Source organism: Myotis yumanensis, unplaced genomic scaffold (assembly GCF_028538775.1).
Source record: "Myotis yumanensis isolate MYYU_CA2020_CCGP unplaced genomic scaffold, mMyoYum1.0.hap1 SCAF_5, whole genome shotgun sequence".
NCBI classification, from domain to species: Eukaryota; Metazoa; Chordata; class Mammalia; order Chiroptera; family Vespertilionidae; genus Myotis; species Myotis yumanensis.
Window position 1 is genome coordinate 75,350,005 of NW_027223756.1, and position 144,179 is coordinate 75,494,183.

Here is a 144,179-nt window from a genome sequence, read left to right on the forward strand (position 1 = left end):
ACCTTTAGCCATTGAGGATGATGAGTAAAGACTGGTGGAGTTCAGCCTTCCTAATAGGCAGCTGTGTGGAGAGCTTCCCAGCTCCTGCTGTGCCCCAAGACTGCACTTCCCCCTCCCAGACCCCCAGCATTAGGAAACTGCTCCAGGCAAGCAGAGTACCTGTTAGAGTTCACCCATGTTCCCATTCCTGTTTTCTGATTTCTATCTCATGACCACCATCCATCTAATCTGTCCCTAGGGAGGAAGGAGCAGTATGAAGCTAAAAGTCATTCAATTATAATAAGACTAGAGGCCTGGTGCATGAAATTTGTGCACGGGTGGGGTCACTAGGCCTGGCCAGCAATCAGGGCCTATCAGGGCCATCTCGCCCAGTCCCAATTGAGGCCAGGCTGGCCAGGCCTGCCAACCGCCGGACAGGGCCTGCCAGATGGGGCCTGCTGGACGGGGGGGATGGACCAGGGGAGGTTGGCTGGCTGTGGGAGCACACTGACCACCACTGGTGTCTTCCCCCCAGTGGTCAGTGTGCGTCATAGCAACTGGTCGACTGGTCATTTCAGTCTTCTAGTCGTTCCGGTCATTCGGTCATAACAGTCGCTTAGGCTTTTATATATATAGATATTATGTTTTTCCAGGGTTTTACTATGCCCCTACCTCACTTAGGTGCACCCATGAAGGGGATGACAAAAATTAGACTAAAGGTGGTTCCTTTGTGAAATTAAGTGGAAAGGGCAAAGATGGTAGTCACATTGTCTGAGAGGCAGCAGCAAGCTTTAACAGATGTTTGGAACTATATGGAATGAAGAGTGTGAGTGAGGAGACTAAGGATGATGTATTCTTTGCCTCTTCCAGTTTCTAGTGACTGCCGGCATCCCTTGGTTTGTGACCTCGGCTATGTCTTCAAGGCCAGTATCTTCAAATCTCAGCTCATCGTCACATTGCCTGTATCAAATCTCTTCGAAGGACACCTGTGATTACATTTAGGGCTCACCAGATAATCTCCCCAGCTCAACATCCTTCAACTTAATCCCATCTGCAAGGACTCTATTTCCAAATGAGCTGACATTTACAGATTCCAAGGACTGGAACCTGATGTCTGTGGGGGCCATTATGCAACCTATTACAATGTCTTTTGCCCATTTTCTGCCTGGATTGTTTGTTTTCTCTGCTGTTGAATTTTGAGAGTTTCTTATATAATAGTCTAGATACAAATCCTTTGCAGATATGTGGCTCACAAATATTTCCTCCTAGTCTAGAGCTTGTCTTTTCACCCTCTTCACAGGGTCTTTTGCAGAACAGTTTTTCATTGTGATGAGGTTCAGTTTATCCATTTTCATTTTTATAGAGCATGCTTGCAGCGTCGAGTCCATGAACTCTTCACCTAGCCCCGCCTCTGAAATTTCTCCCCAAGTAGCTCCAGTCTGTTTCTAAAAGGTTTATAGTTTTACGTCTTACATTTTTTTCAAAAACGTTTTATAGTTTGCTTTACTTTTTTCTTGAAAAATGCTATGTTTTATATTTTACATTTGAATCCATGTTTTTTCTGTTGTTTGCCATGATGAACTTTATTACATAGCTATGAACATTTCTAGGAGACTGTGGTGGACTATATTATTCACTCTCTCTCTCTCTCGTCCCTTTATGAAGATTACATATCTGAGCCCATTGCCAGGCAGGAGACTGAGCCTGAAAATGTCAGGTCCAAGGATATACACTATAGCTGTGACCCAGGAGTCAAGAGACCATCACTGCCACTTTAGATGCCTTTCAACGCCCACGAAGTGAGTAACTAGGTACTAGAACACAGCTGCAGAAACTCCCAAACCCCACACACAACTCTGCCTGCCAGGGGACATGGGTGAAGGAGCAGGAAGGTGATACCACCTCACTCTGACTTCCAAATTGCACCAAGTACCTCTATTTGGCAAAATCAAATTCACAACCAGAGCCCATTCACCATGTCCACTGTACAGGTCACTAAACTTCCCAGGTGCAGTTTCATCGCATACTTTCTTCTCCTGCCTTTACTTTTAATAAATAAAGCTGATATTATAAAATGTAACGAAAATACAGAAGTCATTCAAAACAAAGTGTTCAGCTCGAGGAATTATCAAAGCAAACCCTCGTGTAGCATCACTCAGGTTGAGAGCTAGACAGCGAGCACTCCAGGAGCCCTTCTCAGCCTCCTCTCAATCGCTTCCTGCTCCCTTCCTCCTAAGTGACAACAAACCTGATTTTTATGGACTTCATTTCGGTGGATTTCTATTTTTTTTTCCATTTAACACCCCCCCCAACACTACAGTTGTTTTTGCCTGTTTATGAGCTTAATATACATAGAATTATGCAACATTATAGTTTTGTGTCCAGCTTCTTTGCTCCACATTATAAGGTTAATCCCACTTGGCGCACACAGTGACACTGCCGTGTAGTACTCCACTGTCTAAATCTACCACCATTTATTTAGCCTTTCTGCTGTTAATGGACATTGGGGTGGTTTACCAGTGTGGCTGCTACAGATAATGCTGCTATAAACAATTATGTGCATGGTTTTTGGTGCACCTATGTATATGTCATTTGGGTATATATCTAGAGGAAGATAATGTTATATTTTGAGTTAATTTTTGTATAAGGTAAGTTTAAGTAAAGATTCTTTTCTCCTCTCCCTCCACTCCCCTCCTCCTCCTCCTCCTCCTCCTCCTCTTCCTGAAAAATCAGACAGAGGCCAAAAACCAGGACTACAGGCTTTATTAGAAGAGAAGCACCTGCCGGGCTGTCTCGAAAGGGGAGGACGGCAGCATGTCCAGAGGTGGGCACGCCTTCTGAGGGGTGGAATGGGAAGGGGTGGGGGCTTAGGTGTACTTGGCGCACACTGATTGGTGGCTTACTGTATGGTCCATATGGACAAGGGCTTAGGGTATTTGGCAGGTGTGGATTGGTGGTCCAATGTATAGTCCATATAAGGTACCTGGTTAGTCACTCAGGTATTTCCTGGCTGCAGGTTATGTCGTACTCTGCCCACCAGTTGGGGGAAGGAAGGATCTATAACTTTCTTCTCCTCTTTATCCTTCTCTGCCTCCTTCTTTTGCCTATGGAAGTCCAATTGCTCCAGCATCATTTATTAAAAAGGCATGACAGGGTTTTTTGTTGTTTTCTTGTTATGTTCTAGCCAGTGTTCCCCTAAACTAAAAAGCAGACCATATCATTCTCTGGTTTAAATTCTTCAATGGCTTCTTATTGCACCAAGAGGACATGGACTCTCCAACCTCATCCTGGGTCCCTTTCACCCACTCCCCACTATGTCCAGCCACCCCACCTTCGTCTCAGTCCCCCAAAACACTTCAATGCCTTGCAGTTGCCTTTCCCTCTACTTCAGCGGTTCTCAACCTGTGGGTCGAGACCTCTTTGGGGGTCGAACGATCCTTTCACAGGGGTTGCCTAAGACCATCGGAAAACACATATATAATTACATATTGTTTTTGTGATTAATCACTATGCTTTAATTATGTTCAATTTGTAACAATGAAATAGGGGGTCACCACAACATGAGGAACTGTATTAAAGGGTCGAGGCATTAGGAAGGTTGAGAACCACTGCTCTATTTGGAAGGTTCTTCCACTAGCTCCCCACCTGGCCTCTAGTTTACAAAATAAAGAAGGAAGAAAGCCCAGAGGGAATAGGAGGACAATGAAGAAGGAGGGCCTCATATGGCCCATGTGAGGTTTGACCTTTGAGCTCAGGAGTTGCTATAGTGACCAAATCAAAGGGAATGGTGGACAATCAGAGGGGATATGGAGGCACAAAAACTGCAGCCTTATAAACCGGGAAAAAGGAACTGGGAGGGACTCTGTCCCCCTTCCCATGTGGGAGTCTGTGCTGTGCGATTCTTTCCCCTTCCCCACGTGGGAGTCTGTGCTTGTCCTTCAATAAATTTCCACCTTTGTTATACCATCTTCCGTCCGTGGTTTCATTCTCCGACTCTGATGGACAAAGAATTGGGGAAGCCATCCTGCCCAGGGGAACTCCGTGTTTCTAGTCCCCAAGTTCCATATCAGTATGAAGTGTGTAGCTTGTATTATGAAGTGTGTGTGTGTGTGTGTGTGTGTGTATGTTTCTGTTCTTGGGACATTGCCCCACCTCCTACCCAGCAGTCTATTCTCCTCCTAAGCTCTGCGACTTAATCACGGGCCCATCTCTTGCATTAACTACTATAGTATTTCCTATGCGGTGGGCACTCAATACACACCTGCAGCGTAGTAGGTGCTCTATAAATACTTGCTGAATAAATGAACACAAGTTGAACTGAATGTGGTTATTACAAGTTAGCAGAATTTCTAAATATCGCCAAAAATGATTGCTACTCTATGCTAATGCGCTTTTAGTTAATAGTGTTTCAAGGCCAAATGAATTTGTAATGTTTAATGAAAAACTACATAATAATCATTAAACATTCTGAGAGTATTTGCAATTGGGGAAGAATTTTAGCCTTACATACTGATAGATCCTCTGGTGGGCGGGGTATGACGTAACTTGCAGCCCAGAAATACCTGAGTGACTAACCAGGTACCTTATATGGACTATACATTGGACCACCAATCCACACCTGCCAAATACCCTAAGCCCTTGTCCTCTATGGACAATGCAGTAAGCCACCAATCAGTGTGCGCCGAGTACACTAAGCCCCACCCCTTCCCATTCCGCCCCTCAGAAGGCGTGCCCACCCCTGCAGGTGCTGCTGTTCTCCCCTTGCGTGACAGCCCGCAGGTGCTTCTCCTCTAATAAAGCCTGTAGTCCTGGTTTTAGGCCTCCGTCTGATCTTTCACATACAGGCATATATAGTCTATTAAGCCAGAGCTGTTCCTCTGAAGAGCTGGCATTGGATATAAAAAGCAGTTTGTCCTTCCCTGCGTTTCTCTTCATTCTATGTATCTTAAAGGATCCCTATTTGGTGGTAAAATAGAATCAGTACAAACACCGGAAAGAAAAAGAACGGACACGACTAGTTTTGTCCTTCGCGCCACCCCGTAGTTTGCGGCCGGTGCCGGGGATGTGCGCGCGATTTTGAAAGGCCGGCGCTCCAGGCAAAACAACCGTAGCGGGTGTAGTGCTCGGCCGGCGCGACGCTGAAGTAGCCGCGGGGTCCCTTTGGCGGCCCCTCGGGACCAGTGTTTCAGGTAACCTTGGCCGGGGCCTCTCGTCCGCCGGCTCCTCTTCCACCTGGAGCGCGAGCGCCGCGCCGCCCGGGTAAGGGGAGTGTGTGGGGGGCCCTTTCCTCGGGCCCTGACCGCGGGGGCCTGGGTGCCGGGGCGAGCGTTGGCGTTTGTAACAGCTCGCGGCCTAACAGGAAAGTTGAAGACGTTGGAAATCGGGCGTTAAACTGGGAATTATCTTAGGATCCTTCCCTGCGACCCAGACTCGAGTGCGCCTCGGAATCACGGGGTAGGATGGGGATTTGGTGGGAGAAGTTGTTCTTTCTCGAAGCGAAGCCCGGCCGTCTGTCCTGGTGGTGGAAGCTCCGTGGGCGGATGCGTCGGTCAGGCAGATGGGGGGGCCCCGGCCTGGCCAGCCGAAGTGGGTTTCGGAGGGCTCGCGGGGAGCCCCCCTCTAGGCCGGTGTTCGGGGTGCACAGATCCGAACTCCAGGCCGCATGCCGGGTGGGAACTGTCGTCTCGATTTCCACTCCGCAGGGAGTTAGAGCCGGTGAAGGGTCTGTGGCGGGGACGGAGGGGCTGGAGTCGGAGGAAGAAGGGCGGCGCACAGTTCCCTGCTTCGAACCCCGCAACTAACGTTGCCCCGGGTTTCCAGGTGAGCTGACGGCGCAGGCGGAGGGAGGATGTAAACCACCGGCCTCTGTAAACTCCCGGACTAGGGGGTGAACGGGCTGTGCCTCGGTCCCCAGGAGTCCTCCTGAGGGCGCCCCGGGTGCGGGACCTTGGGGATAATCGGATCGGAACTTCCACCCCGCGTCTCCCCCGCGGCGCTCCTATTGGCTCATCTACACTCAGCTTCGCCCGCGGTCTCTCTGTGTGTGTTTAGCCGATGGTGGCTGACAAGTGAATGGAAAGGGGATCTTCCGTGTGAATCGAAAGGCAGTGGTGGTGGTTGTAGCTACCTTTAAAAACATGAACAAACGTCTTATTAATAGAAAAGTAAAGCCGGGCCTTTGAGATGACTTCTTTTTCCTTGGCACAGAGTTTTCAAAGGTGCCGCGTATTAAGGGCTCTACAAGAAATTCAAGCAAGTATTTTTTATAGACAAACCAAATGGGCTTTAGACATGTAGGAACGGTTTGTTTTACAGTAAGTAACGAATAATATGAAACCTCACTTAAAAAAATTATTTTTTTTTGGTAAAAAAGGTTCTTTAAGAACTATGTTATGGAAGAAATAGAAAACCCGGATTAACTTGCATGTATGTGCATGTGTGTACATTTTATTTGCATAGACGATTTTTATAATAGCTTACTGAGATATAATTCACGCAGCATAAAATTCATCCTTTGAAAGTGTATAATTCAGTGATATACTCAATCCCATTGTTGAATATATTCAACCACTACCTAATTTAGAACATTTCCATCACCCCAAAAAGAAGCCCCACACCCACTTCCTCCTTTCCTCCTAACCCCTGGCAGCTTCTAAGCTATTTTTGTCTGGATTTGCCTATTCTGGACATTTCGTGTAAATGGAATTACCTATTTATTCATCACCTGATGGATATTTCTGTTCCCTTTTTTTTGGCTGCTATAAATAATGCTGTTTGCATAGACAATTTCTTTAAAGGGTGTGAAAGACCTGTTAAACTATTAGGAAGTGTGAGAAGGAGATTGACTCTTTACCTTTTTGTAGTGGCGATTTTTTTTTAACCAACTTCATATATTTTTAATTAAGACAAAAAATGCCCTAGTTGATTTGGCTCAGTGGGTAGAGTGTTGGCCTGGGGACTGAAGGGACCCAGGTTCGATTCCGATCAAGGGCACGTGCCTCTGTTGCAGACTCAATCCTGGCCCCCGCCTTGTGCAGGAGGCAACATATCACAAGTGAGACACATCCATGTTTCTTTCTCTCTGCTGGGTTTGATTGGGTTGCGAGCTTGATCCCTAGTAGGGGTAGTGCAGGAAGCAGTTGATGGATGTGTCTCTCTTATCGGTGTTTCTATCTCTCTCTCCCTTCCTCTCTGAAATAAAAAAAAAAAAACAAAAAAAACAAAAAAACTATATATATAAAAAAAAAAGACAACAGAAAAAATCTTTCACTAATAGTATGGCCTTGGGTAAGGAATTGTACCTGTCTGGGTTTCAGTTTTCTCATTTCTCATGTAAATAAAATTGGACTAGATATTTTTCTTTTTAAAAAATGTTTTTTACCATGAGTGAAAACTTTATTGCTCCAAGCAATTTACATGAATGTCACCAACACCTCATTGGGGCAAATATATAAAAAGCACAATCTTCTCAACTAATGCACTGTACAGAAGCTTCCCAGGCCACACCCTCAGCACAATGGTTGCATTTCAATGGCAGCAGCTGCACTTGCTGGAGCCTCCTTTGCAGATGCAGCCCTAGGCACACTTGGGGGGGCTGGGGGAGCAGTAGCTTTTTCAACATGTTTTACAGTTGCAAGCTGTGCATTTGTAGTTGTCTCTACAGATGCATATCCCTCCAGACCATCAGGAGTATTCCCTGGGGTCCATGGTCCAGGTGTCTAAGAGGCTCCCGTGCTGGAGAAGGGAGGCTCTGGACTAGATCATGGTCTTTTTCAGTTCTCAAATTTAATGCTTAATATGATAAAATGAGAGCTACTATAGGAGGTTTTTCTTAATGAATTAGAGTTGTGTTCTTTATAACTGCAATGTAACTTTCAATTTATTTTTATCATAGGACCTAGAGTGATTATTACAATGGAAGAAATCAATAATTTTAAGACACCAAGCAAATTATCTGAAAAAAGAAAATCTGGTAAGATAGGTATACTAGTAAAACCTTTTTTCATTGTTATTGTTATTAGAACTGTAGTTTGATGCTTTAATTACCATCCACAAATTTAGATTAAGTCCTCCTTATAATGTTGATCTTAACAAATTAGACTTACTTTATAGGCCAGGACATGGTCATCCTGGCCATGACCTGATTATCGTGAATGTATGTTGAACTTTTCAGAATCTATTGGGATAGTTTTATTTTTTAGTCTGTCAATATGGTAAATTCTATTAATTTTAAATGTTAAACCAAACTTTCACTCCTGAGGTAAAGCCAATTTAGTCACGAGGTATTTTATATATTGCTTGATTCACTTTGCTAATATTTTCTGTGTTCAAGAGGGATATTGGACTATTGCTGTTTTGTTTTTTTTTTGGAATGTCTGTCTAGTTTTGGTATCAGGGTATTCTGTATTCATAAAGTAAGATGGGAAGTGTTCCCTTTTCTTGAAGAGTATATGTAGAAGTAATATATTTCTTCTTTAAATGGTAGAATTCACCAGTAAAACCATGTGGGCCTGAAGTTTTCTTTATAGGAAGTTTTTTTTTCCCGTTTTTTTATTTTAATATTATATTAATATTTCAAGAAAAACGATCTTAAATATAATAATGTTACATGCAATAAACAATATCTCAAGAAAAACGATTTTAAATATGATAATGTTACATGCAATAAACACCAGTTATTCAAGAAAAATGATCTGACATATAATAATACTAGAGGCCCAGTGCAGGACATTCTCCAACTGCTGGCCAGGGCCTTCTTTTGTTCTGCGCCGCCCCCTGGTGGTCAGCACATGTCCTAGCAAACAATTGAACTCCTGGTTGGTCGAACTCCAGAGGGGACACTTTGCATATTAGGCGTTTATATACATATATATATTACATGCAGTAAACATTAATATTTCAAGAATAAAAGGATTTTAAGTATAATAATATTACCAAAACTGTACTAACATACTATGATATCACAGAAGTTGTAGGAAATATTAAAAATCTGCAAATAACAGGATTATTTCTATTCTAGAATATTTTTTTCTCCTCTGACTCTATTTTTGTTCATCAGTTTACGTTGTTCATTATATTCCACAAATGAGTGAGATCATATGATATTTTTCTCCAACTTGCTTATTTCACTTAGCATGATGCATTTAAAGTCTGTTTTGTTGGATATGAATATTGCTACTCCAGCTTTTTTTTCTTTTCCATTTGCATGGAAATTTTTTGTTCATCCCTTCACTTTCATCCTGTGTGTCTTTTGTTTTGAGGTGGGTCTCTTGTAGACAGCATATGATTGGATCATGTTTTTGTATCCATTCAGCTACCCTACACCTTTTGATTGGAGCATTTAATCCACTTACATTTAGGGTTATTATTGAGAACCACTTATTTATAGCCATTTTAATTCTGTATGGCTAGGTTTCTTTCTCTGTTTCTTCTCAGCATTCCCTTACAGCAATCCCTTTAGCATTTTTGTAATGCTAGCTTGGTGGTGATGAACTCCTTTAGTCTTTTTTTGTCTGGGAAGCTGTTTATTTGACCATCTATTTTGAATGATAGCCTTGCTGGATATAGTAATCTTGGTCTCAGATCCTTGCTTTCCATTACCTTGAGTACTTCATGCCATTCCCTTCTGGCCTATAGAGTTTCTGATGAGAAATCAGGTGTCAGCCTTATGGGAACTTCTTTGTAGGCAACAACTTTCTTTTCTTCTGCTGTCTTTAAAATTCTCCCTTTGTCTTTAATATTTGGCATTTTAATTATGATGTGTCTGGGTGTGGGTCTGTTTGGGTTCTTCTTGTTTGGAGTTCTCTGTGCCTCCTGAACTTGTGTGACTTTTTCCTTTACCAGGTTAGGGAAGTTTTCTATCATTATTTCTTCAAACACCTTCTCTATTCCTTTCTCCCTTTCTGCCTCTCTGGCATACATACTATTCTAATATTGATACTTTTCACATTGTCCCACAGCTCCCTTAGGTTGTCCTGTTTTTTAATTTTTTCTTTCTGGTTCTCTAATTGAGTGATATTTTCAACTCTGTCTTCTGATTCACTGATTAGCTTCCCCTAATCTGCTGTGTATTCCTTCCAATGTGTTCTTTATTTGTGTTATGTCATTTTTTATCTCAGACTGTTCTTTTTTCATAGTTACTATATCTTTTTTTCATATTGTTGAGCATTTTTAACATCATTACTCTGAATTCTGTTTCAGATAAATTTCTTATCTCTTTCATTTATTTATCTCTTTTTCTGGAGAATTTGCTAGTTCTTTCATTTGGGGGTTCTTTCTTTGTTTCCTCACTTTGGTTGTCTCTTAGGGTTTGTGACTATGTTTTAGGTAGATTCTCTATACCTCTCAATCTCTAGTGCAGCATAGTGTTAAAGGTTGTTTCTGACTAATTGGATCAGGCAAAGACTCCAAACCTCCAGAGACTGCCTCTGTCCACAGACTAATAGGATTCTGACTTGAATTGCCCCCAGCCAGGCAGTGGTCCTCAGGTGTGGCAAGACTCTTCCCCCAAGGCAGGGCAGATGTCTATGTGGGAAAGATGTCCTCCACAGTGTGATGGAATTACACAGCCCAGGAAACGTGGGGTGTCTGCCTTCTGAGCTCTATCCCCCGAGTCCCCAGTCCTGAGTTCTGCTCTTACAGCTCCAGTCCACTTCACCGTCCCTCTGCCAGAGCACAAGGTGGGTGGCTCAGGGAATTTTTGTGTGTTGGCTCTTTAAGAGGGTGCCCGAACTTTTAGCTGCCACTCCTTGGCAGACAGCATCCCACCGCTTTTCACAGCTAGATGTGGTACCCTCCTCAGTTTTGGTGCTCTCTGCTAGGGAGCCCAACTTCGGGATTAGATCCCAGAGTTCTCAGTGGCACCCCCCTCCAGCTGAGAGATCTCTCCGGGACTTCAGTTGCCATCTGTGGGTGCCCCACCAGTCCTTTAGCGCCTCTGCCCCTCCTACCAGTCTCTATGTGGTCTCCACTTTTGGTCCTTGGGTATCAGGGTTCTCTCCTGTGAGTTTTCTATTGATTATTCAGGAAGCCTTTCCGTATTTCACTTGCAATTCCAGCTTGTTCCTGGGAGCATGTCCATGCATCATCCTCCTACTCTGCTGCCATTTTAAATCTCCAATTGTTTTGAAATTTTATTTTTTACCTATGAATTGAACTGAGTCCTAAATTCGTCTAGTTTTCCTGGATGTTTAGCTACAGCTCTCCAGACTAATGCTTACTTTTTTCCCATCCTTAGCCTTGGAATCAATGAGTACTAAAATCTTCTTTATAGGAAGATTTTAACTGTGACTTCACAGTTAATCAATATTGGGCTATTCAAGTTATCTATTTCTTCTTGTGTAAACTTTGTTAGTGTTTTTCAAGGAATTCGTTTATTCTAAGTTGTCAAATTTATGGCATAAAGTTATTTATGACATACTCTTATTACCCTTTTAATGTCAGTAATGTCCGCAGGGTCTGTGGTGATATCTTTTTGATTTCTCCTACTGATTTTTCTTCCTTGATCAGTTTATCTTGGTGAATGTTTCATGCAATTGAAAAGATCACATTTTCTGCTGTTTTTTGGTATAGTGTTACATAAATATCGATGAGGCCAATCTAGTTGACTTACATTGAACAAGTTCAGGTCTTCTGTATCCCTATTGATGTTCTGTCTATTCTGTTACTGAGAGAGGTGTATCTTCAACTACAATTGTGGATTTGTCTATTTTTTAAAATATGTTTTTACAGAGAGAGAGGAAGTGAGAGGGAAACATCAGTAAGAAAAACATTGATTGGCAGCCTCCTACACGCCCACACTGGGGATCAAGCTCACAACCCCCAGGCATGTGCCCTGACTGGGAATGGAACCAGTGACTTCTTATTTCATGTGTTGATGCTCAACCACTGAGCCATATCAACTGGGCTCGATTTGTCTATTTTTTTCTTTCCATTCTATCACTTGTTTTACATTTTTTGAAACTTGTTATTAGGTACATATACATTTAGGAAGGTTATTCTTTGATGAATTTACCCCCTTACTGATATGAATTGTTTTTATTTATCTGATGTTGAACTCTCTTCTAAGTTCACTTTATGTGGTATTAAGTGAACCACTCCAGTTTGATTAGTATTTGAATATTATGTTTTACAACCCTTTACTTTTAACCTATTTATGTCTTTATATTTAAAGTGAGTTTATTACACAGCATGTAGTTACTTATGTCTTGTTTTGGTTTTATCATGTCAACTTCTGCCTTATATTGGACTGTTTAGCCACTGTCTACATGTGGCTATTTAAATTTAGATTCAAATGAATTAAAACTAAATAAAATTATAAATTTAGTTTCTTAGTTATACTAGTCACATTTCTATCATGACAGAAAGTTCTATTGGATAACACTGTGTAGACCATTTACATTTAATGTAATTCTCTATGGTTGGGTTTAAATCTATTTTTTTATTGTCCATAGCAAATTGGCGATATCTTTGTTTTTCTTCCTAATATTTTTCTCTGTGCTTCATTTTTTTAAAAAAAATATATTTTTATTGATTTCAGAGAGGAAGGGAGAGGGAGAGAGAGAGATCGAAACATCAATGATGAGAATCATTGATCGGCTGCCTCTTGCATGCCCTCTGCTGGGGATCGAGCCTGCAACCCAGGCATGTGCCCTTGACTGGATTCGAACCTGGGACCCTTCATTCTGCAGGCTGATGCTCTATCCACTGAGCCAAACCGGGTAGGGCTGTGCTTCATTTTTGATATTTTTTGTTGTTTTGTCTTAAAATTTAGTGACCTTTTGCTCTAAGATGGTATCATTCTTATCCTTTGTATTTTTCATTTCTCTAAGTTCATTAGGATCTTTTTTTATTTTTCTGTCTTAATTTGTTATGCTCACATTTTCCTTTACATCATTAGTGTATTTTTTAAGATTTATATGTTAAGGCTTTTATCTGCTACTTCTATATCTGTATGTTCCTATTGGTTTATTTTTCTCCTGGAAAGAGTCATATTTTCTTGCTTCTTTCATACCTGGTAATTTTTTATTGGCTGTGAGACATTTTACATTGTCAAGTGCTGAACTTCATTCCTTTGAAGGGTGTGTGATTTTGTTGTGCTGAACCTGCAGTTAAGTTTCCTGCACATTGGCTTTTTTCTTTTGAGTCTTGCTTTTAGGCTTTGTTCTAAACTTTTTCCTTAGGCTAAAATTTAGCTGTACTACTAAGTCATGACCCTTTAGAGCAGCGGTTCTCAACCTGTGGGTCGCGACCCCTTTGGGGGTCGAACGACCCTTTCACAGGGGTCGCCTAAGACCATCGGAAAACACATATATAATTACATATTGTTTTTGTGGTTAATCACTATGCTTTAATTATGTTCAATTTGTAACAATGAAATTGGGGGTCACCACAACATGAGGAACTGTTAGGAAGGTTGAGAACCACTGCTTTAGAGGACTTTACTCAATGCCCTGTGTTAGAGTTACCACACTCTGGCTGATCGTAAGTGAACTATTCCTAGACCTGTGTAATCTCCCATCATGATTTAGCCTATTTCTTGGGTTTGGTGGTTTCTCCAGCTTTGGGGAATCATATCCATTATAAGTACAGAAAGTATTTAGTCAAATGCTTAAAGGGAGATCTCTTTTTAGATCTCTGGAGCTTTCTTATTTTGTGGCTTCCTCTTTAGTTCTCTGCTCCATAAATTCTAGCTATTTAGGTTTCCTTGACCTATGACATCTCTCTCCTCAACTTGACAAGACCTCTGAGCTCTGTTTCTTTGTGCTTTGGCTAGAAACTGCTTTTTAGCAGTAAGTTAGGGTAACGATAGGGATCCCCCATTTGTTTCTCTTCTCTCAAAAATCACAATCCTGCTCTGCCTATTGTCAGGTATATGAAAACTGTTATATTTTGTCAAGTTTTCTAGATGGCAATTCCAAGGGCAGTTAATTATTCACTAGCAAAAGTAAGACTTCTATATTTTATCTTTTTTTATGACTGTATAATGCTTTGTAATATAGATGTACTATAATTATGACCAGTGATTATTACTAAGGGGTGTTTTTGTGTGTTTTTCTGCAGCCACAAAAGTGAATCCCAATCCTATATAATAAAAGCCTAATATGCTAAGTGTCCGGTCAACCAGTCGGCCGTTCAACCAATCAAAGTGTAATATGATAATGATATGCTAGGCCACTCAACTGCTCGCTAGGATGTGCACTGACCACCTGGGGGAAGATAGTTGACCGGTCGACCAGTTGCTATGACATGCACTAACCACCAGGGGTTAGCTTGCTGCTGGGGTCCGGCTGATTGGGACACGCCCATAGTCCCTCCCATAGTCCCTCCCCAGCTGGCCAACCTCCCACATTCCTTCCCGGTCCTGATTGTGCACCAGTGGGGTCCCTCGGCCTGGCCTGCGCCCTCTCGCAATCTGGGACCCCTTGGGGGATGTCAGAGAGCTGGTTTCGGCCCGATGCCACAGGCCAGGCTGAGGGACCCCATTGATGCACGAATTCGTGCACTAGGCCTCTAGTATTCAAATATATATGCTTGCATACATGTATGTGTATGATGTCTTTGGGCACATGCTGTACTGAGGTGTTGGCAAACTATTTGTAAAGGGCCAGATAGTAAATAGTTTAGACTTTAGACTTTGTTGGCCACACAGAAACACTATTGTATATTCTTATTTTACCTGTTTTTGTGTGTGTGTGTTTTTTTAATCAACCCTTTCAAAAACATTTCTTAACTTCTGGACCATATAAAAACAAGCTTCAGTGTTACTGTAAGATAAATTAGGGTGGATAGTGTCAAATTGCTCTCCAAAAGATTATGCCAATTAATACGCTTAACAATAGTGTATTGCAAATGTTCAGATGCATTTGTAGAAGTCTTTTCAAATACTAATTTTTAATTGTTTCTTACACTTAGCATTATGTTCAACTCCATGTATAAAAATTCCTGCCTCTCCGTTTATGCAGAAGCTTGGCTATGGCACAGGGGTAAATGTCTACCTTATGAAAAGGTGAGTATACGATTTTAGATTAACCTTTTTACATGGAACCATAGTTCAACTGTACTTGGAGACAAAGGAAAATTCAAGTATTTAGATTTGAGGTATGTTCCTGATCCTGCTATATTCAGTCTCAGAACCTTTTATAACTTTACCAGAGCTCTCTACCTGGTATACATTTCTTTTCTTTTAACTTTTCTCCTAATGAATTATTAAAGGAACAGTAATCTACCTTATAATTTTTCCTTGGCTTTATGAGAAGGGAATCAGTCTGACTAACACAATATGTTTTTAGGTTTATATTGTTCCTAGATAGAAATGCTTTCTTTAATATAAAGCTAATTAATTGAGAATAGCATAGCAATAATATTTAAGTGGGTGTCTTGAAGCATTTTGGCCATTTAAACACTCCTTTTGTGTTTGTGTGCTGTTTTGTGAACATGTGTTTTTAGTGAATAAAAACTCAGTCATCTAAGTTATTTTGAAAGAAAAAAATTTTTGTAGACTCATGGCTAGTCTCATTTTTTTTCCCTTTCTTAAAAAATTGTCTTTAAATTTAAAGTGTGTTGTTAATAAAGTTCTACTGTATATAACAATCAAAAAGCTTCATATGGTGGCTGATTAAAAAATAGCAGTCCCTGCCTGATTCTACTAATGTGTCCCTGTCAGCCTGGGATTTTCCTCTCCTGGTAACCTGGAGATTGCCTTTGTTTCTCAGGTGAATTGGATCTTCTGTTGTTCTGTACCTCATGTCTTACTATTTCTTGGTTTACATCTTGTTTTGTTTGAGGTCATTTGGTAGCTCCATATGAAAAAGTACACAAGAGGTACATTTTTTAAAAAAAATATTTTTATTGATTTCAGAGAAGATGGGAGAGAGAAACATCAATGATGAGAGAGAATCATTGATTGGCTGCCTCCTGCACGTCCCCTACTGGGGATCGAGCCTGCAACCCGGGCATGTGCCCTTGTCTAGAGTCGAACGTGGGATCCTTTAGTCCACAGGCTGACGCTCTATCCACTGAGCCAAACCGGCTAGGGCCACAGGAGATGCATTTTTGAGAATTGGCATTTCTAAAATGTTTTCATTCTACACTAATACTTGAATGGCTCTTTTTGTTTTTCTGGGCCAGAATTCTTGTTTGGACATAATTTTCCTCCACAACTTTGAGGACATTGTTCCATTATCTGTTAGCCTGCAGTGTTGCTGCTGAGAATTCTGAAGCCTTTCTGAAGCGATTCTTTTGTTACCTGTTTTATGTTATCTACTAGAGGCCCAGTGTTGTGCACTCGGGGGCGGGGTGGGGGGGAGTCTCTTAGCCCAGCCTGTGCCCTCTCGAAGTCTGGGACCCCTCGGGATGTCAACCTGCTGGTTTAGGCCCATTCCCCGGGGGATAGGGCCTAAGCTGGCAGTCAGACATCCCTCTGGCAGCCTGGGAGCCCTTGGGGAATGTCCACTTGCCAGCGGGGAGCAGGCCTAAGCTGCAGTCGGACATCCTTAGCACTGCTGAGGAGGCAGGAGAGGCTCCCGCCACCACCACTGTGTTGGCAGCTGTCAGCCTGACTTGTGGCTGAGCAGAGCTCCCCCTGTGGGAGCGCACTGACCACCAGGGGGCATCTCCTGCACTGAGTGTCTGCCCCCTGCTGGTCAATGTGTTTCATAGTGACCAGTCATTCCCAGTCTTTCTGCTGTTAGAGTCAATTTGCATATTACCCTTTTATTATATAGGATAGAGGCCTGGTGCATTGGTGGGGGCTGGCTGGTTTGCCCTGAAGGGTGTCCCAGATCAGGGTGGGGGTCATGCTAGGGTGCCTGGCCAACCTGGGTGAGGGGCTGATGGCTATGTGCAGGCTGGTCAAGCCCCCCAGTGGGGACCCTCACCCCATGGGGGTGTGGCCAGCCTGGGTGAGGAGCTGAGGGCTGTTTTCAGGCTGGCCACATACCCTTCAGGGTGGGGGTCCCTATTGGGTGCCTGGCCAGCCTGGGTGAGGGGCTGATGGTTGTTTGCAGGCTGGTCAAGCCCCACAGTGGGGACTCTCACCCCATGGGAGTGTGGCCAGCCTGGGTGAGGGGCTTATGGCTGTTTTCAGACTGGCCACATACCCTTCAGGGTGGGGGGCCCTACTGGGGTGCCTGGCCAGCCTGGGTGAGGGGCTGATGGCCATTTTCAGGCTGGCCATGGCCCCGGGCTGGAAGCAGGTATCTGGGATTTATTTAACTTCTATAATTGAAATTTTGTAGCCTTGGTCCCGGCTCGAGGCCTGGGTTGCCCCTGGCAACCCATGTTCCCAGCCCCTCCTTGAGCGGAGGCCAGGCCAGCTGGAAGCAGGTATCTGGGATTTATTTATCTTTTATAATTAAAACTTTGTAGCCTTGAGCGGAGCTCAGGGCCGGCCAGGGCAGGCGGGAAGCTTGGCTTCCTCCATCGCCAGGGGCAACCTAAGCCTCCTGCTCACCCCAGCTCCGTGGTCGCCGCCATCTTTGTGATGGACTTATGGAGTGAGGGTGTGGTGGTTAATTTGCATATTACTCTTTTATTAGATAGGATTCCTCCCAGTGTTCTGAACTTTGTATATCTATTTGTCACCAGTGTTCTGAAATTTCACAGTGACATGCATAGGTGTGGGGTTCTGAAAATTCCTGTTCTTAAGTTTTTAAGAAGTTATTTTTAAAATTCTTTACTGACATTTTTCACCCCTGTCTTCCTATTCTTTATGTGGATGTTCCACTTACTGGACTGATCTCTGTTTTTCCCCTGATGTTCCTATTTTCTCTTTGTTCTATTTTCTGAGAGATTTTCCCAACCTCATCTTCTGATACTTCTATTGAGCTTTTCATTTTTGTCTATTTTGTTTTTTAACTAATTATCTGAAAGTTTTCCTTTTTAAAATGGCATCCTAAGTCTTTTGGGAGTGCTAGAAATGTTCTATATATTGGTCTTGATGGTGATAGCACATATGAAAACTCATTGAGCATTTAGTATGCATATGGTCATGAATTACTGTGTTCCTGCACGTTCACAGGCATTCAACTTTACCAATAAACCTCAAACTAAAGACCCTCTGCTTTAGCCCCTTTCAAAACTAGTTTTCCCGTCTTGAGAAGCTGAGGAGATAGGGAATGGGCAACTGCCTAGAGACACAGTATCAGGAATGGTATCTAAGAATCTACCTGCTTATGAATAAGTTCAAGAAGTTCATGGGGCCTGTTAAGTCATTTATTTTCATCTGCTTTCTAGCTTCCAATAGTTACTTGTGTCTCCTTTGTTATTTTCATCCTTGTTGGTGGGTATATGTCTTAAACTATCCATTTTTTTTACATGACTGAGGCTTCAGCGGGATCAAAATTGTATATGTATGTTCAAGGTATCATTGGTCTAAAGCAGTGGTTCTCAACCTTCTGGCCCTTTAAATACAGTTCCTCATGTTGTGACCCAACCATAAAATTATTTTCGTTGCTACTTCATAACTGTAATGTTGCTACTGTTATCATAACGTAAATATCTGATATGCAGGATGGTCTTAGGCGACCCCTGTGAAAGGGTCATTCGACCTCCAAAGGGGTCGCGACCCACAGGTTGAGAACCACTGGTCTAAAGTATATTTTTAATGTTAAATAAAGTTTGCATCCCTAGAATAAACCCAACATAGTTTTGATGTATTATTTTTTAAATATATACTGATAGATTTAGTTTGCTATTTGTTTAGAATTTTTGCATCTGTGATATAATTGATACTGACCTGTGGTTTTCATTTTATTGCTGTTTCTGTTTAATTTTTTTCTTATATATTTTTTATTTATTTCAGAGAGGAAGGGAGAGGGAGAGAGAGATAGAAGCATCAATGATGAGATAGAATCATTGGCTGCCTCCTGCACCCACTGGGGATCGAGCCCGCAACCTAGGCATGTGCCCTGACCAGGAATTAAACTGTGACCTCCTGGTTCATAGGTCAGCACTCAACCACTGAGCCACGTCAGCCAGGCTCTGTTTAATTTTTGTAATTAAGTTTATACTAGGCTCTTAACTCCTTTTCTTTCTATTCCTTGGAAAAGATTGAATGCTAGGTCTCTTGAAAGTTTAGTAAACTCACCTGGAAAGTTATCTAGGCTTTGTATTTCTTGTGGGAAGATTTTTAAGCTTTATTTGTTGAAAGTATTACATATGTCCCCCTTCTACCCCCTTGATCCACTTCAGCCCACTAAAAGTTTTATTTATTCACTTTTATTTTTTTAACCTCTGCTATTTCTATAGTTATGTCCTCACTTTTTATTGCAATATTATTTGTGCCTCCTTTTTTTTTCCTTGTGCAATCTCTGTTTTATTAGCCTTTTCAGTAAACTAACTTTTAGCTTGATTAAGTATTTTATTCAGATTTTATAAATAGTTTTTGTCATTATATAGATCAGGATATGTTATGGAAAAGGTAAAGGATGGACTTGGTCACTGAATTCTAAACATTCAAGAGTTAAAACTTGAAACTTAAAAGATATATTTTTCATAAGAAGATGATATGAAAGAGATTATCCCCAAATGCTCTTGTTATCTAAAACTGGAGGTATAAGAATAGTGTAGATAAACATATGAATGATAGATGTATATGAAATAAGAAATCTAGTGATCCTTTGAGTACATGTTTTTTGATTTAAAGAAGAAAAAGCCCTGCAGTCATAGAGGTATGCTTATGAGGGTAGGACAAAGCTAAATGGATTCTTAGTTCAATCTGTTGTTGTGTTCTTACAGATAAACTTTAACTTTTGAGGCTATTTTACTAACCTTTGTGCCTATATGCTGTATATACTTTACTTCCATAATTTGCTGTACTCATAAATAAGTGGCTACCTTATCAGGTAAATATTTCTCTGATTTTGTTTTACCTGTTTATTTATTTAGGTCTCAAAACATTTGCACTTTAAATATTAAGCCAGATAATCAACAGAGTTTACATTTTCTCTCTCATTTATATATTATTATTGCCTTAAGCTCATGTCTTTAAGTATTCAGTGAAGGCAGAGATGGATTGGTTAGTGGAGAGGCATAATATTTGTTGGAGAAGAACAGTCTGCTATATGGACGATTACATATGGGCCAAATGTTTCTTGTATGTCTCTTATTTAAATTGTTTCTTAGAGATTAGTGTTTATTATTTAGCATTCTAGAACTTGTCCGTGGTACATATGGTTAAATGTTTGATAAGTAGTTGGTAGTGCAACATGCTTGATTAGAAAAATTTAAAAATAGTAATCTTGAAGTTTAAAATTTATGACAATGCATCTTTTTTCTTCTAGTTTTCTCTTTTTAATCTCTCCTTTCCAGCAATAGATATCAGACTACTCTTGTAATCAAGATATATCAGCTATTTATCTTCCAGATTGAAAAGGAAATGTAGAAGAGGTGTTGATAGTATAAAATTTTGTAAATTTAAAATAAAACAACAAATTATCAAGTCCTTTTCAAAAATTGGAAGTTCTTGTTAGTCATTTGGAAATAAATGTATTATGTTTATTATTATTTATACATTTTATGATTGATTATTTTTTCAAGATCTCCAAGAGGCTTGTCTCATTCTCCTTGGGCTGTGAAAAAGATTAATTCTAAATGTAATGGTGATTATCAAAGTATGTATCAAAAGAGATTAACTGATGAAGCTAAGATTTTGAAAAACCTTCATCATCCAAATATTATAGGTAAGTTTAAATTTTATTTGGTAGCAGGATCTTGTATATTATTCTGTTTATCAGAAACAGTTTATATAATTTCTTAACCATTTTCAGTAGTAAAAATGAAGAGGATGGTGGTAGAGTTTGGTAAGAATCAAATTAAGGTAAACATTGTAAAATAAAAGTTAATATACATTTTTAGATGCTTAAGTATGTATGTAAAACATCGTGGGATCACTTATATGTGGAATCTAATGAACAAAATAAACTATGAACAAAAAAGATCCAGAGACATTAAAGCATGCAACAGACTGACTTGTTTCAGAGGGAAGGCAGGAGGTGGTGGGGGAAGAGATTAACCAATAAACTTATAAGCATATATGCATAGCCCATGGATAGACAAGGCCTGGGGAGGAGGCAGAATCAGGGTGGAGAGAGTCAGTGGGGACATCTAATAATTTCAACAGTAAAGATAAATTTTTAAAAAATAATAATTTAAAAAATCATGGGAATAGTTAGTCATGCCCTAGCTGGTTTGGCTCAGTGGATAGAGCATCGGCCTGCGGACTAAAGGGTCCTGGGTTCAATTCCGGTCAGGGGCACATGCCTGGGTTTCAGGCTCGATCCCCAGTAGGGGGTGTGCAGGAGGCAGCCCATTAATGATTCTCTCTCATCATTGATGTTTCTATCTCTCCCTCTCCCTTCCTCTCTGAAATCAATAAAAATATTAAAAAATATATTTAAAATAGTCATGATGCTGGTACTATGGAGGATTCAGGAATATAGAGTGATCTTCATTTAGATATAAGTAGGGCTTGAACCGTTATATTTAGGAATGCATAAGATATTTTAAAATTTTAATTCGTAATACTATTTGTAAAAACTGAAGGCATTTTAAATTAGATGACTGAATTAGTTTTATAAATAACTAGAGGCCTGGTGCACAGATTTGTGCACTGGTATGGTCCCTCAATCTGGCCTGTGCCCTCTTGCAATCTGGGACCCCTCGGGGGATTTTGGAGAGCTGGTTTCTGCCTGATCCCCACAGGCCAGGCCGAGGGACCCCACCAGGACACGAATCTGTGCACCGGGCCTCTAGTATGCATATAAAATCTTTGGTTAATCTCTTCCCCTCCCCCCCTTCTCTCTGTGATTCATCAGTCTGTTCCATGTTTCCATGCCTGTGGTTTCTGCTCCTTCACTGAGTGTCTGCCCCCTGGTGGTCAGTGTGCATTATAGCTACCAGCCAGTTGCTTAGGCTTTTTTATATATAAACTAGAGGCCTAGTGCCCAAATTTGCATAAATGGGGGGCCGATGGCAGGGCCAGCTGGCCAAGGGGTAGGGGCCGCAGGAGGTTGGCTGTGAGAGTGCACTGACCACCAGGGGGCAGCTCCTGCGTTGAGCATCTTCCCCCTGGTGGTCAGTGCACGTCATAGTGACTTGTCGACCAGTCATTCAGGTCGTTCCGTCGTAAAGGTCGCTTAGGCTTTTATGTATACATAGATAGATAGCTGTTTCATTATATATTTGTCAGTGTTAATCCAGGTCCATTTTCAGTCACAGTACTATAAAAAACGTAACTACTGTTCTTCCCTATTCTAGTAGAAAATGTTATGTTTCTTTCAGGTTATCGTGCTTTCACTGAAGCCAATGATGGTAGTCTATGCCTTGCTATGGAATACGGGGGTGAAAAGTCTCTAAATGACTTAATCGAAGAACGAAATAAAGACAGCCACGATCCTTTTCCAGCAGCCACAATTTTAAAAGTTGCTTTGAACATGGCAAGAGGGTTAAAGGTAACTGTACCATTATATTTTACATGACTTTTGTGGAACATTAGACAACTAAGTACAGTCTAGCTGGTGTGCTTCAGTGATATAGTGTCGACCCATGCACCAAGAGGTTGCCCATTCAATTCCTGATCAGGGTATGTGCCCAGGTTTTGGGCTTGATCCCTGGTGAGGGCCGTGCAGGAGGCAGCCAATCAAAGTTCTCACTCATGGGTGTTTCTATCTTCTTTTCCCTTTCTCTCTCTCTAAGAAATAAAAACATATTAAAAACAAAGCAAAACCACCCTAACTGGTTTGGCTCAGTGGATAGAGCATCGGCCTGTGGACTGAAGGGTCCCAAGTTCGATTCCAGTCAAGGACATGTACCTTGGTTGTGGGCACATCCCCAGTAGGGAGTGTGCAGGAGGCAGCTGATTGATGTTTCTCTCTCATCGATGTTTCTAACTCAATGGGGAAAAGAAGGAGACATATGTACTACTATTTGTAATACTTTAAACAATAAAAAAACACACAATAAAATATATTTTTAAAGAAAAACAAAGCAAAACCAAGTACGTTATATACCTAATCACATGGTAGGATTCTTCCCCAACCCCACAAAAGAAGGGGTTGCCTTAAGTCAGTGGTTCTCAACCTATGCGTCGCGACCACTTTGGCGGTCGAACAACCCTTTCACAGGGGTCACCTAAGACCATCCTGCATATCAGATATTTACATTATGATTTATAACAGTAGCAACATTACAGTTATGAAGTAGCAACGAAAATAATTTTATGGTTGGGTCACAACATGAGGAACTGTATTTAAAGGGCCAGAAGGTTGAGAACCACTGGCTTAAGTGAAAGTTTCCTTATGGCAGCGGTTGCCAACCTTTTGGACCTCACAGACCACCAGTGGTCCGCAGACCACCAGTTGGTGACCCGCTGCCTTATGGAATATTTTATGTTGCAATGTACTATTTCCTTATTTTGAAAGACCTTCACATAGTCCGAAGTAACGAAATAACCCAAGTTAGGCAGTTTTGCTTAGAGATCACATGTTAGATTTAGTTATGAAAGGATTAAATTTAACACAAATTTACTAATTATTACTAGGGGTGTAGCCTAACCCCCTATTGATGTAAACAAGCTTCTTAAAGATTGTTTTGTGGCCCTAGCTGGTTTGGCTCAGTGGATAGAGCGTCAGCCTGCAGACTTGAAGGGTTTCGGGTTCAATTCTGATCAAGGGCACATGCCTGGGTTGTGGACTCAGTCCTCAGTGGGAGGCATGCAGGAAGCAGCCAATCAGTGGTTCTCTCATCATGGATGTTTCAATCTCTCTTTCCCTTTCCCTTCCTCTCTGAAATCAATCAAAATATATTTAAAAAGAAAAGATTTGGGATATAGGTTTTGGCATCATGAATAGTCATCTATAGCAGCAGTCGCCAACCTTTCAGACCTCACGGACCACCAGTGGTCTGTGGACCACCAGTTGGCGACCGCTGATCTATAAGTCAAGTGAAAATAGCTCTCAATTTTATGGAAATAAATTATTGTGCCTTTGGATGGACACAGTGTTAGAAATAAAAATAATTCCATATCCTAAATAACTTAAACAGAAGTAGTGATGGCCCCAGAAAAGTGTTGGATGACTCAAATGCAGATTATGTAATGATACTGATGTCAAAATTGTACATAAGAGTTTAAATAAAATTGATTTATGAAGTGTGAAATTGGAGAAAGGCAATATTTCTAAAGATACTTATTTTTTATTTTTAAATATATTTTTATTGATTTCAAAGAGGAAGGGAGTGGGAGAGAAACATCAGTGATGAGAGAATCATTGATTGGCTGCTTCCTGCATGCGCCCTACTGGGGATCAAGCCCCCAACCTGGACATGTGCCCTGACCAGGAATTAAACAGAGACCTTCTGTTTCATAGGTCTACACTCAACTACCATACCCTGCCAGTCAGGCTAAGTATATATTTTTAATAAGCGTATAGAAAAAAATTTTTTAAGTGGATAGGATAAACTAAATCAACAATTTATTTAATAAATGACTTTAAATATATATAATGGAATTAATAAATTATGTATTTGAGCATATTGTCTTTATGATGGGCAACATTTAAATGAAGCACAGTGAGTATTTCAAGTTATATTCCAAGATTTATGTCTGCATCATTTTCAAACCCAGTCATAGAGTAGATGCTCAAATGCTGATGAATGAACAAATAACAGGTTTGTAAGACATTTTTTATTATGGATGAATGTTGTTAGTTGTCAATTCTAAGAAAGGATTAATGTGTAAAACAAAAGATAGTCTTAGATTATATTTCTGCTTCCTCTTCTTATAGCCCTGTGTAGCCCTGAGTTATGTATTGTGTGTAGCCCTGAGTTATGTATTGTTTTGCATCATCTCAACTTGAAAAAAGTATCTCTCATTTTGAAGATTCCAAAGTTATTCCTAAAATTTTCTAGCTTCAAATTAAGTTGCGGTATATTTTGATATCTCCATAGCATCTTTTTTTTTTTAATCCTCACCCAAGGATGTGTTTTACTGATTTTTTTTTTTAATGTTTTTATTGATTTTAGAGGGAGATAGAGAAGGTGAGGGAAGGAGGGAGGGAGGGAGCGGAGCGAGAGCAAGAGTGAGAGAGGAGAGGGAACGGGAGCGAGAGTGAAAGAGAGAGGGTGGGAGCGAGCGAGAGAGAAACATCTGTGAGAGAATCATCGGTTGGTGAAAGAGGAAGAGAGAGAGAGAGAGAGAAAGAGAGAGAGAGAGAGAGAGAGAGAGAGAGAGAGAGAGAGAGATATCAGTGAAAGAGAATCATTGATTGGCTGCTTCCAGCACACCCAGACCGGGAGTAGAACCACTGGATGCATGGGAAGATGCTCAACCAACTGAGCCATACTGGCGGGGCTTACTGATGTTTAAAGAGAGAGGAAAGGGGGAGGGAGGGAGAGAGAGAGGGAAACATCGATCATTTGCCTCCTACACATGCCCTGACTGGGAATTGAACCCAAACCTAGGTACATGCCCCAACAGGAATAAAACCCACAACTCTTTCGTGTACGGGACAACGCTCCAACTAACTTAGCCACCCGGCTGGGGCTTCTGCTGTAGCATCTTTTGATATAAAAGTATGTAAAAAGGGTTTGTAAATAAAAAGCTTATCTACAAGATTTCCAACAAATCTCTTAGATTTCTGGTGTGTTTGACAGACCAAGATAACATGAGATATTTCCTTCTCTAACTTCAAATAATTTGAAATGATGGTATAATCCTGTAGTTTAGGAAGGGAGTTCAAATTATATTTGTTTGAAGGTTATTTATGTGTATTTAGTTTGTATTTTTGTTCATATATGTTAAATTTTCCACTATTTTAGTATCTGCACCAAGATAAGAAGTTGCTTCATGGAGACATAAAGTCTTCAAATGTTGTAATTAAAGGTGATTTTGAAACAATTAAAATCTGTGATGTAGGAGTCTCTCTACCATTGGATGAAAATATGACAGGTGAGTAAAATTTTTTTAATATAATTTTAAAATTTCTAATTTTTACACGTTTAAATAAATAACTTTACATTCTTCAAAAATAAAAAAACTATTAATAAAGTGTACAATAAAAATTATCCCTCCTGTATTTTTCACTCAGCCTCCAGCCCCATCTCTTGCCACATACACGGTATAAATTATTGTTTTCATATTAATATATATTATTTTAACTGAAGATAACTTTAGGAACTATTTCTAACCTAGATTGGGATTTTTATTTTATTTTATTTTTTTAAATATATTTTATTGATTTTTTTTACAGAGAGGAAGGGAGAGAGATAGATAGAAACATCGATCAGCTGCCTCCCGCACATCTCCTACTGGGGATGTGCCCGCAACCCAGGTACATGCCCTTGACTGGAATCGAACCTGGGACCTTTCAGTCCGCAGGCCGACGCTCTATCCACTGAGCCAAACCGGTTTCGGCTAGATTGGGATTTTTAAAAAATGGTAGAAGATCTGGGAATAGAAAATGAAAAGTTTTAAAAATATTTTAATTGTTGTTGTTAATCCTCACCCGAGGATGTTCCTCCTGTTGATTTTTAGAGAGTGGATGGGAAGGAGAGGGGTGGGGGGAAGAGAGAGAGAAACATGATGCAAGAGACACACATTGATTGGTTGCCTCCCACACATGCCCTGACTGGGGCCCAGGATCGAACCTGCAACCCAGGTATGTGCCCTGGGCCAGGAGTTGAACCTGTGACCCTTTACTGTCTGGGCTGATGCTCTAACCACTGATCCACACCAACCAGGGTGAAAATAAAATTTTAATAAGATTTTATAAAGGAATTCATTTAGCATCAATACATTGACAAGGTTTGGGAAACTGATAGAAGAAGAAACTAGAGTGGAAGTAGGAAAGAGGTGGTAGCAAAGGCCAGTATTCTGCTTTTTGCCCTGTCCCACCCCACTCATTCTTCTCACTTTATTGTAAACTAGTGTCCCAGTGCACGGATTCGTGCACATTGAAAGTTAATTAATTAGAAGAAATATTTTAATATCTCTATTCGCGTCTTGCTAATGAAAAGAAAATAGCATTCTACTTAGTCTCCTATCTACCAACTCTAGGACTTCTGTAAGGATGAAATGAGATGTGGCACGGGAAAATGCTTCACAAACATTTGGTTAAACTGTAAAATGTTTGCACCTGGCTATAAAGCAAGTCCGGTTCCTGGGCTGAAGAAACTCCAAGGATGCCAGTCACTAGGGAGAGGAAGCCAGGCGTTGCTATGTGACATCATTACCTGGCGCCCACAGCAACCATTGCTGGGCTGGGCTAGGCTGTGGGCCGCACTTTGTGCCATGGGGTCTTGGCAGTGTTGGCTGCGATTTGGTGGGGTGTTGCTCCAAGGTGGTGGTGGGGCCTGTGTTCCACTTGGAGGAAGCCGAGTGTTGGTTTGTCGGTGCCAGGTCCGAGGTGCCATTTCTGTTTGCATATCATGATAGCTCCTGTGTTGTGTCTGCCCCCTGGTGGTCAGTGTGCATCATAGCTACCAGTCGGACCGACAAACACAGCCTTTTACATATATAGATACTGTTCATTCTCTTAGGGAATTTAAGATATATTCTTAGTGAGAACCAAGAGACAGCCTTAAAGAAAAAGCTTCTGCTTTTAACATATTTAATAACATTTAAATTTTTCTCTTTATATGAATGCTATTTAGAATATATATGTATATCTATGTATATATGCACACACACACACCTTAATTTCCAGCTAAAGTTAAGTTCTATAAGTTGAATTGAAGGAAAAAGTCAAAATAAAGTCATGAACCCTCAGTCTAAGTAACTACTACAGATATGAAACTTTCGAAAAGGAGAATTTTTTAAAAGGAATAAAAATAAGATTTTCTAACGTAATTTTCTCAATCCTTAATACATGAAGTAGATAAAACTAAGATGTAAAAAAAAATTGAAAGATTGAGTAGATAAGGTCAATCTATGCATTAGAAAATTGATTATATATATTGGTAAGGATATGAAAAAAAAACCCTTGGTTTACAAAAAGTAGAAGTAGCCTAATGTTTGACATTCATTGTCCTTAGTGAAATACATCTATATTAGTAACATAGATATTAGTAACATAGTTGGAAACAAAAACAAAACAAATTTTTAAATTTAAAATACTTATAATTGACTCTAGGCTGAATAAAGAAATCAAATTCTAATTGTAAAATATTTAGAAAACAATGAGAATGTAACAACAAATTAAAAGCGATTTGTTAGGGTCAAAGCTACACAAAGGAACACATTTTCATTATTTAACCTTTATGAAGTTGAGATATTTCCTGAGCAAAAGCCAATATGTGATTCGACTCCCTTTTCCCTGATTTAGCAATCATAGAAGCATAGAAATGGTATTTCTCTCAGCCTAATAATAGCATAGTTTGAAAAATTAAAAAACAGGCAGAGTAAACGTTTAAGGTTACAGAGCTTGTAAATGTCTGAACCCAGGCAAGACAATCTTGCTCTAGAGTCTGTACTAACATCCACAATCTATTTATATTCTTACCACTTTCTAAAAGAATTGCTGATTCTCTACACCCTTGGCAACTATCCAGCTTTTTTAATATTTATCAATCTGATAAGGAAAAAGTAATTTGTATTAATTATTGAGGTTGAGTATATTTTTTCATGTTTACTGGCTGGACTTGATAACCTTTAAACCACCTGTCAAATCATTTGCCCATTTTGGTGGTCGTTGTTTGCCTTTCTCAGTGAGTTCTTGTGCTGGCCCTTATGACAGTTCTACCTGTGTTTTGCTTGTTTCAGTAACTGACCCTGAGGCCTGTTACATTGGCACTGAGCCTTGGAAACCCAAGGAAGCTTTGGAGGAGAATGGTATTATTACTGACAAAGCAGACATATTTGCCTTTGGCCTTACTCTGTGGGAAATGATGACTCTGTGTATTCCACACATTACTCTTGCAGATGATGATGATTATGATGAAGGTATAACTACATATTTTTAATGTAAAACCCAATCTCTTTGGTTTGAAATAAGATTAGTTTATAAAGTTACATTTTATTTTTCTATTAAGTTAATTTTAAAAAGAACAAGGTGCTTGATTTAGTTGCATGAGTTATAGATTATATTATTATTGTTGACTAATTTGGTATCATCTTGGTTTAATTTCATACAAATGAGATGTAGATTAATTCAGAACAGAGAGGTAAATTGAGAAAATTCAGAGGAGCAAAAAGTTACCTTAAAAACTCTCTTTGCCTGAGAAGAAGATCAGAAAGCTATTATAGTAAGGGTTGATGATCATAGACTAAATCCATGTAACAAATGCATGACAATAGCTAATCTACACCATGGCAGGACAATGGAAGAGACTGGTATAATGAAAAAGTCAAAATAAAGTCATGAACCCTCAGTCTAAGTAACTACTACAGATATGAAACTTTAGAAAAGGAGAATTTTTGGTGGGGTGTTGCTCCAAGGTGGTGGTGGGGCCTGTGTTCCACTTGGAGGAAGCCGAGTGTTGGTTTGTCGGTGCCAGGTCGGAGGTGCCATTTCTGTTTGCATATCATGATAGCTCCTGTGTTGTGTCTGCCCCCTGGTGGTCAGTGTGCATCATAGCTACCAGTCGGACCTTAAAAAGCAAGCTGGATGATGTTTCAGAAGGGTGAGTGAGCAGTCGATAAGTTTTTCCATGATTTAAAGTGATTTTATTTGTTTCAAACTTTCTCATGAGCAGATAAAACTTTTGATGAAAGTGACTTCGATGATGAAGCATACTATGCAGCTTTGGGAACGAGGCCACCTCTTAATATGGAAGAACTGGATGAGACCTACCAGAAAGTAATCGAGCTCTTCTCTGTGTGCACTAATGAAGACCCTAAAGACCGTCCTTCGGCTGCGCACATTGTTGAGGCTTTGGAAATACATGTCCAGTGATCTCATATTCACAACTACCTGAGCTTCAAGTAGGGCTCATATATATAACTGTTCTCTTTACTGTAATACATTTATGTAGTTACTGTGAGAATCCATAGTTATTAGGCTGTTTGAAAGTGGCCTATTTTAGAACCATAGCACCTTGTTAACATTTGAAAAACTTTGTATTATAAAGGTATTTCATGTATACTTATTAGTATTTAATATCGTAGTGGGTTTTCTATGAAACTTAAAAAACTTTTAGGCTTAAGGAACAAGTATTGAAATTTGTTCATAGAGATTTAGAAATTTGTTCATAGTAGCTCCTTACCTCTTGGTGAGTCTAGCTATGTCTATTTTGATCCTCTGCCCATTTAAAACTCCTATGTCTAACGTTAATTTGGGTAGGGGAACCAATACTTTTATTAGTGATCTTCCTTGAATATTCTCTACTTAAATGGATCAATTTAAATTAGCACTTTGAAGTACAGAAGTTTGATTATCTATTAAAACATAAAACTATGCTGGTCTTTCTTGGCTGATATGCTTATTAAATATGGTCATTGGAAGCTGAGAGAATATGGCACAGTAGCTCCTTGGGTATTTCCAAACATTTTCGATTAAGGCTTGTCCTCTTGGTTCTGCTCAGATCTTTGGTGTTTGCTCTCATTTATTAAATGTATTTCTGTACTGAGATCCTTTTCTATTTTTTGTTTACTAATCTAGCTCTTAAGCATTTTACAGCTCTGGTGTAAAAATAATAAAACTAATAGGATGATATAGAATAAAGGACACTTTAGTTAACCAGAAAGTGTATTATCTATTTTATACTCCCATTGATCTGAGTGTTGTCATTAAAGTTGCAGAATGAATGTGAGATTTCTTTCCCTCTCTTGGCCTTATTTTGTTAATCTGTAAAATGAGGGTGACTTGGGTCAGTAATTTCTATCTGTGAACCATAGCTCTGAAGAGAGCTGAGCCTAGCCAGAAGAATCAAGCATAGCCCCCAAAAGCCAAGCTAACCCCAAAGAGCTGAGACTAGCCCTAAGCCCTGATTCTGGTCCCGAAGAGATGACCCAGTGCCTAAGAACCAAGCCTACCCAAAGAGCCCAACCTAGTCCCAAAGGCTTAGCCAAGTCCTGAAGGGCTGAGCCTAGCCCCAAAGAGCCAAGCCTAGTCCTAAGAGCTGAACTAGTACTGAAGGAATGACTAGTTCCTAAGAACCCAGCCTCTAGAAAATATTTTTAAAATATATTTTTATTGATTTCAGAGAGTAAGGGAGAGAGAAACATTAATGATGAGAGAGAATCCTTGATTGGCTGCCTCCTACATGCCCCATACTGGGGATTGAGCCCACAACCCGGGCATGTGCCCTGATCAGGAATCGAACCATGACCTTCGGGTTCATAGGTTGACACTCAACCACTGAGCGACGCTGACTGGGCTAGAAAATATTTTTAATAAAAAAATGTATATAAACTTGTGGGGTATGGCTAAAGATGTGCTTATCAAGATTCATAGTCTTCAATATTAGAAAAGAGGCTGAAAGCCCTGGGGTTCTCACTGCAGGTCACAAAGAGTTTTCATTTGTAGCCTACAGCATTGTCCCCAAGCAAGACTTATCCTGTCCTTAAAAGCTTTGAATCTTGCCCTCTGGATGGAAGACCTTTCCAGAATAAGGAGGTTTCATCCGTATTGAATTTAGGTTCTGGCATGTAATTTCCCACCACAATCAGCTTACCTAGAGTTCCCAAAAATTCTTTACCTGCTTTCACATCAGTACTTACAGACTTACCACTCATTACATGATCTAATGGATAAAGAACAATTCTTGAATCATTTAAATCACTCAGAGCTGGCAGTAAATTCAACATCATGGCCGGGTCCAACCCTTAAACATTTCAAGGAAAGTTCGTTTTGCCTGTGATCATTTTGGTGCTGGGAGGGTCACGCCTGTTTCAAGTCTCCAATCCAGGTTTAGAAGTTTCTCCAGTTGTTAGCACTAGTGGCCTGGTGCATGAAATTCGTGCATGGGGGCTTGTCCCTCAGCCTGGCCTGCACCCTCTCCAATCTGGGATCCCTTGGGGGATGTCCCAAACTGGCAGTTGGACATCCTTCTTGCAATCCGGGACCGCTGGCTCCTAACCGCTCACCTGCCTGCCTGCCTGATCACTCCTAACCACTCTGCCTGCCGGCCTGCTTGCCCCCAACTGCCCTCCCTGCAGGCCTGATCGCCCCCAAATGCACCCCCTGCTGGCCTGCTTGCACCCAACTGGTCCCCCCTGCTGGCCGGATCACCCCTAACCCAGGGGTGGGCAAACTTTCTGACTCGAGGGCCACAATGGGTTCTTAAACTGGACCGGAGGGCTGGAACAAAAGCATGGATGGAGTGTTTGTGTGAACTAATATAAATTCAAAGTAAACATCATTACATAAAAGGGTATGGTCTTTTTTTTTTTTTAGTTTTATTCATTTCAAACGGGCCGTAGTTTGCCCACGGCTGCCCCTAACTGCCTCTGCCTCGGCCCCGAAGTAGGGTGGAATAATATATAGTAAAAAAAGTGAGATTCACCTAAATGTAATAACATAAATGTATTTTGACATATATAAAGATTTAATTGCTATGAAATTCAAAAAGAGACTAAAGAGTTAGTAATCCAAAGGTAGTTATATGCCCTGACTGGGTGGCTCAGTTGGTTGGAGAATCCCATATACCAAAAGGTTGCGGGTTTGATTCCTGGTCAGGACACGTAATGGAGAAAACCAAACAATGTTTCTCTCCTCCTTCCTCTCTCTAAAATCAATAAAAACAAATTCTTGGGTGAGGATTTTAAAAAGTAGTTACATTTGAGGAAGATGATATAATAATTGAAGAGGGCAAGAGGAAGACTAGCTTCCCCTATTATCAACATCCGCAACCAAAGTGGTACATTTGTTTAAACTGATGAATCTAGTGACAAATTAGGGTTCATTCCTGGTATCCATGCTGAACTTGGGCAAATGTATAAAAGCATCTATCCACCAATATAACAGTATACTTCAATATTTTCACTGGCCTAAAAATCCTATGTTCCTCCAACCCATGGCAGCCATATATATATGTATTTTTAAATATATTTTATTGATTTTCTACAGAGAGGAATGGAGAGGGATAAAGAGTTAGAAACGTTGATGAGAGAGAAACATCAATCAGCTGCTTCCTGCACACCCCCACTGGGGATGTGCCCACAACCAACGTGCATGCTCCTGACCAGAATCGAACCTGGGACCCTTCAGTCTGCAGGCCAACGCTCTATCCACTGAGCCAAACCGGCCAGGGCAACCACATATATTTTTACTGTCTCCACAGTTTTGCCTGTCCAGAATGTCATATAGTTGGAATCATATAGAACGTAGCCTCAGACTGTCTTCTTTCACTTGGTAATAGTCACTTATGGTTACTCCATGCCTTTTTGTGGTTTTTTAATGCCGAATTTAGTCCACTGTCTGGATGTAGCTCTTTGTTCATCTATTAAAGAACATCTCGGTTGCTTCTAAGTTTTGACAATTATGAATAAAGCTTGCTATAAATATTTGTGTGCAGTTTTTGTGTAGATAGATATATTTTCAATGATTGGGTTATTTTTTACTTAAACAAGTAAAAACATGTACTTAAAAATTTTTTACTTACTGATTTTAGAGAGAGGAAGGGAGAGAGAGAAACATCAATTTGTTGTGCCACTCATTTATGCGTTCATTGGTTGATTCTTGTATGTTCCCTGACCAGGGAAAATCGCAAACTTGGCATATTGAGGCAATGCTCTAACCAACTGAGCTACTGGGCCAGGGGAACATGTACTATTTTTATAGCCACAAAAAATAACTTAAGAAAATCAGTACATTCTATTATATGAGTATAGACAAAGAAAATATTGAAAAATTTTTTTAATTGATCCATCATAAAAGCATTGAACAAGCAAATAATGTTAATAAAAATTTTTAAATAAAATATTTAAAACAAAACAGCAGTGCAGAAAATAAGGTGTTTGCATAATTACGCACATTTAACACTTCCACATTCTTTTTGGAACCCAAGCCTTTAAATTTTGGAACCATGTTAATTTACAGGCAAATAAAAGAATGTAATGAACATATTCTACATAAAGTTATAACCTGGAAAACTACTTCCCTAGAGTATTATTGCCAGATAGCAATTAAATGTTTTTTAGAATCAACAATCTGAATAATCCTTTGCTTTTCAAAGTACCCAAGAATTATACTAGAAAACTGATTTTTAGAAAGATTAAAACATTTAGGTGTATCTACATAATGTCATGTTCTCTGGCCCATCAACCTAGATATATTTATTCACTAACCTTGGTTCTGATACTATACATTTTGTTAGATATCTCAGAACAAGTAAGATGTATTTTAGACATGCAAACATTTTTAAATGTAACAATATGAATCATCTAATCCCAATTGGGCATCCATTTTGTTGATTATTTCAATTAGCAGTAGTAAGTACACTGAAGATAAGTAGCACAATAAACATATTTATACACCAAAAATTAAATGACAGTAGTGCAATTACTAAGTTTAATGAAATCTGGTGAGAATTTCTTTTGAGTAAAGATTTTTAAAAAGATTAAAACATTAAGCTATAGAATTCTGTTCTACATGAAAATCTTATTCTTTACCATGTTACCCTATTACAAACTAGAAATTTAAAGACTTTCTGAATATATTCAACTAAGCTGCTACCTATAAGGTGAGAATTCTATGTACAGAATTCAGGAATTTCTTTTAAAAATTGAGCATGGAAAGTATTTGTCTTTAAATTTTCCTGTTTGCTTCTGATTAAGCATGAGATAATCCTGGTTCAAAAGTGCTTAATAAAATGTAAGTGGTCACATTTCTGTGGAAAACATGTCAGTGATCCTATGTAAGGGGCAAGTAATTTTCCAGTTACATCTACAAAGTTTCATAATTAAGGATTCAGAGTGTGTCAGTATACATCATCCAAAGGTTTTTCCTTTCTTTGAATCTCCAGATAATTTTCAAGAAATCTATCCCTGACTTTTCAATTCATAAGGAATAAAACAGCCAGGTTGTGTGTGTGTGCATGCGGTTCAGTATTTTTATTTTGACATTTGCTAAGTAGTTATTATATGATAAGAAACTGTCTTAACTCACCCATATAATAATTATTCTATAGTTGGAATTGGTTTTAACTATTAAAATTGTATACAAGGAAATTAGGGGTGTTGCAGTACTTGGCTGCAAATAACTTGCCATCTGGTGTTGGGTCAGAAAATGCTATTTCATTAGTGCTGAGAAAACAGCCAAACATGAAGCGATTCCTAAAAAAAAAAAAAGAAAGAGAAAAAAGAGGAAAAGACAATTTAACAATGGAACCAAATTAAAATTTTGATTAAACTTTAGCACACTTTATTTTATCAATCCAAATATAAAAATTCAATCTAACTAAATACTCGATTAAAATCCACATTTTAAGTGATAAAATGACTTAATGCTTTAGATTTTAGAGATGGAAGCCTATTTCACAGAGAAAGCTGAGGTCCAGAAGAAATTCTGCTGAGGTAAAGGGAGTCATAAAAACCAACCAGCTGACTCTAGATCAGGGGTGGGCAAACTTTCTGACTCGAGGGCCACAATGGGTTCTTAAACTGGACCAGAGGGCCGGAACAAAAGCATGGATGGAGTGTTTGTGTGAATTAATATAAATTCAAAGTAAACATCATTACATAAAAGGGTACGGTCTTTTTTTTTTTTTTAGTTTTATTCATTTCAAACGGGCCGAATCCGGCCCGCGGGCTGTAGTTTGCCCACGGCTGCTTTAGATGATGCATAGGAATGAGCAACTAATAAGAGGTAATATTGCTAATTAAAAGCCATCAATAGCTCTAGCCAGTTTGGCTCAGTGGCTAGTGTCGGCCCCCTGGACTAAAGGGTCGTGGGTTCAATTCCAGTCAAGGGCACATACCTCGGTTGCAAGCTCTATCCCCAGCCTGGGTTGGGGCACGTGGGGGAGGCAGCCAATTGACACACATTGACGTTTCTCTCTGTCTTTCCCTTCCCACTCTCTCTCAAAACCAATAGAGCCCGGCCAGTGTGGCTCAGTGGTTGATTGATTGCCAACCTAGGAAACCAGGAGGTCATGGTTTGATTCCTGGTAGGGCACATGTCCAAGTTTCGGGCTCGGTCCCCTATGCGGGGCATGCAGGAGGCAACCAATCAATGATTATTCTCATCATTAATGTTTCTATCCCTTTCCCTCTTGGAAATCAATTAAAAAAATAAAAATCAATAGAAAAAATATCCTCAGGGGTGATTAGTGAAAAAAACACACATAATTCAAACCATAGATACTTAAAGAAACCCATCAACAATAACCAATACTATATTCTTTTCAACTACACCACACACTCAGAGCTTTAAGAAGGCAAAAACTCTCTCTCTCCCAATGTTTATTTTGGGAGGCAACCAAAATTTTTTGGGGGAAAAAAGAAAGCAAAAACTATCCCACATTTTTACTTGGAATCTCCTTGATCCAGAGCGCAATTAGGATTAAAAGTAATATAAGATGAAATGGTTGAAAGAATTCAACAAAATTGAGGGATAGTTTATAAAGTAACTGGCCTGTGCTCTTCAAATTCTTCAATGTCATAAAAGACAAAGCCTAAACTGTTCCAGGTTAAGGAAAATGAGAACTAAAGAGATATGATGACTTAAGTGCAATATTCGATCCTGCACAGGGGGAAAAATGCTATAAAGGACACTTGAGACAAATGACAAGACTGAAATATGAACTATACTTTAGACAGAAGCATTATAGCCATATTAAATATCCCGAATTTGATCACTGAACTGTGCTTATGTAAGAGAATATCCTTGTTCCTAAGAAATATACACTAAAGTACAAAGAATATACAGCAAATGTTAAAACTTGAATCTGGGCAAAGGCATACGGGGGCTCTTTTTAACTACTGCTACTCTTGTAAGTTTAAAATTACTTCAAAGTAAAAAATTAAAGAATTAGATTCAATTAGAAGTTAAGATACAAGCTTTTGGTATCTTTACTATATAACTGAATACAAAGTTTATTGCTAAATGTCCAAAGCAAAATATAGGTTTGATTAAAAGTTATTATTGTCTTTATTAGTGATATCAGCTATAGAAAAAATATTACATCTGTAGGTTTGAATCCTTACTCTGTACTTACACTAGCTCATCGATGTAAGTTTGTACTATATAATCCCATCTGAGCCTCAGGTGATTCTTATGTAAAATAACTAGGAATAATTTTCTACTTGTGATTATTTAAACATACTAGTGGCCCGGTGCACGAAATTTGTGCGCGGGGGGGGGGGGGGGGGATGTCCCTCAGCCCGGCCTGCACCCTCTCCAATCTGGGACCCCTTGGGGGATGTCCAACTGCCGGTTTAGGCCCTATCCCGGTCTTCTCGCAATCTGGGACCACTGGCTCCTAACTGCTCGCCTGCCTGATCGCTAACCACTCTGCCTGCCAGCCTGCTTGCCCCCAACTGCCGCCCCCCCCGCTGGCCTGCTCGCCCCCAACTGCTCCCCCCTTGCCAACCTGATCACCCCCAACTGCCCCCCCACAGTGGCCTGCTCGCTATCAACTGCCCCTGTCGTGTGTGTGTGTTTCCCTCCACGTCCCGCATGGATTAGGGTTTGGGATCTGAAAAGAGGAGTCGCACACAAATGAGAGAGAAAAGAGACAATTGACAATTTGGAAATGTTGGGGAGCCAGGTGGGCAAGTCCAACTCAAGGAGAGGGACTTCCACTGATGCTCAGGCCGCTCTAACCTTTTATTGATCTGGAGTAGCCCTTAGGTAAGGAGATTTCAATGACACACAGATTAGCTCAGCAGCAGACAATTTCCAGAAATAGGCAGAATATCTAATCAACAATAATCAACAAGGATTTACATGAGTATCTAAGGAATTAAGTGAACTAAGGTGGGGATGCTTCAGCTACCATTATCTAAATTAACTGGGTGGTATCTAGATTAACTGGGTGGTGCACAGCCCCGACCTTTGCTAGGGCTTCAAAGGTTACTAGCTTTTGGGGTCTCCTCTATGCTCAGCTAGTGAAGACAATAAACAGTCTCCGGCAGCCCCCCCCCCCTCCCCCCCGCCAGCCTGATCACCCCCAACTGCCCTCCCCTCTTGGCCTGATCGCCCCTAACCGCCTCTGCCTCGGCCCCACCACCATGGCTTTGTCCTGAAGGACATCCGGAAGGTCTCCCCGTCTAATTAGTATATTACCCTTTTATTAGTATAGATTGCCTATACAGTGGGGCCTTGACTTACGAGTGTCCCGACTAACGAGTTTTTTGAGAATACCAGCTGTCTCTCGGCCGATTTTTTGCATTGAGTTGATAGAGTAATTTGAGTTAACGAGCTCCTTAACGAGCTCGGTCTCGGAACGAATTAAACTTGTAAGTCAAGGCCCCACTGTATAGACAAGAGACAATTCAACCTAAGTCTCCTCATATACAGGATGATCTGTCAATTATGTTACTTGTACCTTCAACTCAGATGTGTGAGAAAAGACAGATACGTTCTCAAATGAATGTGTTTATTTTTCCTTTGAAGGCAACTTAATTCTCATTTGTTATTGCTTAGAGATGCCTTAGTACTCAAAGTATGATCTATAGACCAGCAACATTCAGCATCACCTGAGAGCTTACTAGGAATGCAGAATCTCAGGCCCCACCCTGACCTACTGAACCACACCTGCATTTTAATAAGATCCCAGGTGATTCATATGCACTTTCAAGTTTGAGAAGCACTAGACTACTGTCTGCTGGGAAGTAGCTCAGATACTATTTCTCATGTCAAATTTACATAGCTCTCAATATAAAGTATAGAAAATAGAGGTATTTCATAATTAACTACCCAATAAAAATCTCTATAGACAACAGTTTTTCTCAATGCTCCCCTTCATGGGTGGGCAGGATTATGGCCAAAGATTGCATCCCCACAGTTGTCTTTGGTGCTGTAACTCAAAAGGCTAGAATAGTGCTACTCAAAGTGTGGTTCTTGGTTTGGTTAAGGCAGGGGTCCTCAAACGGCCCGCGGGCCACATGCAAATACAAATATTGTATTTGTTCCCGTTTTGTTTTTTTACTTCAAAATAAGATATGTGCAGTGTGCATAGGAATTTGTTCATAGATTTTTTAAAACTATAGTCCGGCCCTCCAACGGTCTGAGGGACAGTGAACTGGCCCCCTGTTTAAAAAGTTTGAGGACCCCTGGGTTAAGGTGTAGCCGGTCACTGGTTTGTAATCTGTTATTAAGTATAGAAGTTGACAGAAGTGTTGTGAAGCTCACTTATCCAACCTAAACTAGGTAAATTAATGTGAACAAGAAATAAACTCATTTGTCACATTAGAAACTTTAAGTATCAATATGCAGTATTAACACAGCGAAGTTTAAAATGGAGAGTCACTAATTTAGTTTTGAGATATAATTCATATACCATAAGACTCAATCCTTTAAAGTATACAATTCAGTTGTTTTTTTAGTAATAGTCACAAAACTGTGCAACCATCACCAATATCTAATTCCAGAACACTTTCATTACCCCCCCAAAACACCCCTGTACCCATTAGCAGTCATTCTCCATTCACCTGTCTCTCAGTGCCTGGAAATTACCAATCTACTTTCTATCAATGAATTTGCCTATTCTGGATATTTTCTTTAAGTGGAGTCATAAAATATGGGGACTCTTACGACTGACTTATTTCAGTTAGCATAATGTTTTCAAGGTTCATCCATATTGTAGTATGTCTTGTACTCCATTTCTTTTTGTGGCTAAATAATGTCCTATATAATAAAGAGCTAATATGCTAATTAGACTGAAGAGCAGAACGACTGTCCGGACTACTGTCTGGACGAAGCCGAGGCAGCAGGGGCTGTGAGAGCTGAGCCCCTTGCATGAATTTCGTGCATCGGGCCTCTAGTCTTACTATATTACTGTATGGATATAACACATTATATTTATCCATTAATCATGAACTGGGTTGTTTGCTTTTGTGGCTACTAAGAATAATGCTGTTATGAACACTCATATACCAGTTTTTGTGTGGACTTATCCTTTCTTTTGCATATATAGCTATTTGTACAATTGCTGGGTCATATGGTAACAGTTTATTTCTGAGAAACTGCTAGACTGCATTCCACAGCTGCTGCACCATTTTACATTCCTATAGCAAAGTACAAAGATTCCAATTTCCTCCACATCCTCACCAACACTTATTTTCTCTTTATGATTAGTCATCCTAGTGGATATGAAGTGGAATCTTATGGTTTTAATTTGTGATTTGGTTTGGATAGCTAATGATGTTGAGCATATTTTCATGTGTTTATCAGCCATTTGTATTTCTTTGAAGAAATGTCTATTGAAATCCTGCCCATTTTTAAATTGGGTTATGTCTTTTTATTATTGTACTAGAGGCCCGGTGCATGACATTTGTGCACTGGGAGGTGGTGGTGGGGGGGCAGTACCTCAGCCCTGTCTATGCCCTCTCACAGTCTGGGACCCCTCAGGGGATGTCTGCCTGCTGGCTTAGGCCCGCTCCCCGCTATCAGGCAGACATCCCCCGTCAGGCGGACATCCCCCGAGGGGTCCTTAGCACTGCTGCAGAGGTGGGAGAGGCTCCTGCCACTGCTGCTGCACTCGCCAGCCATGAGCCTGGCTTCTGGCTGAGCGGTGCTCTCCCACTGACCACCAAGGGGCAGCTCCTTCATTGAGCATCTGCCTGCTGGTGGTCAGTTGTTCCGCCTTTTGGTTATAGCGACCAGTTGTTCTGCCCTTTGGTTAATTTGCATATTAGCCTTTTATTATATAGGATTAAAGGAGTTCTTTTATTCTGGATGTAATAGACCCTTATTAGGTAAATTATTTGCAAATATTTTCTCCCATTCTGTGGGTTGTCTTACTAATTTGCTTTTACATTTAGTTATACTTATGAGTTATAGTAAGAATTACTTACACACTACCAATAGACATGTACAATGTGGAGAGCGGCTACAGCATTCGGACAGGTTCAAGCCTCAGACTGACTTGTGGCAAAGCCACATACAAGTCCCAGCTTGGAGGGCAAAGCCCTCCCAGCACAATTATAGATAGCCAAAAGGTGATGGTTGTAAGCTTGACCTTATAGTCCGACCCTGAAGTCCTAGGTAGCTAAGGGATGTGGGCTGCCCAGGGGGTGGGGGGAGTATGTGCAGCAAGTGCTGTCAAAACAAGGCTTGAAAGAGTTCAGAGAATGGCAACAACAGGAAAGAAGCAGATTTGAAATTCACAAGAACATTGTAAACATCTTGCCCTTGTTTCGCTTTGTGTGCTCTGACTACAAAATAAAGCTTCGGCTCACAGGCTGTCAGTTTCCTCATCCAGGCACAGTGATCCTACCTGGTCCCAACTGTATTCTCTTGTTTGTTTTCTTTAATCCTTCACTGCCCCTCCTCAGGTTGACCCCTGTAATTCTTTTTTTAAACCTCTATTTTCTTCGTTTTATTTTATTTTTTCTTTTTAAAATTTTCTTTGTTTTATATATAACTATGTTAAGTATATTTATTGAAATGTTAATTTTACATCTGTTGAATCGAATAAAATTAGGGCATTTTCCTTTATTTTTGGTTTTTCTATTTAATATTCTAGCAATTCATCTTTATTTTCTTTTATTAAAGTGTTGGTCTGTAACACACTTCACTGCAGGTAGTTTGAAAGCACTGGGTTAGAATGTTTTAGACCTGGAATGTGCCTAAACTGAGTATATTTTTTTCATTGCCAGCACTTATCTTACTTAGCCTGACTTGGATAGAATTTATATAGAGGTGTCTTATCAACATCTCTTTGGGTCATGAGCCAGAAAAGGTTCTGGGAAAGCTAATCTGGGTCTAAATCCATTTTATTTTATTTCTTACCTGAGCGTATCTACCAGTCGTCTTGCAATGCGCTTTCTTCTCTTTAATCTGAAGACCCAGATCCTACTTATTCCACAGACTGCAGGTACTGGTACATTTGAACATCGCCAAGCCCTATGACATTCTTTAGAGTTTGGGGATTCTGGACTAGTTGGTTCAGACAGGACACGGAAGGCCTGTAATGATATATCGAAGCATCTAGAGTTAATATAGATTAGTTCACATTTCTTTTTAAAAAACCGTTCCTTAAACAAAACTTAAGAATTTAGAATTATCCTTCCTATACCGTCACCAAAAATGTTAAAATTCGTTCATATTTATGGAATACTTGTTCTTTTAGCCATACAATGCTTGAAAAAACTACTAGTGGTATTGAGCTATTCCTAACATGCCAGTGTATTACACACCGTTATGAAACTTCTTTTATTAAAAAAAAAAAGTAAAAAAATCCGACTCTGACTTTTAGTACATAAAATACATACATACACTTCTCTCATTTTCTCCAGCCTAAACTGTATATATGATATTTTAAAAACTGGTAACACAAAGGAGATTTTTACATGTTAACTATGAAATTTGGTTGGCAGCTAAGGTTTATTTTTTTTTTAAATGTTTTTTATTGATTTCAGAGAGAAAAGGGGAGGGAAATAGAAATATTGATCAGCTGTCTCCTGCATGCCACCTACTGGGGATGGAGCCCACAACCCCGGGCATGTGCCCTGACCAGGAATTGAACCATGACCTCCTGGTTCATAGGGTGATGCTCAACCACTGAACCACACCAGCTGGGCGGCATGTAAGGTTTTTAAAGAAAACTTTGTATTTGGAAATAATTATAGGTTCATAGGAAGTTGAAAACGAGGACAGTTTTCCCCAAGGAAACTGTTCCATAACTATGATACAATCCCAAAAGCAAGAAAACATGGGTATAATGTATGTGTATACTTTCATGACCACTCATTACTTTCTATCATTATTCATTTAACCACCACCACACTCAAAATACAGGTATTGCATCATCACAAATTCTCCCTCTTGCTACCTCTTTATAACCATACCCAGCTTTTCCCTCCACCAGAAAGTATAAGATAAATTTATGCCAGTTTCATTTCAAAATGTATTGAGATAAGTATTTTTAAAAGGAAGGAGACATAAGTGTGCAATATGATACAGTCAGGTAAGAACACATTTCAACTATAAATCTCTAGCTAAAGAATACCCTGTAAGCTCCTTGTAGGCAAGAACTACTCTCTCTATTCTATATAACTAGAGGCCCAATGCACAAAGACTCGTGCAGGAATGGGCCTTCCTTCCCCTGGCTGCTGGCACCACCTTTGCTCTGGCCCAGAGCCGCCTTCCCGCCTTCCCACGCTGCCCAGAATCCCGGAGCAGCTGGGGCAGTGCGGGACGCCTGCGTTATCGCCATGGTGATGATGCAAGCGTCCCTCCTGGCTGCTCGGCGCCTGCGTATGCAAATTAACCCATCTTTGTTGGGTTAATTTGCATACCCACTCCTGATTGGCTGGTGGGCGTTGCAAAGGCACAGTTAATTTGCATCTTTCTTTTATTAGTGTAGATAAAAGGGCAATATGCAAATTGACCAAACGGCAGAACAACCAGTCGCTATGACACGCCCTGACCACCAGGGGGCAGACGCTCAATGCAGGAGCTGCCCTCAGCCTGTAGACCATGATCACCCAATGGGGGCCTGCCAGCCAACCTTTCAGTTCCTTCCCCTGGCTGGCAGGTTCTGATCGCCTGCCGGCAGCTGGAGAATATGGCTCTGATCACAGGCCAGGCCTAGGCGCTGTACCCATGCACAAATTTTGTGCACTAGGCCTGTAGTTATAGAATAAGGGTTGAGAACTTTTTCCTGTGAGGGGCCAAATTATATTTTAGGCTCTTTGCACCCATTCTACCCTGCCATTGTAGCAAAAAAGCAACCACAGATAATATAGAAATGAATGAGCATGGTTATGTTCCAATAAAACTTTATTTATAAAAGTAGGTGGCAGCCATATTTGGCCTACAGGCAAGTTTGCCAACACCTTTTCTAGAACATTGCTAATTAGTACCTAAAATAGATTCTAGTTAAGGGACAAATCATGACTTTTGCAATAAGCCAATATTCAATAACTGGGCTCTGAATCACCATAGTTTAAAGGCCGGGTATAGAAATGACTACATGAACATAAGATTGACTTACACTGTTTATATAGAGCAAAATATCAAATATTAACAGAAATAAATAAGTTTAATTATTCATATGGTCAAAAATGTTTTAGTAGGAAAAAATGTTATTTATGGTAGTAGTCTTAAATGCTTGAGACTTATTGAGGCTTTTCCTAACTACTTTATTTTGGTCACAAATTATGCCAATAATTTAAAAGACTTATAACATACCTGTTGGATGGGCTCTGCAATTAAACACCCAACTACTTTCTTTTCATCAGATATAAAGAGAAATGTTTTGGTTTTGTTTGGACATCTGGGAACAACTTGCTGAAAGCCCAACTCATTATCGACAAGTTCTTGCACTTCTTCTGCCTAATGACATAAAAAATCAAAAGAGGTGAATATGTTTTAAAAATTATAATTGAAACGATATGTAATTACATACACAAAATTTATGATTACTATCATTTTAGCCTATTTTATCTCTATTTCCTAAATTTATAAACCCCCACCCCCCCCCAATCATTTCATTATTGATGCATGTATCTGCCACTTTGGAAACAACAGGTTTCTGAGAACCTATTTTAAAGATCACTTTCAGGAGAAAGAAATCCAGACTCCTGGGAGGGAGAAAAAGTAGGAAGTGCCAAAACATATTTTGTTTCAGTTTTATTCATTGTTCACTGGGGCTAAACATCCAGCCCAAGAAACAGAGGCAAAACTAACATAAGAAACAGACTCTGGGGCCATTCATCTCTCAATAAGTTTATGTTTTTCACAAGTGGAAGATAAAGGTAAAGTTGTCTTTTTTTGTTGTTGTTAGTCCTCAGCCGAGGATATTTTTCCATTGATTTTTAGAGAGTGGAAGGGAGGAGGCAAGACAGAGAGAAACATTGATGTGTCATCCATTGGTTGCCTCCGCACTCACCCCGACAAGGGCCAGGGATGAGCCTGCAACCGAGTTATGTGCCCTTGACTGGAATCAAACACAGGACCCTTCAATCTGCGGGCTGACATAATATCCACTGAGTCAAACTAGTTAGGGCTAACGCTATTGTCTTTAATCTCCAACTGCCATTCCTTTACTTGTAATTCTGAGGCTAGTTTTGCATGAACTAGTATGAAAATCATCCTTACATGTGTACCAAAGTGGATTATCTATCAACAAAAGTAGTTCATACTTCAACATATGTGATTTCTTGTTGGGGGAAACGGAAGAAATGGGAGAACAATTAAAAAGCTAATGTTCCATACCTTTTTGATAGCATAACTTGGATCATGTGGCAGGACCAACACAATTTTCCCATCCCAAAACTCTGCTACTACACGTTCTCTTTTCCAGCCCTGGAGAAGACAAAAAGAAGAGTAAATGATATTTTAAAAGAAAGAACAAAATCTAACAAAAAAAAAAAAAAAACCACAAAAAAAACGGGGGAAGGGAAATAAAAGATGCCCCAAACAAAGTGCTTGTTCTCAAGGGGCTGACATCCTACTGGGAGATATGTATATACGTAATCTATTATGAAACAATGCAAAGTCAAATAAGTGCTCCTCATACCTACTAACTTGGAAAAGAAGAAATTATTAGGAGTGGGAAAGTGGGGGAGGGGGAGGATAATAAACCAGGCTAAAAATATTATGAAGTTATGAACTACAGCAATAAAGACGGGGCGGGGGGGGGAGGGGGTGGCGGGGAGGGGCGGTGGAGGTAAGGATGATTTGAGTAGCAGGATCAATCATAAAGATAAGGCCAAAAATAGGATGTATTTGGACTACAAAGTTGCTTGATTGCTTGATAAAGAAACTTCTCTCAGAAAAGAAAAATCCTGGATAAGTCATAAAAAAGCTGTTTTCTAAGGTTATCTACAAAGAAGAAATTAAAATGGTGGTGGTGGTGGTGGTGGGGAGTGGGACGACAATCCTCAAGTCTTTTAATTTTGTTGACTGTTCAGCCCTGTTCAGAAAGCTAGAGATAAGAATACAGGGTAGCCCTGACTGGTTTGGCTCAGTGGATAGAGCGTCGGCCTGCGGACTGAAGGTCCCAGGTTCGATTCCGGTCAAGGGCATGTACCTTGGTTGCGGGCACATCCCCAGTAGGGGACATGCAGGAGGCAACTGATCGATGTTTCTCTCTCATTGATGTTTCTCTCTATCCCTCTCCCTTCCTCTCTGTAAAAAATCAATAAAAAATATTTTAGAAAAAAAAAAAGAATACAGGGTATTCACTTAACCTAGAACAATACTTCTCTTATAGTAGGATAGTTAAAAATGGCACTTTAAAAAAAAAAAGTTAACTTTTAAATACTGTCAGCCTTAAATATTAAGAACAAAACTGTAGAGAACCAAGATGGCGGCGTAGGGAGCGGACCTGTGTGTGCTGCTCTCTCACAGCATCATTGAAACTATCAACTATGAAGTAAACAACCGCCACTCAGAACCATGGGGAAGTTGGCCCAGTGGGAGATCTACAACTGGAGGAAAAGAAAGAAGCGCAGTGAGACTGAATGGGAGCTACGGAGGCACCAAAACCAGAGGTACGCAGTCACACGCCACGCGGGCTGCAAATGGATTCTCGGTTTTTTACGAACCCTCGAATCCTCTGGGCTTGCCCGGGGCGGGTCTCTGAGGCCCCAGATCCCACAGGGAGAGGCGGCCACGGCCTTGCAGTGGTCGGAGAGCGAGGGAAGCTCTGATACGCGGCTGCTCGCCGGCACCGAGGGACAAGAAATCCTGGTGTCCCGGGGAGGCGAGGGGCGCGGAGACGCCGCCATCGCTATATCATCCATGCTGGTGACTCCCTGTGACCCCGCCCTACCCTCAGGGCTGTGCCAGAGGCACAAGAGGGAATGACTGTGCTTTTACAAACTCTCAAATCCACTGAGCTGGTTCGGGCGGGTCTCTGAGGCCCCAGGCCCCAAGGCGAGAGACGGCACGGCCTTCCAGCGGTCAGGAAGCGAGGGAGGCTCTGGCGCTCGGCTGCTCGCCGGCACTGGGGGACGCAAAGTCCTGGAGTCCTGGATAGGCAAGGGGCCGCTGAGTCTCCGCCCCAGCGACTCCCTGTGACCCCGCCCTACGCAATTTACATTCCCATCTGGGCTGTGCCAGACCCACAAGTAGAAGCGCCTTTTCTTCTGCAAACTTTCAAATCCGCTGAGCTGGTTCAGGCGGGATCATGAAGCACCAGACCCTACGGGGAGAGGCAGCACAGCCTTGCAGCCATCAGAAAGCGAGGGAGACTCTGTTGCACAGCTGCTCGCCGGCACTGGGAGACACAAAGCCCTGGCAGAGAGTCAAGGGGCCGCGGAGACTCAGCCAGTGCTATTTGCTCCGCCATGGCAACTCCCTGAGTCTCAGCCTTAATCAATTTACATCCCCATCCAAGCTGTGCCAGGTGCACAAAAAGACCCACCTGCGCTTTTGCAGCCTATCCCAACAAATTGCAGACTTCAACTGCTCGCAGCCATGAGAGACACACTCAAGAAGCAGACCCAGGAGAACCAGGATGGCGGCATAAGGAAGAGACCTGTGCGTGCTACCTCGCACAACAACATCGAAACTACCAAATATCAGACAAACACCTATCATACAGAACCATGGGAAACTTGGCCCAGTGGAAGCTCTACAACTGGAAGGAGAGAAAGAACATTGAGACTGAGTAGGATGTGACACCAAGTACAGAGCCCAACCCAACAAACTGCAGATTTCAACTCCTCGCATAGAAAGAAGCGCATAGAGACTGAGTAGGATGTGCTGAAGCACCAAGTACAGAGCCCATCCCAGCAGGTTGCAGATTTCAGCTCCTTGCATCTGGGAGGGACGCAATCGGGGGGCAGAGTCGGGTCCGGGGCTGGCCAGGGCTGGGCCTGACTTGGCCGGCACTGTGGAACTGCTGTACCAGCAAGCGCACAAACATGCCCACTGGTCCCAGTCTCTGGTGGGGCGCTGCGGGACAGCAGACAGGCAGTCTGTGCACTTGGTGGAGGGCAGGAGCGCTGGATGTGCAACCACCAGGAATGCCTGGAGATTTTGTCTAGTGGGGAGCCGCCGGCAGGGGACAGAGGGCCAAACTTCCTGTTTCCCCGGTAAGGCTGGGATGGCCCCGGTGAGGTTGAAACAGCCCCCGTGAGGTAGGGACGACCCCAGTCAGGTCGAAACAGCCCCGGTGTGGTAGGGACAACCCCGGTGAGGTTGAAACGGCCCCCGTGAGGTAGGGACGACCCCAGTCAGGTCGAAACGGCCCCAGTGTGGTAGGGACGACCCCGGTGAGGTTGAAACAGCCCCCGTGAGGTAGGGACGACCCCAGTCAGGTCGAAACGGCCCCGGTGTGGTAGGGACGACCCCGGTGAGGTTGAAACAGCCCCCGTGAGGTAGGGACGACCCCAGTCAGGTCGAAACGGCCCCGGCGTGGTAGGGACAACCCCAGTCAGGTTGAAACGGCCCCCGTGAGGTAGGGACGACCCCGGTGAGCTTGAAACAGCCCCCGTGAGGTAGGGACGACCCCAGTCAGGTCGAAACGGCCCCGGCGTGGTAGGGACAACCCCAGTCAGGTTGAAACGGCCCCCGTGAGGTAGGGACGACCCCGGTGAGGTTGAAACAGCCCCCGTGAGGTAGGGACGACCCCAGTCAGGTCGAAACGGCCCCGGCGTGGTAGGGACAACCCCGGTCAGGTTGAAACGGCCCCGGTGTGGTAGGGACAACCCCGGTGAGGTTGAAACGGCCCCCGTGAGGTAGGGACGACCCCGGTGAGGTTGAAACAGCCCCCGTGAGGTAGGGACGACCCCAGTCAGGTCGAAACGGCCCCGGCGTGGTAGGGACAACCCCAGTCAGGTTGAAACGGCCCCCGTGAGGTAGGGACGACCCCGGTGAGGTTGAAACAGCCCCCGTGAGGTAGGGACGACCCCAGTCAGGTCGAAACGGCCCCGGCGTGGTAGGGACAACCCCGGTCAGGTTGAAACGGCCCCGGTGTGGTAGGGACAACCCCGGTCAGGTTGAAACAGCCCCGGTGTGGTAGGGACAACCCCGGTGAGGTTGAAACGGCCCCCGTGAGGTAGGGACGACCCCAGTCAGGTCGAAACGGCCCCGGCGTGGTAGGGACAACCCCGGTCAGGTTGAAACGGCCCCCGTGAGGTAGGGACGACCCCAGTCAGGTCGAAACGGCCCCGGCGTGGTAGGGACAACCCCGGTCAGGTTGAAACGGCCCCGGTGTGGTAGGGACAACCCCGGTGAGGTTGAAACGGCCCCCGTGAGGTAGGGACGACCCCAGTCAGGTCGAAACGGCCCCGGTGTGGTAGGGACGACCCCGGTGAGGTTGAAACAGCCCCCGTGAGGTAGGGACGACCCCAGTCAGGTCGAAACGGCCCCGGTGTGGTAGGGACGACCCCGGTGAGGTTGAAACAGCCCCCGTGAGGTAGGGACGACCCCAGTCAGGTCGAAACGGCCCCGGCGTGGTAGGGACAACCCCGGTCAGGTTGAAACGGCCCCCGTGAGGTAGGGACGACCCCGGTGAGGTTGAAACAGCCCCCGTGAGGTAGGGACGACCCCAGTCAGGTCGAAACGGCCCCGGCGTGGTAGGGACAACCCCGGTCAGGTTGAAACGGCCCCCGTGAGGTAGGGACGACCCCGGTGAGGTTGAAACGGCCCTGGTGAGGCTCAGACGGCCCTGGTGAGGTTGAGACTACTCCAGTGAGGTTGGGACAAATAAAGGGGACCAGTATGGACTGATGAACAGGTGTAGATACAGAAGCAGAGCAACATTGAACAGAATGTTAAACTACAATGGGGAGCCTGGGGAGGGTTGGGGGGGGGATTAAGAGACCAACTGAAGGACTTATATGCATGCATATAAGATTAACCAATGGACACAAGACACGGTGCGGGGGGGGGGGGGGGGAGGGGCCGGGGGAATATCATGGGGGGGAAAAAGGAGACATATGTAATACTCTTTGTATTACTTTAAGAAATAAAAATTATTAAAAAAAAAAAAAAAAAAAAAAAAAAAAAGAACAAAACTGTAGTTGATGAAATATTTATGGATATACAGATGTTTCAATATTTAAGCAAAAAAAATACATATATATTTTTTAAAGCACTTTTACTTTTAGAACAAATTGAAAGACTATTTTTTGACTTACTGTGTATTTGATTCCCTCCAGAAATCTGTGGTGATGCTGAACATGCTGCAGTTCATCTTCAGGGTTGGAGGCAGTATAGATCATGCCACAAGACTTACACATGGTGGCTCCAAAATGTTTCTGACCTGCGTCCTGTTAATGAAGGGGGAGGCCACATCTAAACATATCACAAATAGATCTACATTTAATACATGTAATCACTCATTCAATTTTTTCCTTATTTTTCTTTTATGTTTGCACAAGTGAAATACTAAGTGAAAGTTTGGTTATAATATCCTTCTCACTCCCACCAAACAAAATGAAAAAGACCTTAAAATGCAATCTATATATATATATAAAACCCTAATATGCAAATAGAGCAAACAGTGGAACAACCGAAAAATCGGTCACTAAGACATGCACTGACCACCAGGGGGCGCATGCGGAACATGGCGGGCATCAGCAGCAGGCGGCAGAGCTAGGAACATGGCGGGTGTCGGCCATGGTGGGATGGTGGATCAAGTGAGTGGGGGCGCCAGACCAAGGCGGGGTGCTGGTGGCTGTCATCGGGGCAAGCCTGGCGCCGGCCCTGATTGCTTGGCACTATCAGTGGGTGCGCGCAACGGCTACTGGCCCCGATTGCTCCTTAGGGCTTCTCTGCCACCCCCTGCTCCTGAGGGGCAATCAGGGCCAGCAGTCGCCACTCACACCCACCAATGGCATAGGCCCCAATTGTTCTCTGAGCCGTCAGAGGGTGCAAGTGGGACTGTCAGAGGGTGCAAGTGGGGCCGGCACCATTAGCGCATGGGAATGGCGGCAGCAGGAGTGGGGCTGCTGGCAGACAGGGGACTGGGGACCATGGTGGGAGGGGCCGGGCCGGGGCTTGGAGGATGGGCCAAGACTTGCCCCTGTGCCCACCGCAGCCTCACCACCCACAGTTCCTTTCAAGGTGCACAAATTTGTGCACTGGGCCCTAGTAAATTAATAAAAGAAATGGAATTATCTCTTGGAATGGACAATGTTAAAAAAAAAATCTCCCGGCTGGCGTGGCTCAGTGGTTGAGCATCAACCTATGGACCAGGAGATCATGGTTCGATTCCCGGTCAGGGTACATGCCTGGAATGCAGGCTCGAACACCAGTGTGCGGGGCGTGCAGGAGGCAGACGATCAATGATTCTCATCATTGATGTTTCTCTCTCTTTCCTTCCTCTCTGAAATCAATAAAAATATACATATTTTTAAAAATCAAGATTCAAACGAAAGAAAAAAATCAAGATTCTTTAGCTAGATAGATCCATAGTTCTAAGAAGTAAAAGATTAAATCATAAAATTTATAGCTAAAATGAATAATGGAAACTTCTTTATTAAGCTCTTAAATAGGAACCTAAAAACCTTATTTCAAAGAGGAAGGGCAAGAATTTTAGGAATTCTATATTCCTTATGTATTTTTTTCCTTAAATGTTTAGGAATATAAAAATTCTTTGCCCCAGGAGTTGATAAAAATAAATATAATACATAATAGTTAAGGGAAAGCACAAATAAATGAACAAATATAGGGAAGTCAGGAATATTCAATGTCATGGCTCATTAATGAATCTGCATTCTATCTAATAAGGCCTTGCTTAATGCTACTGAAAACACTAGGTTCTGAACAGTCTAATACAGGAGCTGGCAAACTTTTTTGCAAAGAAGCCAGATAGTAATTATTTTATGCTTTGCAAACCACACATGATTTGTCACATATTCTTCTCCTTTCCCCAACCTTTTAAAAATGTAAAAGCCACTTGAAGCTCAAAGGCCATGGTCCAGATTTGGCCCGTGGTCACAATTTGCCAAACCCAGGTCCAGTACAATGTAGCTATTCTCATTAAATCTTTTGCTCATCAACAATAATCTTCCTAATCTGAAGACAACTCACTCATCAGCATTCTGCTAAATTACTAGCTTCGCCCAACACTATCCATTTGAAAATATACTTGACTAGCTTTAAGTGCTGCCACTACAACAAAGCTGGCATTTACAAACTCAGAATATCTATAACCCATATTAACTATGCTAAGACAACAGGTTCTGTCCGTACAGGAGGGGCTTTGTTTTCAATCTACTCACAATGATGAGCTGGTTTTTCGTTTCTTTGTTTGCATCTCTGGCATTAATACTTTTCTGTGTATTGGTCTGTTTCAAAAAGTTAGTAGGTGTGATGGATGCCACAGAAGGCTGTTCTCCAACTAGAGATCTTAAAATAGAAAGTTGATAAACATTATTTAATCTGCAGAGCACCTGACAATTTTTAGTGCTTTTTATAGACAATAACTTGATAAAGTAATAATACCAGAAACAATGAGAAACCTCGGAACCACTCAGAGAGGATTGGTAATTTACTCAGGGTAAAGTAACTAGTAAAGAATGATGGGAACTTAAATCCTCATCTTATAACTACAAACACAAGGAACTTTCATCTATTGTATCAGATGTACATATGCAGGATCCCTTAGTAACTTGATTTCACTTGTAAAAAATAATCTTTTGTTTGCTTTATCAAGCCTTAGGATATTTAATCATGTAGGTCTATAGAAATTCCTGGAATACCACACAAATAAGTATGCTCTAATATTAAAGCTTATGGGTAGGTCCACAGGAAGTTAGCCATCAGCATATAAACATCTTTTTACTTGGGCAGTGGTTGAGGCTAATACATGCACTTGTTCTCAAATTCCTAGATGTTGAGGAAACTTTTTCCCATTAGGAAACAATGTTAGAGGTTGCAGATTGAAGCCCCCGCCACAGGCTAAAGTCAGCTAGCAGATATGTTTTGAATGACTCCCATGGTGTTGAAAGCTTTGGATGAGCTACCAATATTTTAAAAATCTAGAGATTTCACTTGAAAATATATATTTCCAGCATTGTACGAGACACTTATAAGATCTCTAGACCTCTATTTCTTCAAAGAACCTACTAGATCAATCTACACAGCACATGCTCTTTTAGATGGGGCATGCATTCTCCAGTTGTCTCTAGTCTCCACCCAGCCTGGCTGTCTCTGTAGGCATTTGAGTTGGTAACCCTTGCCTTAGAGTAGAGGTAAGAGAAAATAGGCAAGGAAACAAACCAAGTGCCTAAAGCAAGAGATTCAAACAGAAAAAATACCTGATAAGAAAACACTGGGGGAAAAAACTGTCTAATGCAGTGGTTCTCAACCTTGGCTGCACAACATGTCCTACAGGAGGCGGAGAGATACAGGAGAGGGCAGGGAACAATTTGTTATGGGGTGGGCCACAACATTAGTAACAAAGAAACAGAATTTCCGGAGGATGAGGCCCAGAAATCAGGATTTTAAAAAGATTCCCAGGTGATTCTAATGTGCAGCCAAGGTTGAGAACCACTGATCTAATGCTTTAAGCTAAGCCAAACTATTTTGTGATCTTTTAATTAGAATGGCTTTCAAAGTGACTTCACAAACCTATGGTAGGAATTATATTTTACATCATGACCAACAGAGACATACACACACACAACTAAAAAAATGTTTCACTAAGCACACTATATGAGAGCTGCATTATTCCACTTAAATGCTGGATATAATGCCCTTAAACTATTTGACAAGCTATTAATGGTAAATACCTGTAATATAGAAAACACTCAGCTATCGGTGATCGGCAAACTGCGGCTCGAGAGCCACATGCGGCTCTTTGGCCCCTTGAGTGTGGCTCTTCCTAAGCCTTAGGAGTACCCTAATTAAGTTAATAATAATGTACCTACCTATATAGTTTAAGTTTAAAAAATTTGGCTCTCAAAAGAAATTTCAATCGTTGTACTGTTGATATTTGGCTCTGTTGACTAATGAGTTTGCCGACCACTGAGCTAGGCTGTTGACTCCCTCTTCTTTATGCAACCTTTGCTAAGGTGACTCAGTGTTTCCCATCCTAGCATGCATGATGCAATCTCTTTACTTCTATCTTAGCAATTTTAACACTTTATTATATGTGCTCATTTAAATGCCTATCCTCCTCTAATCATAGCAGGACCATGTACTATTTATCTTCACAGCTCTAAAAACTCAGTATAGTTCAATACAACATTGCCAGAACCGGTTTGGCTCAGTGGATGGAGCGTAGGCCTGTGGACTCAAGGGTCCCAGGCTCGGTTCCGGTCAAGGGCATGTACCTAGGTTTCGGGCACGTCCCCAGTAGGGGGCGTGCAGGAGGCGCCTGATCGATGTTTCTCTCTCATCGATGTTTCTAGCTCTCTATCCCTCACCCTTCCTCTCTGTAAAAAATCAATAAAATATATATTTTTTAAAAATACAACATAGTACTCTGTAAGTGTTCACCAAATAAAGGAGTAAACAAACAAAAAATGAATGTGAAACTGTGAACCAGAGAATCTGTAGTCTACCTAAAGTAATAGATTAAACCACAAGAAACTGATGATATTTGACCTTTTGGGTCCTACATAAAGAGCTATTTCAAATGACTCGACCAATAGTACCCTAATATCTCCCTATGCCAGATTAAATTAGTTTACACACCTTTACCAGCTGATTGTGATAGATTTCAACGCTTAAGAAACAGTCACGAAGGAAGACATAGTTGAGAAAAGGGAAGTGTGAAAAAAATAGGACTATGGCCTTGAAGAGGGAAAGCTGTCCACCCAACCCAATCTCTCAGGTGACTTAAGGTGAGGAACCCCTAAGGATAGGAGAACTTAGCTAGGAAGTGCCTTTCTCAATACCTGTAGTTATTTATCATCAAATGGGAAGAGAAGTACCAAAGCTTCTTAGCAAGATGTTCAGACCATAACAAACTTCTTTTCTAGCACTTTCCACCTACAATGCTCACATCTATCCATGCCTCCCCACATCCCACTCTTAGTTTTGACCAGTAGAGGGGTAGCTTCAGCTGGAATTTATCAAGCTGCTGCAAATTACTTACTCCTCTTGCCTGAGTTTCTCATCTATAAAAAGGAGATAATAATGGTACCTACATCATAAGGTTGTAGATGCTCATTAAACATTAACCATTACTAATATAGTATCACCCAGGGAAGGCAATATAGCCTAATGGACTTTGATTCAGATGTGGATTCTAGTCCTGGCTCTGCCACCTAATAGCTGTGTAACTGTGGCTGAATGACTAAGTTTCCTCAGCTAAAAATGGAATTGATAATGCTATCTTCCTTCCAGGTTGTTGTGAGGACTTAGTGAGATAATGGATATAAACTGCTTATTATGGGCCAGGTTATACATAAAAGTGTTAGCAATTATAAAGACCTTTCTCTTCTCTCAAGCTCATAAAAATCTTTTTTCTTCTCTCAACTCAGGTTCTTAGGAAGTTTCTATGAAAAGATATGATTTCATCTTCTATCCTTAATTTCTCCTTAGTGGAAAAGGAAAAATTGCTCTCCAAATTAAATAGTACAAGAAAGAAAAGAGATCCATAGAACTCATCTATATATATAAAAGCCAAGCGAATGGAACGACAGAACAACTGGAAGGACTAGTTGCTATGACGCACACTATGGCGGCCAACCAGCCCGGGGAGGGCCGGCCTGACCCCACCATGCATGAATTTGTGCACCAGGCCTTTCGTAATTGAATAATCATAGAACATTAAAATAAAAACAATTCCTACCTTTTTGTATTGACTGAAGATGCACTGAAGATGGGATAGACAATGGATTCAGACGAAACTGGTAGAAGGAAAAGTTGACAATAATTTGTATTACAAAATAAACGCAAAGCTTTTTATCTTAAGATTTTAAAGGCTTATAAAACCAAAATACTCACAATACTTAAAAGTTAAGATGTAAGAGCAATCAAGACAGTATGATATTGGCAAAAAGATAGACAAATAGATCAATGGAACAAAATAGAGAGCCTAAAAACAAACCTATGCAAATAAAATCAACTGATTTCTTACAAAAAGACAAAGGTACTTTAATGGAGAAAGGATCGTCAACAAATGCTGGAACAATTGAACATCCATATGCAAAAAAATGACTATAACTTACATATACTAGTATACCCATTCTCAAAATGGATCACATATTTAAATGTAAAATGTGAAACTATAAAACTTCTAGAAGAAAACATAAGAGAAAAATCTGCATGAACCTGGGTTTAGTGCTAAGTTTTTACACAAAAACACAGTAGATGAAAGAAAAATTAAGTTGGAATTTATAAAATATAAACATTTTGCTCTGAAAAAAATTATTTAAGAAAATGAAAGGACAAGCCACAGACTGGGAGAAAATCCTATTTCTGATTGAGGACTTGTATCCAGAATACAAAAACAAAAAACCTCTTACAACTCAACAATAAGAAAATAGTCCAATTCAAAATGGGCAAAAGATCTGAATAGAGAGTTCAACAAAGACATACATGGGAAATAAACACAAAAGAATTTTATAACTACTGTAAATAGAAAGCCATTATTTTTCTGTTACATGTTCCATTGTATCAGTGATAACACAACCCTGGTAAAACATAATGCATACTAAATACTTAGCACTGCCTGGTACATATTCAGCATCCAGTAATATTAGCTATTACCATTATGAACAATCATTATATACAAATATTTATAGAAATAGGTATTTATAAAATTATATCCTATATAATAAAAGCCTAATATGCTAAGTGTCTGACCATTCCACCATTCGACCAGTCGCTATGACCCAAACTGACCAACAGGGGGTAGACACTCTGACTGGTAGGTTAGCTTGCTGCTGGGGTCCAGCTGATCGGGACTGGGCGTGACGGCCAGACACACCCTGGAGCCCTCCTGTGGTCCTTCCCTGGCCCTGATCATGATCAGGTGGGGTCCCTCAGCCTGGCCTGCGCCCTCTCGCAATCTGGGATCCCTCTGGAGATGTTGGAGAGCTGGTTTCAGCCCAATCCCCACAGGCCAGGCTGAGGGACCCCACCGGTGCAAGAATCTGTGCACTGGGCCTAAAGTTTATATATAAATAAAATTAGATCCTTATAAGGGTTATTGTTCCAGATTATGCTTTTAGTTTTTATATTTTTTTTGTTTTCTTCCTATGAGCTAGTTTCTCACCATATAGTCAGTATGTCTACTCCTAGAATTTAATTCCCCAAATTTATAGGTATAACCAATGAAGTAATCAAGAATCTGTAAATAAAATGTTAATTAACCTCTTTATAAATTCATAATTTAATAAACACTATTTAATTGAACAATGACACTATAAGTTAATAACAGAATTTCAGAATGAAGAGGAATTTACAAATTACGACTAACCCCTTACTTCAGAGATCTCTTCTCTAGATCACACAGTTAATTAGTGGCAGACCTAGACAAAATCTCAAGGTTCCTGATGCTCGATTCAGTGTCCTTTCCATGGTTTAGTAAATTCCACTTATATCTGGGCTTTGATCAAATCTATAACATAAATTGTTTTTAGTCTTTCCTATTATTTAACAGGATAAAAGGTAGGTAGGGTAGGTATGAGAACACCTAGCTCTAAGGTGTTTAAAGTAACTTGGCCACATCCCATAGACCAGGGGTGGGCAACCTTTTTGTGAGTGCATGCCAAAACCAGCAAAATCTCTGACTCAAAATTCTTCTGCGTGCCAACCCTAATTTTTTGAGAACATGTTACGCCTACTTGATATCTCTTAAGGTGTACGTATGTGAAGAACCTTGAAGAAATAATAAAATTCATTCAAGTGACAAAAACACAGTATATGATGATGAAAAATACATTTATTTTTTTAATGTATACATGTTATGTAAAATTATTTATTTATCTAAGATGCACCTACACTGAATTTACCTGAAAAATAAGAAAGTTGATATTAAGAAAAAAATTGTAAATGGAAGATTATATGAGAGGGTTTCGCATGCCAGCAAAAGTTACTGGCGTGCCATGTTTGGCACGCATGCCAGGGGTTGCCCACCACTGCCATAGACCAATTAAACATCAATATTTTGTCTTAAGTTCCAGTCGTAAGGCCTTCTTGTCTCCTCCTTTTTAAAATGCACTGCATTAGAAAACAAAACAACAAACAAACCCCCAAACAAAATGCACTGCATTGCTTATCACACAAAATAGTGTCACCAAAATAAACACAAAGATACAAACGCAGGCACACATACTGATATATATATAAAAAAACCAAAACATTATTGTATATGATTTTATATTGATACATGTAATGAAGCATTATCATTAGTTAATAAACTCATTTTGAGAAGAGACGTTTTCTCTTACCTGCCTTGTTTTCACTGTGAGAATCTCCTGAAGAATAACACTTATTTTCTTCAGGTTTATACTCCCTTGAAGAAACTACTCCACTTGATGAATCCTGGAGCTAATGAATAGGTAAAATTTAAGAAAACTTGTAATTCTTAATCATTTTCCACTTATTGAATGAATTCCAATAGATGTTTTTAAAACAAAATATCTAGTTTATTATAAATTACTTTATAACATGATTTTGAATTCTCAATTTTCAGGAGAATTTCCTGTATACTTACTAAGTGTACATAACCTTTTATTTATTTTTTTTATTATTATTTTTTATATTTTATTGATTTTTTTACAGCAAGGAAGGGAGAGGGATAGAGAGCCAGAAACATCGATGAGAGAGGAACATCAATCAGCTGCCTCCTGCACACCCCCCACTGGGGACATGCCCGCAACCAAGGTACATGCCCCTGACCAGAACCGAACCCAGGACCCCTCGGTCCACAGGCCGACGCTCCATCCACTGAGCCAAACCGGTCAGGGCTACATAACCTTTTAAAAGACAGTGTGGCCTGGGCCGGTGTGGCTCAGTTAGTTGAGCATCATTCCATGCACTGAGAGGTTGCCAGTTGGATTCCCAGTCAGAGCACATGCCCAGGATGGGGGCATGCGGGAGGTAGCCAATTGATATTTTCTCTCTCAATGATGTTTCTCTCTCTCCCTCTCTCTCTCTCTAAAATCAATTAAAAAAAAAAAGTTAAAAGACAAGTCTGTAATTTGTCATCCTATCAAAAATGTATTATAATTCTGGAAAAGATGGCAGACTTAAGCTTATTGAACATCCTTTCTGTAATTGAACAAAAACAAAAATTAGTGAAAATGGCAAATTTCCCCAGTAGCCACCAAACTGGAAAGGGACCTTTTGTCATAAGGTTTAAAAACAGGCAGCAAACGAAAGAAAAAGAACATTCTGGAATAGTTAGGGAGGCTTCTAAGTCCACTTTTTGGGCAGGAGCTAGGAAGTGGAAAAAGCAAATTAGAAAAAAATTCTGACAAATTTTACTAACACTATAGTTTGGTGAGACTTAGAAAATATATAGTTTGGGGAAAAGGAAAAAAACCTTTTGCTTAAAGTAGAACTGCTTTACAAGACCATAATATCACAGTAGAGATGGGACAATCCATCAATTTGCCATTTTGTAGGGCTCCATAATGAGTTGGTGAAAGGTTTTAACCCAATAAGAAAAGCAGGATTCACCCCTAGCTAGTAGAAATGAACACTACTAGTGGGTATTTAGCAAAATCCTAAGAGAGGAGAGCCTAGTTCCACAAATTTAAGATGCAGCTACTGATGACAACTAGATAGAATCCAATATCCAGCCCCTTAAAATGATGCTCAGAAAATAAAGCAGAAAAGAGCATCCAGAGAATATGTCATGTCACTCTACCAAACAGATACAGAGAATACTAACTAGGAGATGACTGGGTGCTCCACTTTGTTTTGCTGGATTGAGAATTAATTTTAGTTTGAACGGTCCCCCCAATTCTTAAAAATTTAGGCACTTTATTTATATACAGTGAAGTGCACAGATATAAAGTATACAGTTTGATGAGTTTTGGTAAACTTATATACCTATGTAACTTAAACTCAAAACCCCCATCAAGATATAGGTTTTTGGCCTGGCTGTTGTGGCTCAGTGGTTGAACCAGATCAGGGTGCCTGGGTTGAGGGCTTGATCCCCAAAAGTGGGTGTGCAGGAAGCAGCCAATCAATGATTCTCTCATCATTAATGTTTCTATCCCTTTCTTCCTCTCCCTTCCTCTCTAAAATCAATAAAAATATATTTAAAAAATATATATATATACACATACCTATATATAAATCAATAAAATTATATTAAAAAATATATATATACACATACCTATATATATTAGGCTAAACATTTTTTTAAAAAACTTTTTAATGTGGCCATAAAAAATTTTAAATTACATGCAGCTGGTATTCTATTTCTATCAGACAACACTAGTCTGGGCTAGCTGTGTTAAATTCATGAGCAAGATCAAAAAGCATAGAATGGCAACCATGAAAACACACTACATAAAATAAACAAAAATCCAACTAGCTATATGTTAACAGTGATCATCTCCAAGAGATCATCTTCTGTGATCTCTAAATTTTCTAGAATCTAGTACTTTAAATAATAAGCTAAAACAAAAACCATATGCTCATACTCTGGAAACCTACTACATGAATTTTGTTATTTCTACTTTCTAAAAACACTATCAAATAAAAGATGTTAAGCTTCTCTGGACTTTAGTTTCATCATGAGGAAATTTAATAAAATGTATACCTTAATGCCAAGGAAATGTTGGTAGGCTTCCTTAAGCCAAAAAGGGAGAAATGTCCTGTCTTTCCATCCTGCCTCTAAATTCTTTAGTGATTAAACTATACTATTTGGTTTCATAAAAGCAGTCCTCCAGACTGCAAAGAAGATAACATTTTGTTCAATTATGTTACATATATAGAATGTATACTGAAGTTTTGTTATATGTATGTAGTTTTGTTAGTTTTTAAAATGTTTAGTTTTCTTTACCTTTATTAATTTCTCTTCATTTTTATTTCTTATACCCAGCAGCTCAATGTTCAGTTCCTTTTCTAGCAACAGGCACTTTGGCACTTGCCTTGTCTTAAAACTTTTTCTTTCATTGACAGTCTCTACATCAGAATCTTTAATCACTTCTGATTTATTCTCTTGGTTGAGTCCCAGTAATGGCTTGTTTTCCAGAGACAATTTTCTAAGAGAGGATTTTTTCCTAACAAAAAATGCTGCTCCACCCTGGAGTGTTACTTGTGGTTTGACTTTTTGGCTTAGAACTCGAGGAGCATTTAAATTATTTTCAGCTGAATAACAACTATTCTCTTTCTCTACAATTGGTTTGTAGGCCACTCGATTTTGCTTGGAATTTTTAGAATTCTTTGATATAGGCTTGTTGCACTTATAACTTGGTTGACACTTAGCAGTTAAACTCTTCTGTGGTTTTTTCTTCATCTTCTTGGAGCAGATTGGTTTTTCTTGCTTTTTTTCTGTCACACTGGGAAAAGATGTATCTTCATTATTAGTTTTTAGACAAATGGATCTACTCTCTTTTATCATCTTTCTCTCCAATGGATTGAGGTAACACTTACTAGTATTTTTGTTGTAAAAGGATACAGTAGACACACAAGATTTAAAAGGTGAACCTTGATTTGCTGATGGTAATCTATCTTTTTTAGTTGTTTTGAGCAGACTTGAAGTGAAATGGCCTTGTTGAGAGCAATGCACATTTTCTTCATTACTTTGGCAAATGTATTTTTTATTAGGTGATGAAAATATATTTTCAGTAAAATCCAAAATTAATTTCTTTGACGGAATGTCAGATAATAGGCTATGAAAAAAAAACAAAGTCCATTGATAAGAACTGTTATTTTGCTTCAATTTTTAATGCCAATCTACCGCTAAGTAATAAACAATTCTACCCAAAGGTCACACTACAAAACAATACACCCTCTCCACCAAACATCCATTCACACACATTATTTATTAGTTTTAACAGTAGGATTCTCAAATTGTTTTTACCAAACAAAGCATTCAAATATTTTTCAAAAGACAGTGTTTGTGAAAACAGTTTACAAAGAAGCTTTGAGATAAGTGAATGTTTTAAAACCTATTTCAAAGTCCTGGCCATATAAAAATTATAGCCCATATACTTTGCTTGAGTGGCTATAAGTCCCCTAAAATGATTAATTCTATGTAATTAGGGACTGTTCTGTGGGGAGTAATTTATATATGGTATGACATGTAGTAAGTACTAAGTAGGATTACTTATAAACAAGTATCTATTGTATGCAAAATGCTATGTTAAGTATTACATACGAGAGTAGAAAGGAGCAAGATAATGAAAGATTTGACATACATTTCAAAGCCACAGAGAAACAGCTCTTTCTCTGATTCCTTGGCAAAAGCATTAAATAATCCTATATAATAAAAGGCTAATATGCAAATCTACCGAACGGTGGAATGACCGGTCGCTATGACACAAAGACCACCAGGGGGCAGATGCTCAATGCAGGAACTGGCCCCTGGAGAGGTCAGTGCGTTCCCACAGGGGGAGCACCGCTCAGCCAGAAGCCCTGAGCCGGGCTCACAGCTGGTGAGCGCAGCAGCAGTTGGTGGAGACTCCCACCTCCATGGCAGTGCTAAGGGTGTCCGACCCGCCCCCCACAGAGAGGCAGGCCTAAGCCAGTAGATGGACATCCCCTGAGGGCTCCTGACTGCAAGAGGGCACAGGCCAGGCTGAGGGACTCCTCGAGTGCCAAATTTTGTGCACCGGACCTCTAGTTAATTATAAAAGCTTACAGTATTTCCAGACTAGAATTAGAATATAAAATATTACTATAGCCACAAGGAGTAGGCCAGTGAAAGGATGGGAATTTTAAGAGAAGGTAAGAAAGCCCAAAGGTGAATTCTTCTTTTCTGAATTTCTACCCATAGGATGAGACTCACCTGTCACAGTTCAAAGAATTCTGCTTCCTTTTCCTTGGAGTAAAAGCTGACATCTTCTTACCTGAAGCCCTAAAAGCAACAAGACAATTATAATTACCAAACTCATCCAATGTGCATAAAAACCAGTATACCGAAATTATATCTTAGAAGTCTGAAAAAACTTTCAGATGGGTAATGGTTCAGAGATCCAAGAAAAGGATAATTTTTAAAGCAAATCACTTTAATAAAGATTTAAAAAATACAAAAAAGAAAAGGAAAAAGACTACATCACAGTAGTAATTCGAACAGGAAATACAAGCAGGGAAATGACCCTACCAGGAAGGAAGTATTTTTTACCCCATTTCAGGGCACACTTTCTCTTTTAATTAGCCTGATGAACTCCTACCGAGTGTAAACACTTTTCATCTGGACCGCCTTCCTGCCGTTGCCCTCAACCCCGCCCCTGCCACTGTTACCAGCCGATGCTGCCCTATGCTCCCATCGCATCGATGCTTCCTTCACATTCCATCTAACACATCTTCTTGTTGATGTAACTGTTTCTCAGTAGCCTGTACACCCACTGACTCGTTTCCCATTTGCATCAGAGTCCAGCAAGACAACGGGGAAAGCATAATCCCCTCCTATTTTACCAGCCGAGGATCCCTGACCAAGCCGCTTGTTCTCTTTTCATTTTATTCTTGTCACCATTTTATTTGTTGTTGTTAATCCCCACCCGAGGATATATTTTTTTTATCATTAAAATGAAAGGGAGGTGGGGAGACAGAGAGAAACATCCGTGTGAGAGAGACACATCGCCCGGCTGCCTCCCCAACACGCCCCCACGGGAGGGCACGAGCCAGGAACCAACATGCATGCCCTTGACGGGAACAGAGCCCGAGAACTGAGCCCCTGCAGCACGCAGGCCGACGCTCTCAACAGTGAGCAAGCCGGCTAGGGCCGCCAGTTTCCTTTCATAAAACACCCTGACCTTCTAAGGCGGCTGAAAATAAACAATCATGCAACTTAACTCTCGAGCAGATGACATGTTGCTCAGCGAAAGTTTCCTCTTGCCCTTCCTTCGGAGCAGGTATATTTTTAAAAATGACACAAGCGTGATTTCAAAAGTTAAACAGAAAGACCAGGGCCTCTGGGAACTAATGTCTAGCTGCGGCTTCAGGGAAGACCCCTGTAAGACTGAATGAGGAAAAGAATGCCTTTCGGGGCAAAAAGACAAGAAAACTCCGGCGTAGGGGAAGGCGGAAACCCGGTGACCTGGAAGTGTGGAGAACCGGTTGGTGGCTTCGGTCTCGAGCCGCGACGCGCCAAGCCCAGAGGAAAAGTTCTTTGACTCCTTGACATTCAGCCCCACCACGTTCTATAGAATCTCCAGTCCTCCGCGTCCCACCCCAGCCGCAGCCCTCCGCGGCAATTACCTGCACCTCAGGGCTGCCGAGCTCTCCTCAGCCGAGCCAGATGCTCCGCCACTGTATTCAAATTGTCCCGCGCCAGGCAAGGCTGAAGCTGCTGCGTTCTGATTCGCCGCTTCTCGGAGTTTCCAGAAGCTGACCCGGTGATTGGTCGTACTCTAGTTATTGCCCCACCCACCTAAAGGCGGTCTCCAAGACTCTCCCGCCCTTGGGAGGCGAAAGCCTCTCCCCGAAAGCCACCCACAATCCCTTTCGGCCACGCCGGGTCCTACGCCTCAGGACTTGTTTAGGTGCATTCTGGGAATTGTAGTTTTCCCGTAAAATAAAGGCGACCTTTTCAACATCCTTGGTGTTGTTTTTGTGAAGTAGCCTTTTCGATATTCTCGAGGCACTTATATTTCAAATTTGAAGCCTTAGCGTTAGTTAAATATTTTTTATTAGTAATAGATTAGGTTTCTAGCAATTTTTTTTTTACTTTTCAGGTTAAATTTAAAAAATTAAATCACGGCACTAGTATCTGGTATGTGCCAGACATTCTTGCACGCTTTACGTGTTTTATTTACTCCACATCACAATCTATGAGATATGTATTATCATTCCCATTTTAGAGAGGACCTGAAAACAATTACTATTTATAGGATATAACTAGGTTCTTGCTTTGGGGAGCTCAAATGTTCCTAACACAGTCATTAGTTGTTAGCTATTACTTTAATCTTTGTGTTACCAGCTCCTGGTACTGTCTCTGGAACATTTTTAGTTCTAAATAAATTTAACTTAAGGATGAAATAAGAGTAATAGCTTTGCCGGAGTAAAATCATTACCAATTTATAGCAGGAAGTGATCTGAGGTTCACAGGTTTGGAATTTGCCCCATCTCACAGGTAACAGTTGGTCAATTTTTAAAAAATATATATTTTTATTGATTTCAGAGAGGAAGGGCCAGAGAGATATAAACATCATTGATGAGAGAGAATCATTGATTGGCAGCCTCCTGCACATCAAGTTGGCAACCCTGGCATGTGCCCTAACTGGGAATCGAACCTGGGACCCTTCAGTCTGCAGGCCAATACTCTATCCACCAAGTCAAACCAACTTGGGAAGTTGGTGGATCTTAAAGGCAGAACAGTCATAGTCCCAATCCAAGAGGCATATTGTCTATGGGGAATATTAACAACTCACTTGAGTGATATATTCTAACCCTTTCCTCCCATGAATGTATTTAACCCTAGCAAAATAATCTATGAATTAGCTGCTCCACTATCTATATCATCTACATTTGCAGGTGAAGTAAGTGAAGCACAGAATATATCCAAAGGTATGCCTTACAAGTGGTGGAGCTAGAATGACAATAGTGAAGGAATTTGGATTCATTCAAAACTTAATGAACTGCCAAAACCGGTTTGGCTCAGTGGATGGAGCCTCGGCCTGCGGACTGAAGGGTCCCAGGTTCGATTCCGGTCAAGGGCATGTATCTGGGTTGCGGCCACATCCCCAGTGGGAGATGTGCAGGAGGCAGCTGATCGATGTTTCTCTCTCATCGATGTTTCTAACTCTCTATCTCTCTCCCTTCCTCTCTGTAAAAAATCAATAAAATATATTAAAAAAAAAAAAACTTAATGAACTAAGGAAGTGTCAAGTACCGCGATTGGTGGAGTGAACGCCCAGCTGTGAAGAAGGCAGTTTCTGCTCCTCTGGGAGCCCACGTGGAGTCCGGGGGTGGGGGTGGGAAGCAGATAAAACCAATTGATAAGCCTCAGGACTTAACCGACCACTGGGTGAAGGCTCTGAAAATAAAGTCAGCTAATGACATTTTTCTTTTAAGATGGTGGCCTTTCCAGAAGGTTGGGGGTCGGTAAAAGAGGATACAGGGGGGATAAACAGTGATGGAGACTTGACTTGGGATGGTGCGCACACAGTACAATATACAGATGATGTATATTATACATTTATACACCTGAAACCCATATAATTTTATTAACCAGCGTTGCCCCAATACATTCAATTTAAAAGAAGAAGAAGAAAATATAAAAGATGTCGTTTCCCGCCGAAACCGGTTTGGCTCAGTGGATAGAGCGTCGGCCTGCGGACTGAAAGGTCCCAGGTTCGATTCCGGTCAAGGGCATGTACCTGGGTTGCGGGCACATCCCCAGTAGGAGGTGTGCAAGAGGCAGCTGATTGATGTTTCTCTCTCATCGATGTTTCTAACTCTCTATCTCTCTCCCTTCCTCTCTGTAAAAAATCAATAAAATATTTAAAAAAAAAAAAAAAAAAAAAAGATGTCGTTTCCCGCTATATTTCCCAACCACCAGTTGCCCTGGCACCATCCTCTGGGCCCGGAAGCACTCCAGCCCCGCCCAACGCCCTCCTCCGCGCCAGGATCAAAAATGGCGCCCCGAGCCTGCGTTATGACGCGACCCAGCGTCCGCCGGAAGTGCGCGCAGAGGCTCCAGGGAACCGGCGGCCTCGGCGTCTGGTATCCGGAGCTTCGAGAACTGGGTGGTGCTGCTCCGCGCTGGAGTCGCCGCGCCGCCGCGCCGCCGCGATCATGGTGTTCTACTTCACCAGCAGCGGTGAGTGGGCGCCGCGAGCTCCGGGGCCCCTGCTGCACGGGGTGTTCCCGAAGCCGGGACCCCCGGCCGTCGGGAGCTTGGACCTCGTTGGAAAGCGCCTCCTCCGCGTTGGCTGCCTCTGCCCGCGCCCTCCCGGTCCCCTGTGCTGTTCATCCTTGTGGTCTCCCTCCGAGTGCCCCCTCCCCAGGGCCTGGGGGGCGCGGAGGGACTCCCCGCACCCCCGCACCCCCCTACGGTCTTCGCACCCGGAGTGTTCTCGGGATGACCTCCCGTCGTTACCTGGAATTGGGGGCTTTACACCTCATTTCAAGACCCACTACCACCACCACTACCCGTGGCCTTTAGTCTGGCTGTGCCCTGGCCATTATGCACTTTGATTTTAAAAAAGAAAAGGGAGGCACTTGCCAGCAACTCTGCCTTATGGCAAGTACGCCCTGACCTCCTAGGAAAAGAGTTGCAGGGTCTGGGATGCAACGGAGAGCAATGGAAAGACCCTAGGATGGTAATACAGCCACTCGCTGGGCAGAACTGACGTCCCAGATCTTGGAAAGTGACATATGATGATGGTTCTGATTTGTTGTTGGCATTCAGTGCTGTGTCTAGGCTTCGTTTCTCGGCTTATGGGGTTCCCTCTGTTAAAATCAGTGCTCAGTTAACTACTTCACCCTTCAGACAGCTCTGGCTTACCTTTTTCAAGTGCCCCCCCCCCTCCCCCCAGCTCCCACCCAGGCATTGCTTCGATATACCTCTTCGGGGTCCCCCTTAACCCTCCGTGTATGCCTTTGGCATTGTACTTGGGGTATTAAACGCCGTCTGCTCAGCTAGAGTGTTAACGCCCGGAAGGCAGGGACAAGATCTCTCTCTCCTGCTTCCCTAGCATAGTCTATGCCTGGCTCATAATAGTTACTTAGTAGATGGCTTGTTGGGTAAATGAATGTAATGTTTTTACTTAACAATAGCACACTTTGCTGTTGCTGCTGACTGTGCTTGCTTGTTAAAGGTGAGCTCCATGCTGTTTCTGTGGCCCTCTTTTTTTTTTTTTTAATGGGTACATGGCGTTTTGTACTTTTCTCTTTAGAGATGAGAACATTGAGGTCCAGAGAAGTTGTAACTCACAGACCCAACCTATTCAATTACACTGTCACATCCCAGTTATTTTTCTCAGTACAATAGTTTAGACTTCCACAGTGTGCCTGCCATATGCTATTTCTCTGCCCCTGTAGAATTGGTTTGTCGTACCCATATTAAAATCACTACACACAAAATTCAAACTAGCCTGAAAAAAAAATCATTATAGGCCCCTGAGAGCATTTTCAATCCTTCCTCTGTTCTGTTTTGCTCCCTCTGTCATAAGATCACTTGAGCATCTCTTTGGAGCTTCTCCACTCATGAACATCCCCAACAACACAGATATCTATTCAAGTTCAAAAGGGAATAAAAAGTACAGGCAGGGTATACAGGTACTAAATGTGTTTTATGCTGGTTACTTTATTCTCCTCAAAGCTATTCTAATTCTTTGAGCATGAGTCATACATGTACAGGTGCCCTTAATAGAACAAGAGTGCTTCAGCAGATTTGTGAATCATATTTTTCTCATTGGCTCCCATTATAATGTCAGAATTGCTTTCTGTTGGAAAAATATTAAAAATAATAAAACTGCATTTGTGCAGCAAATCTTTTAAAATTGCAGAGTTAATGGAAAAATTATAACTTTTCCCGCGAAAGAGTAAAACTACATATTCCAAACGGAAAGAAAACAACTTGAAATGCAGAATCTTCAGGAAATGACGTCGTATAGACGGCCAAGCTTTTCAACTAAGTGGTTACCACATAAAACATTTTTTTTATTAAGTATCTGACATTTATTTTGAAAATTTTACTTTAAATATTCTTTTTTAAAATTTTGTTTTATTGCTTAAAGTATTACAAAGAGTATTATATATGTCTTCTTTTTTATCCCCTTCATGACATTCCCCCGGCCTCCCCTATCCCCCAGTGTCTTATGTCCATTGGTTATGCTTATATGCATGCATACAAGTCCTTCGGTTGATCTCTTGCCTTCCCCTTCTGCCCCCCAACAATCCCCAGCCTTCCTGCTGTAGTTTGATAGTCTGTTCGATGCTGCTCTGCCTCTGTATCTATTTTTGTTCATCTAAAACATTTTTTTTAAATGGGGAGAAAATCTCAGTAGAAAGTGTTCACCTTTCCTTTTGTTTTAAGATTGGTATCTCTGACTAAAATCTGTTCAATTCTATTCTTTCATGCTTTCTCATAATGGCATAATGAAACATTATCTTTATTATATTTCCAGTATCAAATTCAAGACCATGTGTTTTATGGACCCACAAAATACCTGCACTTTGCTCATTAAGTCCACTTGTACTTTTAGTACCTTTAATAGCATCTATCTTAGGATAAATTGTTCTGTAAATTATGAAATTATCACAGAGCCTCTAAAGTTGGTTTGGTTGCTACCCCTGAATCAGGTCTCCTCAAGATGATTCGTTGCCATACTAATCAACTCTTTTATTTGGGTGAGAATAATAAAATAATCCAGTTTATTTTTCCTTTATTTCTTTTTACATGGAGAGGAGTTTAATTCAGGCTTCTTGCTCAATAATTGTGCTCTTTTTTATTTTTAATTTTCTATTTTGACATAATTGCAGTCTTTCAGAGAAGTTACAAGAATAGTAAAAGATTTCCTTTTATACTCTTCTCTTAGATTCCTCAAATTCTTAACATTTTACCTTTTCTAACCAACTGCTAACATTTGCCTTATCTTAATTTTCCTCTTCCCTTCCCCACCCCACCACAGACACAGACACGCATGATTTTTTTTCCTGAACAGTTTGTTAGTAAGCTGCAATTTACCCTTAAATACTTAAGTATTTTTTTCTAAATTAAGGGCATTCTCTTATTAAAAGACATTCTTAATTAGGAAATTAACATTACAGCAATACTATTATCTAATCAGCCTTTACTGAGTTTTCATCAGTGTCCTAATATGTATTTATAAGGAAGAAAAATTATAAATCATTGCCGCATTCAGTTGTCATTCATTACTCTTTAGTTGCTTCTAATCTGGAGCATGTGCTCAGTCTCTGTCTTTCATGACACTGTTAGTTGAATTGTTTTGTAGAATGCCCCTCAGTTTGGATTACTAGCAGTTATGTTCTTAATCATCTCATTTTATAGGGCAACCATCCAAACAATCATCTGTCATTCTCTTGGCTTAAGTTAGATAGCTTGGCCAACACAAAGACAGCTTTATTTTATTTTAATCATTTTAAAAATTAATTTTGTTCTGATTGCAAAAACCATCTGTATATTCTGTGAGCAAACTAAGGTAACTATTGCTAAGACGTATATCCTTCCGTACATATAAAGAAAATGGGTGCATATATTAAAAATAGATATTTAAATATATATATGCATATTCAACTACATATTTATTTTTTACCAATTGAATATTACTGTATATAGAGAGACAAAAATACTGTGGCCCTCTCTTTTTAATGGGTACATGGCATTTTTCTTTTAAACAGATGTACTATAATGTGTTTAACCAGTCTTAATTAGTGTTTAGGTTGTAAAAAGAACATCATTGCTTGATGGAGTATTTAGTTAGTAGGATATATTCCAAGTGGTGACATTACAGGATCAACAAGGCACACACATATAATATTGTCAGGTTGTGCAGCGGAACTCCAAAACACTTTTTAGTTTTATTACTGTACTTTTGGCATTTGCTATATGCCATGCTAAGGCCTTATCAAGCTAATATAGTGCTCAATTGTAGATAAGTACCGTATTTCTGTTACCTAATCAATGCAAACATTCTCTCCTTTCAAGATATTTCTCTCAACTACTTTCAAGTAATTATGGATTGTAGTCATTATAACTGCTAATTGAAGGAATTGGGAGTTTTCTCTCTCCAAGAGAGGCAACCACGATTGATGACTTAAGGAGTGTTTCATTACTCAAAGTACAGGCAATCCTGAATTTTAGAATTTACAATGAAAGAATGCTGCTCCTTGGCCTTCAGAGCTCCACTCACATGTGGTAGTTCTGTGTTCTGGAGTGACAGCCAACAGACTGCCTAGCCCCGTGTTTGGCAAACTGCGGCTCTTTGGCCCCTTGAGTGTGGCTCTTCCACAAAATACCACATGCGGGCGCACATACAGTGCGATTGAAACTTCGTGGCCCATGCGCAGAAGTCGGTTTTCGGCCTGGGCGAGTCTATTTTGAAGAAGTGCTGTTGATATTTGGCTCTGTTGACTAATGAGTTTGCCGACCACTGGTAGCCCAACCCTGCCACCTGTGTGGCAGGCTTTGTAGACTGAGAACCCAGTAACTGTTAATTGAGTTTAGATCCAAATGGGGTCAAATAAATTTTGGTAGACTAGCTTGGAAACCCAGTATCCAGTTAGGATTTCAATTAGAAAACTTAACTTTTTGTTTTACTCCAAATGGAGGATGCCCTCCTTAAACACTAGCTGAGCAAAATAAATGTCATTCCTAAGGTAAAACATACCTGGAATATTTGGTTTGATTTAGGATAATGGCTCCTAACACTAATTTCACACTAGAATCACTTGGAGATCTTTAAAAAACAACAGTGCCTGCCCCCAGAGATTAGGATTTGGTTAGTCTTAGGTGGAGCTGAGGCATCATTAGGTGACTCTAATATGTAATCAGAATTCAGAGTAACATTTCATGACTTTTATAATGTCACTTTTACAAGTTTAAGAGTCATGTTTCTTCCTAATGGGACAGGGAGCCCATTATAATTGGTGGCACACCTGAAATATAATTTAATATTAGCTAACTAGAATTATGAAAAATAAAATTTGGTTAAGTATAGGAACCTATATAAGTGATTGGCATGAAGGTATTCTATTGTGTTTTTTTGTTTTTAATTATTTTGAAGAAGGCAAAAGCAAAGAACTGAACTAAAATTGCATTGAACTTTATTAAGGAAAGTAGCTATCCTATATAATAAAAGTCTAATATGCTAAGTGTCCAGTCGTCCATTCAACCAATCAAAGCATAGTATGCTAATGATATGCTAAGACCACTCAACCACTTGCTATGATGTGCACTGACTACTACGGGCAGACAGTTGACTGGTCGACCAGTCACTATGATGAGCACTGACTACCAGGGAGTAGATGCTCCGATTGGTAGGTTAGCTTGCTGCTGGGGTTTGGCCGATTGGGACTGAGCGAGACGGGCAGGACACTCTGTGGAGCCCTCCCACGGTCCCTCCCCGATTCCGATTGTACACCGGTGGGGTCCCTTGGCCTGGCCTGTGCCCTCTCAATCTGGGACTCCTCAGGGGATGTCAGAGAGCTGGTTTTGGCCCAATCCTGCAGGGCAGGCCAAGGGACCCCACTGGTGCATGAATTCGTGCACTGGGCCTCTAGTTTTTAATAAGGGTCAGTAAACTTTCTGTTTGGGCCAGATAGTAAATATTTTAGACTTTGTGTGCCACATCTCTATAACTTGTTCTTTCTTGTTTTGCTTTTTTCAACCTGCTGAAACATAAAAATCATTCTTAGTTTGAGGGCTACCTAAAAACAGGGCTGGATTTGGCCTATGGACCATGTTTTTTGCCAACCCCAAATCTAAGCATTTGTCACTTGTTTTTCCCATGAAACACTTTTGGTGATGAAGTTATCTAACCACTTTTTATTTTTGTTTTGTCTTAGTTAACTCATCAGCTTACACTATTTACATGGGAAAGGATAAATATGAAAGTAAGTTTTCAAAAGCATTTGATTTTGAAATTTCCAGAAGGTAAGTGTTAATTGCTTTTCCCCAATGGTTTGTTGGATATGAGTTTTCAACTACTACTAACCCATTGTAAAGAACTCTCAGGAATTAACCTTCCTAAAATTTAGTTATACTAGATAATATTTAAGCTAATTGGACCACCTTTTTGCTCAATAGAAACTTTACAAAGAGTTTTGATTTAGGTTGATATGACTCAGAGGTTAACCTTTGCTAGTTTAGATTAAATAAAAATAATCTGTGACTTGGACTTTGAAAAGATCATTTTCTGCACATTTTTACCACATTTAAGGTTAGTGGAAACCTATCTATTGGTTTTCTGAGGCTGAAGATGGCTTTTCTTTAACTGTATTTTTATTGTTAAGACTTACAGATGTCCCCATTTTCGCCCCCTTTGCCTACCTTCACCCAGTCCCTATCCCCCAAAGATGGCTCTTAAGTCGTGAAATGTTAACAGTTTTTATCTAGCTTGGTTGACCATTCTTTTCAGAATCAAATACATTATTTCATACCATACACAATCATATAACTAAATGGTGTGCACACTTATGTAACTGAAACAAAAATCCATATCATTTGCTGTGCCCTCTAATTTCAGTTTTTTTATGTTTTAAAAGCTACACTCAGCCTGTTAGATTATTTTTTTGACTCACTCATGATTGGAACTAAATCTTAAAAAGAAAAACATTGCCTGAGGGGATAACCTTTTTGACTGCAGGAGGGAGATGAAAGTGAAATTTAGCTTTCTTGACCCAGAGAGCAGTGAATCCACAGCACTGACCCTCAGGGTACAGAACACAAAAGTGAGGGGGAAAAGAAAGGCAATAAGAGCTCCAGAGAAAAATGCCAGAATTACTCTTCTTTAGGCTTAAAGAACACAGCTGCTTATCTCTCAGGATAGTGTGATGTTTTGGAAAAGATAGCTCTTAATTCAAGCCAATTTGGGTTACAATTCCAGTTTTCTAGCAAACTAGCTATAGTTACTTAACCTCTTTGAACCTCAGATTTGTTAGCTGTAAGATGATGATCAAGGGATGGTATCTACCTTGCAGGGTTGTGACGATTAATGAAAGAGCCTGAGTAAAGTATCTGAGCCGTAGTGGGCACTCAGTAAGTAGTAGTTACCATCACTGGAGCTTCTTTAGTTCCTCAAAGCTGCCTCCTCACTCCACTGGGAACACTCAGGGTTGATGGCTTTTCTTAGTAGTCTGAGAGCTGGCTAATTTACTACAATCACCTTTCTTTAACCTCCAGGTATTGCTTTCTGTTTCTTTTCTAAAACCATCAGTGTCTGTTCTAGGTGCAGTTTGAAACTGACAACAGTTTAAACTTGATCCTTTAAAAGAGGCAAGTATAACGTTCTTCAGTATGAGACATTTTACATTAATGAAATAAATAAGGCCAAAAATTAAAAGATGTCAAAGAGCAGTGATGTAATTATATACAGAGTGCCCCCCCCCAAAAATGTATACACACTTTTCTGGGATAGCTCAATTGATGTATCTTTTCAGATTTAACCTATTGGAATTAATAATTATTCAAAGTGTGTATACATTTTTGGGGGGACCCTGTAGTTAGTATATGTATATTTATTTATATTTAAAATATGACGTGTATAATATATAGCATATATGATATATAATAATGTGATAGGTAATTGTTATATAAATATAGTTATAAATCAGATCTATATAAACAGTTTAGAACTTTGCTATAATACTGGTTGCTATAAAGCAGAATCAGTATAAAGCAAGACTGTCACATCCTAGCCAAGAGAAAAAAGCAAAACAGAATAATGTAACTCATTTATAAACAGTTTTTCCTTATAATGAATTTATGACATTGACTCTGGGTGTGACTTAATGGAGAAGCTGTTTGCAATACAGTCAAATCTCGGTTCTCAAATGTCTCCCATTTTGAACGATTCTGTTCTTGACCAAGTTGTTCCCAGAAAAATGTCTTGGTTGTCAAACAAAACTTCGGTTCTTGACCTGACAACCCTTTCATGCTGATACCTGTATGATCAGTCGTCTCTCAGGTGACAAAGGAGAAAATGCATGAGTGTGGGTCAGTTTACTGTTAAACCTCACATTGTTAACATCTCAGGAAATTGTACAGTGAATGTTTTGGTGTTTTTTGCTTTTGTTGCTGGAATGGATTAATTTAACTTATATTATTTCTAATGGGAAAAAATGATTTGGTTTTCTATCAAATTGATTCTTGAACAGCCTTCCGGAACGAATTAAATTCAGGAACCAAAGTTCCACTGTATATCAATACTAGAGTTTATATTTCTCCTAGCAACCCGTAAATTGTCATTGGTAATTTGTGTCTTTTTTCATAGCATCCTCCTGATGAATGTAAGCTGAAGAGGGCATGCTACCTTCCTGTATTACATAGAAATAAGACACAGTTATAAGAGCTACAGTAGATATGGGTCCAAACCTGACCAAATCTACTTTTCTTTCTGTTAGCAAGTATGCAATCCCAAGACTGGGGTTACTGAGAAGCACCTAAAGCAGAGCTAATATGTGTGGTTGTGCAGGTTTTGCACTGCAGTTCGGGGCTGGGACAGGGGAGAATCTCTTATAATGAAGAGCTGCCTTGATTCTGGCTCACACTGATGGGCTACCTGTGGTGCTGACTGACCTGAAGAAGCTGTGCAGTAACATTCCCCATGTCTCTTATTCCTCCCATTTTAGTTTACTCTTTGCTGTGTCTATTTGTGTCAGCCTCTGTGAGTATCCAAAGAGGAAGATTTAGTCTGTGTCTTCATAGTATTCAGGTAGAGGCACATACTAAAACAAGTATGGGTCAGTTTTGCTGTGAACTTCAAAATGCTTAAAAAAAATAAAGTCTATGAAAAAGTATGGGCAAAATACATTAATAGCAAATACTGTCGAAGTGGAGGGGGCAGAAAGTAAATGTGACTTGGGCAAACTGAGAAAGCTTTATGGAGGAGTAGGTTAGGATGGGTTAGATTGCGGAAGCCTTTATTTAGCCTGTTTTCTTTGGTGTGGAATCCTTTAAATGTCCTTTAGAGGAATTTAAATACAGGAATAGAAATCTAGATATAGAATTTATGTCTACTTATGTAAATTTAGATTCTATCTAGAGTCCACTGGAGTGGTGTTTGCTGTCACTAAAATATATGTAGGAAAAAAATTTTAGGTATGTATAGAACACTTTCCCCCCAAAAATTCGTGGAGTCATTTGGAGGCATCAACTTTTCTAGTCTGCTTTGTAAGAAAGGTGTAATATATATATGTTGCAGCGCAGAAAAGTAGTAGAAGCATAGAGTCAAATTTCTTATAAAAATTTTTTTATTATTTTGATTTTATTTTTTTTTTGAGAGAGGGAGGGAGAAAGAAACATTTATGTGAGAGAGATACATTGATTGGCTACCTCCTGCATGCCACCTCCCCACCCCCACCCCCACCAGGGATCAGGCTGAAACCTGGGCCTGGGCCCTAACCCAGAATCAAACAATGCCCAACCAACTGAGCCACACAGGCCAGGGCAGAAAGGTATAACATTTTTAAAGCACCCTATCCTAGTGCTTCTAGCACGTCACACTTAATTTCAAATAGCTTTGATGACTTCAGACTAAGGGCTGGATGGAATATAAATGAATTTTTAATTGAATTATTTACTTTCACTTAACAGCTTTCAGGTATATTCCTTTTATAAGCCAGTAGGTGTCACCAGGGAGCCAAACATTGCCTAAAGCAGCAGTTCTCAACCTGTGGGTCGCGACCCCTTTGGGGGTCGAACGACCCCTTCACAGGGGTCGCCTAAGACCAGCGGAAAACATATATAATTACATATTGTTTTTGTGATTAATCACTATGCTTTAATTATGTTCAATTTGTAACAATGAAAATACATCCTGCATATCAGATATTTACATTACGATTCATAACAGTAGCAAAATTACAGTTATGAAGTAGCAACGAAAATAATTTTATGGTTGGGGGTCACCACAACATGAGGAACTGTACGAAGGGGTCGCAGCGTTAGGAAGGTTGAGAACCACTGGCCTAAAGGAAAGGTTTTTAGATTTCCCTTTATTTTTTCATTACCTGTTGGCTATTTGCTCAGCTTCCCACTTAAGCTAGTAGATGGCCCTTCAGAGAACTCATGGTCCCTGCAGTTGCTAAGAGTACCTTCATTTAAGGTTTATCATCCTTTTGCTTTTCTGGGGAAGAAATACCCCATTGAAGTTAGATAGATAATACTTTCTTGGGTACATTTAAAAAAAAATACATTTTATTGATTTTTTACAGAGAGGAAGGGAGAGGGATAGAGAGTTAGAAACATCAATGAGAGAGAAACATCGATCAGCTGCCTCCTGCACACCCCCTACTGGGGATGTGCCCACAACCAAGGTACATGCCCTTGACCGGAATCGAACCTGGAACCCTTCAGTCCACAGGCCGATGCTCTATCCACTGAGCCAAACCAGCAAGGGCAGTGGTCGGCAAACTGCGGCTCGCGAGCCACAGGCAGCTCTTTGGCCTCTTGAGTGTGGCTCTTCCACAAAATACTGACTTCTGCGCATGGGCCACGAAGTTTCAATCGCACTATATGTGTGCGCCCGCATGTGGTATTTTGTGGAAGAGCCACACTCAAGGAGCCAAAGAGCCGCATGTGGCTCACGAGCTGCAGTTTGCCAGCCACTGAGCTAGGGCCTTCGGTACATTTTAAAAAATTTTTTTATTGATTTCAGAGAGGAAGAAAGAGGGAGAAAGGGATAGAAACATCAATGATGAGAGAGAATCATTGATCGGCTGCCTCCTGCACACCCCCTACTGGGGATTGAGCCCACAACCCGAGCGTGTGCCCTTAACCAGAATCAAACCGGGTACCCTTCAGTCCACAGGCTGATACTCTGTCCAACTGAGCCAAACTGGCCAGGGCTCTTGGATACATTTTTTTAAAGTATTTTTTTAAAAATATAATTGCTTTTTTTCATAACAGATAGAGAGTTAGAAACGTTGATGAGAGAGAAACATTGATCAGCTGCCTCCTGCACACCCCCTACTGGGGATGTGCCTGCAACCAAGGCACATGCCCTTGACTGGAATTGAACCCGGGATCCTTCAGTCCACAGGCCGACGCTCTCTCCACTGAGCCAAACCGGTTAGGGCCTTGGATACATTTTAAATTACATATTATTTTGTTTATCTTAGAATTTTTAATTTTGTATCTAATATTTTAATGTGTCTGTAATTAAACACAATTAGTTACTAATTATTCATAGCTATTAGAAGTACAAGGTTGGGCAAAAGCAGATTTACAGTTTTTCATATAGAAAATAATACAATAATTAATAAAATTTCAACAAAAGAGTGCGTATGTGCCAGCAAAGCTGTGGAGGCCATTTACCCCAATATGCTATTCCATACATAACCCTATACTGTATACTTTATGGATCAATAAAAAATTTACGGTTTTTAATTATAAACCTGTGTTTTCTATCAAAATTACTTCTTGCGTGAATTTTGGGACACCCTTTTATTTTAAAATATTTATTGAAGCAATCCAAATGTCAACAATAGTAAGTTTATCCATATGATAGAATTAAGTTATTATTTCCAAATAACTTTTTATTTAAAAATATTTCTTTTATCAACTTGAGAGAGGAAGGGAGAGGGGGAAGGATGGTGAAAGAGAGAGGGAAACATTGATTTGTTGTTCCACTTATTTATGCATTCATTGGTTGATTCTGGTATGTGTCCTGACTGGGGATCGAACCCGCAACTTTGGTGTATACTCTAATCAATTGAGCCACACTGACTGGGCGAGAGAGACATTACTTTTAACATTTAGCTGTTTCTTCTATTTTATTTTCATGAATTTTGTCAGAATTTTAGACGAATTTTATTTTCTTTTTTATACTTCGGGTGTTTGATTTATTCTTTCATTTTCTGCAATTTTATAATTGAGAAGGTTTTTTTAAAAAAAAGAAGTAAAATGTAATCCATTGTTTTAAGAGTTTAGCAAAAGCATTTTTACAGTCAAACCTTGGTTGTCGACCAAAATTTCAGTTTTCGACCTGACAACCCTTTCATGATACCTCAGCATGATAAAAAGCATCTCTCAGGCACCAAAGGAGAGAATGCTTTTCTTGCTGGCTAAATCTACCTTTAGCACAATTTTAAAACATAAAGAAGCCAGCCATCAGGAGTGCTGATGTTGGTAGGGGTGTAAAAGTGCTCACGAAACAGCTAGTATGGGCAATTGAATGGAGAGAAAAACTTGTTAATTTGGATAAAGAAAAGCAGTTAGTTGGTGATAGCATTTTGGAGGCAGTGATATAAGAAAAATTCCTTTAAAGCTAGTAGGGGGTGGTTCAATAAATTTAAGAAAAGAAGTGTGTTTATTTATAGATTAAGAAGTTCATTAGGCATGTACTATGTATAAGAAAGGTTAGAACGGAATCATTTGGGGACCTGGAACAGACTAATTCAATTTACATTATTTCTAGTGGGAAAAAATGATTTGGTTTTTGAACAAATTGCCTCTTAAGCAGGCTTCCAGTACGAATTAAGTTCAAGACCTGAGATTCACTGTATTAAGTATTTTTACAGTGATTCAATTTTCTAAGGTAAGCATGTCAAGCTCAAAGGCTAACACAGACCAAATAAGATTTAAGTTTATGTGGGCCGCAAGAAAAACAAAAGCTTCAATTGTTGTAGAAACATAGGTTTATTTCGATAGAGACATGCTGAATACAAAGGGCTGAAATAAATGAGTAATCGTTAACATAAAATAATAGAACATTTTAATAAAAATTAATATTTTTTCTTGAACATTAACTTACCAGACACTGAATAACTGCACAAATTAATAAGCGTAACACAAATGAACCTATTTTTCTTGTTCTCCGAAAGCAAAATAATTCCTGTTGCTCACACCAAACAAGTCAGTACAAGACTAAGGATGTGGCACTCAGCTGCGAAAATATTCACTGCTGGAATTAGTGGAGAGAAATGGTGTGCCTGCGTGTAAGGCCCGTAAGGGAAATGAATGCAACACGATTATAGTAATCAGTCATTAGCGAACATTGTAGTTCGTTATTAATAAAATTGTGTATAACAGGATATTGTAAAAATTAAGTTACGAAATTTTTATTAAAACGTTTCTTACATAGTGTTATATTTGCTGGGCTGCAAAAATATTGGTTGTGAGCCGCGAGTTTGACATGCTTGTTCTAAGACATCATCTAACTTCTCAACTGCTCTGATTTGTCAGTTTTATTATCTTCAAATAGATCTTTGAACTTTATAATATTATTATGAAAAATTATAACAATTATAATTGTCCAGTTGTAGAAACTATTTTTACAGCATTTCCAAGCATCAAAGACTCTCTGAATTACTCATTTCTTCTTTAAGGGAGGACAACAAAGTTGTGGAAAGGATTGATATTTCTCCCTTGCCAATTATCTATAAACTGGCATTTCTTCATTTGATGGTTTTTTACCTTTTCTTTGTTCTCTCGTATTTCCCTGTAGATGAGGATCTAATAAAGTATGGCTGGCCTGAAGATATTTGGTAAGTAACAATTTGGGTTCTGCTTTCAGTGGATCATTATTTATTTTCTTAGACCTGGCCAGCCACCTGACTCCTATGATTAAAACTGTTTTTCCATCTTCTGCTTACACCATGTTACATTATACCTTGTTGATGTCTCTCTCCTGGAGCCTCATTCTGCCTATAGAGTGGGATATGGTCTCTACAGCTCTTAACACCCCTACCAAATGCTCTCCCTGAAGATAAGCTCATGGATCCTATTACTTTAATGATAGTAATAATGAACATAATTGAGCACTTAACTATATGCCAAATACTGTTAAATGTTTACTTCCATTAGTACATTTAGTTTCACATCAACCCTGTAAAATAGTTACTGATATGCCCATTTTTCAGATAAGGAAACTAAGGCTAAGAGAAACTGAATAGATCTGCTCTGGTTGTTGCTGGCCCCTGGTTAGCTGTAGTTCTAGATCACAACTTCTCTGTCCCTCTAAGCTGCTACTCTTGGCTGCAGGTCACTTCTTTTCTTCCTCAAGCTGTGGCTGTGGTTCTCTCTAGACCTCTTTTCTCCAAGTGGGCCCAGGTCCTTCACTTAATTCCCTACAGTGACAGAGTTAAGGCTGCCACTTTTTAGAAGAGTTGATTGATTTTCAGTAAGGTATACAGCATTGAACATTTAGTAGGAAAAATATTACAGTGACTAACTGAAGCTACCCCTAGACTCAGTTCGCTTACTTTTTCTATGCTCTGCTGAAGGGTGCCCCCGCTCCTGCCCCTTTATGAAGGGGCTAATTCATGACCCCAGTGGAAATGCTTTCATGTCTGTCTGCCTTCTCTAAAGTCTACATGCCAGGCACCAAGAGGCACTAGAAACCTGAGGAATTTTACAGTCTTTATCTGCCACCTGTCCCAGCACAATGGCCCATCTTCCGAACGCAAATATGTCATCGAGGTAGACAATGCTTGGTACTCCCTTACCTCAGGTGGACAGTTTGCACTGCTGCTGAGGGCTTTTGGCTTGGGTGCTGCCTACCTTTCTAGGACCCTTGATTTAAGCCCCATGAAGACAGTGATCTGCTTTGTTAACTACTAGATTCCCAGTACCTAGCATAAGACCTGGCACATAGGTTCAGTGACTATTTGTTGACTTCCTAATTGACTAGCTCTCTGCCTGTGTAGAAATGATCTCCACTGGACATTTTTTCACAATAATTGCATTCTGGTTATCTCCATTTTGAGCACCTGTCACCCCCCGCTGGATTGTTTCAGTTGTCCTTAAAGCCCAAAGATTTCCAGACTCTATCAAGGGGGATAAGTATGGCTACACCTGTTAATGTAGTTACCTTTTGTAAATTTTTTAAAAATATTTTTTTATTGATTTCAGAGAAGAAGGGAGAGGGAGAGAGAGATAGAAACATCAATGATGAGAGAGAATCATTGGTTGGCTGCCTCCTGCATGCCCTCTACTGGGCATTGAGCTTGCAACTCGGGCATATGCCCTTGACCGGAATTGAACCCGGGACCCTTCAGTCCACAGGTCAATGCTCTATCCACTAAGCCAAACCTGCTAGGGCCCCTTTGCAAATTTTTAACATGTCAGGTTTGAGGCAGAAATGTTTGCATATATTTAGATGCACCATGGGAGTAATTTGCCATAGCCTTTTACCTGGCATTTAAGAAAAAATTTAAGAAGTGGAAAATAAATTTTCCGTTTACAACGTACACCCCATGTATTATGTCTTGGGTTTTCCATTTTGTTAACGTTGACTATCTCCCGGAATACTACTGAGCCGAACTGGTGTCTGCTGATACCTAGACATCCTTGACCCTTTTGACACTCTTTAATAGTCTTGCGATTAATGACTATTGTTGAAAGTGATTGACTTACTTTCAGAAGCTATTTGAGTCTGCTGTGAGCTAGAAGAACCCTAAATGTAAGACCTGTTCTGGTATATAAACTGTCGATCCTGGAGACATTCCTGGGCCTACTAAGAAGGATGCAGTGATCTGCACTCCAGAGCAGGTTTTCCTGGTTCACTGCCTCACTCTGAGGCTTTACCTCTGAAAGTCATCATCTGAGTGTATACCAGGAAACCTCTGAGGTGCCTTTAAGCAAAGGATTTTCCTAGGACTAAATGAGAATGGAACTAATTCATCTTTAAACAAAGGAAAATAGAAATAGTGTATGTTAGATCTCTGGAAATACTAGTGAGTATATTGAATTGTTTGTGTATTTCTTTTGGTCAAATTTTACATCAGGGCCTTTAAGGAAAATCAGAATACAATTGAGCTATTATGGGTATATAGGAGAGTTGTTGTAAATAGAGAAATGGTTTAAAACAAATTGGAATGGGAGAAGTTACTCCTCAGTTGAGCTTGCTTATTAATGGGGTATTTTCCTAAGATCCTGAAAGAGGGTAATGAGATATGTAATTTCTAGATTTGCACACACAAAAAAATTTTTCAGAAGGGGGGGAATGCCAAACGAGATGACAATCTGTAGGAATCTTTTACATGGAAATGCAAATGAGTTAATGAACCAGTTGGAAAAAAATCAAGACGTTATTTATACTCACTTCTTGCTATCAGTAATGGTTAAGAATAAAATCTAGCTTTGTCATAGGCTGCCAAAATGTGTAATATTTTTCTGTATCCAAAGTAACTAGCAAGATGCTTAACCTCTTTAAAGAGGACATTAGAAACAGCATAATCTTAACCTTTATATAGAATCACACAGTGTGAACATGTCACTTCTGAAAAAATACACTAATGCTAAGAAAATGTCTAGAGAAGTATATGATGGTATGTAATGGTGCCTCCTTAGGGTTTTATTGTACATTCTTCAGTCTGGAAAGGCAAGGACTAAGGAGGAGATGACTAAAATTAACAGAATCACAGAGTGACAATCATGTGATGCTAGGATTCTGGGACATCACTGGGTGTTGGAAGAGAGAATGTCAACTTCATTTGGTGAATTGTAAATATGAAAAACGTAATATCCCAAAATGTTCAACCAGGTGAAAAAGAAAGTATATTTTAAAAGATGTAATTAAATTGGTGGATGATAGAGCCGTAATGAAAGATAAATTTAGGACATTGGGGTGGGAGGGCATTTGGATTTTTTTGGGACAGTGTCATAAAGGGCAATCACCATGCTCTCCTAGGAGATGTATACTGGTAGTGCCATTGCCAGACATAAGGCTGGGTGAATTCTTGGACTGTCCCATTTTATGATGAGTCTGTTTACTATCTTCATTCCTCACCTGATTCTTCCAGCTCCGCTTGACATTCTCTTTGGGTTGTTTTGCCATTGCTTGAAACTCAGGATGTCCCAAACCATACTCCTCATCTTTTACTCTAAATTGGTGCCCTCTCCTATTGTAAGGTATTTCTGTCATTGGTCCTACAAGTCTCCCAAGGCTTGCAGCATTGGCGTCTTGCTAACTACTTTTATTCTCTTCGCTTCTTAACTGAAATTCTTTGCCCTGCTTTCTCTAAGTCCTGTGCTTCAGTCAGGGACCTACCAAATCTCAGTCTGCCAGTGAAGCCTTTTGTCACTGATAGCACTTTCTCACTTGAAAAAGCACCCGTCCCCCGGCATGTAACGTTTATTGTCTCCAGTACTCATCTTGACCCTTAGTCTCACACAGCTGTAGAACTTTTCATAAAGTTTACCTTACCTCTCCCAGTTGATGGTGAGGCCTGTGGAGGCCGTGACTGTGTTTTATACTCCCATGATGCTTAGCATGTGGTAGGCACTGAGTTAATACTTCCTGGATTGGAATGCTTTAAATGCAGGTGGCCCACGGAGATGGTTGTCTGGTACGTCTTGCTAAAAGTGGTTTTCATTCTTTGTAGGTTTCATGTGGACAAACTCTCTTCGGCTCATGTATACCTTCGATTACATAAGGTAATTGGATTTAAACATGGATTCATGACTTTTTCTTTAGTGATGAGCATCATATCTTGTCCTCTATCCTTTTTTTATGCAATTAAATTGCTTAAATTAATAAATATGTGCAAAAGTGTGAAAATTAGCAAATAAAGAGATGTCTTCCCCTGACGCAGAGAATCACTAAGGGACATTCCAGTGATTTTGAGTACTATTTCCCAGCTAGAAGCACTGCTCTATTCTGTCAGTTCAGGTGTGTTCTCTGTCACCTCTGCTTTCTCTCCCTTTCATTTCCATTGACACTACTGGACTTCCTATCTTCTCCAGTGGAGATCACACTGTGGTTCTTTTTTCTAAGGCTCATGATTTTCCTGCATCACCAAGGGCAGCTGTTCCCAGTTAGCAGGGGTTTTGGGGGTTTAAAGCACCATTATAGTAGTAAAGGAAGACGTTAATGTTCCCTAGTAACATAAAACCACTATTCTTCCAATTTGTCTTTACATCCATATGTTATATTTTATATAGTTGAGTCATAGGGTGTATATATACTTGTTATGTGTATTGCTCTTTAAAATGTTTTATTTTGGGATGATTTTAGATTTACAAAGAGCGGGTACATCCAGTTTCCCTCAATGTTAGCATCGTACACTACCACAGTAGATTTGTCACAACTTGGAAACCAACAATGGTGCATTATTATTAACTAAAATACAGACTCTATTTGATTTCCTCATTTTTTCCATTAACGTTCTCTTTCTGTTCCAGGATCTAATCCAGGGTCCCACAGTGCATTTAGTTGTCATGTCTGCCTAGTCTTTGGTCTGTGACAGTTTCTCAGTCTTTCCCTATTTTTCATGACCTTGGCAGTTTGAGAAGTATTGGTCAAGTATTTTATATTGGTTATAAAATATGATGTTTTTGTCATGAATAGACTGCAGTTATGGGTTTGGAGGGAAGAATAACAGAAAGGCCCTCTCACTTGACAGAGCTAGGAAATACATGTATTTATACTAATTCATGTATACACTCATGAACAATTGTTTCTGTATCTCTACCTGTGTCCACATTTAGCTAAATAGAAGCTCGTACCATTGTCTCTGTCCAATCCATTACTACATGGGCCATTCTTGCTTTTCCTCCTTGCTTATCTGTAAGATCCTTCTCAGACCGTGAGAAACCTAGCTCCCACCATCCACCTTTTATTTTCGTATTTATTTGACTTCAATATATGTGCAAATGGTTTCAGATTTGTTAACCCATATTCCCATACAAAACAACTGTATCAACTAAAGTACAGTGTTTATGTGCAGTTGTTTTTGTTTTTTCGCCTTAGAGTTTCTAGTCAAAACAGTTTTCCAAAGTTACTTATAAGCTCCCTCTCCCCACCGCCCCAGTCCCCTTCAGTGATGTTTTGTCATAAGCTTGTAATACAATTAGATTCTTTTGTCTCAGTTGACCTTCCATCCTGGCATTGCCTGGTTGATTGTATTACTCCCTCTTTTTTTTTTTTTTAAGTTGTTATGTAAGGGCTTTAAAGCAGCAGTCGCCAACCTTTTGGACCTCGCGGACCACCAGTTGGCGACCGCTGCTTTAAAGTTTTTTTTAGTCCTCACCTGAGGATATTTTTCCATTGGTTTTTACAGAGAGTGGAAGGGAGAGAGACAGAGAGAGAAACATTGATGTGAGAGAGACACATTGATTGGTTGCCTTCGCACACACCCCAACCAGGTCTGATGATCAAACCTGCAACCTAAGTACATGCCCTTGACAGCAATAGAACCTGGGACCCTTGAGTCCCCAGGCGGATGCTCTTTCCGCTGAGCCAAACAGCTAGGGCTATTGTATTACTTTTGAAGTAACAGTCTATAAACTTTTTCATTTTACTGTGTTATTTTCATTTTTTTTTTGACTGACTGCTTTGAGTTGGCAGTATGCCACAATTAATATGAAAGCTTCTATGTCAAAATTTAGATTGTTTACAGTTTTCAACAAGAGAGAGAGGAAAGGCAGAGAGAAACATCGATGTGAGAGAAACATCGATCGATTGCCTCCCGTACTTGCTCTGATGGGGATCGAACCCACAACCTGGCTATGTGCCCTGACGGGGACTCGAACATGCCACCTTTCATTGATTGTATGGGAGGACACTCTAACCAACTGAGCCACACTGGCCAGGGCAAGAAATATTTTTTATGAACTGCTTTCTGTTTTTTCTTTTGAATTATTTTTTAGAGTAATTATCAGAAATAGAATTATTGGGTCAAAGATGTAAATAGTTTGGTAACTCCTTTTTATGCCAGATTGCTCTCTGAAAGTATTGTGCTAATTTAAAATGCTATCACATAAATACAGGTTTCCCCAACACGTTTGGCAATTTTGTAACTTAAAAAAAAGCAACCAAATACATAATACTATTTCATTATGGTTATAATAGTTATTTAATTTGCTAGCAAGGTTAAACATTGTACCCTATCTTTACTTATACCAGTGATGGCGAACCTATGACACACGTGTCAAAGGTGACACGCGAACTCATTTTTTTGGTTGATTTTTCTTTGTTAAATGGCATTTAAATATATAAAATAAATATCAAAAATATAAGTCTTTGTTTTACTATGGTTGCAAATATCAAGAAATTTCTATATGTGACACAGCACCAGAGTTAAGTTAGGGTTTTTCAAAATGCTGACCCCCCGAGCTCAAAAGGTTCATCATCACTGACTTATACTCTTGTTTTTGAAAACTGTATTGTAAAGGAAGAGAGGAAGATTGTGAACTCTGTGCTGGAACAAAATTCTGAATTCTCCTAGGCCACTTCTTGCCATTTTGGAACTATTTTAAGTTTAAGTTTAGAAAAAATAGAGTGTGGTGTTACCAAATTTCCTTTTGGTTCACATGAAAGTTTTTCCTTTGGGTTCTGCTGTGTTAAAAAATGGAAATACTGGTGGTTATCCCAAGTTTGCATTACCACCAGTTTTTACTTGTTTGAATAGAAGTTTTAATGTTATTTTTGTTTAGAAGCACATATTGTGCTCAATAAAAATATGTGCTCTTTCAGAAGCTCTTACCTGGTTGATCTCCTGCGGTAAATGACATAGACCTCTGTACCTAGTAGGTACCTAGTAAGTGTTGGAAATGCAATAGGACTAAGTGGTTCTGAGCTCAGACTCTAGGTTTGAATCCTATCTCTGCTGCTTGCTGTGATTCTAAGCAATTATTTAACTGTGCTCATTTCATCATCTGTAAAGGGGAGCTAACAGTACCGATTTTATTGGGTCACTAGAGGCCTGGTGCACGAGATTCATGCACTTGGTGGGGGGTTGGGGAGTCCCTCAGCTCAGCCTGCGCCCTCTCGCAGTCCAGAAGCCCTTGAGGGATGTCCAACTGACGGTTTAGGCCAGTGGTTCTCAACCTTCCTAATGCCGCGACCCTTTAATACAGTTCCTCATGTTGTGGTGATCCCCAACCATAAAATTATTTTCGTTGCTACTTCATAACTGTAATTTTGCTACTGTTATGAATCGTAATGTAAATATCTGATATGCAGGATGTATTTTCATTGTTACAAATTGAACATAATTAAAGCATAGTGATTAATCACAAAAACAATATGTAATTATGTATGTGTTTTCCTGTGATTTTAGGCGACCCCTGTGAAAGGGTCGTGACCCACAGGTTGAGAACCGCTGGTTTAGGCAGTTGGACATCCTTGGCGCTGCCATGGAGGTGGGAGAGGCTCCCACCACCATTTCTGCGCTCTCCAGCAGTGAGCCCAGCTTCTGGCTGAGCTGCACTCCCCCTCTGGGAGCACACTGACCACCAGGGGGCAGTTCCTGGGTTGAGCATCTGCCCCCTGGTGGTCAGTGCGTGTCATAGCAACCGATCATTCTGCCGTTTGGTCAGTTTGCATAATTACCCTTTTATTATATAGGACTAGAGGCCCGGGGCACGAAAATCGTGCATGGGAGGGGGAAGGGTCCCCTCAGCCCAGCCTGCACCCTCTCCAATCCAGGACCCCTCGGGGGATGTCCGACTGCCGGTTTAGGCCCCCCCTGCCAGCCTGATCACCCTCAACTACCCCCCTCTGCCGGCCTTGTAACCCCTTACTGCCTCCCCCTGCCAGCTTGGTCACCCTTAACTGCCCCCCTCTGCTGGCCTGGTCGCCCCACACAGCCTGCTTGTTCAGTTGTTTGGTCATCCCTCACTACCCTCTCCCCCGCCCCAGCCTGGTCACTCCATGCAGCCTGCTAGTTCAGTCGTTTGGTCATCCCTCACTAACCCCCTGCGGCCTGGTTGCCTCACACAGCCTGCTTCTTCAGTCGTTTGGTTGTCCTTCACTAACCCCCCTGCTGGCCTGGTTGTAGGGAGCCATCTTGTGAGGGCGTGAGGGTTAATTTGAATACTACTTCTTTATTATATAGGATAGGATTGTGAAGATTAGATGAGCTCGTCTATCTGAAGTACTTAGAATAATGCCTGGCACATGCTAAGCATTGTAGGTGTTATTTATTTATTTACTTATTTATTTATTTTACTGAATTCAGTTGAATTCAACCCAAACCTTGAAGATCATAGATATTCAGCTGTGCTCTTTCCTAGGCTTCTTTTATTTTTAAAAACCCATAGAAAAGTCTCACTTATGTAGAGGTTTCTTATCATATTAACATAGATGGCACAAAGCCCACAGTTAAAATTCTGATCTTTCATCTTGAGAGTACCTTAGACTCTCCACTCAATTTGTTTACTCTGACTTTATGAATAATGCTAAATTGAGTGAGGTTTGTTTTTCTGCTCATATTATATTAGAAGTTGCAAAACAGAAGTGGAGATTGCTCCCGGAATAGTGACAGCCACAGGTAGTAAGAAGGGATATAAGGATATAGCCTGATATCAAGGTCAAGAAACGAATGTTTCGCCGAAACCGGTTTGGCTCAGTGGATAGAGCATCTGCCTGTGGACTGAAGGGTCCCAGGTTCGATTCCGGTCAAGGGCATGTACCTTGGTTGTGGGCACATCCCCAGTGGGGGGTGTGCAGGAGGCAGCTGATCGATGTTTCTGACTCTCTATCTCTCTCCCTTCCTCTCTGTAAAAAATCAATAAAATATATTTAAAAAAAAAAAAAGAAAAGAAACGAATGTTTCCACAAGAACTCCATAGGTACCATATTCTGGGCCAATTCTTAGAGCATGGTTCTAGTTCTGGGTTTATCTCTCAGTTCTGTCACTTAACTAGATATGTGGGACTTTGGCCCACTTAACCTCACTAAGCTTCATTTTCTTCATGGTAAAATGAGGGAAATACTATCCATTTTGTATGACTACCTAATACCTGGCATGTGGTGGGTACTCAGAAACTGGTAGCTATTGTTTTTTAATTTTCTTTTTGATTTATTTAGCATAGAGTCCATCAGCTCCTGTGTATTGTAGAAGCCCCTGAAGGCATCACTATCACTATATTATAGCCTAGTACAGTGGTTGGCAAACTCATTAGTCAACAGAGCCAAATATCAACAGTACAACGATTGAAATTTCTTTTGAGAGCCAAATTTTTTAAACTTAAATTATATAGGTAGGTACATGGTTATTAACTTAATTAGAGTACTCCTAAGGCTTAGGAAGAGCCACACTCAAGGGGCCAAAGAGCCGCATGTGGCTCTCGAGCCGCAGTTTGCCAACCATGGACCTAGTATAATGGTTGATATCCATAATGATGACATTGTGTAATCAAGATGTTAAATTCAGAATCCTCTGTGTGGTCAGAGAATTGCACAGGATGAGATACATCATTAAAGTAGTGACACACTTAAATCACTTGGTTTTGTGTCAAAATTTATATATTTGAGAGAGAGTCCCACTTAAAACATTTAATATAAAGGAAATGTGTAGAAACATAATGGAATACACTTAATTTATCTCAAGTATTTATGTCGGTAGAACGTTTCAACCCCAGACAGAACTGCTTCTGTAATCCCATGCCTACTAGAAGTCAGTACTGGGCTGATTTCCATTTGCTCTTGCCTCTGAAATATTTTTCTTCTGAAATGGCTTTGCTTATTCAGCTTTGACTTTGATACATTATCTGTAGAGAAGAGAATCAATATTATTTCTTCCTTATAGTGAATGGTTTTATTTAACACACCAAGAGGTTGCTTCCTGATTAAGGCTGAGGATAGATGACCTACTAGATGTTTGAGTTCCAGAACTATAAGGTGTCTCTTTGAGAGAAAGGTTATAGGGACCTCAGCTAAGAAGACATCCAGTTGTCAAAAATAGACACCATTTCCCCACAACATTTCTAGAGGTAAGAATGAGAAGAAGAAAGAGAAATTACTCATAGTTACTTAATATTTTGATAGTTTTCTATCATACCCTGTGTTTGTATTTTTTTACTTATCATCTATCAGTATTTTCTATATCACTGCCTTCTCTCAGTTTAAATAAACATTCCTGTAACAGGCTTCAGATTTCAGTGCTCTGAAATACAGTTGAAGAGCCTCTGCTTTTAATAAAATTGTTCCTGGTAAGTCAGCAAAGCCTAGTGAGTCTCTAGTATCAATCAGTAACAACGTAGTAGACCATTTGGTTTATTTTTGTGTTTCAGGGGGAGAACATAGAAGACATTCCAAAGGACGTATTGATGGACTGTGCCCAACTTGTGAAGGCCAATAGCATTCAAGGTCAGTTTTCATAGAGGTGCTTTCAGAATTAGCAATGATTTCCCTGTGTCTGAAATGGATTACATTTTAGAGAAAATATTCCTGACTTTGGCTTGAGTGAAAGGACTGCCATGTAATATGGCTTTGCCCTGTTTTGTTCTTTAAGATGGCATTTCTGCTACCTACCAAAGAACTAAAAAGTAATCTCCCCACCGCTCTAATGTTTATGGCCCTATCTCAATTCTTTTACCTTGTTTTTCTTTGTTTTATATATATATATATTTTATTAATTTCAGAGAGGAAGGGAGAGAGAGATAGAAACATCAATGATGAGATAGAATCATTAATCAGCTGCCTCCTGTACGCCCCCTACTGGGGATCAAGCCCATACCCGGGCATGTGCCCTGACTGGGAATCGAACTGTGACCTCCTGGTTCATAGGTCTACATTCAACCACTGAGCCACACTGGCCAGGCTTGTTTTTCTTACCTTGAATAGTAAGTTGTCTATACTTGCCTACCTTTAAGGTTATTTGTAGAGAGACTTTCAGAAATCAGGATGTGTTAATAGCTAAGCAAGAAATGTCTCTCACAACTTTATGTTGTTTGATGTCTTTATTTCCACTATTTGCCATTAGATACTAGGACTCAAGTCTCCAAATCACTCCTGCTTTTCCTTCTTGTCTTCTCTTATTTTGTTCTTCCAATAAATTGTGAACGTATCAAATCAGTTTTTTATCCCCCAGAGAATCTTATTTAATTTGTCCGGGGCAATCTGTGAGTATCGGTATGCTTGACATGCTCTCCAGGTGATTCTAATGGGCAGAGAGAGTTGAGAACAATTGGTGATAAATGTTTCAGGTAGGGCCTGTGATACTGGGCTTGGTGCTTGTCTATTTTATTGACATAAAAATAATACAAACTAAAACTATTATATTCTCTTTTCTTGTTTGTTGCAACCTCTTTCACGTGTTCTTGTCCCATTTCCATGCCCCTGCCTAGCAGATGTGACTTTATTAAAAGAGCTTTAGACTCTTTATTCTTGGCCCAGCCTCTTTTTTCTTAATCTCTACTAGTTTTAGAGAAAACAGAAACAGAGAAGAGTCATAACACAGAATTATTCTTCTCTCCTCTTCAGCCTTGCACAGCAACAGCTCACTTAGCAGAAAAAAGAGCTGGGCCTAAGTAAGAGCTTCACTCTTGTGAGTCAATAGCAGAGGATGCTGAGGAGTGAAGGAGGTTTTCCTTGCTGTGAGCTTTACTAAGTATTCTCCATTTGTGTCACCGAGTAGTTAAAGTGTTTTCCTCCGTGGTTGACCACCTTCAGCACTCAGAATCAAGGGACTTGGGGTTAAACTTGTTTGTATTCATAGAGTCTGGTCAGCCTGTTTTATATTCATCTTATGCTCTCTTGCCAGATTAAACTTTCTAAAAGCTTAGATACTTCATGACACCCTCACCTTGTCTATATAGTTAAGTCCAAACTTCTTAAGCTGGCATTAAGCATCTTTGATCTGACTACATAATTCCTTTTCCCCTCACATATTTCACACTCCAGCCAAACCAAGTATTTGCTGTTTTTCTATCTTTGCTTATACAGTCATATGTCATTTAATGATGGGGATGTGTTCTGAGAAATGCATCACTAGGCAATTTTGTCCTTGTGCAAACATCATACAGTGAACTTATATAAACCTAGATAGTATAGCCTACTACACATGTAGCCTATTGCTGTTAGGCTACAAATCTGTACATGTTCATGTAGTAAATACTATAGCACAATCGTAAGTATCTGTGTGATTAAACATAGAAAAGGTACAGTAAAAAGTGTGGTATAAAAGATAAAAAATGGTACACCTATATAGGGTGCTTACCGTGAATGTAACTTTCAGGACTGGAAGTTGCTCTGAGTGAATCATTGAGTGAGTGAATGTGAAGGCCTAGTGGTGAGTGAAGGCCATGAATATTCCTGTATAGTAGCTTTTATAAATACTATACACTTATGCTACCCTACTTTTATTTAAAAATATCTTTCTTCAGTGTAGCCTTACCTTACTGTAACTTTTTAACTTTATAAACTTTAAAATTTTTTAACTTTTTGACTCTTTGTAGTAAGAGCTTAAAACACACATTTGTACAGTTGTACAAAAATATTTTCTTTATAACCTTATTCTATAAGCTTTTTTCTATTTATAATTTATTAAAAATTTTTATTTTACTTTTTAAACTTTTTTGTTAAAAATGAAGACACTAATATACACATGATCCTAGGCTCCACAGGGTGGGATCATCAATGTCACTATCTTCTACCGCCATGTCCTGTCCCACTGGAAGGTCTTCAGGGGCAGTAACACGCGTGGAGCTGTCATCTCCTGGGATAACAATGCCTCTTCCTGGGACACCACCTGAAGGAGCTGCTGGGGCTCTTCTTGAGGAGGTGTCACTCTTCTCAGAAATAGGTCCATGGTAGTTTCCTTGGTTTGGTTTTTGTTTTGTTGTTTTTCCCATCAGATTTGCTTGCAAGCAAGTAATGCACCATAAATATTCTTCTCTATTAATGAAAACCTTTCAGTTGGGGTGAGGGGGTCCATGTTTGCTAATTTTAAGGATCTTGTTGAGGTCTGCAAAAGTGTCTGCTAAAATCTCCACTGTGAATTTTCCTACGGATTCTTCTTTTTTTCTTTTCCTGAAGTTTCCCGTTCTCTTGCCTCTTCTTCAGCTATGTGTTCCTGTTCAGTTCCTATAACTCCTCATTAATTCCTCAGGAACCACCTCTAGGAGCTCCTCAGTTGTCCTATCCACACTCAGGTAAAAGTTGATTGCCATCTCGGCCACAGCCTTGTTGATTTTTGCAAACTCCTCATCCTTGGCAGTCATGGATGAACCCCTTGAGTGTCTTCTTCCAGATGCCATTCATACATCACTAGTCAGTAGGACATTTTCAACTCCATGACTGAAATGTTATGTGGCACATGATTTTATCGTTCCCTCTGCTTTCAGTTTTGTCCTCCTTTTCAACCATCACAAGTCCACATCCACGCTGAGGTTCAAGGTCAACATAATAGTTGTAGTAATAGCTAACATTGAATGTTAATGATATGCCTGGCACTATGGTAAAAACTTTACAAATTATCAGCCCTACTGAGTTAGATATTATTATTGTCATTTTATAGATGGGGATGCAGAACTGAAAGAGAATTAAAGGAGCTTACCCAAGGTATCAGACGTGGTAGAGACTGCATTTGAAGTCAGACACTATGACTTTAAAGTCTTCTGTCTTTCCCACTAAGCTATACTAACCTCTTTCATGGAGCCTTTCCCTTCTCCAGCTTTGAGTGACCACTGCCCTCTCTGTACCATCTTACCACTTTACCTGTACCTTTCCGATACTCGATGAGTTCTACTTTTAATTGAAGTTATTTATGTACTTACCTGCACTCCTTTAGTCTTGAAAGGCAGAATCCATTGTCTAATCCATGTTTGTATCCCCCTTGCTCATTGGAGTTTTTTTAAAACTTTATTTTATTATTTTGAAAAGTTGCAAGAAAAATACAGCTCTCATATACTCTTAAACTAGGTTCAACAATTTTTCCATATTTATTTGCTTTCTCTCTGTGACATACTTATGATTAACTTTCCTATTTGAGTAATATGAAAGGAAATTGAGGCATCATAACCTGTCATTTATGTCCTCAGAATAAGGACATTTTCTTAAGTGAATGCATTACAATGATCAATTAAGAAAACTTAACATGGATCAAATTCTGTTATCTCATATACAGTCTGTATGTAAGTTTTCCTACTGTTCCACTACTGTCCCTTCATAGCATTTTTTCTAATTCAGGATCATGTGTTATATTTACTTGTCATGTCTCTCTAGTCTCCTTTTATCTGGAGATACTTCTTTGTCTTTTAGGGCACTAATACTTTCAGAGTGGAGGCCAGTTATAGAATATCCCATGATTTGGATTGTTCTGGTGCTTCCTTTGAATAGGATCGCATTACAAATTTTCAGGCAGTAATACTTCATAAGCAAAGTAAGGTGGTGGTCACAGATTTCTCCAGTGTACATGGTGATTTAATAAGCTGAAATATATTGCCACCTAATTTTGAAGGGCCTTAAAGAGTGTTGGACCAACGTTTGAACTGATAATTTTTATTGTTGTTGTTAATCCTCACCCAAGAATATTTTTCCATTTATTTTTAGAGAGAGTGGAAGGGAGGGGGAGAGACAGAGAGAAACATCGATGTGAAAGAGACACATCGATTGGTTGCCTCCCACATGCACCCGAACCAGGATTGAGCCTGCAACCGGGGTACATACCCCTGACCGGAATCAGATCCCGATCCTTCAGTTTGAGGACCGATGCTCTATCCACTGAGCCAAACCAGCTAGGGCTAACCTGTGATTCTTTGAGCTGCCTAAGGCTGTTGGTGTAGAGGGGGAAATGTGAAGTGGAGGTGGTAAGGAAAAAGGAGGAATAAACAGGAGGGCACCTGGCATCCCTTTTATCCAGAGCATCTCTGCTTTAATATGTTTCTTTGGTAAAAGAGGTTCCACTGCTAAAAGAAACAAAAACAAAAATTTTACTACACTGGTCCAGTGACCTCATGCTTCCGATGAGATTCTGAGAGCTGTGCGGACTTTCCCAAGGTGGCACAGCTGGTTTGTGGTAGGGCCAGGATAGAGTGCAGGTCTTTGGAATCCCAGGCCATGGCTTTTTGCTTTATCTTGCTGCTTATCCTTTATTGAATCAAGGATTCCTCTGAGAATCTGAGCAAATCTGTTTGGACCTTTCTCTTTAAAAACAGTATATAGTAAGTTTTGCATTCAATTTTAGGGAGTCTCAGAAGTCCCTAAAGCAAACCCACGGACCCCTGCTTTCTACTGTCTTAATTTTGCTTGAATTGTGTTTGTCAACTTTACCGTTTGCCTTTTGTGGGTGTTTTGTGGTTTGAACACTTGATGCCTTGTTCATGCTAAGCTTTTCCTTCATTGGATTATGGTGGTTTGCCAGTGGGTAAGGGATCACTGCTCAGTGTCATCCTGCCTGCATGTTGAAGATAGTCTCTCTTGGCAGGCTGCAAGATGAACAACGTTAATGTGGTATATACACCGTGGTCTAACCTGAAGAAAACAGCTGACATGGACGTGGGACAGATAGGCTTTCACAGGCAGAAGGATGTAAGTGTTCTGCACCACCGAGGGAGGCGGAGTCCTGCCACTGAGTGGGATATCGTCTTTTCTGTCTAACATCTTTGTTGTTGAGGGCTCAGCATGATGTATGTTATTTAAAGAAAATTAGGCTGGGTGGCTGAGCCCCTAGAAAGCCTCTCCCCTGTTCTTGGGGGGAAATCATATAATAAAGATTCAATATTTTTCCCCTGTCTCCCTCAAAGGTGAAAATTGTGACAGTGGAGAAGAAAGTAAATGAGATCTTGAACCGATTAGAAAAGACCAAAACGGAGCGGTTCCCAGACCTTGCAGCAGAGAAGGAATGCAGAGACCGGGAGGAAAGGAATGAGAAAAAAGCCCAAATTCAGGAAATGAAAAGGAGAGAAAAGGAAGAGATGAAGAAGAAGAGGGAAATGGACGAACTTAGGTATGTTGGAGCTATAGTATTGGTATTGACCTTGAAGATTCTTCACTGTGATTTTAATCAGGATGATACCCTGAAAAAAAGAAAAAAGAAAAGAATGATATGCTGGTGGAGGAAGAGATATAAAACAAGTTCAGAGCTTTAAATGAGTTAGAAAAAGACATTTATACTATGTTGGTCAAGTGAATTACCCTTTTATAGAGCAGGATATGAGAGTGTATGAAATAAAATAGCTAATTTCATTTTTGAATAAACCATAGTAAGTTATCCTCAAAGTTTGGTTTATAAACATCTTCAGGAAAAAAAAAAGATGCTATATTAAGAGTTTAACATTGACTAGCTATGATATTTGAATAGAGTTGTCTTAGCTTTAAAGGCCAGTGCTAGTAACTCTTAAAAGTTGTTTTTAAAACCTCTTTTTTACATTTTATGTGTTTTACATTTTGAAAGTTCAAATTAATGTAGTGAGGTCTGCTCCAAAACACTGCACTTTTTTCTTTTTTATTCAATTTATTGGGGTGACATTAGTTAATAAAATTATGTAGGTTTCAGTTGTACAGTTGTATAATACATCATCTGTATATTGTGTGTTCACCTCCCCAAGTCAAGTCTACTTCCATTACCATTTATCCCCCCATATCTTCTTCTACTTCCCCTACCCCCCTTTCTCTCTGGTAATCACCATACTGTTGTCTGTGTCTTTAATTTCTTTTTCAAAACACTACTATTTTTTAACGTGTTTTTTATTGAACTTGAGAGAGAGAGAGAGAGGAACATGGATCGGTTGCCTCCCGTACACACACTGACCGGGGATCTAACTCACAACCTGGGTAATTGCCTTGATTGGAATCGAACTGACAACCTGTGGTGCATGGGACAATGCTCCAACCAACGGAGCCACACTGGCCAGGGCATCAAAACACTACATTTTTAAATAATAAATAGTAGTTAAAAATATAATTTGGATCCTGAAATTCTGGTGTATAGGGCCATAAGAATACTTGACTCTATTAATTTTCTATTGCTACTATAACAAATTACCACAAATTTAGTGGTTTAAAACAGCCTAGATCTATTATTTTATAGTTCTGTACATTAGAAGTTTGATGTGGTTTCCACTGGGCTAAAATCCAGGTGTCAGCTGGGCTATGTTCCTTTCTGGGGCTATAGGGGAGAATCTGTTTTCTTTTCCAGCTGTTAGAGCCACCCACATTTCTTGACTTGTGACCCCTTCTTCCATCTTCAAAGTTAATAACATTGCATCTCTGACCTTTCTTCCATGGGTCATAATCCCCTCTTTGATCACAGCTTCTTTGCTTTCAAGTTCCAATGTGGTGACATTGGGCCCATCCAGATAATCTATGGTAATAATCTCCCATCTAAGATCCTTAACTTTATCACATCTGCAGAATAGTCCCTTTTGCCATAATAAGTAACATATTTATGGGTTCTGGGGATTGGCATGTGAACATCTTGGGGTAGGATCGTTATTCTGTCCACCATACTGAATCTATACAGATGTATAGTACTATACCTGAAGAGGCCCACAGTTTTTCTTTGTGAGAGAAGAAAATTAATTCTGTGACTAATTCCTAGATTTTCCTAGTTATCCATAGATATCATGTGGTAAGTGTACCAATAAGGGGAAAAAAAGTATTGAATTGTTATTCTCTTTGGGAATGGTATAGTAACAAAATGAGCTGTCTTGCCATATCCTAACCCAGTTTCTCTGGAATACCTGGGTTATTAGAAAGATTGTTGGGTCAGAATTCAGTATTATGATCAAGTACTGGAACTCATTAGTTATCCATATACACACGTGTTCCTGTTGGGGATTCTGCTAAAACAAAATGAGGAGCTTCATAGAATTCCCAAGTGTTATCCTGAGTTATATTTGCTAACATGAATCAGACTAATGCTGGATTTAAACATTTGATATTACCTAGAATTGCAAGTCTGCTTTCTGTTAGGAGTGGAAGAAAAATGTGATCAACTCATCAGTGTGATAAAATATGTGGAATTTTGAGTGATTGTGGGATTTAGAGTAATTTATTCATTTTTGGTTTTGTTTGTTTTTAAATATTTTTATTGTTTTCATAGAGAAAGGGAGAGGGAGAGAGAGATAGAAACATCAATAATGAGAGAGAATCATTGATCGGTTGCCTCCCACATGCCCCCTACTGGGTTATTGAGCCCGAAACCTAGGCATGTGCCCTGACAGGGAATTGAACTGTGACCTCCTGGTTCACAGGTCAGTGCTCAACCACTGAGCCACTCCCGCCAGGGCCTTACTGCTTTTATTTTAATAAATTACCCTGGGCCTCAGAAAACCAAAAACAGTTGGTGTGTTCATTTCTGAGAAACATGTGCCACAAAAACGACTTCCATATGCTGCAGAAGGTAGAAGAATGTGAAGCAGGGCTATAGCGTGATGAACCCATGCAGTGACATATCAAAGATTCCCTTGGCATGTGCAGAGCTGCTGTTTGCATGCTGTATTCTGCAGCTTTTGTGAAATTCCAACAACAAATTCTAACCACTGACCCATACCAGCCAAGGCACCAGTCATTTTTTTTTTTTTTAATTAAGATACTTAGGAATAAAGTATCTTTTTTAAAAAATATAGTTTATTGATTTTTTACAGAGAGGAAGGGAGAGAGATAGAGAGTTAGAAACATTGATGAGAGAGAAACATCGACCAGCTGCCTCCTGCACACCCCCTACTGGGGATGTGCCCGCTACCAAGGTACATGCCCTTGACCAGAATCGAACCTGGGACCCTTCAGTCCGCATGGCTGACGCTCTATCCACCGAGCCAAACCAGCCAGGGCACCAGTCATTTTTTATAGTGGGGAAGACCATGAGTTGGATATGGATATATGAATCATGTCTGCCCTTGGCTATAGGTGAATTTCCTCATTTATATAATGCCACCTTCCACACAGTTATTGAGAAGGAGTGAGTGCTTTGTAAACTATAAAAGTGCTATGTACATCTTATTGTTTGTGGATATTTATCCTTTTTATATTGTAGTCTCCTTGAGGGCAGGGATTGTATTTTTGTTTGTTTTTGAAAGACCCTCAGCAGTGCTAGATACATGTAATATTCACGTAATTCTTGCCAGCTGGCTAACCTTATTTTAAATGTGTTTTTTCTTCCAGGAGCTATTCATCACTAATGAAAGCTGAGAATATGTCTTCAAATCAGGTATGCTCAAGTTATTTGCTCTAATGTTGTGCCTTGAAATAATTCAGTAGGAGTTATTAATAATTGAGTTACTGGCCAATATTGACTCACATGTTGCACAACTATAGAACACTCAGGTGGCTTCTATTAGGCATTGCCTCTCCTTCCTTGTGGACTTCCTCATGTGTTTGTTTTTGAGTAGGGCACCTTGTGTCATCCCTTGTCCATTGTGTAGTGTGGGTCTCTTAGTACTTACAGGGCTTTCTCATTCATTTCCCTCTTTCCTACTTGCAGGCATGCAAGAGTGCCTTTATTTATTAGTGTCCTATATGAATGTGACTGTACATTCTATATTACAATTGAGTGAGAACAAAATTATCACCTTCGATTAAAAAATTAAACGGAAGTATTAACTTTAAGATCTTATCTGTATAAGTGACTACATTGATTGTTTTCATGTTCCTCAAGACCTGAATTAAAGAGAAATGGTAGTCTGTTTTATCGTACTGAAAGGATCTCCTAGCATTAGCACCTAGTTATTTACTGACATATTGTTCACGAGTACTATCTTTCCCAAAGTTTATTTTGAAATGTCTGGAGGTAGCACAATCGAGCTATTATTAAATTGTCTTTGCCCAAAATTAAACTGAGTGAATATATTTGCTATATTGAATGTTTATAATATAGTTTACAAATATGTGCTTTAGATTTGTGTTTTTCAGTACACTAGGCATGATTGCATGTGGCTATTTAAATTTAAGTTAATTAAAATTTAATTTGACTTAAAAACTCAGATTCTTAGTCAGACTGACCACATGTGGCCAGGGACTACCATATTAGCGCAGAAATAGAACATTTCCATCATCACAGAAAATACTGTTAAACAGCACTGCTTTAATACTTGAAAGTTGTTAGCAGAATTGAAGGTCCCTCAAAGATCATCTAGTCAAACACCATATTTAGTGCATGAATTGGAATTGTTAATAGGATTTTACATCTTGTTCATATCTACATATCCTTCTAGATATAATAGGAATAATATCTTTATTCCTAGAAGGACTAAATTTATGAGGATTCTTTATGAGTCAGAGATGTGTCTTTAAAATTTATTCCTGAAAGATTCCAGAGTAGCATTATATAAGTAAAAAGAGCCTTGAATTTGAACTTTAGAGATGTGAACTGTCATTTACTAATTGAATAAGCCTAATAAGGTTATTTAACCTCTTTGAGGGTGTATCAGCAATAAAAAGAAGACATGTTACCTCATGAGGCTATTCTAAAATTTATACAAGGGCACATGTGAAAGTTCTTCCTTGACTTAGTCACTCTATAAATATAAATGGTCATTATTATTTCTTACTCATTAGTTCTTCGTTGCTATTTTCCCACAAGTATCAGTATCAGAAGATGAGAAACAGTTAATCCCTTCTGGAAACTGTTAGATTTCTTGAAACTGTTAAAGTAGTTTAACAGTTAAACTGAATTCTTTAACATCCCCCAAATCTAATGTCTTTGTTGTGGTGGTAGTTGCTTATTGAGGGTTTCTCTTATTCAGGGGCTATTTTCCAGCATAAATCTGGCACTTATGTTATGCTTTCAGGCATTTTCATTCCCATCATTATGGATTTTTAAAGTTTGGATGTTCTGGAATTATGAAGTAAACATAAACACATACACACATGAATGTACATATATATATACAAATAGCATCTGATTATCAACAGATGTTAGAAGTTCCAGGATTAGGAAATCAGATTTGTAGACCAAAGGATTATAATCTGTTATTTGCTACCCCTGTTCCTGAGCTCCAGGTTTGAATCACATTCAAGTTTCCAAGGAAGTTTTGTGCTGGTTTTGATCATTTCTTGCAGTTGAAGCACTCATAGCTTTTTCTTGTAGTTCAAAAGACTAAGCTTTAATTCTCCTTGTAATCATCTTCTGTTAAGGGGATACAGACCTTTTATGATCCCTTTTGGCAACATGATCAGTCAGTTTTCAGTTAAAGGCTGGTGTTTATGTACGATAATTTTTAATTTAGTTTATACAAATATTAGTCTTCCACTCTTAAGTTGGTTTCAATTTTGAGTTTGTGCTCTTCTATTTAGGTTAGTTCTCTTCAATCTATAAGTTCTTTCTAGCCATTCTAAGTTTGGTATCAGGAACCATAACAATTACTTTTAACATTTTATGTGCTCATCATCTTGTAAGTGGATAACAGGAAACCTATTTTGCTATATTGAAAAAAACATTGACTCTTAAAGGGAGTCTAGAATATAAATATTATCCTAATAAAGCTTTGGAGTTCAGATATATATTTAAAAGTTACTCTAATCCTAAAATGCAGTTTCTCAGCCACATGGGAACTCTTTGCAAATGTAACTCACAGCCTTTATAGGGAATGATGCATTTTCATTGTCACCAACCTAAATTATCTTAGTGAGTTTTTCTTTTTTTCTTTCCTTCTTCCTTAATAATTCTTTATTGTTGAAAGTATTATATATATTCCCTTTTCTCCTCCATTGACCCCCTCCAGCTCACCCCCCTGCCCCAGGTCTTCACCACCCTATTGTCTGTGTCCATGGGTTATGCATATATGCATACAAGGTCTTTGGTTAATTACCTCCCAACCACCCACCCTTCCCCGCCTTTCTTTCGAGATTCCACACTCTGTTCTATGCTTCCATGTCTCTGGATCCACTTTGTTCATCAGTTTATTTTGTTAATTAGATTCCACATATGAGTGAGATCATGTGATACTTCTCTTTCTCTGACTGACTTATTTGCTAATTGAAGAGAAGGTCCATCCGTGCTGTCTCAAAGGGTACTTGGGCTGTTTCCAGATCTTAGGCATTGTAAATTGTGCTGCTATGATGAACATAGGGGTTATACATTCTTTCTGATTGGTGTTTCGGTTTTCTTAGGATATATTCCTAGAAGAGGAATCACTGGGTCAAATGGCAGTTCCATATTTAATTTTTTGAGGAAACTCCATACTGTTTTCCATAATGGTTGCATCAGTCTGCATTCCCACCAGCAGTGTAGTACTAGGGTTCTCTTTTCTCCACATCCTCACTAGCGCTTGTCATTTGTTGATTTGTTGATGGTAGCCATTCTGACAGGTGTGAAGTGATACCTCATTGTCGTTTTAATTTGCATCTCTCTGATGATCAGTGACTTTGAGCATTTTTTATATGTCTCTTAGCCATCTGTATGTCCACTTTGGAGAAGTGTCTATTTAGGTCAAGCATGTCAAACTCACAGCCGGCGGGCTGCATGCCTTGTTTAAATAAATGTGGGCCGCAAGTTCGACATGCTTGATTTAGATCCTTTGCCCATTTTTTAATTGGATTGTTTGTCTTCCTTCTGTATGAGTTCCTTATATATATTTTGGATATTATTGGTGAGTTTTTCATTCTTGGTGTTTGGGATCTAAAGCTCACCTGAAAAGATATAGGATGACTCATTCAACCTCTCTAATGCTGTTACTCAGTTTAGGACTCTAGGGCAGTCACACTTCCAGAGTTTGCATACAAGACGGCATTGGTGTGCTCTTTGTACAATTATTATTTAAGGCATTTTGACTATGGCCTCAGTTTGTTTTGTTAATTGAAGAGAAGCTCATAGAAAACTGCTGAGTGAAACTGGAAGTTACCCCAGACTTCACAGAAACCCTTGTTTTTTACCTGTATCTCATATTTGCCCACCCACCTCAAGTAAGAGCTATTAAGGAGAAAAGCATGTATACCTTTAAGCGCAAGTCCTCTTTCTCTAACAGCTCAGGTGTCATACGGTGGGAGCATGAGAGAAGCTGAAACAAGTGACATTTTCAAGCCAATGTACCAGAACTTACACTGTGAATGTTATTTTTTTAAATATGTTTTTATTGATTTTTAGATAGAGAGGAAGGGAGAGGGAGAGATAAAAACATTGGCTGCCACCTGCACACCCCCTTACTGGGGATGGAGCCCACGATCCAGGCATGTGCCCTGATGGTGAATCAAACCCGGGACCTGTTGGTCCATGGGACAACGCTAAGTCCACTGAGCAACACCAGCTGCCCAGAGCAGTTTCTTAGGGTATGCGGTATCTCAAAAAGAGTCTGGGCTCTATTTTTATTCTTTAGTTTGTAAGCCATACAATCAAATCAGTCCCTTTATCTATATACCATCATGTATGGGTTTTTTTTTAATCAAAAAGTTGTCAAGCCAGCTAACTTTGAAAGCCTATGGCTTCCTAATAACTTCAATAACTTCCTAATAACTTTTCCTAGTTTAAAAAACAAAACAAAAAACCAAGCCCATCTGCAAGTCACAAGTAATGTGACAACCTTGAAACTCAAAATAGTGAAATTTAGGCCAAAAGTATTTTTGCATTTCAGCAGCATTGTTGGCATAAGAACATTGAGTCAATATTTGATCTCATATTATTTGGCGTATTTGTTGAAGGAGCAATTGCATTTTTCTGTTACATCCTATACTCAGTTGGTTGGGCCTTATTTCATAGTTTGGATATAATTGGTCACCTGTTGTGTAATCCAGGCCACGTAATGACACCTTAGAGCAGGGGTTCTCAACCTGTGGGTCGCGACCCCTTTGGGGGTTGAGCGACCCTTTCACAGGGGTCGCCTAAGACCATCGGAAAACACATATATAATTACATATTGTTTTTGTGATTAATCACTATGCTTTAATTATTTTCAATTTGTAACAATGAAATTGGGGGTCACCACAACATGAGGAATTGTATTAAAGGGTCGCGGCATTGGAAGGTTGAGAACCACTGCCTTAGAGACTATAGCTGCTAACAACCTATTCTAAACAATTAACAATTTAAGATAGAGAAGTGATGAGTGAGTTTAATTATTTTACTTTTTCCTTTCTGAACTCTACAGTTAGGCATAAGGAGGGTTGTTACTTAAGACTTAATTGTAAATTTTACAAATCGAGTTATATATTTTTGAAGATTTTTATGGTTTCACTTTTTTGTTTCCTACAGGACGGCAATGATTCAGACGAATTCATGTGAAGGAGAGATGGGCCTTTTAAAGATGTGAATTTAGGGACAGTTGCAGGCATTTTGATGTCATCCATGTTCTGAGTTATGAAAAACAAACCACCTCAGTCTATACAAATATCAACTTGGGAATTTTTTTTAAAAGGTGTTCCTTTTTTTGCTGACAGAAAAGGATCAGATATGTACATATATATATCAGATATAGTTGGACTTGAAAATTAGGAAAGTGAAAATATTTGTGCCCGAACATGTCTTGGTAGCTCACGAAAGTTGGCTGCTCTTTTTCTTGGGATAGACTTTAGAACGAACCAACTCTGAAAAGTATTTCTGGTACTGTGGTTAATCCCTGAAAACAGATGTCTTGAAAAGCTTTTTATATTCTTAAAATAGCTTCACTTCTATTAAGGAGAGTGTATTGGTGAGCAATATATAGGAATGTTCCTCTCACCGTCAAATTCCTGATTAGAAAAAGATGACAGTGAGTTTTGAAGATGATAGTGATATTTTCATTCATGTTCCATTGTGTTGTCTGAGTCAAGTAGCAGAGTTGTCCTCAGCAATCAGCTTGCCCTAGCTTCCACTTTCTGCATCCTCATTGTCTGAGTGAGGGCCTCCTTCTAGGTACCTTCAGACTTAAAGAAATATTTGGTGTTAATGCAGGTTGGCCTTGTGTGGCAGTTTTCACCTGAGCACCAAGTAACCCAGGCCTCAGAGGTTACAGCTTCCAGGCCCTGGAGTCATGTCTCAGCACTGAGGGGAGAAATCGAAGGGTGGCTCTAGGAATCGATGTAGGTTACCTGATTTTGTCTTGGAATACAGCATAAAGCAAAAGTCCATGTTGTAATTATTTTTTTAAAAAGAATTAAGCATTTCACTAGCCAGCCAAGTAATTTGTTTATTTACCCTGAAATAATATTTATTTTGAGTTGTAACACCAGAGTTCAGATTTCTCCATTGTAGACTCAGTAAATTATTATGTAACAGGACTGCTCATTCAAACCACCTGCTTTCCAGTGTGATTCTGAATAGAAGATATATTTTTATTGAAGTGTGTAAGAGAACCCCAGCAGAAAGAAACAAAAGAACAAAGCCTGCAGGCCAGGAGGCATACAGATTCACATTTTAACCACACCCAGAACTGTACGTGTAGCATTCTTATTCTTGTTCTAACCCAGCAGCAGTGACCTCCAACAGATCTATCTGTAATAGCACCTTGGGACTGTGGCTAAAACCAGAAGACTCCAGTGTTTCTATTTATCTCAAGTTGGGGTATGGGGATGAACTGGAAAACTCCCGGAGGCATAGTTGGCCAATTTGAGAGAGTATGGGAGACAATTCCAGAAATTAATTATGTGTGTGTTTGTCTAATGATATTCAGCTTGGAGTTCTGTGATTTAAATATATAATAATAAAGAATATTTTTTTAATTTGGAAAGACATTGTTAGAATTTGCTTGTAATCCCTATCCTTAAGATGGTTTTGGAGAGCCTCTGGCTATAAAAACAAAACAAAAAAGTTATCTATCATAGGTTCAATCTGGCTGGTTCTACGAGGGTATCTTCTCTCACTGATAGATGCATCTCTCCCCAGAGGCCCACTGGGTCAAAGTGGATGACCTTTCCCAGACACACTGTTGATTGGGTGTAGGTCAAGCATGTTAAATTTTTTAAATGTTCTATAACTCAGCTTTTAAATGTCAGGGGCCTCTCTTCTGAATTCTCCAAGTTGAATTCGAAGCTCAAGCCTTTTCAGCTGCTCTGTGCTGATTTCCTCTGGCCGCTGCCTCTGCCTGTGTGCTGGGGAGTTTTCCCCTCAGGTCTCGGTCCCAGAGAAAGCAGGGGTCTTTTCTTTTGAGAACATTGGTTCAGTGTCAACAGGTCAGACTCTTGGCACTGAAGTCATTTCATTTCTTGCCGTTAGCATGTTTTCGTAACTTCCTATCGGAAAATTCCAAATTAGTGGTATTTTATGAGTTGTGCCCTTGATCATATTTGTACATCCTGAGGATTTCTCTTTCCAACTGTCTCCAGTTTCTGTTTTCTGTTAGATCTGCATGCAGGTGAGGTTCACTTTGTCATTTATTTCACAAACTGCTCCGTTATATTCCTGTAGCTTTGGAATTCGTTTCTTATAGGCCTTTGTGGATCTAGATGACAGTCTCTGGGCAAGAGAGCTTTGTCACAGTGCTTGGGCAGTTTACCAACATGGAAGGTTTGTGCATTAGCAGGCGGCCATAGGCTGTAGTTGAACCCTTGCAATATCTTTTGTTATATTGTTTTAACTTTTTGAAGCATGGGTTTGGTGAGCCTTTTTTTTTTTTTTTTTTACTGTTTAGTGCCAATGGTTTTCCCCACTCGGGAAGGAAGGGGGGCCACGCATACAGCAAGATGAGAAAGGGAGAGTTCAGCTGTGGCCTCCAGTTTAAAAACAGCTCTTCTTCCCACTGTCCCATCTGTCCGAGAGGGGACGCTCGTTTTCCAGGCTGGAACAGGTTATGGGAAAAACTGAGCAGGATGGAGAAATGAACACTTGTCCAGCCTTCCTGAGCTGTGAGATGGAAGCCTTCTCTTTCTCTGTTTGATTTGAAGCACGTGTGCACTGTGTGTGTAACAAATCCCATACTCAGAATGATCATAGAAGAATGAGCGCATGACCTTTTGATTTTAAAGTAGATTGTGAAACAATCAAACTGTCAGTGTAAAATTAAAAACTTAAAGTCCAAGCTAAATGTATGTGAACGCCCAGAAATGAGGACAGCACTGCTGGCGCCCAACAGGCTCACATTCCAGCGTCGCGAAGTGGGAGCTCTTCTCTGCTGGACACACGTGGGCCTCACCTGGAGCAAGAGACTTGATGTGCATTGTGTCATTTCACAAATGAGATGGTGCCACCTGCCTATTTACCATGTCCTGGATGAATGATATGTAAAATGCAATAAAGCTTATAGTTTGAGTAGAACCAAGTGTGTGTGTATGTGTGTGGGTTTTCACCTTTCTCCTCCAAGACTCAGTCTCAGGAATGTGCAAGTAGGGAGAAGGAGGTTCTTGGCTGCCTGACATGATACCTTCAAACTGAGCTTTGCTTCTTGGAAGGAGAAGATGTAATTAGAGTAAAGCGAAGATTTCCCAAGGATTCCAGGAAGAGAACCATGGAACCTGGAGCGCAAGGGTCAGGATTTGAAGGTTACAATTTAACCCCCACCCCCCGACCCCCACCTCCACCCCGCCCCAGGTTCTGCCTGAGGTCTTGACCAGGGTGAGTCTGCCAACATGAAGACTTGTTGGAATGGTACCATTGGTGAAGGTAGTGGCTCCAGACCTGTGTTCTGTTAATACATTCACCGCTTCTGTGGTAGTGCGTACTCTAACGTCACTCAGAGAGGTATTGGGGTAGAGAGAGCCACAGAAACATTCTCCCAGCTGTAAAGGCATATTTGAATTCTTAAATATTTATTAGGCGGCATTTGGATTATATTTCTCACTAATCAGGGCAGTCAATACCTGCATCTTTTTGGTTTTAATGGCCTTAGCTACTAGAATTCCGGGATTTAAGGTTTTGAGTAAATTATTCTACATGGGGAATATAGGTTGAAACCAGACTTTTCATATGGGAAAATGTAGAGATGCGTAAGTATACTTATCAGACTCAGGAGTATACTGAAAATACAAATGCCTATCAAATGCCATGTATTAACTATGGTTTATTGTTAGAATGTATGCACCTCTTTTTTTGTCTCATTTGTTTGCTTCATTTGTCTTTCTGATTTCATGGTTGTAGCAGTTATTGGAAGAACTCTTGAGCTTTCTACCATAGTGGTTGTGACTATAGTTCGGCACTGTAGCCAAATGAAATAAACAAGTCTCTGGAAAAAAAAGAAAAAGAAAAAATCAATGGAAAAAAATATCCTCGGTCGGGTGAGGACTGACAAAAAAAGAAAAGAAACAGGTCTGTGCCCTCTGCTGTTGGCATGCACCGATTGGCGCTGACTTGGCATTTTCTGCCTTTGTGGACAGCCAGGGAATGGAGGCCAAGGGAAATGAATGCTCACCCTAGAAGCCCGTGTAGCTTTTGCTAGTCTCCAAACCTGGTGAGTGGGTGTCAATATTTAAGGCTGAAAAAAAGAAGGAATTCTCCCGAGTCAGTATTGTTTTTCATTCCCACATCAACCCCATCCTGTAACCACACAGTAAAAATATAAGACGAATGGCCTGACATTTCACATCCTGCCTAGATGAGGCCTTAGCTGCCTGCGCTCCGGCTGGTGTTTTGGTTTCTGCCTCAGCAGTTTGCCTTGCATAGAGAAGACTAACATTTGCTTATCGTCTCTGGGACATGCTTTTGAGAAAAGGATCTTTCAGGTGTTACAGGCTCTTCTGTTGGTCTTGAACCATTTTCACTCTGGTCAAATTCAGGGTCAACAGGTCATAATTACAGACTGAAAAAGGTAGAGAAAAATATTAGAAGCAGTGCCCTTTTACCTAGCTCAGCCTTGCCAGAATTCTCTTCAGCTGTGAAGCTCTTAACTTCATTATAACACATTCCTCCAAAACGGAAATTTTTAAAAAATATATATATTTTTTATTTCAGAGAGGAAGGGAGAGGGAAATAGAGAAACATCAATGATGACAATCATTGATGATGGCCTCTGCACGTCCCCAACGGGATCAAGCCTGCAACCCAGGCCTGTGCCCTGACCAGGAATCGAACCATGACCTCCTGTTTCATGAGTCGACTTTCAACCACTGAGCCACCCCAGCTGGGCCTGAAATTTTTATTTTATGGTTAATGTACTCAGCATCAGTGAGGCTTACATAACTTTTTTCAAAATTAGAATCGCTTTAAGTGTCTTTAGAAAGGGGTGGAAGGTCTGAAATAGAGCTTAAATTTGGTTACAGAAAAAGCTTTATTCTGGTGCTGATGGTTAGAAGACATTCCCCTTTTCAACAGGAAGGGAGAAGGTGGTCCCTGTTTCTGCCCCACACGCCCAAAGGGATGCCCCTCCCACTTGGTCCCTCTTCTGCTGGTGGAAAGCAGATGCTGCCACATTAAAACCAGCTTGGAGCCCAGCCACCTTGGCTCAGTGGTTGATCATTGACCTATGAACCAGGAGGTCACGGTAGGATTCCCGGACAGGGCACATGCCCAGGTTACAGTCTCAATCCCCAGTGAGGGGTGTGCAGGAGGCAGCCGATCAATGATTCTCATCATTGATGTTTCTATCTCTCTATTCCTCTCCCTCCCTCTCTGGGGTCAATAAAAATATATTTAATAAATAAAGTCCATTTCAAAGAAGAAAAAGGTGATGAATGTTTACAGCTTCCCTTCTTGGAGGCGACCACTATTACTAGTTGTTTGTTTGATTAAAGACAACAGTTCTAGATCTGGACTCAGTGAGCCTGGGGGTTCTTGCCTGGATGTACCAGTGACTCAGCTAAGGAATGAGGGGGGAGGGGCTTCTCTCTGCCTTTGCATCCTGGGGCGTTTAACCCAACAGAAAATGCCCAGCCACTTCCCAGACATCATACCTGGCTGCTGGGGCGTAGGGAAAGGTGATGAGTTCAGAAATGGAGAGGAACAAGAGGGTGAGGAGTGCCGTGGTGTCCCCACCCTACACAACCTCTGCTTGTGCACCAAGTCACAGGACAGGTTGTCTCTGAAGAAGCTCCTGTGTTCCAGTTAAAAGCTGGCTTCAGTGGAGAATGATCCAGGGACAGGAAGAAGGCCACTTGCTTTCATCTGTTTGTGCTTCAGGGTGGGGCTGGAGGTAGTGGGAACAGGACTGGCCTCCGGCAACTGAAGATGTCACCACCCCAACTTCCCTTTGATTCTCCCACCCCCAGTCTGCTCCCTTAGTTACCCAGTGTCCTGGTACATCTTCTTACCGGGTCAGAAGGATGGGAGGAAAGATCTAGTGTGGGTGAGGCTGCACACAGTAGAAGGAAGCAAAAGTAGCCATATACCTTTCCACCCCTAGATTTTACCTTCAGGAGCGTGGATTTTAGAGTACAACTCAGCTGCTTTTCTGTCTGACTTAGACAAGTCACTGGTCCCCTCCAGGCTTCCTTGTGCCCACTGGAAAATGTAGAATAGGACTCGATCAAGGATTATAAATCCCAGTGCTGTAGGATCAGGCAGGTTAGGGACATGAGGGCTGGTGAGGCGAGGTGAGCAAGTGTGCGCATACACCCTGCATGAGCTCCTACCTCTGCTAAAGAGGACAGCTGCTCCTCTGCTCTGGCTAAGAATTGCCATGGGGAAATACTGTGTAAAGGGAAACCAATGAGTAACCGATTCATTGACGGGCTGAACTTGATAGGGCAAGGAAAAAAGAAATGGCTTTTTCCCCCCAGTCACTTTCTTCAATACCCTGATTTCCCTTCCCAACCCTTTAATCATGCATCTTGGATGAATAGGCCAGATTCTGTGACTTTCTGATCGCTTCTCAATACAGGAAGAGTTCCATTTTAAAATGATAACTTCCCTGTACATATTAAAAGTTCCAGTCTCACCGAAACCGGTTTGGCTCAGTGGATAGAGCGTCGGCCTGCGGACTGAAGGGTCCTAGGTTCGATTCCGGTCAAGGGCATGTACCTTGGTTGCGGGCACATCCCCAGTAGGAGATGTGCAGGAGGCAGCTGATCGATGTTTCTTTCTCATCGATGTTTCTAACTCTCTATCTCTCTCCCTTCCTCTCTGTAAAAAAAAAAAAAAAAAAAAAAAAAAAAAAAAATCAATAAAATATATTTTTTTAAAAGTTCCAGTCTCGGCCTGGCCCGCGTCAACCTACGAATCAGAAGGTCACATCCAGGTCACGTTCCAGGTCTGGTCACATATCTGGGTTGTGGGCTGGATCCCCAGAGGGGCGTGCAGGATGCAACTGGTCAATTATTCTCTCTCATCATTGATGTTTCTACCTCTCCCTCTCCCTTCCTCTCTGAAATCAATAAAACTATATATCTGTATATTTTTAAAGAGTCCCAGTCTAATTTAAATCACACTTGAAATCACAAATATAATTCAACACGTCAACCCACCTTCTGGCTCAGGTCTGATTCTTCTCTGCCTCTTCCAACGCAGCCCCCACTCCCACTCCCCACCCCCTTCCCCGCAGCTGGCTTCTCCCAAAGTGGGCAGAGGCTAGAAAGGTAGACTTAAGGAAGGTCACCGCTTAATCCTCCACATGGGCCAAGGGTAGGGGCTTTTGTGGCAGGCACCATCGTAATCTGGTTATTGGTGTGTCTTGCAACTAGAACATGGATGTACTCAACTAAATACTTACCACTCTCAGCTTTGACACTTCTGATATCCAGTAGCAAATTACATTAGAAACCTGATTTTTAAGTCAAATTTCCCAATTTGTATGTTAGGTCAAAATAATTTAACATTGCTGGACCAAACCAGGTCTGCCTGTGGGCTGTACATTGCCCATGAGCTATCAGTTTGAGGGCTTTGGGTTAGAACCAGTTCCAAGGTCTTTTGCAGCCCTCATTGTCTGTGAATTTATGGTTTTCCTAGATTTAGCAAGATCCACTGGAAGTCATCCAAGCTTTACCCTTTTAGGCAGCTCCCCTGCACACACCCCGGGGGATTCTGGGTGTCAGAGGCCTCCTGGAAATGTATTATCCTGAGCGCACACCACCAGTGTCCTGGAGAAACCAGAGATGAAGGGAAGGGCCAGCAGGTGGCAGGAGAGAGTAGCATGGGTCTCAGCTTCCATGTCCTGGTGAGTCTGTGTTGTGTTCTTGCAGCTGGACGGGAGGTTGAACCCAGGACCTGGTCCCCCCTCTGGTACCAAGAATCTTAAAGCTCATTTAGAGAAGCTTCACTTCTGGGTGGGAGATGGGCTTCAAAGCTCTTTGCCACGGAAATCTGAGGTAGACAATGCCTGAACCTTCTTAACCAATACCATGTAATTGTAAAAGAAAATGGCTTTCAAAATATAATGCTTATATCTAAAATCAAATCTCTTTTGTATCAGATTCTAGCTTTCCTTCGCAGGCATAAGGCACAGGTTTTGTAAAAATGTCAAATTTCATAGAATCATAGCCTGTGGAGGTTGGAAGGGACCGGAGAGGTGGTCTAAGCCAAGCATGCACTTCTGTTCCCTTTACAACATCCTGGAGCAGAATTCCTCCAGTCGCAGCATGAATGCCTCTAAAGATGGGAAGCTCATTACTTTATAAAGCCATTCAGCCACGAGAAAGTTACTTTACTGAGCCGGTATCAGCCCTGCAGTGACTTCTGCCCATTATTTTGTCTTCTGGAGTCACATGGGGCACATTGAATTCTTCCATCTAACAACCTTGAAAGGTTTGAAGATAGCACTTGCCACTCATGACTGCTTCTAAACACCCATTGGCAGGAGGAGCAGGCATCTGAGGACAGAAGATGGCTTCTCACATCCCATGGGTCAAGTCCCCCCAACTCTCCTGCTTGCCTAAGTCCCAAGGAAAGAGTAGCTCCCACCTGTGCACAGTCCCACCAGGAGCCCAGTGGCTCGCACAGGGCAGGTTAGAGACCATTCTTCTCCATAGTAGCCTGGATCACCTGGCTCTCTGACTTACTTTGTCAACTAAATCCCGAAGTGTCTTTCACCCCTCATGCTGATTAGACTGTTGGGACTTTGGGGGTGAGGGTGGTTGGACCAGAGAACTTCAGATTTATTCCTTTAAAAATATTATTTTTTACTGTAAAATGTAACAAACACCCAAAAGAGTACATGGAAATATATATTCACTTTCAAGGATAATAATATAAATACCTGTGTTCTTTTGCCCACGCTAAGAAATAGAACAGTCTCCCCCCGCCCCCCCCCGCAAGCCCCCTTTGTGCCCGTTCTAATCACATCCCTTTCCTCCCTGCCAACTCTCCTGACTTTCGTGATATTCACTTCCTCACTTTTCTTCTGGCTTTTATCCCCTACGTACATTTTTCAAAAACAATACTCTTGTTCTTCCTGTTTTGAACATCATATAAATAGAATCTTATTGTAATTTTTTTCTATTACTTGTTTCTTTCACTCAGTATTTAGTATTTAATGAATTTCCCCTACTAATGATATGCTGTTAAAGTCTATTGAGTTAATTCTGGCTTTAATTATTTCCTCTAACATAATCCCCTTTACCAATATTATCCACATATTATAAACATCCTTTCTCTATTGTCATCCAAAAAATTTGGAAAAATGTTGAATGGGATAGGTCTCAGGATGGTACTTTCAGCACACTTCTAGAAACATGCTTTCTGACTCAGACGCATCAGTTATTCAGCACTCTTTGGGCACACTTACCTGGTACCTAATCCTCCAAATTTTGCTTTAATCCAGATTATAGTTTCCTACTTGCTCAGATGCTTATCATCTTGCTTGAAATCCAGATTAAAACATTTGTATGGCTTTTCCAGATCTACCCACCCAGCAACCTTGTTAAAATGAGGCTCAGAGAACTCAGGATGGCTCCTAATAATTGCTAACCCATTTTCTAAATAAGCAAGAAGCCGTTTGGTTTCTATAATTTTGCCTGAGATTGATGGCAAGCTCACCAAGCCTATAGTTGTGGGGAATTGGCCTTTGGAAAATCAGAACTATGTTTTCTGATCTATTGCTTGCCATGATTTCTCCAAGTTCACAAATAACATCGAGTGGTTTCCCTTCACAAGTTTTCAATACCTGGAGTGTCCTTTTTTCTGGGCCAGGAAATTATGACTCGGAGAAAACAAGAGGCAACTAATCCACTGAGACAAGGAAGGCATTTTTTCGTGCAGAGAAGGGAACAGGACAAAGCTCTTAATGACTGACTTCTGGAAAGTCATAGTTAAAGTGCTTTTAAGAAATTGGCCCGAGGGGTGGGTTTAAGCAATCGAGGGTGAAGGGGCAAGGTTGAGATAGTCACTGGAGTAATGAAAAACATGCAGTTACGAGAAATGAAGCCGATTGCCAAAAGGCAGTGGTAGAGTTAGAATGAGTGTGTCTTCGGTCCATTTAGCGTGGAATGATAACTTTCCCCACCAGCCAAGAAACAGGAGAGGAGGAAGAAGAAAGACTATCCCAGGGCCAAGGGTGTACATTTAGTTGAGCTTAGGTCATTTGTGAGGGCAGCATCGAAGGGCCTGCGGAGCTCCAGGTCTCAGGGGAAGGAAATTGGATGGAACAAAAGGAGGTGTAGACTGGGGAAAATAGGACTGTTAATGGGACGGGTGATCAGATGAGAGGTAGTGGGTTCTGGTTCTGGTAGGAAAGGCGAGGTACAGAGGGTGACCCTGGGTGAATGGACACACGCAGCAGGGTGCCAGTGTGGCCTGAGGAAGTGGTGGTGCCTGCTGCTGAGGACAGCAGAGTGAAGTCAGAGGATGGAGGTGTCTCCATGCCCATGGGCACCACTGCCGTCAGGGCACCAAGCCCACACATTAGGTGCCAGAGCCACTAATGTTGAAGGGCAAAGAACCAGAACCAGATGTGAGCTTCCAAAGAGGAGCAGGGAGACAGCGACAGGTTCATGGTCTAGAGCAGCGGTTCTCAACCTGTGGGTCGCGAACAATGAAAATACATCCTGCATATCAGATATTTACATTACGATTCATAACAGCAGCAAAATTACAGTTATGAAGTAGCAACGAAAATAATTTTATGGTTGGGGGTCACCACCACCTGAGGAACTGTATTAAAGGGTCGCGACATTAGGAAGGCTGAGGCTGCAGCAGGGAACCCAGCCAAGTTTCCTACCTGATCATAGAAAGTGATGCAGTGGGAGACGTCCCCATGGTACATCTTTGGCCAAGGAGATGGGTGAAGAGGAAAAAGGGCTGGGAGTAAGTGGAAGCTCACAATGATAAAACTGGAACGTCGGGGTTCAGGGCTTTGTGACAACAGCTCTGGGAGTCATAGGCACAGGGTGAACGCTGACTGGAGAGTTGGCTGGACGTAGTAGGGGAGCTAGTGAATGGATTTTCAAGGAGAAAGCTGTGGGTAAAAGAGTTGGCAAGTCTGCGTGAGGGCCAGGAGCGATCGATCTTGTTGAGGCCTCAAACCACCCGATGGGGAGATGTTCTACTTTTTGTAGGTGCAGAAGCTCAGACTAGATAAGGACATAAACCATGAGTGCTCTGCAAGCAGGGTCTGCTGGGTCTCCATCTTCACGCCCACAGGAGTACCTGTTCCCACGGGGGAATCCATAACAAGACGGTTTATCCTCTCAGCACAATGCCTGGGACCTTTTCCAGGGCATTTAAAAACACGCATTGGCTTCTCAAATCAAATAGAAACCAGCACAACCTAATATAAACTTGGCTCATGTCTACAAATGTATTACTGGTACGCCATCCTTATGTTTAGATTTAGCATTCATAAACGTTGCATTCCATTTTACACGGGTAAGTTAGCAATGCACATTGATTACTGAGAAATCTTAATCATCTGTGAACTGAGTTCATCAAAGCCAAACCACATCGGAATCATCCCTGAATTAAGGTTGAGCTCCAGTCCCGAGTGTTCCTGGCACAGCCCCCAGTCTCACCAACTTTATCTCACGGAAGGGCACTGGGGCTGATCTCATTGTCCTTTTATCAATCATTGCCAAGGACCAGAACACTGAAACCGCACAGCCTTTGTGGGCAGTAAGCCAACCCTGCTCTCATTCTTGCTTTATTTTTAAAAAATTTTTTTGGTTTAAACATTTTTTTCTTGCTTTATTTTTCTCTATAGCATGTATCACCATCTGCCACACTACATATTTTTTGTGTCTGTTTCTTGAGCTTGACCCCACACAGGCTCCGTATGGGCAGGGATTTTTGTTAACTCTGTACCCCCAATACCTAGGGGTGCCTGGCTCATAGGAGGCATGGACTTCATGGAAAGACGGGGAACTGTTTTGGATCGAAGGAGACTAAAGAAACACGACAGCTAAATGCAACGCGTGAGTATGAATTGGACTGTTGGCATCAGGGGCCTTGTTGAGACCACGGCAAAACAGCTTCAATGTGGTGCGAAGTATCAGTGTTCGTTTCCTGGTTTTGGTGGTTGTACTGCGCTTACGGAGGAAAATGTTTTTGTTTGTTGGCAGTGCAACTAAAGTGAGTCTGTGCAACATTCATGCCAACAGTTTACTCTCACATAGTTTGGGGGAAAGTTCTTTGTGCTTTACTTGCAACTTTTTCATAAATTTGATTTCTTTTTTTCAAAACTATAAAACGATAGCATTAAAAAATGTGTATTTTCTAGGTCTGTCTGCTAAAGTGACTCAGAAGCAGTGATTAACCAGTGTCTCCTGTGCCCAGATGATCAATTCTAAGTACCATTTTCCACCAAAAGGAGTCAGAGTTCCTTAAAGAATGCCAGATTAGAGGTCCAAGGCAGGGAATATACAAGACAAGCCAAGAACATTTTGCCATTCCTGAAAGCAAGGAAACTACCAAAGACTACGGAGCTTGGTCAGAAGAATTTGGGGAATAACGGAAGGAGGTCAAAGATGAGACCATTAGAGCACAAATAAAAATAATAAGTGCAACTGATGGAAACACAGCAAAATTACTAAAGCATGCCCTGGCCACTTTAGCTTTAGTGGTTAGAGCATTGACCCATGGACCGAAGGATCTCGGGTTTGATTCCTGGTCAAGGGTGTGTATCTGGGTTTCAGGTTCGATCCCTGACCCCAGCAGGGGCCTGTGTGGGAGGCAACCAATCAATGTGTCTCTCTCACAGCAATGTTTCTCTCTCTCTCTCCCCCTCCCTCCTTTCCACTCTCTAAAAATCAATGGAGGAAATATCCTCTGATGAGGATTAACAAAACAAAAAATTGTTAAAAATCCATGAGTTCAAAATAATAATAAAAATAATTCATAGGTCATCTTGGGATGATATCATATGGGAACCCACTCATCCTGAAAACTGGAAAACAAGGAAGGAAATCAAGAATGCACTCTGCCTTTCATATAGGAACTGTAATTGTTATTTGTGGAGAAAAAGTTTCTCTTTGAAAGAATTCTAACTGGTAAGTGAATACGCAATGTTAGAATCACCATTTTTTTTCTGAAGCCTTTATGAGCTAATGGACCTAGATAATGATCATCCATATCCACTAACATCACAAAAATAGAGACCAGTAGACATTATATACCTACTAATAGTACAACATCACGTGACCACGAAGCATTGTTGCTCAAAATCACACCTCACATCTATACATCTAACTACCAGTTTACACAGCGGTTCTCAACCTGTGGGTCGCGACCCCTTTGGCGGTCAAACTGCCGGGAGCCGGTCCATCCTTGCTGTTTCAAGGGACCTGGCATATATAGCATACTGTTCTTAATATGTTTGCTCCCTTTAGCGCCATGTGTTTTAACCAAGGTCACCTCTCCGAGAAAGGTTGTTTCCCCAGGTGGGGACCTTTCCCTGAGGTTAGGGAGGGGATACAACCCCTTAATTAAGTGCCAGGCAGGTAGTTAAGCTATATAATCTTTACTCCCTGGAATGGAGATAAGAAACGCCCTAACCTTTGTAATAGAAATTGACAGGATTAAAATCGGCTGGTATAAATACGGATGTAACAAGACAATAATCATCAGATCCACATCAGATCCACATCAGATCCTCATCAGAACCTCATCAGTTCCTAACCAGAGCTCCGACCAGAACTTTGGCTGGAAATCCTGGCTATAGGTCCTGACTAGGCTGCTGATCAACTGAAGGCTGTCTTCGTGTCATTCCTTCTTCGCCGACTCCGTCCACACCTTTGGGGACCCCTGGACCTGCTGGGATTGGACCTCAGCATCAAACGACCCTTTCACAGGGGTCGCCTAAGATCATCCTGCATATCAGATATTTACATTACAATTCATAACAGTAGCAACATTACAGTTATGAAGTAGCAACGAAAATAATTTTATGGTTGGGTCACAACATGAAGAACTGTATTTAAAGGGCCAGAAGGGTGAGAACCACTAAGTTTACAGGAAATACCTGCCACAAGAACATGTTTTTAAAATGTGACCAGCATAATTCAGACTATGGGATACTCTCGGAAAAGTGACCTGGCTTCCCTAACAAATGCAGTTTACCAGAAAAAAAGGAAAAAGAGGAGCAGGAACCTATAGATTCAAAGAGACTTAAGAGATAAATCAGCCAAATGCTATATGGACTTTTAGGGTGAATTTAAGCACTGACTATTTGATGATGGTATGGATTTGCTTCAAAAGTATTATGGGTGATTTAAAGCATAACAAAAGTAGACAGCAATGGACAGTCCATTTGTGGAGATGGGCAGTGGAGTGGGTAATGGTAGAGTTGAAGAAAGTGTGACCATGAGTTGATCTTTTTATCGGCTGCCTCCTGCACACCCCCCACCGGGGACCGAGCTTGCAACCCCGGCATGTGCCCTGACCAGGAATTGAACCGTGACCTCCTGGTTCATAGGTCTAGGCTCAACCACTAAGCCACACTGGCCAGGCGAGTTAATCTTTTTAAAAAAAAAAAAAATCTGGGGGATCAATACATCGTAGTCCATTGCTGTCTACTTTTGTTATGCTTTAAATCATCCATAATACTTCCAAATGTCATGAAACCCGTTGTGCCTACTGCTTTCTGCCTAGGTTGTTCCTGCCCTGGGGCCTCCCTTAGCCTGCCTCCCAAATCTTCCAGGGGAGCAGGAGGTCCTCTGAAGTGTTAATAGCATCCCCTTTGACAAACAGCCTTCCCTCTCCCTCCACCCAAAGGTAAGGAAGCATCAACAAGAGAAGAGGTTGCCAGGCCACAGGCAGTGCAAGTCCTTGGATGTCAAGCCTCCAATAACAACTGTAAAGAGTGCTTGTGAGGCTCAAATAGCTGAGATAATATATACGAAAGCTTGTATGCAGAAAATGATTTGCAAATGTAAGCCTAGATAGTTTTTATTTTCAATTCCTTCTCCTGAAGAGGATTTTTCTTGGCCCCAAGCTATAAGAATATAGGAAAAAGGAGTATGGAGGAATTATGCAAGCCTAAGAGAAGTCTCTCTTTGATTTTCTGCAACCACATACCACTGAATTTGCTGACCTGGGGATCCTGACATCTGCATCCTTGGGCAAGAGCTGCCTGGGCCAGCAGGGAGGGAGATCTGCGGGGAGGGAAGGGAGGAGGGCAGTGGGTGGGATGCTGGCCAAGCGAAGAAGTGCGTGAATCAGAGTTGGCTGGAACCAGGCATCAGCACTAGGTTGGCCATGCAAACGCCACAGCTGGATTTACTGGCTCCAGCCCTGGGCCAGCATCCCATGCCTCTGGGCACCGAGGGCATTTGGGGAAGCCAAGCAGCTGCCCGCTTAGCAAAGGGGTCCCACTGGTCTGGGGGTATCTGAGGTTGGGCAGGTGAGTCTGAGCTGGTTTCCAGGGGACTAGAAGCATCCCCTCAACCTCACCCTTTCCCAGCACCAAACCTCAACAATTCTATCCAAAGAGGCCCATGGCTGAAGTTTCTTGGACCCAATTGGGGGCATTAATGAGAAAACCAGGATGGCATGGAAGCCTAGGTGGGTGTGCAGAGGCCACAGCATTGTGGGCAGGACACCGGGGCCTCCTTCCAGTCCTGGCTTTTTCTGGCCTGGTCACTCACCTCTCCTCCCTGGGTCCGAGTTATCCCAGGTCTTGAGGAGGGCCCAGACACCTTTTCTTATACAATCTCTTCAGGGGATTCTGATGATCACACAGATGAAAACCATGCACTCCATCTCCTTCTGACTTTGGTTTTTGGAATCTGATCCTGCCTGATCCTTTGCTTTTCTCTGAACTGTGTTCACTTAATTAAGTAAACAAATATATGGGAAGTTCTCATTCAAAAGGGAAGGGAGGCAAAGTTGACGTTCTTAAGGATTTATTCTGTGTTGGATACTTGACCAACTTCATCTTAGAGCCCCCTGCTCAGAAGACAGTCACAGGCTGTACACTTGATCTTCGCCAACAGACTGAGAAGTGATAGTCATAGACTATAGATGTAGTCTATAGTCTTTCAGCAACTTGACTTTCTCTCTTTTCGTGACTCTGAAATGCAAGGGCTACTACTCTGCTGGGAATCTCCCCACACTCTAAGGGGTGAAAATGGGGAGGGGGGTATTTTGGTTACATTTACTTTAATTAAAAAATTATATTAAGAAACATTCATGTGTGGTTTTAAAAGTCTGTGATGAAAAATAGTCACTGTCTGTTTTCTTCCCAAATTCCAAAACTGTCCCCTCACCCATCACTCAGACAACCACTTTCACCCATTCCTCTTTCTTTCTTTCTTTCTTTCTTTCTTTCTTTCTTTCTTTCTTTCTTTCAAAATTGATTTCAGAGAAGAAGGGAGAGGGAGAGAGAGATAGAAACATCAGTGATGAGAGAGAATCATTGATCAGTTGCCTTCTGCACTCCCTCCTACTGGGGATTGAGCCCACAATCTGGGTATGTGCCCTTGACTGGAATTGAACCCGGGACCCTTCAGTCCACAGGCTGACACTCTATCCACTGAGCCAAACCGGCTAGGACTTCACCCATTTCTTTTTCTAGTTATCCTTATAGTATAAAAATAATATGCATATGCTGCTTCTTTTTGAGGTGACATATCTTGATATTTGTCATGATAATATATGAGATATTAGCCCACTTACTACCTCCCCCACCTCTTGTCTCCCCATGCTTTCAAAATACTGTAGTTGAATCACTATTTTTTATATTATGTCAGTAATCAGGGTTTACATCACTAAGACTTTATAAATATTGTTTGTGGCAGAGTCAAGTAGCACATTATGACTGCAGTCTGTTTCCGGCATAGCTTTTTGTTTTTCCTGGAGTTATTCATTGCCTTTTGTAATTGCGTAATTTCCCATACTTCTTTCCAGAAGCTCCGATCTACCTCATCATTTATGTGATCAAGTCTGTTTTTCTAGAGAACTCCTTTTCAGGACCCTCCATTCTTCTCCAGGCTGGAGCGCTCACTCCCTGGTCTGCTCTAGAATGCCCTCTGAGACTCCTTTACCACTCCTCTGAGTTGCAAACCCATTTCCTGGAATCTGTGTCTTTTTCTGTCTGGGTTTACCTTTTTGTTTTGCTGGCATCTATGTTCCCATAGTTTCCTAAGAGAGTGTGGATGGGAATGAAATCTTCTGAATCTTTGTGTGCTTGGAAAACATGTCTTTTCTGTTCTCACACATGGCTGATAGATTAACTCAGTACAGAAATGTGGACTGAAAATAATTTTGTCATAATTGAAGAGACATTTGCTCTGGAGAAGCCTAATGCCATGCTTATTCCCGTGTGTGTAATTTTTTTCTTTATTGCACCTCTGGGAGCTTTTAAATTTTTTGCTTTCTGCTTGCTGCCCTGAAATTCTAGGACCGAGCTCCCAGGTTCAAGTCTTTTAAAATTCTTTGTTCTAGCCCAGGGGTGGGCAAACTTTTTGACTCGAGGGCCACAATGGGTTCTTACACTGGACCGGAGGGCCGGAACAAAAGCATGGATGGAGTGTTTGTGTGAACTAATATAAATTCAAAGTAAACATCATTACATAAAAGGGTACGGTCTTTTTTTTTTTTTGGTTTTATTCATTTCAAACGGGCCAGATCCAGCCCGTGGGCCGTAGTTTGCCCACGGCTGTTCTAGACCCTGGGCAGATTCTTTTAATCCAGTGACATGTACTCTTTAGGCCTGGGAACATTTCTTATACTATTTATTTGATAATTTATTCCCCCCCCCCCCCTTTTTCTCTCTTGTTTCTTATTTCTATGTTCTACTTTCTGGGAAATGTCCTCAATCATCTAACCCTTCAGTGAATGTTTTATTTTACCTATTAATTTCCAAGAGTTTTTTTCTGTAAAATGAGTGCTCCTTTTTCATAGCACCCTGTTCTTATTGTATGGCCTTTCATCTTTCTGGGAACATATGAGATATGTTGTCTCTTCCTATTGAAGAATGAGAAAGTGCAAACGTTGGTTGGAAGCTCTGTGTTGCTTATGACTTCAGGGTGACTGAGAGAGATTTTGCCATTTCTTTTGAAGAAGCCCCACCTCCTAAATATTACTACCTGGAAGATCTTTCCTTGGGGACTTTTCATGTTCTCTAAAGCAGCCTATTTGTCCGCCTGGGGGAAGGATGCCCATAGCAGGCAGGGAGGAAGAGGGAGGGGCTAAAGGCCTGCCTGCTCCATAGTCAGACTTCCAATTGATAGCTGCTTTTCAGCCCTGAACTCACCCTCCCTATTGGTGCCTGGAGCCCCCAAGTCCATAACCTCTTCTGTTCTCCTAAGGATAAATCCTAAGGATAAGGACTAAGTATCTGGCTGCTAGCATTCTGAAGGTAGGCAGGTTTCTAATCTATGCCCTCATCTTCCTCCCACACCTTCCCCTGCCCTCCTCCCTACCTGGTGCCTTCCCTTCTGAGCCTCTCCAGGGGCCTAGGGCATGGCTTGGCTCTTTTCTCATAGATTCCATTCTCAACGAGCCCATTTCTCCTCCTGGTGCTAACAGAGTTACTACTCCTCCCACCAACAAAGCAGCCTCTTTCCCTGCTACATCCACTCCATTTCCAAGTTCCATTGACTCTTCCTCTCAATCACCTCCCGTATTTACCCGCTTCCCCCTTCTCTGCCTTCACTTCACCTCCACAGTCAGACCCCTGTGACCTCCTGCCTGGTTCACTCCAACAGCGCCCCCCCGACAGTCTCTTCACCCTCTTGTGTTTCTCTTGCTCAGTCCATCTATACCCTGTAGCCACACAGATCTGATCATCTTGTTCTCCTGCTGAAAGCTTCCATTAAAGTCTAGACTTAGGGTAAAGTCTCAGCTCAAGTGTGGACGGTCAGGCCTCCACTGCCCATGCGTCCTCTCCCTTCCTGATCTCCTGCCCACGGCACACGCCCATCTCCAGCTGGAGCGAAATATCTCTGCTCCTCCGTGAAGCTGTGCTCCCTCGTCCCACCACGCCTGTGCACATGTTGTGTTTTGCTTTCCTTTTTCTTTTCAAGACCCTACTATCCTGCCAGGCTCAGCCTAGGTGTCATTTCCTCAGGAAAGATGCTCCTATACGCACCTCTGTAATAGCACCATTTGTCCTCACTAAGCTACAAGCTCATCCAGAGCAGGGACGATAGTGGGATGACTAGTGCATCCCCAGTGACACAGTAGGCACACAGTAGGCACACAGTAGGCACTCCATAAATGTGTTGAACAAATGAATGTGTGAATAAACGATTGGATTCCCGTGTTGAGATGCAGAAAGAGAAGTGTGGAGAGGCCAAGCAAGTTATTCAAGGTCACACAGCCGGGATCTGCACTGACGTCCATGTGGCTCCAAAGCCTGGGCGGCCCGTTGGGTGATGGGTACCTCGTCTCTCAGGCTGCACTGGCTTTCCGACGCCCCTGGCCTCTGGCTCAGAGATGCTGACTTGGTCCCCTGGGGGATGATGTTCCCAGGGCCTTCTGGGTGGCTTTATGGTCTCCAGCTGCTCCCGCCTGGGTCTGCGAGGCCTGCAGTGGGCAGCTGCCAGGCAAGTGCCCTAATGAAATGCAGTGGCCCCAGCGGGAGGCAGGTGAGGGTCAGCCCTGGACCGGGTTCCTGAGCCGTCTCCCTCCTTCCCCCAGCTCCCCTCAGCACTCATTCTCGTAGCCCCTGGCACCCAGAGAAACTCAGACTGAGGACTTTTGTGCTGGGAGGTGAGTGGGAGGCAGTTGGTCAGTGCCCTCACTGATGGCTCCCTAATGAGCCGAGGTGTGAGTTCCGTTTTGGTCAAACCTCCCCTCCGGGGAGAAGTCAGGGCTGAAAGTTCAGATTATTTTGCAACTTTTGAAGCAAACATCCACTCAGAAAATATGATGTCACCGAGGATGGTTTGATTACTCTGTGGGGCGCTGGCAGCAAGCACCTCTCTCGCATCTCCAGCTCATCCTCCTCTGGAAGGAGACAGCATAGCGCTCTTCAGAGCCAGAGCGATGCTTCTGAAGGGGTTGGCCCAGTGTCTTCTGGCTGTGTGTGTGAGAGTGTGTGTGAGTGTGTGTGAGTGTGAGTGTGTGAGTGTGTGTGTGTATGTGTGAGTGTGTGTGTGAGAGTGTGTGTGAGTGTGTGTGTGAGAGTGTGTGTGAGTGTGTGTGTGAGAGTGTGAGTGAGTGTGAGTGTGTGAATGTGTGTGAGTGTGTGTGTGAGTGTGTGAATGTGTGTGAGTGTATGTGTGTGTGTGTGTGAGTGTGTGTGTGAGAATGTGAGTGTGTGTGTGAGTGTGTGAGTGTGTGTGTGTGTGAGTGTGAGTGTGTGTGTGAGAGTGTGAGTGTGAGTGTGTGTGAGTGTGTGTGTGAGAGTGTGTGTGAGTGTGTGTGTGAGAGTGTGAGTGAGTGTGTGTGTGAGTGGTTGTGTGAGTGTGTGAATGTGTGTGAGTGTATGTGTGTGTGTGTGTGAGTGTGTGTGTGAGAATGTGAGTGTGTGTGTGAGTGAGTGTGAGTGTGTGTGTGTGAGTGTGAGTGAGTGTGTGTGTGAGAGTGTGAGTGTGTGTGTAAGTGTGTGTGTGTGTGAGTGTGTGTGTGTGTGTGTGTGTGTGAGTGTATGTGTGTGTGAGTGTGTGTGAGTGTATGTGTGTGTGAGTGTGTATGAGTGTGTGTGTGAGTGGTTGTGTGAGTGTGTGTGAGTGTGTGTGTATGTGAGTGTGTGAGCATGTGTGAGTGAGTGTGAGTGTGTGAATGTGTGTGAGTGTGTGTGTGTGTGTGTGTGTGAGTGTGTGTGTGAGTGAGAGAGAGAGAGAGAGACCCCCAGACTGGAGAGGAGGGGATGTGAAACAAACCCATGCAGGGATTCTGTAAATGCTCTCACCTGTCCTCGCAGCTGGAACCACAGCTGGTTCAGGAAGCTCCCCTCTAGTCCAGCCCAGCCTGGGGTCTGTAATATTGACCCTAAGTAAAGTGAGGGGGCACTGACTAATATTTCTTTTGCTGTCCCTAAGGCCTTACTATTTTTTTTTAATCCTTACCCGAGGATATGTTTTTATTGATTTTTAGAGAGAAGGGAAGGGGGAGAGAGAGAAACATTAATTGGTTGCACCCTGATAACCAGGGATCCAATCTGCATCCCAGGTATGTTGCCCTGACAGGGAATTGCACATGCAGCCCTTTGGTGTATGAGACAACACTCCAACCACTGAGCCACCCATCCAGGGCAGACCTAACTCTTTGAATGACCCAGGTGGGAGCCCAGGAACCTTAGAATAGAGTATTAATTCTTCACGTCCATACTTCTCTTTCTCCCTGTCCTCTTTCACTCCTCTCTTGTTTGGATTCTTTCCTCATTTCAGATGTTCTTTCTCTCCTTTTTTCTTTCCCCCTGTGTCCTCTTCTCATCTTCTCACCTTAAGCTAATAGTATCTAACACTTATTTATTATTATATGCCACCCCCTCATTTTGCTAAACACCTTATGTGTCGTGTCATTTAATACAAATTTTCCCCCTCAAATGTTTTACACAAGTGATTCTTGTTCGTTGTAAAAAAATAAAATAAGAATGTTCAGGTGAACAAAACAAACCAAGCAACCAACAAACAGAATAATTAAAGTTGCCCCTAATCACATTGTTGACATTTCAGTGTCTGTCCTTCCAGGTTTCTCTGTGAGAATAACCGCTTCCAAAGCTACTAGGAAATTCTCTCGAAGTCAGAAGCCCTCGGTTTGTAGCTGAAGCTCCACCCTGAGCCAATCACAACCTCTGCTGCCTCCCACCCCCCGCCCCCCACACCCCACCCCGCAGCCTGAGGTCTCCCCAGGCTGCACCCCCATTGCAGGAACAGGCCTGGCTGCGTCTGGGCAGCCACACCCAGGTTGAGAGACCAGATTTTCCTCTCAAGGAAGCCCCAGCCCGTTGCCACCATTTTCAGAGTCAGACCTGGATGCTTGGCCCAGCCAGGCACCCCTCACATCCCCTCCCGCCTCACCCCTGACTTCTCAGCTTCCACTTTTCTGCCAACACGCCGGAAATGGGTCCTGTTTTCCCTCCACTGTACCAACAGACACAAAGTGCTGCCCCAAGCACCTTTCCCACGTTCTGGGATCCGGTGCCGGGCGCAGGTGCGGCACAATGGGGCCCTAAGTCTCCTGGCCAGGGCTCTTCTCCACTGATGTGCCGGCCTAGCGGCCTAGCGGTGCGCTGGGAGGCTCCTCTCCCGTGTGGCTCCGGGCTGTTTTTTCCTCCGGAGGATCTCGGCCAAGTTTCCGTGGCCCCGTGTGCAGGGACCCTGGGCCAGGGCTGCGGTGTGGGCTTTCGGTTCCATGTGGGTTCTCAGCAGGAAGGGCTTTCATGTGGGTGCCAGCTGGACTCCCGGGTCCAGCTTCGGGCCCTGGCAGGGCCTGAGGAGGGAGAGCCGGGGGTGTGATAAACACACTCCGTTTTGGGAGCTGGTTGGTGGGAAGGAAAGACAAGAGGATGGGGGCCAGCAGGTCAAAGTGTTTGTCCGGGCTGAGGAGAGAGAGACCACCGTGACCCTGTGGCAGTAAGACAGACGATCCGGCCTTTTGCACCCCTGGGGAGGCCTTGGCGGACACACAGGGAAGAAAGTCCGCTGGGTGGGGATGGAAAACAGTTTCTCTGCCTGCCTTTGCTCCCTCGCCCTCCCCTGGCTCACGGAGCCTAATCAGGTCGAGCATCCAGCTCCGGCTGCCAGACACAGTGGCATTGTTTTAATACCCGGGCCTCCCCCACTCCCTCTCCCCACCCAGGGAGTTCTGACAAAGGAGGCCCTGAGGGACGGGCCTGAGAGGACAGAGGCCCAAGGTCTGGTCACTCCCTCGGTCCCTCTCGCCTCCCCCCCACCCCCACTGGTTATTTTTCTACCAGGGCCCTGAGAGGGAAAACAAGCAGGCCCCTGGAAGCCCCAAGGCTGTTTTTGTTTACATAAAGGCACTTTCCCAGCAAACTGCTCCCTGAAAGGTCAGCGCTCTCCCCAGGCAGCCTGGGACCCGGGGCCAGGTTTGGGAGGTGGGGGAGAAAGGAAACTGTGGGCCACTTTGGGTCAGATGACTTCACCGGAGCCGGGGGGAAATGGGCAGCAGGGAGGGGAGCTTCCTGTAGATGAGGCTCTGGAAGACGCTGGCTGCTACACAAAACTTAACTAGGGCTTGTTTCTCTGCCTTCAGAACACCCAAGAGCATGGTTGAGAGGCCGGAGCCCTGAGCCACGGGCAGGACACAGCAGCTTTGCCAGCTGGGCCTGGATCTGCCGCGACCTCTGGCTCCACTTCTCTGGGCCTCCGTGTGCACGAAGGCACCAAGGTAGCACAGCCTGGTGATCCCTCTAACCCACGCACCGTCGGCTTTCAGCAAACATTGACTTAGCATGCATCATGCACCTGACCCGATACTGAACCCAAGGTCCCGGAAAAGGGGACCGATAGCCCCAGTTTGCCTGGGACTCTCCCAGTGTTAGTACTGAAAACCTGGACAGTTGGTCACACCAGCCCTAGACCTCAAGCAGCTCATGACCTGGGAACAGTGACAGGCTGTACAATAAACAGCGTGTGATGAGTGGTCTGATAGAGGGTAGACAAAGGCATGGAACTCGGACGGAGACTAGCTCTTGGCAGGGGAGCTGGGAAATTTCACCATGCTGCCACTTGTGAGCAATGGGGAACTATGGTGGATTTCTCAAAAAAACCCAACTGTATTGAGGTATAAATTATACACAATACGGTGTACATACTTCAATGTATAGTTCAATGAATTTTAATGAATGCATATGTCCATGTACTGTGACACCTATCAGAATATTTATGTCACCCCCCAAACTTGACTAGGGTTCCTTTGTAGTCAATCTCATCCTAACTATTCCATTCAAGGTAACCACTTGTTTCCGTGACTATAGATTAGTTTTACCTGTTCTAGATGTCATATAAGTAGACTCATACAATCTGTGCTCTTTAACAGTCTTCCTTGGCTCAGCATGTTTCTGAGATTCACCAAAGATACTGTGCATATCAGTAGTTTGTTTCTTATTTATTTTAGAGTATGGATATAAGCGTAATTTGTTTATCCATTCACCTGTTAATGAACATTTAAGTTATTTCCAGTTTGGGTTTTTTGCTGTTATGAAAATGCTGTTATGAATATTACATACAAGTCTTTGGATTTATGTTTTCATTTCTCTTGGGTAAATAGCTAGAAGTGGAATTGCTGGGTCATAGGTTAAGTATATGTTCATGTTGATAGGAAATTGACTAACTTTTCCAAAGTGGTTGTACCATTTTACAACTATACCATCAATGCATGAGAGTTCCGGTTGCTCTCCATGCTCACCAACATTTAGTATTGTCAGTTTTTACCGTCTTAGCCAGTCTCATGATCTCTCATAGTTTAATTTGCATATCCCTAATGATTAATGAAGTTGAACAATTTTCATTTACTTACATGTCACTCATATATCTTCTTTTGAAAAATGTTCAAGTCCTTCCCCATTTTAAAATTGGGCTGCATGTCCTTGTCAAGATTGATTTTTAGGAGTTCTTTAGATGTCCTTCGTGTATATCCTTTGTCTGATATATGTATTGCAAATCTTTTCTCACAGTCTTTGGTTTGCCTTTTTATTTTCTTTAAGGTATATTTTGAAGAACTGAGAGTTTTAATTTTGATAAAGTCCAAATTATCAAGATTTTTCTTTTATGGCTTTTGACTTTTGTATGCTAAGAAATGTTTGCCTTTCATAAGGTCATGAAAATGATCTCTTATGTTTTCTTCTAGAAGTTTTATAGATTTACTTCTTACATTTAGGTCTATGGTCCATACCAGATAAATATGTTCTGATAACTAAAAGAAAATATGCTCATATGAATAACAAAATAGGGAATCTCAAAAGAGAAGAGGAAGCTATTAAAAAGAAGAAATGGAAATTTCAAAACTGAAAATGATAATAAACTGAAATAAAGTATTCACTGGATGGAATTAACAGCACATTGGCAATGGAAAAAGAAAAAGTCAATAAACTTGAAGACAAATTAATAGAAATTACCCAACCTGAAGAATAAAGAGAAAAATACAGAAGAAAAGTGAACAGACCCTCAGGGATATATGGGAAAATATCAAGTAGTCCAACAACCTTGATGAAATTGGAGAGCAAGAAGAAAAACTGAGGATAAATACAAAGGAAACCACACCCATGCCCTTACTAGTCAAACTGCTCAAAACTAAAGATAAAGAGAAAATTTTGAAAACACCCAGAGAATAAAAGACATATTACATACAGAGGAACAATGATATGAAATATCACTGACTTCTTATCAGAAGCAATAGAAACAAGACAGTGGAATAAAATCTGTCAACAGAATTTTACTAGTATATCCAGTAAAAATATCCTTCAAAAATGAGGGGGGAAAGCAAAGATGTTTTCAGAAACATAAAAGCTCATAGAATTCAGAGCCAGAATATCTGCATTATAAGAATGGCTAAAGGTTATTTTTCATGCTAACGGAAAATGTCAGAAATGTGGATTTATAGGAAGGAATGAAGAACAGCAGCAATGGTAAATGGGTGGATAAGTAGTAAAATTTATGGCATTTTTATCTTCTCTGAATTTTCTTAAGAAACACCTGACTGTTTAAGAAAAATAATAAAGTCATAGGGCATTTATAATGTAAGTATTTATAAAGCATTAGGAAGATATTATAACAATAGTGTGTTAGACAAGGTGTAAATGAAATTGTTAGGTTGTTGTAAGTGCAACACACCTGCTGTTGTAAGGTTATTACATTAGTGAAGTGGGATCTGTGAAATGAGAATGTCAGGTGTGAAATGAGAAACAGGAAATGTGAAGTGGAAATTGTTATAAAGTGTGAAGAGGTACAATGTTGATGCTAAGCTAACTTTAATAAGTTAAAATGCATATTATTAACCCTAGAGCAGGGGTGGGTAACTCCTGGCACGCGTGCCCAGTAACTTTTGCTGGCACGCGAAACCTCTCTTATAATCTTCCATTTACAATTTTTTTCTTAATATCGACTTTTTTATTTTTCAGATAAATTCAGTGTAGGTGCATCTTAGGTAAATAAGTAATTTTACATAATAAGTTATCTTAAAGACCATAGACATGGATTGACGAGAGAGGGGAAGAGCAATTTTTATGCCTCTGCCTTAACTTTCCCTGCCTTTCTAGATCCGACCAGTGTTTTGGTTTCATCCACATACGCTTGTGAATCTTTGTTCTCAGTGATGAATTTTGTTAAGTCTCATAATAGGAGTAGCCTGACGGATGAAAGTAGTAGCTCGTGCATATCTCTGAAGGTCACGAAATATAAACCTGATGTAAAATCTCTATCATCAGTGATGCAGCAGCAAAAGTCCCACTGATAATATCAAACGGAGTCATAAAATTTTCTGTCGGACTATCAGTGTACATGTATACATTAAAAAATAAATGTATTTTTCATCATCATATACTGTGTTTTTGTCGCTCGAATGAATTTTATTATTTCTTCAAGGTTCTTCACATATATACACCTTAAGAGATATCAAGTAGGCGTAACATGTTCTCAAAAAATTAGGGTTGGCATGCAGAAGAATTTTGAGTCAGAGATTTTGCTGGTTTTGACATGCACTCACAAAAAAGGTTGCCCACCCCTGCCCTAGAGCAAGCACTAAAATTTAATATGTATAGCTAAGAAGCCATTAGAAAAAAATAAAGTGAAATATTAATTTTTTTAACTAACCATGCAAAAACAGGAAAGGAACAACAGAATAATAGAAAACAGAAGGAACAAATGGAAAACAAATATAAGATAGTAGACTTACACCCTAACATAACAATTGTTACATTAAATGTTGCAGGACTAAACATTCTAATTAAAATTCAGAGATTGTCAGATTAGATTTTTAAAAAACCCAACCAGGTACTGTGTGTATAAGATGTACTTTAAATATAAAGATAGTGGTGAGGTTGAAACGGCCCCCGTGAGGTAGGGACGACCCTGGTCAGGTCGAAACGGCCCCGGTGTGGTAGGGACAACCCCGGTCAGGTTGAAACGGCCCCGGTGTGGTAGGGACAACCCTGGTCAGGTTGAAACGGCCCCGGTGTTGTAGGGACGACCCCGGTGAGGTTGAAACGGCCCCCGTGAGGTAGGGACGGCCCCCGTGAGGTTGAAACAGCCCTGGTGAGGCTCAGACGGCCCTGGTGAGGTTGAGACTACTCCAGTGAGGTTGGGACAAATAAAGGGGACCAGTATGGACTGATGAACAGGGGTAGATACAGAAGCAGAGCAACATTGAACAGAATGTTAAACTACAGTGGGAAGCCTGGGGAGGGTTGGGGGGGGGGGGGATTAAGAGACCAACTGAAGGACTTATATGCATGCAGATAAGATTAACCAATGGACACAAGACACGGGGCGGGGGGGGGGGGCGGGGGGTAGGGGCCGGGGGAATGTCAAGGGGAGGAAAAAAGGAGACATATGTAATACTCTTTGTAATACTTTAAGAAATAAAAATTATTAAAATAAAAAAAAAATAAATAAATATAAAGATAGGTTAAAAGTAATAGGATGGCAAAAATGTAGTATGGCAACAGCAAGCATAAGAAAGCTAGTATGGCTATATTAATAACAGATAAAGCAGAATTCAAGACATTATAGAGATAAAAAGGAGAAAAAAAAGAGATAACAAGGGATGTTTCAGAATAAAAGAGATAATTTACCAGAAAAACATTAACAATATTACATTTGTATAAACTTAGTAACAGAGGTTCAAAATTATGAAGCAAAAATAATAGAATCAATGAAAGAAATAGAAAACTCACAATCATAAGTAGGTATTTTAATACCCCTCTTTCAGTAATTGACAGAATAAATAGACCAAAAACAAATCCATAAGTAAACAGAAGATCTTGAACAACTTGAACTAACTGATAATTATAGAACACTACACCAGATAACAGCATAATAAACATTCCTTTTAAGGAAATATAGGCCATTGGAATAGAATATATCTTGGGTCATAAATTATAAATGTAAATAGATTGGAAACTTACATAATATGTTTTCTGATTACAATAAAAATAAATTAGAAATTGATAAAAATAAAATATCTAGAAAATCCCCCAAATACTTATAAATTAACTATCATACAATGAATAACACTACTTTCCTTAAAAACATAGCTCTTAAATAAATGGAATTTTTAAAGTAAGATTCTCCACTTTCTTTATTGATTTTTTTTTTTTAAAGAGAGGAAGGGAGAGAGAGGGGAGAGGAAGAGAAATATCGATGTGAGAGAGAAACACTGATCATCTGCCTTGGGTATGTGTCCCAACGGGGAATCAAACCCACCACCTTTCAGCCACACTGGCCAGGGCAGAGATTGAATTTCTAATTTTTGTGTATAGTGTAAGATAATATTACATGGTTCAAATGTGGACTCTTTTAAGAATATATTTTTACTGATTTCAGAGAGGAAGGGAGAGAGAGAAAGAGATAGAAAAATTGACGATGAAAGAGAATCATTGATCGGCTGCCTCCTGCATGCCCCCTACTGGGGATCAAGCCTGCAACCTGGGCATGTGCCCTTGACTGGAATCAAACCCGGAACCCTTCAGTCTGTAAGCCAATGCTCTATCCACTGAGCCAAACCAGCCAGGGTGAATGTGGACTCCTTTTATTATACAACACTTTCTCCCCAGAAAGATGTCTGTTCAGAAATGTAATCAAAGGGCACGCAGTTCCCAGACTCAGGAGTTTGGAGTAAAGGGAAGAAGATACACGGGCAGTAGACCCACGGTCCAGCATTGCTTTGATGGAAACTGTCAGATCATGGGGGTCCTGTATTATAATCTCCCATCTGGAACCTGGCTGGCCTGGGAGGGTTTGTGATCAGGCACAGGAGAATGAAAAGGGTGGGAGAACGTAGCCGGGGAGATCAAAGATTTCAGTAATTGAAAATTGTGGGAAGGGAATCATAGGACTCCCAAGAAGACGGGCCCAAGATCCAGGAGGAGGAATAGAACCCTCAGGTGATAGATAAGAGGGTCATTTGGCATTGAAATTTACAGGAATCCACAGTGGGCAGGATTAATGAAGCTGATCGAAAGCCTTCCCAGAAGTCACTCTCGGTGGAGAAACAGGAACTGGGTGAGTGCAGTCAGCCAGGGGGGTGCCAACATCACTTACGATCAGGATGAAACGACTGGTCTAGTTGAAAATGTTAGCATATTATGAAGGCATGTTAACATGAAGCATGATGTCATGACAAGTGCAAGAAGAAGGGAAGCTGTCGGAGAGTTTGAAAAAGAGAAAAAAAAGTGAAGGGAAGAAAGAATCTCAGATTCTGCCACTCTGGCCAAGGGAGAGAGACTGAGCTAGGGGATTAAAAAACACGCTCCTAGCTGGTTTGGCTCAGTGGATAGAGTGTTGGCCTTTGGACCGAAAGGTCCTGGGTTATAGTAGACTCGATCCCTGGCCTGTGTGGGAGGCAACCGATTGATGTGTCTATTTCAAAGCAATGTTTCCCTCTCTCTACCTCTCCCTCTCTTCCACTCTCTAAAAATTTTCTCCCTAGAAAGCTATAGTCTCAGATGAATGGAATGATTTGCTATCCTCTCCCCAGTCTGGATTAAATACTCCGTGCTTTGGAACGGCAGCCTGACTTCTTTACTTTTTTAAATTTTAAAATAATTGCTTAAAACATTCACAAAACCCAAAAGGGGCAAAAGAATATACAGGAAAAATTAGGACCAGTTCCTCAGTTTCCTTTTCCAGAGGCAACTTCTGTTATCAAGATTTTACGGAGCCTCCCAAAGATAGTGTCAGCATTTAAGAACAGCTAAGTGTTTACCTATGGTTTTCACATAGGTGAGAGCACACTGTACATTCCCTTTTGCACCTGGCTTTTTACAGATTTTGATTTTTACAGCATACTTTGGAAATTATTCCTTATCAGCACATAGAGAACTGCCTTATTTTTAACAGCCACATCATTTTCCAGCTTATAGATGCATCAGAATGTAACTAGTCTCCTGTTAGTGGGAATTCAGGTTAATTTCCAATCTTTTGTGATTACACTCTTGAACATATGTTATTTTGTGTGTGTGTGTGTGTGTGTGTGTGTGAGAGAGAGAGAGAGAGAGAGAGAGAGACAGAGAGAGACAGAGAGACAGAGAGCACGCGCGCGCACACAGGAGTGGATTTGCAGAGTCAAAGGATATGTGAGTTTTCAAACTCTCTGACACCTTCCCTTCTTCTTGCACTTGTCATGACATCATGCCTCCCTTCCTGAGATGCATGCTGGCTGCTCATTTTGAGCAGGTGGACTGGCCTGTAAACTAATTGAGTGATAGGAGGAAACAGCTGAGATACCACTGCATATGCTGTTTGTCTCAGTTCTGCCAACAATGCTGTGAGGTACAGAGTTAAGTAAATCTTATGTTTTGTCCAAGAAAGTCAAGCACAGCAAGGTTCTTTTATCTATTTAGTTAGTTAGTTAGTTACCTATTTATTTCTTTAATTGATTGATTTGAAAGAGAGAGAAACATCGATTTGTTGTTCCTCTTATTGTTGTTCCACTTATTTGGAACATTAATGCATTAATTGGTTGATTCTTATATATGCCCTGATGGGGGATCCAACCTGTAACCTTGGCGTATCGGGACGATGCTCTAACCGCCTAAGCTACCCAGCTAGGGCTAACTGAGCAACCTCTGATCCGTCTGTCACATACCCTAACACAGGGGAAGGGTGCATCTCCCTGGGTAAAGGATGGAGATATTTGATCTCTAGAAGTATGTATCCTTCATGATCAATAACCTGAAGCAGCTTTCCAAGTTGGTCGTTGGGGTGGGTCTGGGATCCTCTGCTGAGCCTGGCTCAGCCTGAGCAGAGCTGAGAGAGCGCACCTGGGCCTGCTCCCATCCCACCGCTTTTGCATTGCCCTGGGGCCCTGAGATGCCCCGGCTGAGCCACCCCAAGCACAGGGTTCCCAAGATTCTAGAGCAATTAGGTGTCTTCTCAGAGCCCACATGCCCACATCTAAGCACAAGAGGACTTTTGTTTCCAAAGACAGGGCCTTGGGAAGCCTGTTCTACCCACCTGGGCCCCTCCTCTGTGGTGTGGGAAGATCCTGAGGTAGATATAAATGAGGCACGGCTCAATGCGTTATTAACAGCCCGTCGGGTCACTTGGTTTGTCTTGGAACCACCACAAAGTAATCACGCTTTGGATCAGCAGCTCCTGTTTCATTTCCTCGTTCCTCAGGAGCTCCCACCCCCAGCCTGGCCACAGCCCTTTCCCGCTCAGCTTTCCAGATTCCGAGGAAACCAAAGCTGTTCCCACTAACCCCCCAAGTCAGTCCTTTGGTTGGACCCTGGGGGGCGGAGGGGAAGAGTCCTGTAGACCCTGAACCCAGGGAATGGCTCCCCTGGATGCTTCTGGAACTGGCTTATCAAATTCTTCTCTAGGGACCCCTTCTGAGCGGTGTGGACACACTTCTTTTAGGGGCTTCTTCTGATTTTCAGGCTTTTCTGATAGACTGGATCGCTCACTAGTGTTTTCAGAGTATTTCCCCTGGAATAACAGATTCTAAGAAGGTGCCTTGGATTGCTAAGGGGAGCCCTTCAACCACAGAGTTCCAAAAATGGTGAACTATATATCCTACATTCAGAAAAGTCCCAAAACTTGTATGTACAGATTAAACATTATTATAAAGCCAATACCTATGTGACCTTCACCAGGTCAAGAAATAGAATATGGCCAGTACCCTAGGAGCCCCCTTTTTTGTGGTTCTCCCTAATCTATTTAATAATTGAGATTCAGGAGAGATTTCTCCTCTTAAGCAGGTCTGAAGAGCTCTGAGTTGATGTCTTTCCTGAATGACCTCTAGCTCTAGTCACAGCATCTAATCATACATGTTCACGGCTGCCTTCTCTGTAGGTCTATGAAGCTCTGAAACTTTGCTCTCTCCCAGCCCCCGCCTTCCACCCCACCACCCAACCAGGTTGGGAAGAAGTTATTAGTAGGTAAAAATACTTAACAAATAAAATGCATGGGTGAGGGAGCAGTGGTTGGCTATGGTAGATCTTCCCTTTGCCTTTTCTATTTTTAATGAATCCTCACCGAGGATATGTTTTATTGATTTTTAGAGGAAAGGAGAGAAAGACAGAGACATCTTTGTGAGAGGAAAACATTGATCAATTGCCTCCCGTACACACCCTGACCAGGAATAAAATCTGAAACCCAAGTATGTGCCCTGGCTGGGGTTCAAACCTGCCACCTTTCGGTGTATGGCACAATGCTCCAGCCTACTGAGCCACCCGGCCAGGGCACCTTTTCTTTTTTTCCAAAGAGGCATTTTGGGGGTTTGGGGTCACTATCAAGGACTTTGGCAGTTTCCCCTCTTTATCTTGGTGCCTTTTTAACCCTGTCTTCCTTTCTTCCCAATCATAAGTCATGCCTGGCCATCAGCCATGAGTACAATGAAACATTCCTTCCTGTAGGTGAAAATAACTTTCGAGCACAAACTATACACATGTACAATGACTGGGCACAGAATCCGTTTCTGTCCATCATTTTTAGTTAGGAGACCTGAAGTCCAGGAGGCATTCAATAAATAGTTTTGAACAAATACAACTTTCTTGGACTCGTTCCTGTTGTCCAGCCTTTTCCCAGGCTCAGCGTTCTCTCCTACCTGAAACCTCGGGAAACCACCACATTCCTCCTTAGTTGTTCCTGGCTTCTCTCTGTTGTCTAAGTTGGGTATCCCTCTGGTTCTCCTGGCCGAGGCCTTGACCAATGGTCTGATTTCTCATGCTTTACTCCCTGGTTTGCTGTGTCTTCAGGGTCCACCCAGGGGCAGAAACCACACCAGTTATTCAATAGAGAGAATTTAATATGAAGAAGTGTTGACTGGTATAAAGTTGTCCCTTAGAGAAAAGCAAGGCAAGAACCCTAAGGTTTCATGCAGCGAGTACTGCAGGCAGCAGCTGCCACCTCCAGAGCCGGTAGAACCAAGGGATGAGATTAAATTATTAAAACTCAGAAACTTGCAGGAGGGGCCTATGAATCTGAAACTCAGATGTCTGAGGAGGGGGTTTGGCTCAGCTGATGCTGAGGTCTCTCAGCTCGGACAAGGGGAACCAGCCCTCGGAGAAGGGGCGCCAGGCTACTGGTGCTGGTGTCTCCAACAGGAGAAGGGGATACAATAGGCTGTTTCTGTGTTGGACAAACTTAGAACCGGTTCCGGTTGCTGTTACTGGTAAAGAAGGGAGGTTGGGGTGATGCTCACAAGAACCAACGGTTTCCAGGAAGCAGACAGGAAGGAGTGAGCCCCTTCTCCTCCTTCAGTCTTGCAGTCTCCACCTAGTGCCCAGGTGGGTAAGAGAACTGAGGCCAGCGTCATAACGCAGGGAAGGAGGAATGCAGAGTTCGAGGCTGAGAGACAATCGCTTAATAATAACTGACCCAGTTGGCCAGACAGGTAACACAGGACTGGCTCCGCTGAAACCTCTGGCTGAGGGCTGTATTTGGTCCTTTCAGCTCCCAAGGATTGAGCACTGGATTCTGGAGAAGCAGAGATGAACGTGTGAAACACAGTGCCTGCCCGCAAGGACTTACAGTCTGGTGGAAGTGTGCATCCTTGTACAGATGATCACTGTGAGAGCAGTCCGTGTGAAACGCTCCCTGTCTGCAGCTCCCCACACTGGGAATGTCTCCCCCTACTTTTGTTGTTGTTAATCTTCACCCAAGAATATTTTTTCTTTTGGTTGTTATAGAGAGTGGAAGAGAGAGGGAACGATAGAGAGAAATATCGATGTGAGAGAAACACATTGATTGGTTGCCTCCTGCACACACCTCAACCAGGGCCTGGGCCCGGGAGGAGCCTGGAACCGAGGTACGGGCCCTTGACCAGGATCAAACCCAGGACCCTTCAGTCCTCAGGCTGATGGTCTATCCCCCTACTTTTGAAGAGTTGATCAGGGAAGGCCCCCCTGAAGAAGTGACATTTGAGTGAGTTCTGAAGGATGAGAAGGAGTGAGCCTGATGAAGGTCACGGGGAAGAGAGTTCTAGGCAGCGAAACCCACAAGTGTTTACACCAAGCATGTCAAACTCATGGCCCACAGGCCACATGTGGCCCACAATGAGTATTTTTGTGGCACAGCCAATATAACGGTATGTAAGAAACGTTTTAATAAAAATTTTGTAACTTAATTTTTACAATATCCTGTTATACATAACTTTATTAATAACGAACTACAATGTTCGCTGATGACTGATTACTATAATCATGTTGCATTCATTTCCCTTACTCACCTTACACGCGGGTGCACCATTTCTCTCCACTAATACTAGCAGCGAATATTTTAGCATTACCACGTCATTAGTCTTGTACTGTCTTGTTTGGTGTGTGCAACAGGAAATATTTCGCTTTCAAAGAACAAGAAAAAATGGGTTTATTTGCGCTACGCTTATTAATTTGCGCAGTTATTCCGTGTCTGGTAAGTTAATGTTGAAGAAAAAAATATTAATTTTTATTTAAATGTCCTATTATTTTATGTTAACGATTACTCATTTATTTCAGCCCTTTGTATTCAGCATGTCTCTATCGAAATAAACCTACATTTCGATGACAATTGAAGCTTTTGCTTTTTTGCGGCTTACATAAATTTAGACCTTGTTTATTTGGCCCGTGTTAGCCTTTGAGTTTGACATGCTTGGTTTACACCCTGAGAATGGAACCCGCTGGCCTGTTTGAGGAGGATCAAGGCCACTGTGTCCGGGGGAATGAATGAGGGACAGAAGGACAGGCTAGAAATCTGCAGGGCCTAGAGCAGGCCGAGCCTCATGAGCCTTGTTAAAGAGTTTGGATTTTATTCTAAGTGTGATGGGAAACTGCTGGAAGGGTTTTAGGCACGGAATAGGTGTGGTCTGGTTTGCACTGAAACAAAATCCCAAACTCAAGAGAGCAGTGCCACGAATGGCAGCGGACCAGTGTGTGCTGGGAAGTGTGCTGTGGACCTTACACCCAGTAGGTCACCTCGATCTCAACAACCCCGTGGACAGCTTTTATTATCCTCACTTTACAGACACGGAAAGTGAGGCTCAGCAAGTCGCCCAGCTGGTCGGAGCTGAGATGCAATTGTAGACACCAGGCACATGCTGCATCCATGCCCGCCAGGCTGCGGCCCTGCTGTTTCCTGTTCAGTAGGGAAGAGAACGAGCCAAAGAAAATCTCCTCCAAGTTATTGGAGGGGTGGGGAGACGGGAAGAATTCTCTGACTGGCGGGCATGTGATCACGTGAGCTAGGTTGTTAAGTTCATTGTGAAAGGCTAATGGCAAAATAAAGGATGTTGACTGAATTAGCTCATCATTGAAGAAAATAAGAAGCAAAAAATATCTCAGACACTATGTCAGCTCCTATGCCTTTTACCATTTATTTCTTTTTCTTACTTTATTGAAAGTTACAGGCCCTCCAGTTCAGTGTTGAATACAAGTGGTGAGAGCAGCAGACACCCCTATTCTTTTTTTAGCATTTACATTTTTTTTAAATTACATACAATGTGTTAGTTTTAGGCGGACACCTTGCTCTGGATCTTAAAGAGAATGCCTATTCTGCCTGGGCAGTATGGCTCAGTGGTTGAGCTTTGACCTATGAACCAGGAGGTCATGGTTCGATTCTCGGTCAGGGCACATGCCATGGTTACAGGCTCAACCCCAGTAGGGGGTGTGCAGGAGGCAGCCAATCAATGAGTCTCTATCATTGATGTTTCTCTCTCTCTCTCTCTCTCTCTCTCTCTCTCTCTTCCTTCCTCTCTGAAATAAATAAAAAATGTTTTTTAAAAAAAGAATACATATTTTCTCTCCCTCCCTCCCTCTCTTCCTACGTCTTTCCCTTTCTCCCTCTCTGTCAAGAGTATTTTATTAATTAATGTACTGGAAGATGGAGGCGGGGATATTGGTTGGAGGGGAGAAAGTGGGGCTACTGGTAATTTATATTCAGGGACTATATTGCCATCAGGCTCTGAGTCTGCTTTCTGATTGCGCCTTCTTTCTTAGACAGGATCTTATCTCACTGTAAGGCAAATGGTCACAGACATTCCAGACTTTCCGTCTCCTGACTTGTTTATCCCACAAAGAGAAACTGCCTCTTTTCTAATATTTCCAGCGAAAGTCTAGAGGTGACACTCTCTGGCTAATTGGTCCCGCCTGGGTAACATGCCCATTCCCACAATTAGTGTGGCCAGAGCAACGGCATTCTGCCTGGTCAGACCCGAGTCACTGGTCCACCGCTGGGGGGATGTGGGTATGAGGTCAATCCTCTTTGAACAACAGGAAGCGGTGATAGGTTTTTATACAAAGGTAGACTGGCAACAGCTCTGTGCTGTAGATAACATTGGAGCTGGGTTTGCAGGATAGGCAGGATTTAATCAGGGAGATACATTATCACACTTAATAATTTCTTGATATAGCCTAATGACACATCTGTGTTCAGATTTCTATGATTTCCTCAAACAATGTCTTTATAACTTGGTTTGTTTGAATTAAAATTCAAAGTCCACAAATTGCATTTGGTTGATACATCTCTTAAGTCTCTCTCAGTAAACTTTTACTTGAAGATATTTTGTCTCTCTCTTTTTTAAATTTATGTTTATTGTTGAAAGTATTACAAATGTCCTCCTTTTTTTCCCCCATTGGCCTCCACCTGCTCCCACCCCCACTACAGGCCTTCACCGCACTATTGTCTGTGTCCATGGGTTATGCATATATGCATATAAATTCTTTGCTTAATCTCTTCCAGCCCCTCCACCCCCTTCCCACTGAGATTCGTCAGTCTGCTCCATGTTTCCATGTCTCTGGACCTACTTTGTTACACATATATGTGAGATTGTAAAATATATGTCTTTTTCTGTCTGAATTATTTCACTTATAATGCCCTCAAGGGCCATCCATGCTGTCAAAAATGATAAGAGTTTATTCTTTCCCTGGCCAGTGTGGCTCAGTGGTTGAGCATTGACCCATGAACCAGGAGGTCAAGGTTTGATTCCTGGTTAGGGCACACGCCCGTTTTTTTTCAGGCTTGATCCCCAGTAGGGGGCATGCAGGAGGCAGCCGATCAATGATTCTCTCTCATCATTGATGTTTCTATCTCTCTCCCTCTACTTTCCTGTCTGAAATCAATAAAAAATTTTTTTTAAAAGAGTTTATTCTTTCTTATGGCTGAGTAATATTCCTTTGTGTATATGTTTTATGTCTCCTTTATCCATTCATCCATTGATGAGCTCTTAGATTATTTCCATATCTTGGCTATGGTAAATAATGCAGCAATCAACACTGGGGTGTAGCTCTCCTTTTGAGTGAGTGTTTTGTTTTCTTCAGATAAATACCCGAAATGGAATGTGAGTATCTTTTGATCTATAATATTTCCTCTACCTTTTACTTCTCCCGTGGCATTTACTTGTTGAACAAACTGAGTCATTCTGGTTTGACTGGCTATATCTCAAGATCATGAAGATGGTGTCAACATGTTTCTCTCTTTGGAGCTGTTGTTTGTAGACTGGAAGCCAGATCTAGAGGCTTGATTTCTTAGGGTCAATTTTCTTTTCTTTCTTTTTTTTTGGCAGGTCTGCATAGGTGGTGCTGCGTACTTTCTATTGCATCATATCAGGAGGTATGTGAAGTCTGGTTCTCTTAAAGGGAATAATTTCGGTTTTCACCTTATGAAAGATGATTGCTGTGGACTATTTTTTAGTAGATACTATATTTTATGTTTAAAAGTTCCCTTTTATTCCTAATTTGATAAGATTTTTTTTTAAGTCACGAATGGATGCTTAATTTACTAAATGCTTTCTTTCTCCTCCTCCTCCTCCTCCTCTTCCTCCTCCTCCTCTTCCTCCTCTTCCTCCTATTCTCCTTCTTTTTTCATCTCCTTACTGGTATTCTTTTCTGGTTTTGGTAACAAGGGTTTCTATCTTCATAGAATAAGTTGGGAAATACTCCCTATTTTTTCTGGTTTTTGGAAGAATTTGTGTTAACTCGGTTCATATAGATTTGCGGTGGAGTGCGGGAAACGTGTAAACTCGGGCCGATTGTAACTGCGTATTACCAAATATTTGTTTGTTTGCCGTTCACAAAGATACCTACCTGCGTATGCGAACCGTTTCATACCCATTGGGGTAATAGGTATCATAAAAATCCCTTGTAAGTAGAGAACACTTTATGGCGCTGGTCGAGTACAATACCGTTAGGGTACCAATGTATTGTTTTCTCATTTTATAACCGATATCCCTGGATATCTCACCATGCAAAGAGAATAGTTATTGAGAAATACTTCTTGTGTCCGGACGTCTTTAGTTTTGAGTTTTGTGAATATTATTACGTGTTTAAACTAACTCTGATTTTGCACGGGAAACCTAAATAATTGCCCGCGCCATCTTATATTTTGGCGGGAAATTCACCCGACACCGTAGTGTTAAAATGGAATTGTCTTTTTTTTTTTTAACGTTTTGGTAGAATTTGCCTGTAAGTCTTTGTGTGTGGACCTGGTGTTTTCTTTGTGGGAATATTTTAAACTACTGATTCCATTTCTTTAATGGTTTCAGAATATTCCTGTTTTCTATGTCTTGAGTCAGTTTTGATGAGTTACATTTTCCTATGGATTTGTTCTAAGTTTACAAATTTATTGACATCAAGTGTTCATAACATTTCTTCTTAAGGTCACCTTTTTCATTTCTAATATATTTTTTTTTGCCTTCTTTCATTTTTCTTGATCAATAGTGCCTAGAGTTTATCAATTTTATTAGTCTTTTAAAAGAACCAACTTTTGGCTTTCTTGATCCTCTCTATTCAAAACCTCGTTTTCCCATTTAATTAATTTTTGGCCTTTATTATTTTTTTCTTTCTGGTTTCTTTTTAAAAATATGTTCTTATTGATTTTAGAGTGAAAGAAAAGGAGAGGGAGAGAGAGAGGACTATCAATGAGAGAGAAACATTGATCGGCTGCCTCCTGCATGCCCCGTACTGGGGATTGAGCCCACAACCCAGGCATGTGCCCTGCAATCCAACTGTGACCTCCTGGTTCATAGGTCAACATTCTACCACTGAGCCACACCAGCCAGGGCTTTCTGCTTTCTTTAGGTGAGTTCTGGTGCACTTCTTAAAACTTTCTAAGTTGGGCACTTAGCTCATTAATTTTAGCCTTTCTTTTTTTTAATATAAGTGTTTTCTCTCCAAGGCCTTCCCTGGCTACATTCCTCAACTTCTAAGATTTAGTCTTTTCCTTATAAAATAGCTTAAAAGTATTTTCTATATCTATTTCAACCTGATTTTTATTATAGTCTCTCTTTTGACTCATGAGCAGTTGGAAGAGAATTTCTATTTTTTATAATTAAAAAAAGAGATTGTTAATCTACATTTAGTGAAGTGCACAGAACATGTGTATAGCTTGATGAGTGTTACCAAACATCTGTATAAATAACACATCTGTCAATATATAGACCGCTTCCATGACAGCAGAAACTTGTCTTATTCTCTTTCCACCTACCCCTGTTCTTCCCTGCACAACCTGGGGCAGCAGCTATTCTGCTCTTGAGCATGGTAGACTAGCTTTGCCTCTTCTAAATCTATCTATATAAAACCCTAATATGCAAATCAACCGAATGGCAGAACGACCGGTTGCTATGACACGCACTGACCACCAGGGGCGAGAGCAGCAGCGGTGGTGGGAGCCTCTCCTGCTCCACAGCAGTGCTAAG

General features: G+C 41.2%; 3 protein-coding genes and 1 pseudogene across 11 annotated transcripts; 2 read left to right on the top strand and 2 right to left on the bottom strand.

Annotated features, from left to right (window-relative positions):
* The first annotated feature begins 5,074 nt into the window (after positions 1–5,074).
* PBK (PDZ binding kinase) lies at positions 5,075–30,540 on the top strand. 5 transcript variants are annotated; one of them, XM_070413851.1, is made up of 9 exons: positions 5,075–5,168; positions 5,682–5,799; positions 7,874–7,951; positions 14,893–14,986; positions 20,518–20,660; positions 22,261–22,430; positions 25,795–25,924; positions 28,736–28,915; positions 29,668–30,540. In XM_070413851.1, exons 3-9 carry the CDS (start codon positions 7,894–7,896, stop codon positions 29,865–29,867), a joined length of 975 nt encoding a protein of 324 aa, XP_070269952.1. In that variant the 5' UTR covers positions 5,075–5,168; positions 5,682–5,799; positions 7,874–7,893; the 3' UTR covers positions 29,868–30,540. The 5 variants fall into 5 exon arrangements, with proteins under 5 accessions (XP_070269952.1, XP_070269951.1, XP_070269955.1 ...); XM_070413852.1 differs by lacking the exon at positions 5,075–5,168 and adding an exon at positions 5,352–5,433; XM_070413850.1 differs by lacking the exon at positions 5,682–5,799.
* On the bottom strand, positions 7,507–7,686 carry LOC139009749 (metallothionein-4 pseudogene; annotated as a pseudogene).
* Positions 30,541–33,783: 3,243 nt separating the features above from the next.
* On the bottom strand, positions 33,784–64,300 carry ESCO2 (establishment of sister chromatid cohesion N-acetyltransferase 2). The gene is made up of 11 exons (XM_070415543.1): positions 64,263–64,300; positions 62,851–62,919; positions 60,901–61,732; positions 58,331–58,430; positions 55,726–55,783; positions 52,205–52,331; positions 50,117–50,248; positions 45,240–45,329; positions 44,214–44,357; positions 41,811–41,986; positions 33,784–35,188 (listed from the first exon to the last, which is right to left on the bottom strand). Exons 2-11 carry the CDS (start codon positions 62,901–62,903, stop codon positions 35,056–35,058), a joined length of 1,845 nt encoding a protein of 614 aa, XP_070271644.1. The 5' UTR covers positions 62,904–62,919; positions 64,263–64,300; the 3' UTR covers positions 33,784–35,055.
* Positions 64,301–66,709: 2,409 nt separating this feature from the next.
* On the top strand, positions 66,710–107,462 carry CCDC25 (coiled-coil domain containing 25). Of its 5 annotated transcripts, none has more exons than XM_070415544.1 (9): positions 66,710–66,825; positions 72,537–72,584; positions 80,138–80,177; positions 84,018–84,069; positions 90,652–90,727; positions 95,787–95,890; positions 96,106–96,308; positions 99,467–99,512; positions 104,487–107,462. In XM_070415544.1, exons 1-9 carry the CDS (start codon positions 66,801–66,803, stop codon positions 104,514–104,516), a joined length of 624 nt encoding a protein of 207 aa, XP_070271645.1. In that variant the 5' UTR covers positions 66,710–66,800; the 3' UTR covers positions 104,517–107,462. The 5 variants fall into 5 exon arrangements, with proteins under 5 accessions (XP_070271645.1, XP_070271646.1, XP_070271649.1 ...); XM_070415546.1 differs by lacking the exon at positions 66,710–66,825 and adding an exon at positions 73,919–73,965 and having other exon boundaries at positions 72,562–72,584; XM_070415545.1 differs by lacking the exon at positions 72,537–72,584.
* Positions 107,463–144,179: the final 36,717 nt, after the last annotated feature.

What these genes read in the sequence shown, in the direction of transcription:
- PBK (XM_070413851.1), top strand. Translation starts at nt 7,894, where the DNA reads ATGGAAGAAATCAATAATTTTAAGACACCAAGCAAATTATCTGAAAAA. An exon ending in AATGTCTACCTTATGAAAAG is followed by an intron (nt 14,987 to 20,517) that starts GTGAGTATACGA and finishes TATTTTTTCAAG; the next exon opens with ATCTCCAAGAGGCTTGTCTC. An exon ending in TGATGATGATTATGATGAAG is followed by an intron (nt 28,916 to 29,667) that starts GTATAACTACAT and finishes TCTCATGAGCAG; the next exon opens with ATAAAACTTTTGATGAAAGT.
- ESCO2 (XM_070415543.1), bottom strand. Translation starts at nt 62,903, where the DNA reads ATGTCAGCTTTTACTCCAAGGAAAAGGAAGCAGAATTCTTTGAACTGT. An exon ending in AATTCTTTGAACTGTGACAG is followed by an intron (nt 61,733 to 62,850) that starts GTGAGTCTCATC and finishes TTTTTTTCATAG; the next exon opens with CCTATTATCTGACATTCCGT. An exon ending in CGAAAAACCAGCTCATCATT is followed by an intron (nt 50,249 to 52,204) that starts GTGAGTAGATTG and finishes CTTCATTAACAG; the next exon opens with GACGCAGGTCAGAAACATTT.
- CCDC25 (XM_070415544.1), top strand. Translation starts at nt 66,801, where the DNA reads ATGGTGTTCTACTTCACCAGCAGCG. An exon ending in GGGAAAGGATAAATATGAAA is followed by an intron (nt 72,585 to 80,137) that starts GTAAGTTTTCAA and finishes ATTTCCCTGTAG; the next exon opens with ATGAGGATCTAATAAAGTAT. An exon ending in AGAATATGTCTTCAAATCAG is followed by an intron (nt 99,513 to 104,486) that starts GTATGCTCAAGT and finishes TGTTTCCTACAG; the next exon opens with GACGGCAATGATTCAGACGA.